The sequence below is a fragment of the Manis javanica genome, chromosome 4 (assembly GCF_040802235.1).
Source record: "Manis javanica isolate MJ-LG chromosome 4, MJ_LKY, whole genome shotgun sequence".
NCBI classification, from domain to species: domain Eukaryota; kingdom Metazoa; phylum Chordata; class Mammalia; order Pholidota; family Manidae; genus Manis; species Manis javanica.
Genome location: NC_133159.1, coordinates 113,088,320 through 113,232,498, shown reverse-complemented (window position 1 = coordinate 113,232,498; position 144,179 = coordinate 113,088,320). Strand labels below are relative to the sequence as shown.

Genomic DNA, 144,179 nt, shown 5'->3' with positions numbered 1-144,179 from the left:
AGACTACTCAGGTGGACCCACAGTGATCACGAGGGTCCTCCTAACGGGAGGCGGGAGGGTCAGTTAGTGGCAGTGGGGGATGGGGCAAAAGAAGAGGTTGTAGTGATGAGAAGACAAGGCCACAAGCCAAGGGATATGCAGGTGGCCACTAGAAACTGACAGGTAATGATGCAGATCCTCCCCTCCCCTCGAGCCTCCACAAGAACATGGCCTCCTGACACCCCAACATTAGCCCAGTGGGACCGATTTCAGAGTTCTCACCTGCATAAACATTCTCCAGAGAATAACTTTGCATTCTAAGCCACTACAGTTGTGTTAGTATGTTATACCACCACAGGAAAATCATTCACTCCCCTTCCAGACCAGTCACTGGTTGGGTACTAAGTAGCAGTGGATGGCTACTAGAGGCAGGTCTTAATTCCTTCCTATTTCCCCATCCATTTCTCCCCTTAGCCCAGGTAGCCCAGTGGGTAATACCTGTAGCACCCCAGGACCAAGTCTTTTCAGGACTAAGAATTTTTCCTTGCTCTTATGTGTTCTCATCCAAGGGCCGGCCTCCTACCTTACATGCCCAACCCTACCTGGAGCCTGGCCACCTGCTGGCAGCCCTTTTCACATGAATAGTTTCCTAGAGCTGGCACAACAAACTGCCACAAACCAGGTGGCCTGGAAACAGCCTTCAACATGTCTTTTAGGGAACACAATTCTGCCCATGAGCATCTACTCTCTGACTCCCAGAAATGCATGTCCTTCTCATATGCAAAGTATATTCATCCCAACATCCCAAAAGTTTCAGCATCAACTCTAATTACAAAATATCATCTAATATCACCAATTCAAAAAGTCCCAAATCTCATCATCTAAATCAGGATGAGTCTCTGGATGGTTGCTGTGACCCTTGGCCTCTCTTGGTCTTTAGATGCATCACTCCAGTCTCTGCCCTCACCTTCACATGGCATTGTCCCCTCTGTGCATCTGTGTCTTTGTTTTCTTTTAAGGACACTAGTCATTGGATTAGGGCCGACTCTAATCCAGTATAACTCTGAATACATCTACAAAGACCCTATTTCCAAATAAGGTCACATTCATGGGTCCGGGGGTCAGGACTTGTACATATCTTTTGAGGGGATGCAGTTAACAGAAGATGCTGTAAGTAGGCCAGGAAATAGTGACTTTCTGAGTGGCCAGTGAAAGCCAAGCTGTGAGAAGAAGGTGCTTTCTTGTGACTCAAGACTGCTAAACTGCCCTTAAATGAGGTTGCTGTGCTCAGTTTTTCTCTTAGACATGAACAGCCAGTGACTACATCCCAGACGTGGTCGTCAAGCTGGCCTCCCGGGTTCTTCCCCACTCTGCTATGATTGGTGTTATGAATAAAAATGGAAATGTCCACTATCCCCTGCTAAGTTTAATAAAGCCCAAATGAAATGAGGGAGGAAGCCGCGGAGGTGCATGGGAGCAGAATGTTCCTGGTGGAGGAACAGCAAGGACAAAGGCCCTCAGGCTGAAGTGGGTTTGGCAAGTTTGAGAAATAACATGGCAAAGAGTAAGCAGGCAGGGCTGCAAGAGTGAACCCAGGAGTAGCTAATAAGACAATCTCAATTTTGCCTCTCAAAGACACCAAACAGATAAATTAGTCCTCCTCCCTTAAGGTATATCTTCCCCACAAATCTCCTTTTTTAGAAGTGGAGTTGAAATTCCACCTCTTCTCAGGAAACATTGAATGTCAAGGAATATGTGTGTGCATTTTCCAGAGACAGGATTGGCCCTGGAAAATAATCTCTGAGCCCTTGTAATACCTACTTGATAAGAGTATCATTATTTACCTGAGACCCTGGCCATGCCTAAGGTGCCTGCTAGCAACGTGATTTATGGGGAACACCTGTTTGTATTCCCTGGGAGGCCTGGGCCACATTGTTTCAGTTTGACCCCTGGATGTGCTGGAGGCTGGAGAGTGAGAAGTTGTTAGTAATAAGTATCCTCCAAGCCCATGTGACTGACACCCAATAAAAGTCCTGGACACAAAGGTGCAGTGAGCTCTCCGGCTGACAGTACCTCATGTGTACTGTCCCATTTTATCAGGAGAGGAATTAAGCCATGTCCATATGACTCTACTTGGGAAGGATGCCTCACCCCTGGTTTCCCCTGGATCTGCCCTCTTGTACCTTTCTCCTTTGCTGCTTTTAATCGGATCCCTTCATGGCAACAAGGTGTGACTACAAGAGCTTTTCTGAGTTCTGTGAGTCCTAGTGAATCATCGAACCTGAGAGTGGTCTGGGGTCCCCTGACACCAAGTTAACTATATCTGTTTTTCCACCACCCAGTTACACTACCAAGGGGTCAAAGACCCAGTAGGAAGGGCCTGACAGGCTCAACATGAGTCGACTGACCTCTTGTGGCCAGGGGAGTGCAGGGCACCTTGACATGCCTCCCCAGCAAGGCTGCCCTGAGGAGGAAGGAAGATTCCCCAAATTGCTGGTATCAGAAAAAGGGAGGCAGGATGCTGTTCAGGACAAACAGCTGTGGATAGAGTTGCAATATTTCCAGAATCTCTCGCCTGGCCTAAGTGCATGTCCACATGAGTAGGTGTTTCCAAGGGGTGGAGAGAAGTTGTCCATCTCCATACCAATAGGTAACTACAAGGCAGAGCGAGGGTATATCTGGACCAGAGAGGTTGGGTGGGGCCCTTTTTGCAGCTGGGTCACAAGAGACACAGGCGAGCAGAAGTGGATGACTGCTTGTGGGCAATAAATGGGTTTCTTCCACTTTATTTCTCCCTTTGATTTCAGTTTCAAAGATATTTTGCCCCAGGCTGGGAAAATATTCTCCCCCCAGAGTTACATCTGGAACTAGTCAGCAGGACTCTGAACCTAAAATCTGTCTTTATGGGTGTGACCCTTGGGCAGGCTGCCCTTAGAGATGGTTGGAGATGCCCAGAACCCCCTGTGGATGGTGGGGAGGCCGCACTGGCTGCAGTGTTGGAGAGTGCAGCTTCACTTGGGAGTCCCCTACCTGTGGGGCTCCCAACTGGGGAGCCCATAGTGAGGAAATGGTCTAGGGTAAAGCACCTCCTAGAGGGGTGGGGCCCTCCCCAGAACTGGGGAAGGGTGGAGACACCGGAAACTGTGGAATTAGCCCTCTGTGAGATAGAAGATGCTTAGAGGCCCTGAGTGGCGGTGGAGCCGCTGGGAATGTCGGGTGTCTGTTTCTCAAGGTAGTGAAAAGAGTTATCTAGGAGAGAGAGAAAGAGGGTTATTGAGGAGAGAGAGAGAGACTTTGGCAGGAAAGAGACACACTTCAGCATTGCTTGGAGGAGCTGGGCCATGACCCATGGGGTGCCCTTAAGAAAGAGACACAGTTGTTGAGAAGACAGGTGGTGCTCCTGGAAGGTATGTTAGCAGCAGTGGGGGAGAAGGCAGCCAAGAATCCGCAATGCAGGAGGTTGTGGGGGAGGGAAAGGAAAGAGCGGTGCCTTCAGCCCTGGAGATGGTGGAGGAGATGCTAGGAGAGGATTAGGGGCTGGGCTGAGGGCTGATCTGTTGCAGAGGCCACAGCCCAAGACACCAGCCTCTCCTGCATTAAAGGCCCAGCTGGTTATAATTAAGAAAATAAAAACACAGCAACTATGGGCCCCTCAGGGGGAGGAGCAGCCCCCTCCCCAGGTTGTGGAACACTCCATGCTCCGCCCCTATACCCAGGATGAGCTGATGGACATGAGAGTCTGGTATAGGCAGAAGCCATCAGAACCTCTTCCTACATGGCTTTTGAGTCTCTGGGATATGGGGGTGGAAAACACAGTTGTTGGGTTCTGAAGTGGGTTGACTGGCTTCCCTGATGACTCAGCCTTCCCTCCAGCAGCGGTTGCAAAGCACCCATCACACCTCAGGGAATCAGGTGCTTCTGAATTCGCTGGCAGCAGCCATCAGGGCAGTTTGGCCTAATCAGGGTCTCTCTCTCCCCTCAATAACCCTCTTTCTCTCTCTCCTAGATAACACTTTTCACTATCTCGAGAAACAGACACCCAGACACCCGACAATCCCAGCTGCTCCACGGCCACTCAGGGCCTCTAAGCATCTTCTATCTCACAGAGGGCTAATTCCACAGTTTCTGGTGTCTCCACCCTTCCCCAGTTCTGGGGAGGGCCCCACCAGTTCTGGGGAGGGCCCCACCCCTCTCAGATGTGCTTTACCCTAGACCATTTCCCCACTATGGGCTCCCCAGTTGGGAGCCCCACAGGCTAACCATACTTACCCACTAGCTGGAAAACATATGCAGAGCTCCAGCAGGTGTTATGGGAGCTGGGCATGAAAATATTGTCAATAATATGGACCCCCAGGGCCCCGATGAGGAGTTGTTCACTGTAGGAATGAGAAACCTGGTGCTACATACAGCTCCCCCATCTTTCTTTGGGTCCCTAGTGACTACTCTTGCCCCCCACCTAGGGCAACACATAAGTGAGGCTACTCATACTTTAGCAGATCTGGGGGAGGTTGAAACAATAAGAGCATGGAGGGAAGTACCGGCCATGACTGAAAGGAGAGATGCAAAGGGCCCTGGGAAGGTCTCAAGGACCCAGATGTGGGTTGATTTGATAAAGGCCCGGGGCAGTGAAAGAAAAACTTGATGGGCAGCCCAATAGGATCCTGTTAGAACTGTGGCACCAATTAAAGCCAGAGCAGCAGTTCTAGCCGCTGAGGTCCAGGACATGGAAGCTGAGGGCAAAGCCCCATGCCTGGCCTGTGTCCCTGCAAGACTTCCTGGGTGACAGTAATCAGGCTCTGCCAGAGCCCTCACCCCCACAGGATAATGAATGGATGTCACAGTTCAACTGAGGGTCAAGGTCCCCACCTTGGGGGACGTGGTGGGGACCAGAAACCACATGTAGAATTAGCAATTCATTGGTCCCCTGTGAATGTACAACGTGTCCTGGCGCTGGTGGACACAGGAGATGAATTTTCTCTGATTCATGGCAACCCTGAGTGTTTTCCTGGGCCCTCTGCTGGGATAGATGGCTATGGGGGGAAGGCAATTAGAGCGAAGAAAGCCCAAATCCCACTGGGGTTAGCGCGTTTGCCCCCAAAGGAGTATACCGTGTACATTTCTCCCATTCCTGAATATATTTTGGGAGTAGATATCCTTCATGGCCTGTGGTTACAGACCACTGCAGGTGAGTTCAGACCAAGGGTACGTGTGGTAAAGGCAGTTCTGAGGGGACATGCTAAGCACCCACCTGTAGCTCTGCCTGTACCTCAGTGGGTGACAAATACTAAGCAGTATAAATTACCTGGGGGGCACAAGGAAATAGGAGAAACTCTACAGGAGTTGGAAAGGGTGGGCATCATAAAGCCTACTCATAGTCCTTTTAATTTCCCAGTGTGGCCATTGAAAAAGCCAGATGGCTCCTGGAGTATGACTGTAGACTACAGGGAATTGAATAAAGTCACACCCCCTTTGCATGCTGCTGTCCCCTCTATACACCCCTTATGGACACACTCAGTCATGAACTAGGGATGTATCATTATGTTGTGGACTTTGATAATGATTTCTTCTCTATTAACATAGCACAGGAAAGTCAGGAACAGTTTGCCTTCATATGGGAAGGCCGGCAGTGGGCATTCACTGTCCTTCCACAGGGATATCTCCACAGTCCCACCATTTGTCACAGACTTGTAGCCCAGGACTTGGCCATGTGGAAGAAACCACAAACAGTGCACCTGTATCACTACATTGATGACATTATGCTCACATCTGATTCTCTTGCAGATTTAGAAGGGGAAGTTCCTAGACCTCTGCAACATCTACAGGAGAAAGGATGGGCTGTGAACAGCACCAAGGTTCAGGGACCTGGTTTGCCTGTAAAGTTCTTGGGGGTTGTCTGGTCAGGTAAAACTGAAGTTATCCCAGAAATAGTCATAGACAAGGTCCAGGCTTTCCCCACCCCTACCACTGGGGCAGCATTATAAGAGGTTTTGGGTCTTTTGGGCTACTGGAGAGTGTTTATCCTGCACTTGGCACAAATTCTGAAGCCCTTATACCTGTTGGTATGAAAGGGCATCAGATGGGACTTGGATGAGACATGTGCCACCTTATGGGATGAATGTAATGGACTCATCAAGGCCCTGTGAGCTAGATGTTGATGTAACTGAAGATGGTTATGGATGGGGTGTTTGGCAGCAGCTTGAACGGACATGCCAACCTATTGGATTCTGGTCACAACTCTGGAAAGGAGCAGAGGTCTGGTACACCTTGATGGAGAAGCAACTGGCTGCTGTGTACGGAGCCCATCACCAGAACAGTTCCAACCAAGGTAATAACCACCTATCCCATTATGGGGTGGGTATGAGACTGTACCCAAAGGCCATGGAGTGGCGTGGCACAGACGCCTACACTAGCCTAATGGGGTACATATTTACAGCAGTGCAGCACCCTCTCTACTAGCCCCTTAAGTGAAGAACTCCAATGCTTATTGGGGCCAGTGACATATGCCAGTGGAAAGCAGGAGGAATTTACTTCTGAGCCATTAGTAGGTGAGAGTCCTTATCAGGAGGGAAAAGCCCATATATCTGATGACACTCACTATACAAACAGCTCCAGTCATGGGCAGCCCCCAAAGTGGAGGGCTGTGGCTTTCCATCCTAAGACTGAGACAATACGGATGGAGGATGGAGAGGGGAAGAGCAGCCAATGGGCTGAGTTGTGGGCAGTGTGGCTTCTGATCACCCAGGAGCCCTCCCCCATAGCTGTCTGCACTGACAGCTGGGCCGTCTATTGGGGCTTAACCCTGTGGCTGCTGACATGGTATCATGCCAACTGGATGGTTGGTCACCAGCCTCTTTGGGGGCAAGAGTTGTGGCAAGACCTATGGGCCTCTGGTCAGACTAAGGCAGTTACTGTATATCATGTGACTGGCCATTTGCCTTTGGCATCCCCAGGGAGTGATGAAGCAGACACATTGGCCCAGGTATGCTGGCTACAAGGAAAGCCTGCCTCTAATGTGGCCCAGTGGTTGTGTCTGTGTTTGTTGCACATGGGGCAAAAGACAATGTGGGCTGTAGCCCATAGGTGGGGCTTGCCATTGACCTTTGAAGAAGTCAGCAGAGCCCAGAAGGAATGCCTTGTGTGCTCTAAGAGGGACTTACACCAAGTCCCACTGCAACATGGGACGATAATAAAGGGGCTGATACCCCTTGTCAGGTGGCAGATAGGCTATATTGGGCCTGTGCCCATATCAGAAGGATATCAGTATGCCATGACCTGTGTGGACATGACATGGCTACTGGCCCATCAGTTGCTTTTCCTGCATGTCGTGCAGATCAGCAAACCACCAAGAGGGGCCTGGAGCATCTCTTTGCAGCCTATGGCCAGCTGCAGGTGATTGAGAGCAATCAAGGCACCCACTTTATTGGACATGCGTTACAAGAATGCATGCAGGAATTAGGAATAAAGCAGAAATTTCATGTAGCATATAACCCTACCAGGGCAGGCATGATAGAGAGGAACAATGGTTTGTTGAAATGCAGCCTGAAGTTGAACACCAATAGTCTATGGAGCTGGTCAGTTCGCTTATGTTCAGTGCTATGGCATTTGAATGAGTAGCCCCGAAAAGGAGCCTTGAGCCCTGTGGATATGCCCACACACATTGCTGCCTCTCCTATACCACTGTATGTGCAAATGAAAGAGGAGTTATTGAAGCCAGGACATGGCCAGCAGAGCAACATCCTGCAGCCAGTCCCTACTGCATTAAACCCTGGAGACACTGTTGAGTGGACATGGCCCTGAACATTTCAACACATGGACCAATGATGGCTGGCCCTTCTGGCAGCTTGGGGGAAAGGCCTGGAAGCTGGCCTTGTGTGTATTCCTGGAGTGTCAGCAGAGTGACCCTCAAAGGTCATGGTAGTGTATCCAAAATATCTGGGAGGTAAGAGCATCTTATGGGGAAGTTTTGTTTTATCTTTATGGCCAGTGCATGTACCTCCCACAGCCCTATATATTGACCCATCTGTAACTCCCACAGGGAGAGGGGTGAAAGTCTGGTGCGCTAGACCAGAACAAGATCCCATTCCTGCCACAGTCCTACCCATGGACCAGACCCTTGCATGCATCCTACCTGATGGACAAGATTTTCCTATGTTGGTATCATTACAACATGTATCTTACTGCCTGTAAGGTTATTTTCTTCTGCAGTCCCTGTGGGCTCGACCTGCCCACTAGCTACAGCTGATATGTGATGACTGCTCTGAACTCTCTACCCGTTCAGCTACTGAATGCCTGTGGAATGGGCGAACTATGAACTAAATCTGCATAGGACTTTGAACTTAGCTGAATTCTCCAGCTTGAGGATTATCATGATTTATGATTTTATTGCTGTTGTTACTGTATGTTATTAGTCTGGCTACAATGCTCCAGTTTTCTCACACAGGGGCCATTGTAGAAGATGGGGAGTGAATAGATTGTGAGACAAGATTTCTGGAGGGGTGGGCTTTGTGTAAAATTGCAATATTTCCAGAATTTCTTGCTTGGTCTTAGTGCATCTCCATATTGATAGGTGTTTTCAAGGGGTGGAGAGAAGTGGTCCATCTCCATATTAATCAGTAATTACAAGGGGGAGCGAGGGCATATCTGGGTGGGGTCAAGAGAGGCACGGGTGAGCAGGAGAGGATGACTGCTTGTTAGCATTAAAAGGTTTTCTCCTACTTCATTTCTCCCCTTGACTGATTTCGGTTTCAAAAGTATTTTGCCCTAGGCTGGTAAAATATTTTTCCCCCAGAATCCAACAGCTCATTTGGCACCAGGTGGGAGATGGGATCACTGCTACTAGGCAGAACCTGGAATCCTGAGGAGATGGTTTCCAACAAGGTTTGTGGTGTCCAGGTATGTGTCCAGCCAGCTGTTTGTATCAGGAAGTCACACCACTAGACGAAGGAGAGTCTTGGCTGCAGGATGGAGACAAAGAATGTCAGAGATTCAGAGACTTTTGTTGTGTGTTGAATTGTATCCTCCTCCAAAGATATTTTAAAGTCCTAACTCAGTATGTGTGCATGATCTTATTTAGAAGTGTTAGGGGGTGGTTGTTTATTTTCCTCAGTTCTTATCCCCACCTCAACAAAGAACTGAAGAGCAGAGATGCAGTAGTGAAGCAGAGTAGAAGTTTTATTCAAAGTTATGTATGCATTTAATGAGAGAGAAAGTGCAGGTGTCCTCAGAGAGGAGAGGTGCCTTGAAAGGTTGAGAAGAAGTGCAGGTGTTGTAAGAGAGGAGGCACACCCTGAAAGATTAGGGTTCCCCCTTTTAAGGATTTTTCAGGAATGTGACAGAGGGCTGGGGAATGTAGACTTATCAAGTAGTCTGAAGATGTTTATCTTTAGTGAGAAACATTACATCTCTTCTATTATCAGTCCTCCAGATAATTCTGTAAAATTCTGTAAAACTTAACACAAGAAATTTACTGATCCAGTTCCTTCCCAGGATAACAGCTTCTCTCTCGAACATATCAATTAAGACCACCTGCCCTGACCCCAAGGTGGGCTTAGTTTTTGTCTGCTTCCTAAAGAGTGTGTTAAGAGTCTTACGTCCTAACTTTCTGGGTTTTAAAAAATGCAATCTTAGCTTTAAGATGGAATCTTTCCTGTTTTTACTATGCTGTTTATATCTGGGCTTGTTGGGAGAATTAATCGTGATTCTTGTCTCCTTCCCAGGTTGAAAATTACTTGATTAGCAGCTAGAAGAGGAAAAAACAGCACAAAAGTTAGGTTAAGTTAAAGAGTAAGCTGGACCTTTTAGCAGGCTGAAGTAAATCTTAAAATGGCATGATTTAATTGACACAATAAAGACATGGGCTCCACTCAGATACTTTTATTTATCTGGGGATTATTTGGACATTTCAAGTTACTCCTGACCTTTAGAGCATCAACTAATTAACTCCCTAACTCTGTGAGTCTTTTCTGGCTCTCTAGTTTTATCTGGTTAATTCTTTGAGTTCCTTTTAGTGGGCTTCACTGGCCCTGTTCTCTCTCCACCCGGCTCGTATCTATTCTTCTGCCTAACAAAAGTAGGGGCATTACAGATGCAATCACCTTATGATGAGGTCACACTGAGTCAAGGTGAGCCCTGACCCTGCTGGCTGGTGCCCTTCTGGGGAATGAGGCATTGGAGACACAGACACATCGGGAAGGGCCCACATGAACACAGAGACTGTCATAGTGCAGGTGCAAGCTGAGAGATGCCAAGGGTTGATGACAACCACCAGAAGCTAAAGAATTCTGCCCTAGGGCCTTCAGAGAGCAACCCCACCAACACCCCAATTCCAGACTTCTAGCCCCCAGGACTGGGAGAGAATGCACATCTGTTGTTTCAAGCCACATGGTTTGGGGTAATTTGTTATGGCAGCTCTAGAAAACCAGTACAGATGTTGGTACCTGGAAGCAGGTTGCTACTGTAACAGATACCCAAAAATGTGGGAGGGGTCTGGAATTGGGTGATGGGTAGAGGCTAGAAGAATTTTTAGGCACTCAATAGAAAAAGGCTAGATTGCCTTGAAGAGACTGTTGATGTTAAAGCTGATTCTGCTGAGAGCCCCTGAAAGAAGCAAGGAGAGCCATCAAGAAAGTTTCTATTGTCCTAGAGAACCCGTATGTTATCGGGAACAGAATATTCGCATGGCAGCCTGGTACACAACTGTTAAAGGAACTTTGGGGGATGCTTTAAGGGAAACGATGAAGATGTATAGGACATGGGGAGGAAAGTGGTGCTTGTTATAAGGTGGCAGAAACTTGGCTGAATTGTGTTCTGTTTTCAGGTAAGAAGTGGAAATCGCAAGAGGTGAGCTTGTGTATGTAGGTGAGGAGATGTCCAAGCAACGTGTGGAAGGTTGCAGCCTGATTTCTCTCTCCTGCTTATAGAAAAATGTAAGCAGAAAGAGGTAAATTGAGGAATGAATTGTAAAGCAAAAAAGGAACCAGAACCTGAAGATTTTGAATATTTTCATTGTATCCAAAAGATGAGAAAGTGTGCTCTGGCAAGAGTACCAGGCATGTGGTTAGACAAGGCTGTGCTGGAGAGATTAGGTGTGCTACCTGTGGGCCTGGACAACCATCTCTGCAGAAACACTGCCAGCTGGAATAAAGAAGAGAAAACAATATGGAGACACAGAAAGACACAGGGGAGAAGGCCGTATAGACATGGACACAGAGACTGGTGTGAAGCATCCGCAAGCCAAGCGTTGCTGGCAACCGCCAGGATCCAGGAGAGAAGCACGGAGCTGTTTCTCCCTCAGGACCTCCAGCAGGAGCCGACCGTGTCGGCACCTTAGTTTCAGACTTCTAGTTCCAGAACTGTGAGAGAACAGATTTCTGTTGTTTTAAAACCACCCAGTTGGTGGTGATTTGTTACGGCAGCCGAGGAAACTACTGCACACACTTTTAAAAGTAATTACATAGCACAAACCTTTGGGGAGGCAGGCACCCAGGGAGGTAAAGGTGGAATAATCCCTTGAAAGGCGGTATCATAAAGTTTCAATACATGTACCATTTGATAAAGCAACTGTACTTCACACATGGTTACGAATTTGTACAAAGGAGGATGTTCCAGGTCAATTTGTTGCAATGTTGTTTGAAACAATCAGCAGAAGTCTGGATAGATACATTATGGAACATCTTTTCAATGCAGTACCTCACAAAAAGACTACACCAGTGTCATTACTGTTGGCAGCCGCGCTCAGAAAATAGCGCCCAATGCAGGGCAGCCGGAAGGCCCCGAACTTCCTAATGACAAATCATCCCACACCACTAAACTACATGCTAATTGCGCCTTGGCATAAGGACCAATGAGACCCACCAAATGGTTATGCTAATAAGGCGTATGGAGCCGCACCAACCAGGTCAGAGCATGAGAACTATATAAGCAAGCCTCTCCTTCCCCTCTGGGTCCTGCCCAACTCATTTGTTTCACAAAGAGCTGAAGAATAAAGCTTTCTGCAGAAGAATCCTGCTGTTGTTGCATGCTGTTCTTGCCGGCGAGGACAGGGCACGCGACAAGTGGTGCCGAAACCCGGGAACCAGAACATCACCGGCACAGGGAGGACCCTTCAGACATCTGGAGAGGATTCAGAACTGCAGGTCAGAAGAAAGCCCGGAGGGGTAAGTTCCGAGAGGCCCCTGCTTTTTAGGATGATGGTTGATGGTTCTCTGTAAATAAGGAGGCACCATGGGGAATGCACCGTCATTAGTCACGGCGCTGCAGACAGCTCTCAAAGAGCGAAACTTGAAGGTCTCCAGCAAAGTCTTAGGATCTTTTGTGAAGGAGATAGACCGTGTGGCCCCCTGGTTCATTTGTTCAGGGTCCCTCTCAATCCCGAGCTGGGACAAACTGGGGAAAGAGAGAGGAGGAGGAGGGTAGCCTGAGGGGAGGCACCAGGCCCCTCTGGAAACTGATTAGAGCTTGTCTGCAAGATGAGAGATGTGAAAAGGTAATAAAAGAAGGTCAGAGAGCATTGACAGATATCCAAGAGAGCATGTCAGAAACGGAACGGGAAACAGAGAGCGCGCGCGGCCGAAAAAAGGCCACAAAAACGAAGGTAAAGAAACCTCAGAGTGAGGGAGAAAGCCCGCCTAGGGCAAAAGCGAAAGAGCCCCGAGAAGCGAGTGACGATCGCCTCGGAGAAAATAGTAAATACCCCTGGAAAGAGTTGAGGGACCTCCAACTCTCCAATAGGGAATCTGAGGAGGAATTAATGTCCGCAGAGGAAGGGGAAGAAAATAAAACCGCAGAGTGTAGAAGTAAGGGAACCAGCAAAGTTGAAAAGCGGACCAAGGAAAAAATGAAAGCAGGGTGTCCCCTGACGCCCGTTGCCCCGCCACCTTACGTGAGTGGCGCACTCTCCTTTTGCCACCCAGATACTCTTCAGGCAATTAGACAAATGTTTCCTGTATTTGAGGATAACGGTGTACGCTCTCACCAGCCCCTGAGCCATAAACAAGTTAAAGACTTAGCGGAATCCGTCCGAGCGTATGGGGTCAGTGCCAACTATACCATAGCACAAGTTGAGAGATTAACAGAGACAGCCATGACACCTGCAGACTGGCAATATGTAACTAAGGCATGCCTTTCTAGTATGGGGCAATACATAGAATGGAAGGCATTGTGGCATGATATCAGCATGACCCAGGCACGCGCAAACGCGGCCGAAGGACAGCCTGCGTGGTCATATGATATGCTGACGGGCCAAGGACAGTGGGTAGCTGACCAGACCGCCTTCCCCTTACAGGTATACGCACAAATAAACACGTGCGCCGCCAAGGCATGGAAAGCCCTCACCAACAAAGGAGAAGTATCAGGCAATTTGACAAAAATTATTCAAGGGCTGAGCGAGCCATTTTCTGACTTTGTCGCTCGTATGATGGAGGCCGCAGGCAGAATATTTGGAGATCAGGAACAAGCAATGCCCCTAGTGGAGCAATTAGTATTTGAACAATGTACCAAGGAATGCAGACAGGCGATAACACCCTGGAAACAAAAAGGGATACATGCCTGGTTGAAAGCCTGTAGAGAAATAGGAGGGCCACTCACCAATGCGGGCCTAGCCGCGGCCATATTACAGAGCCACAAACAAGCCAGGATCACTAACAGAAGTATCAAATGCTTTCAATGCGGGAAATTAGGACATATAAAGAGAGAGTGTAGGAGCCCAGCTTCAGAACAAACAACCCAAAAGACCCCTGGGTTATGCCCTAAGTGTAAGAAAGGCAGGCATTGGGCCAATGAGTGCCGGTCTATTAAAGATATAGAAGGGAAACCCTTAGAACTGCCAAAAAACGCCCAGAGGGGCCCCCGTCACCAGGGCCCGCAAATATATGGGGCAACCAGCACGCAAGTGTCATTCGGGAACAACCAGGCCCCCCAAGGAGAGCCACTTCAGGTTCCGCGGGATTGGACATCCGTGCCACCACCAGAATAGTGTTGACTCCACAGATGGGAGTTCAGCCTATCCCTTCAGACTTTAAAGGCCCCCTACCACCAAATACCATTGGGTTACTCCTAGGGCGCTCTTCTGCTGCATTGAAAGGCCTGGTAGTTCATCCCGGAGTCATAGATCAAGATTATGAAGGACAGGTAAAAATCATGTGTTCGGCCCCTAGAGGAATCTACCCTATATCTCCGGGAGACCGCATAGCCCAGCTCTTAGTTTTACCTAGTCTCCACGCCAATTATCCTGCTACCAACACGGAGAGGGGAGAAAGGGGCTTCGGCTCCTCTGACTGGGATTCAGCCTTCATAGTATTAGATTTAGCAGACAGACCAAAATTAACTCTTCAAATAGAGGGAAAGAGCTTTGAGGGAATCCTAGACACTGGAGCAGATAAAAGTATTATCTCTGCAACCTGGTGGCCCTCCAAGTGGCCTGTGACCCAATCCTCACATTCATTACAAGGTTTAGGATATGAGTCAAGCCCTTCAATTAGTGCCAAACCATTGAAATGGCGAGCCCCTGAAGGACAAGAGGGTACAGTCACCCCTTATGTACTCCCTCTACCGGTCAATTTATGGGGGAGGGATGTCATGAGAGACTTAGGCCTCAAACTCATTAATGAATACTCCACCCCCGCCCAAGGCATGATGATGGACATGGGATACATCCCTGGCAAGGGGCTGGGGAAACACCAACAGGGACACATAGAGCCCATCCTGCCCAAAGTAAAGAATGACCGTCACGGCCTGGGTTTTCCATAGGGGCCATTGAAGATGCCATGCCCATACCTTGGCTCACAGAGGAGGCCGTATGGGTTCCTCAGTGGCCCCTATCCTCTGAAAAATTAGAAGCAGCTCATTGCTTAGTGCAAGAGCAGCTCCAAGTGGGACACCTAGAACCCTCTGTGTCCCCATGGAACACACCCATATTTGTAATCAGGAAAAAGTCAGGATCATGGAGGTTGCTTCATGATCTGAGAGCAGTAAATGCTCAAATGAGAATGCTTGGACCCGTACAATGGGGACTGCCACTCCTCTCTGCCTTACCCAAAGAATGGAAAGTGCTCATAATAGATATTAAAGATTGTTTCTTTTCTATACCTCTAAGCTCCAAGGACAGGGAAAGATTTGCTTTTACTTTGCCAGCTATTAACCATGAACAACCCGATGCCAGATTTCAGTGGAAGGTCCTCCCTCAAGGAATGGCAAATAGCCCCACCATATGTCAACTGTACGTTCAGTGAGCGCTAGACCCAATTCGTAAGACCTATCCCACGCTAAAGATCATCCATTACATGGATGACATCCTTCTTTGCTCCCCACAACCAGCGGAAATAGAAGAAGCATATATAGATCTCACTAGATCCCTAGAAAATTGGAGACTGAATATAGCAAGCGAGAAGGTCCAAAAATCTAGTGTTAGCAAATTCCTAGGAGCAACCATTTACACAGATGTAATTTGCCCCCAAAAGCTTGAGATAAGACATAATCAATTGAGAAATTTGAATGACTTCCAAAAACTCCTAGGGGATATTAATTGGTTGCGCCCATACTTAAAGATACCCACCACTGAATTGACTCCACTATTTAAAACCCTAGAAGGAGACCCACAACTAACGTCACCGCGCTCCCTCACACCTGAGGCATTACAAGCCATTCGCAAAGTAGAACAGGCTTTGATGACAGCACAATTAAATAGAGTGCAATCGAATGAACCCTTTGAGTTGTGTGTGCTTCCCACCCAGGAGCTGCCAACAGCAGTTTTATGGCAGCACGGCCCACTGATCTGGATCCATCCCCAAGCCTCTCAGGCTAGGACAATAGAGTACTATCCGGCAGCCGTGGCCAAACTTGCTTTGAGAGGAGTAAAAACCTCCATGACACATTTCGGAGAGGCTCCAGCTAAAATTATAACCCCTTACAGCGTAGAACAGATACAAGTATTATGTGCTATGAACGATGATTGGGCCATACTTGCTTACAGTTTCTCAGGAACCTTTGATAATCATTTCCCTAAACATCCCCTCATCAACTTCGCCAAAAATCATCTCCTAGTATTTCCTCGGGTCACTAGCCTAACCCCGCTGCCTCATGGAAAAACAGTTTACACGGACGGGTCTAAGACAGGCACAGGTGCCTATGTCCATGATGGCAAAGTTGTGACAAAAGGCTACACGCCTGACACTCCACAAATAGTGGAATGTCGCATAGTCTTAGAAGTCCTACAAATCTTTCCTGAACCTTTAAATATTGTGTCTGACTCCTGTTATGTAGTTAATGCAGTCAAATCTCTAGAAGTGGCCGGGCTAATCAAAGCGTCCAGCCCAGTAGCCACTTTGTTCAAACAGATACAATCAGCACTACTTCATAGGCAATCTCCTTTGTATATAACTCATATCAGAGCACATTCAGGCCTTCCCGGGCCTATGACCCAAGGAAACCACCTGGCAGACCTCGCAACCAGAAATATAGCTTTTCCCCTGCTAGACCCTATCACCACAGCTTCAGAATTCCATACACAATTTCATGTCACTGCCGAAACACTGCGCAAGCAGTTTAGCATAACCAGGGCCGAAGCTAGGAACATTGTCCTTAGCTGCCAACATTGCTGCAGCTTCCTTCCCACACCTCATGTTGGGATCAACCCCAGAGGTATTAGGCCTTTACAAGTTTGGCAAATGGATGTGACGCATATTTCGTCTTTTGGGAAACTGAAATATGTACATGTATCCGTGGATACTTGTTCAGGAGTCATCTTTGCCTCCCCATTGTCAGGAGAGAAAGCTTCCCATGTCATCCAGCACTGCCTTGAGGCTTGGAGCGCATGGGGGTTACCACAGATTCTGAAAACAGACAATGGCCCAGCCTATACCTCTACAAAATTTGCTCAATTTTGTCATCACATGGGGATAAAACATATCACTGGCCTTCCCTACAACCCACAGGGTCAAGGGATTGTGGAACGCGCGAACCGCACGCTCAAATCCTATTTACTTAAACAAAAAGGGGGAATTGAAGATATACCCCCCACACCAAAAACTGCCATAGCCCTAGCACTTTTCACTATAAATTTTTTGGATCTGGATGCTCAAGGCCATACAGCAGCGGATCGCCATAATCAGTGGCCAAAAGACCCACAAGAACTAGTAAAATGGAAGGACGTGTTATCTAACCAATGGAAGGGCCCGGATCCAATCATAATCAGATCCAGGGGAGCTGTGTGTGTTTTCCCCCAGGGTGAAGAAAATCCCTTCTGGATCCCGGAGCGCCTAACGAGGAAAGTCCTAAACAAAGGAGATGACTTCGCTATACCTCCTGACCCTGCTCCTGACACTGGAGACCCCGACTCAGGGAGTATTGAGATGGGGAATCCTGTCTGCCTTTCCTAAACCTATGCCTGTCCGTTTCAATGCAGCCGTTTTTCCGCGCTTTTTCACTACCAATGCTAGTATGAACTTGCCCTACTTAGTTAAAGACACCCTAGTAGCTCCCCTGGGAGAAAACCGATCCTTCGTAACTAATGGGTCATTATGCTTCACCACTCAGAATCTAGCTGGCTGTATCTCCCTGAAACGGAGGAAATACGGATGGTTCAGTGACATAATTCTAGAGGCCAGTAGCCTCCCCGTTATGTCAGCTAAATTTGAAGGGCCTAATAAGGAAGGGAGCCCGCCCTATAAGAACATGACTATCCACCAGATGGTTCTCTGGATCAATGGCACATTTGTACACTCTCCCAGGAACAATTCCACCGACAGGCCTCGTCAACCCAAATATGCCTCCCATTGTGTGGGCGACTATGAGGGAGAGCTGTGGCCCTGGACTGACTGTCAGTCAACTGTAGTAACGTGGGCAACTGAGAGGCAGGAGTTTACCATCTCCCCAGATATGGAGGGACGGCCAGCCAATGAGGCTTGGTGGCCAGTAAAGGTGCTCGAAGGCGAGTTTCGTCAGCAGCTGAGCATGAACCCCTTCCATAAATGGATGCTGTGTGGAGTCAATGGCTCGTGTACTGACCTCTCCCCCTTTTCCGCCCTCCAGGGTGGGGGAATCGGTGTAAAAAATATCACCTTTTGGTGCGAGAATAACCACATGCGCGCACACTGGAACATGATCATGACCCATAACAACGAGAACTACACGTGTTCAGCAAAATCAGGTCCAGAGTCACCTAATTCCCTTTTTCCACCTTCTCCAGTATGCGTATACCCCCCATTTCTGTTTATCTTATCCAATAGTAGCTTTGACTCCTGCTCCAATGAAACCTGCTTTCTGTCTCAGTGTTGGGATGCGCGTAACTTTACCAATGCTTTGGTAGTCCGCATCCCCCGTTGGGTCCCTGTTCCCGTAGACGCCCCTAACACCATGACTCTGTTTCGAGAAAGGCGCGATTTCGGTGTTACAGCCGCCATAGTGCTCCTGATCTCCACGACCGCGGTCGCAGCCACCGCCGCTGGTATAGCTTTAGACACCTCCATCAAATCGGCTACAGAGCTCAATAACCTTGCAGCCTCAGTAGCTTCTGCCCTGGACCAACAGTCCACACTTGATGGCAAACTGAAAGGAGGAATAATGATCCTCAATCAACGCATAGATCTCATGGAGGAACAAATGGAGGTGCTCTGGCAAATGGCCCAATTGGGATGTAAGCGGAAATATCGTGCCCTCTGCATCACTAGCATTCAATATAAAAATTTTACACGGGCAGCTAATCTGTCACGAGACCTGTCCCAGTATCTTTCAGGAAACTGGTCCCAAGACTTCGATGGGACACTAGAAGAGCTGCGGCGAGAAATTATCCACATCAACTCCACCCGTCTAGATATCTCCGTAGCGGAAGGACTCTCTTCCTGGTTCCTCAGAGCTCTCTCCCACGTCAAGGAGTGGGCGGGCATGGCTGGGATGGGCGTGTTCCTGCTTGGAGGTCTCATGCTCTTACTCTGGTTGTTATGCAGACTCCGCAACCAACATAAGCAGGACAAGGTGATCCTTGCTCAAGCCCTAATGGCGATAGACATTGGCGCCTCTCCCCAAGTGTGGCTCAACATGCTTAAGAAGGAAGCTCGGCTTTAGCTTGAGGTAGCTCTTGCACCCTGAGCCCATGTGGCACTGCACCAAGCCCGAGTACCTCAATGCTTAATCACAGCTTTCTTTAAGAAGCTCATGGTGCAAGAGGGTTGAGAAAAAGGGTCCAAACCCTTTGTACCAAGCGGTCCCAACGCCAGCCAGAGGATGCGAGGCAAAGCACTGCAAGAGGTTTTGGACCCCTCTGAGAGGCATGCCTGACTGCATAGGGGTAGATGCCCAGAACCCCTCTCCAAAAAGGGGGCATCAGAAAGTATGATGGAGGTCAGGCCTCTGTCTCCGCCTCTGCTGGCAAGTTCCGCCTTGAGCTTCTGTTAGACAAAAAAGGGGGAGATGTTGGCAGCCGCGCTCAGAAAATAGCGCCCAATGCAGGGCAGCCGGAAGGCCCTGAACTTCCTAATGACAAATCATCCCACACCACTAAACTACATGCTAATTGCGCCTTGGCATAAGGACCAATGAGACCCACCAAATGGTTATGCTAATAAGGCATATGGAGCCGCACCAACCAGGTCAGAGCATGAGAACTATATAAGCAAGCCTCTCCTTCCCCTCTGGGTCCTGCCCAACTCATTTGTTTCACAAAGAGCTGAAGAATAAAGCTTTCTGCAGAAGAATCCTGCTGTTGTTGCATGCTGTTCTTGCCGGCGAGGACAGGGCACGCGACACATTACATTTTATTTCCACAAAAAGAATAAGAGAGACCTGACCTGAGACAAATATGGTGAAATGTTTTTTGTGGTTTCTTTTTAGAGTAAAACCACATCATGGGGGTGAAATAGCAAAGTACACAATGGGAGGAAACCTCCATAAGGACAAATTATCCAATTTCTTAAACAAGTAAATTACAAGGAAGGGAAATAACCAGAGGGATGGGACATCTGCAGCTTTACAGAGGTTTAGAGGAGCTCTGCTTCTGCTGTGGCCCAGTCAGCCTCACTGCATCGGACCTGTCCGTACACAGCGACTAAAGACTGAGGACAAGAGCGAAACCAAACCGAGCCAAAGCAATTACCACGGGACATCAGAGAATGAGCACCACAGGCAGTGTCTGCAAGACAGTCGACTCACCCTCTGGAGGGTGAGCAGCAGCCCGTGGGCCACAGGGTGGCTGACAGTCCAGTGGTAAATCTGCAGCCATTCTGACCTGAAAACAGGACAGAGTTCAGGCAAACCACAGCTGCTAGAAAGTGAAGGAAGAATTCTGGAACAAAGAGGAGCCAGAGAGAAAGACCCCCAAATTCTTTGTGTAAAGTATCTCCCAGTCTCTAGCTTACCCTATACTGCATGTGGACAGGCGGCCTCAAAACAACTCCACAAAGTGTAAAGAACTGAACTGAGATTAGAGCTGCATCCAAAGAGACAATCTAAAATCTGGGTCTAATGAAGCAGATATATTGTCCACTAAAGTGAAACAAATTTGTTAAAAACACTCTTCAGAGGATTGTAATAGAGTTTAGAATCTCCACAACATAACACTCACAGTGTCTGTGTTACAGTAAAATATTATTTTTTATCCTTAGACATTAATCTCAAGATGACCCAGATACCTGTACAGCAGACAAGAATTTTAAAACAGCTATCATAAGTATGCTCAATGATATAAAACAGAAGTCAGGAAGCTTTCCTGAAAAAGGTCAGATAGCAAATATTTTGATCTTCTTGGGTCATATCTCAGAATCTCTACACTGCCCCACTCTGCAGTTGTGCCGTGAAAGCAGTTATAGACGATATGCAAACAAAGGATCTGGCTGTTTTGCACTAAAACTTTGTTTACAAAAACAGCTAAATGAGGCCAGCAGACCGTCATTTGCTGACTCCTGACTCAAAGAAAAATATTGTCACAATGAATGTAAAGATAGAAAATCTCAGCAGAGAAATAGAAACTATAACAAGAACCAAGAGAAAATTCTACAGTTGGAAAACATGATGCCTAACATAGAAAAATTCACTGGATTGAGCTTAATAGCAGAATATAGATGACAGTGAAGCAGCAAGTGAACTTGAGGAGAGACCAATAGAAATGATTCAATCTGAAGAATAGGGAAAATAAAAACCAATAGAGCCCCGACCAATGGGACAATATCAAAAAGTCTAACATAAATGCAATTTGAGTCCCAGAAGGACCGGAGACAGAGAGAGGGAGAGAGAGAGAACTGAAGAACTAATAGCTTAAACTCAATAATAGGAAAACAAATAATCCTAATTTTTAAAATGGGCAGAAAAACTTACCTGGCAGTGGAGAAAGCATGACTACAAATGCGGTTTTCCCAGATCCAGGCTCGTCCATTTCGAGGCCCTGCCGTTCCACCGCATGTGCCGGCAGGGGGCAGCATTCACTCTCTCCCCTGGAAAAAAATAGACAACACACCAGACCTCACCAAAGAAGATACACACTGATGACAAACAAGCCACGTAATTCTTGAGTCAAAGAAACTATCACCAGAAAAATCAGAAAATATTTTGAACTAAATGACAAAAAAAAATATCAAAATTTCTGGGCTTACAGCTAAGGCAATGCTTAGAGAGAAATTTACAATTTTAAATGCTTACATTAAAAAAGAAGTAATGTCTAAAGTTAATTGCCTACTGATCTACCTTAATAAGCCAGAAAACCAAAAACACAGTAAATTCAATGTAAGTAGAAGAAAGGAAATGATAAAATTACGTCCAGAAATCAGTAAAATTAAGAACAATATTTAAAACAGCAAGGCCAAAAAGTGATTCTTGATTCTTTTAAAAGATGAACAAAATTTACATACCTTAGCTAGAGTAATTAAGAAAAAACAGAAATAACACAAGGTAGCAATATAGGAATGAAAGAGGAGCTATTATAACAAAACCTAACAGCATTAAAATAATAAAAGAATACTGTAAACAATGTCAGGCTTACAAATTTAATAACATAGAATAAAGGAACATATTCCTTGAAAAATATAACTTACCAAACTGAAACAAGATGACAAAATAGAAAATATAAACAGAATTGTGTCTATTAAAGAAATTGAATCATTTTTTAAAGTCACACAAAAATTCTATACTCAGGTATTTTCCACTGCTAAATTCTATCAAATACTTAATGAACAAATATACCAATCTTACATAAATTCTTTCAAAGAACAGAACAGGATGTAACCTTTTCCAAATCATTTTATCACTTAAAGTCACTGGAACTCTAATTCTAAAACTTGAAAAATATGTTTTAAAAATTACAGGCAAATAGTCTTCATTTAAATGGATGGAAAAATCCATAAGAAAATATTAGCCCATTCAATCTAGCTGTAATGAAAAGGATAATACATCATGACTAAGTAGGACTTATTCCAGCAATGCAAAATGGGTTTAACATTAGAAAAGCAATGTAATTCACATGTTAGCATAATAAAGGACAACCATAGTTCAGAAAATTCAGGAAAACATTAGAAAAAAACCTCGACACTCATAATAAAAACTCTCAGTAAACTAGGAATAATAAGGAAATTATTCAATCTGATAATGGGCATCTATTTAAAAAAAAACCTATCCTTTATATCCTGCTTAATGGTGTCCCATAAGATTGGGAACAGAGTAATACCAAACCTATTCAACATTGTACTGGAGATCCTAGACACTACAATAAGGCAAGAAAAAGAAATAAAAGGCATACAAATCTAAAGAGAAGAATTAAAATTGATTCTTTTCTTGATGATAAGATTGTTTAGATAGAAAATCCTTTAGAATCTACAGCTACTAGAACCTGAAAGTGAATTTAGCAATTTTACAAAATACAAAATGCTATACAAAATTTAGTTGTATTTTGCATATTAAGAGCAAACAATGGGAAATAAAACCTTAAAATAGTGTTTCCCCCACTGTGAAATTATTACTAATAAATTTTCATAAGATATACAAGCTTTCTACCCTAAGAACTATAAACATTGCTGAGAGAAACTAGGGAACATTTAAATAAATAGAGAAAAATATCAAACTCATGAACTGGAAGACTCACTATACTGAAGATATCAATTCCTTCCCACATACGTCTATAGCATGGATTGGCACATTTTTTCTTAAAGGGTTAAATAGTAAATATTTTGGGCTTGTGTACCATACAGTCTCTGCTGCAACTACTTAACTCTGTCACTGTAGAGTAAAATAAGCCATAATGAATAAATAAATAAACAGCCAGGGCTGTGTTCCAATAGTACTTTTATATACAAAATAGGTGACTGGCTGCCACAGGCCAGAGTGCCAAACCCAAATTTATAAATTGTACACAGTTCAGATCATATTCCTAGCAGGATTTTTGTGGAAATTTTGATTCTAAAGTTTATTTGAAACTTTGAAGAACTGAGAATATCCAAAGCAATCTTGGAAATGAAGAACAAAGACACTTACATTCTGTTACTTTACAATCCACTCTGAAGCCACAGCACTCAAGACAATGTGGTGCCGGCAAGAGGATCTACACACAGTGGGATAGAGTACAGAGCCCAGAAAAATACCCATATTTATGCAGTCAGTAAGCTTTGGAACAGGCACCAAAGCGATCTGATGAAGAAAAGAATACCTTTTCAAAAAAGGGTCTGGAACTGCCAGATGTCATTATGGAAAAAGTGAACCTCAATTCCCATCACATAACATACAAAATTCGAAATTAGTTCAAGATGTATGGTAGCTATAAACATTAAAAAAGCTAAAGCCATAAACTTTTAGAGAAAAACAGGTTTTGGGGGGTAGACAAAAGTTTCTTAGGTCACAGAAAATAACAATAAAATAAAAATTGATAAGTGAAACTGTTGGATTCCCCTGAGGAAGGCGCCGCCCCAAATCACTCACCAAAGACGTTTCTTGATGCAACAAGCAAGAGGAATTTATTCGGAAGCCAACTAGTTGGGGTCCAAGTCAGCCCGTCGCAGCAGGTCTCAACGAAGACCCTGAGCACTTACAACTAAGTGGTTATATAGGATTTTCTGAGGCATTCAGCCCTAGAGGATTACCATGGTTACAGGTTGTTTTGTAATAACAAGATAACAATACTACATAGCAAGATAACAATACTACAAAGGCAGTAATTTTTCAAACCTACGATTTCTGGGTTAGTGCCACGTCCTGGGGGTGTAGCAAGGTAGGGTCGGCATTTATGATTAACTAACCGAGAGGTTAGCGCTGCCAGCAGTCATGATTGATTAACTTGTTTTTCCAGAGGAGTTACCTGGTTTCAGTTGTTCCCTCTGAGTCATATATCAGAATGGCTTTTTGGGCTTCAAGATGGCTACTCTTAGGCTAACTTATTTCTCAGGGAGGTTGGGGTCCTACAAAACTATTAAATAAAAAAACACTTGTTCATCATCAGTATCCATGAAGGAAATGAACAAGCAAACTGTACTGGGAAAAAATATTCACAAAATGTGTATGTGAAAAGAGATGGTAGTCAGAATATATTTTTTAAATTCCTGCATTCAATAATGCAAAGACTGAAAACTAAATTTTAAAATAGGCAAAAGATCAGAACAGGTGCTTCACTGAAGGAGATGAATGAATAACCAATAAACACATGAAAAGTACCCAACATTGGACTTAGGGGCATTATAATTAGCACTCACAATACAGGCAGGTCGTGGGAAAGGCAGGACAGCATGGAGGGGCAGTGGTGACTACAGCACCTCATTCGCTGATGGGCGGTGACTGCAGTGGGGTGGGGGGGGACTTGATGTTATAGGTGAGTGTTGAAACCACAATGTTGTTCATGTGACACCTTCATAAGTTTGTATATCAATGATACTTTAATAAAAAATTAAAAAACCTTTAAATAGCCAGGATTGTCCACCTTAGACAGTCTTAAAAAAAAGGAAAAATACCCAACATTGTTAGTCATCAGGGATGTTCATCGAAACTAAAGTACAAGTCCATCACACACTGTTACACATTCATCAGAATGGCTTAAGTTAAAGTGGCTGACAATATTAAATGTGAGGATGTGGAGCTATTGGGCTTCTCATACATTGTTAGTGGGAACTTGAAATGGTATAACCACTTTGGGGAAAGGTCTAGGAATTTCTTAGAAAACTAAACATGTACCTGCCCTATGACACAGAGTTCCACTCTTTGATATGTATCAAGAGCAATGAAAATAATTTTCACGAAGAGACTTGCACAATAATGTTCACAGCCACTTTATGCATAGTAGCCCCACATAGCAAACAGCCCTGGAAGTCATCAGGAGGGCAACTAGTTAAATGGTGAAGCCACTCACTGGAACAATACTGGTCAATGATGGGATGAACCACCACCACCCACGACAAAGATATAGCTCGGAAATATTTTCCTGAGTGAAAGAAGCCTTACACAAAGGAAGTGCAGTACATGGTTCCATTTACGTGAAATTCTGCAGAAGGCAAAATAAATCTGTGTTGGAAAAAATCAGAACAGCAGATGCCTCTGAGAAGTTGTAGATGGAGAATGAATAGAAAATGACCTGAGGATACTTCCTGGGTTATGGTAGTGTTATTTACTATACATGCATGTTTTTTGTCAAAACACAAAATATGCAACCTAATACTTGGGCATTCATTGCATATAATATTATCCCATTTTTTTATTGCAGTGAAATATATATAACATAAATTTGCCATTTTAAACATTTTTAAGTGTACAATTCAGGTTCGTTAATTACCTCCACAATGTTGTGCAGCCACCAGCACTGTCTATACCCAAAACCTTTTCATCCCTCCAAACAGAAACTCTGTCCCCACTAAGCAAGAACTCCCCACTTCCCAACCCTCACCTCCTGCCAACCATTAATCTATTTTCTGTCTCTATGAATTTGCCTGTTATAGATGTCAGGAGCCCAGCTCACAAGGGAGAGAGTTGAGCTGTCAGGTGTTGGAGCAGCCAACTAGGGCAATGAGCCAAAAACGGAAGTTAAGCTTCAAACGCTTACTGCCAGGATAAAGGCAAGAGTCTAAAACCACAGGCAGCACCAGCCCCTCTCTTCTATTTCCCCCATGCAACGGTGCACCGTGGAGGGTCCAGTGCATCAGCACAGAAGTCAGGGCAGCCCCAACAAAAGGCCCTGGCAGTTTTACGGGCAGAGGATGAGGGGTGGGTGAGGAGGGAGGGCTGGGAGCGGGAAGCCCTGATGCTGAGTCAGCATGGGAAGAACACGTAGGAGCTTTCCCCTCAGCCTCATGAAGAGGCCTCACAAAGGCAAGAGGAGAAGACCCCGCCCAAGGCCTCAGATAAAGAGACCTAGGAATGGAGGTGCTGGGTGGAAGTGTAAATATGTGAAAAATAAGGTGGGCCCTGGGGCATGGGGTCCTGAGTGCACCTCTCCTAAGAGACTGCAGTGCCCCAGCACTCCCCAGGCCTGCGGTGGGGATGCAGCATTCCCCAGAGCCTCTGCAGGCCCTGTGCTCAGGCCCGAAGAGTCACCCAAAGGGATTCAGCCACAAGTGGGACTCTTCACCAGGTGTTTCAAATAAGTGGAATATTACCATATCTGTCCATTTGTGTCTGCCTATTTCACTCAGCATAATATTTTCATAGCTTATCCATGTTGTAGCCTGTCTCCGAATTTGTTGAAAATCAATTGACCACAGATGTGAGTTTGTTTCTGGGATGTCTGGGCAATTCCACCAGTCTTTATGTCTATTGATATGCCAGTGACATACTATTTGATTATTGTAGCTTTGTAGTAAAATTTGAAATCAAGAAGTGTGAGTCTTCCAGCTATGTTCTTTTTCAGGATTTTTTTTGGCTATTTGGGGTCCCTTGAGATTCCATCTGAATTTTAGGTTGGGTTTTTCTGTTCCTGCAAGAAATGCTGTTGGGATTTTTTTTTTTGTATCATTAATATACACTTACATGAGCAACACTGTGGTTACTAGACTCTCCCCATTATCAAGTCCCTACCACATAGCCCATAATAGTCACTGTCCCTCGGCATAGTAAGATGCTATAGAATCACTACTTGTCTTCTCTGTGCTATACTGCCTTTCCTGTGCCCCCTCCCATTATGTCTGCTAATTGTAATGCCTCCTTTCTTTTTCTCCACCCTTATCCCTCTCTTCTCACCCATTCTCCCCAGTCCCTTTCCCTTTGGTAACTGTTAGTCCATTCTTGGGTTTTGTGAGTTTGCTGCTGTTTTGTTCCTTCAGTTTTTGCTTTGTTCTTATGCTCCACAAATGAGTGAAATCATTTGGTACTTGTCTTTCTCCACCTGGCTTATTTCACTGAGCATAATATCCTCTAGCTCCATCCATGTTGTTGCAAATGGTAGGATTTGTTTTCTTCTTGTGGCTGAATAATATTCCATTGTGTATATGTACCACCTCTTCTTTATCCATTCATCTACTGATGGACACTTAGGTTACTTCCATTTCTTGGCTATAGTAAAAAGTTCTGCGATAAACATAGGGGTGCATATGTCTTTTTGAAACTAGGATCTTCCATTCTTAGGGTAAATTCCTAGGAGTGGAATTCTTGAGTCAAATGGTATTTCTAGTTTGAGTTTTTTGATGAACCTCCATACTGCTTTACACAGTGGTTGAACTATTTTACATTCCCACCAGCAGTGTAGGAGAATTCCCCTTTCTCCTCATCTTCACCAGCATTTGTTGTTTTTAGTCTTTTCTTCTTTTTTCTTTGAATATTCTGAATTTTTAAAATTAAGATATCATTGATATACAATTTTATGAAGGTTTCACATGAACAACATTGCAGTTACTACATTCACCCACACTATCAAGTGCCCCCAACCCATCCCACTGCAGTCACTGTCCATTAGATAGCAAGATGCTACATAGTCACTACTTGTCTTCTCCGTGCTGTACTGCCTTCCCCGTGACCCCTGTACATTATGTGTACTAATCACAATACCCCTTAATCCCCTTCTCCCTCCTGCCCCACCCACTGTCCCCAACCCCTTCCCTATGGTAACCGCTAGTCCCTTCTGGGAGTCTGGGAGTCTGCTGCTGTTCTCTTCCTTCAGTTTTGCTTTGTTCTTATGCTCCACAAATGAGTGAAATCATTTGGTACTTGTCTTTCTCCACCTGGCTTATTTCACTGAGCATAATATCCTCTAGCTCCATCCATGTTGTTGCAAATGGTAGGATTTGTTTTCTTCTTGTGGCTGAATAATATTCCATTGTGTATATGTACCACCTCTTCTTTATCCATTCATCTACTGATGGACACTTAGGTTGCTTCCATTTCTTGGCTATTGTAAATAGTGCTGAGATAAACATAGAGGTGCATATGTCTTTTTGAACCTGGGATTTTGTTTCAGGTAAATTCCTAGGAGTAGAATTCCTGGATCAAATGGTTATTTCTATTTTTAGTTTTTTGAGGAATTTCCATATTGCTTTCCACAATGGTTGGGCTAATTTACATTCCCACCAACAAGAAAAAGGGCTCCCCTTTCTCCGCATTCTCAACAGCATTTGTTGTTCTTTGTCTTTTGGATGTTGGCCATCCTAACTGGTGTGAGGTGATATCTCATTGTGGTTTTAATTTGCATTTCCCTGATAATTAGCAATGTGGAGGACCTTTTCATGTGCCTGCTGGCCATCTGAATTTCTTCTTTGGAGAAGTGTCTGCTCATATCCTCTGCCCATTTTTTAATTGGGTTATTTGCTTTTTGTGTGTTGAGGCATGTGAGTTCTTTATATGTTTTGGATGTTAACCCCTTGTCTGATATGTCATTTACAAATATATTCTCCCATACTGTAGGATGCCTTTTTGTTCTGTTAATGGTGTCCTTTTCTGTACAGAAGCTTTTTATCATGATATAGTCCCATTTGTTAATTTTTGCTTTTGTTTCCTTTGCCTGAGGAGATGTGTTCAGGAAAAAGTTGTTCATGTTTATATTCAAGAGATTTTTGCCTGTGTTTTCTTCTAAGAGTTTTATGGTTTCATGACTTACATTCAGGTCTTTGATCTATTTTGAGTTTACTTTTGTATATGGGGTTAGACAATGATCCAGTTTCATTCTCTTACATGTAGCTGTCCAGTTTTGCCAACACCAGCTGTTGAAGAGGCTGTCATTTCCCCCATTGTATGTCCATGACTCCTTTTTCATATATTAATTGACCATATATGCTTGGGTTTATATCTGTGCTCTCTAGTCTGTTCCATTGATCTATGGGTCTGTTCTTGTGCCAATACCAAATTGTCTTGATTACTGTGGCTTTGTAGTAAATCTTGAAGTCAGGGTGCTGTTGGGATTTTAATAGAGAGTCCACTGAGTCAGTAGATTGCTTTGGGTAGTGCTGACAGTACTAACAAGTTAAGTATTCCTATACATGAACATGGAATATCTTTCTATTTATTTAGGTCTTTAATTTCTTTCAGCAATGTATTATAGTTTTCAGAAGGTTTTCCTTCTGCCACATATCTGTTTTCCACATATTTTATTTTATTTTTGTTCCTCAATTCTTCCATAACTGCCTTTTTATATTTGGCTGACATTATAGTGCATCATTATTATTTCTCTTTTCTTTCATTTTCTGTATATTTTTCAGTTATTTTCTTAGTGGTTGCCTTCTGGATTACAATTAACATCTTAAATTTATAACAACCTAGTTTGAATAAAACCAACTCAGTTTAAGCAGCAGACTCACAGAACCCAAGAATGGACCAACAGTTACCAAAGGGAAAGCGACTGGGGAGGATGGATGGGAAGAGAGAGATAAGAGGGAAAAAGGAGCATTACAATTAGCACACATAATGTAGTGGGGGGGGGACATGGGAAAGGCATTGTATGCAGAGAAGACAGGTAATGATTCTATAGCTCTATCACATCTTGTGCTGATGGACAGTGACTGTAATGGGGTATGTGGGAGGGACTTGATATTAGGGGGAGTCTAGTGTCCATAATGTTGTTCAAGTAATTGTATATTAACAATGCCAAAAAAAAGAAAAACCAACTTAGTTTAAATAGTACACAAACACTTTGCTTCCATACTTCTCCATTCCACCCTCTTAATATTGCTTTTGCCACAGATTATATCTTTATACATTGTATGCCAATTGACAAAAGTTTATAGTTATTGTTTTATGCTTTTGCTTTTAAATCAAAAAAGAGGGGTTACAAACCAAATATACAGTAGTACTGTCTTTTATATTTACCTACATGGTTAACTTTACTCATGTTGTCTGTGTGTTCATACAACTTTGAGTTACTGCCTGTTTACTTTTATTTCAGCCTGAAGAACTCTCTTTACCACTTCCAAGGAGGGCAAGTCTACTAATGACAAAATCTTTAAGCTTTTGTTGATCTAGGAATTTTTATTTTTAAAGGATAGTTTTGCCAGATATTCAATTCTTTGTTGACGTTTTTTTTTCTTCAGCACTTCATGGTTTGTGATGAAGAATCAGCTGGTACTATCATGAGTCAGTTCTCTCTTGCTGTTTTCAAGATTTTTTGATTTTGAAAATTTTATTATAATATATCTCAGTGTGGATCTCTTTGGTTGTCCTCTTTAGATTCATTATGCTTCTTGGATGTTTAGAGTTATGTGTGTTATCAAATTTGTGGAATTTTTGGCCATTATTCCTTGTAAGTCTTTCATTCCCCCTTCTATCCCTCTTCTCTTTCTGAGGCTTTCCTGATGCATATGTTGGTGCTTTTGCTGGTATCCCATAGGTTCCTCAGGTTCTATCCATTTTCCTCATTCTTTTTTCTTTCTTCCCTTCAGACAGGACAATTTTAATTACCTTATTTTGAAGTTTGCTTATTCTTTCTTCTGATTGCTCACATCTGCCCCTGAGCTCTTCTAGTGAATTTTCACTGCAGTTACTATACTTTTGAACTTCCAAATTTCTATTTAGTTCCTGTTTAGATTTTCTCTTTTTTACATTTGTTCATACATCATTTTCCTGATTTCCTTTAGTCTTTGTCCACCTTTTTCTTTACCTTGCTGAGCATACTAAAGAGAGTTGGCTTAGTGTCTTCAAATAGTAATCCCAATGTCTGTGCTTCCTCAGAGATAATTTCTGTCAAATTCCTTTTTTCCTGTTTCTTTGTATGCTTTGTAACTTTTTCTTTATGATTGGAAATTTGAGTATTATAATATGGTAATCCTGGAATTAGAATCTTCCCCTTCTCAGATATTGCTCTCATTTCTTGTTGATGGCTCCAGTTGTCTGCTTGTAAAGTGATTCTTCCAAAATATTTTTCAATTTTTGTATTCCTTATTATGTGTGGTCATTGAAGTTTCTGTTCAAATATCATTGTGATCAGCCTGTGATGACCTGATAGAGATTTTCTTAAATGTCTGGATAAAACAAACAAACAAATAAAATAAAGGTGTGCATGTCCTTTTAAGTCTTCTAGTACATGCTGCCAGGTAAGCCATTGCAGCTGAGGTGCAGCAGCCTCTCCATTCATCAAGTACTCCTCTGGCCGCTGTCATGTCTGGTCACATTCCAGAGTTTTGAAATAGTTGATTCTCATAATTTGTTCCACCTTAATGGTTACTTCTGTGGAGGGACCAAGGTCTGGATCTTCCTATATACCATTTTCTAAGACTTTATTCTGTATGTAAGTTTTATATAAAAGAAAAATGTAAAGAAAAAAATTAGACTCTAATTAATGATATTCATGGTAAAGTATTTATAAGAAAGTATATAATGGCTGAAGTTTACTTTAAATGCATGGAAAATACACTGGCTCAGGGGATGGGTAGAAAGATGGATAAATATGTGATAAAACAAGTGTACCATTTAGGGTTCCGCTAGAGAAACATAACACATGAGAGGTGCACACTCAGAGACTGACTCATCGCAAGGCATCGGCTTACACAATAGTGAGACTGGCTACGTAAGCCTGAAACCCATGCGACAAACTATCAGGAAAATATCTCTAGAACACAAGGTAAGTAACAGGTAACTAACATTTCCTCTTGAAATAGAGCAGGGAAAAATGGGACAGGAGTCATGCCATTGTAAAATCTACTTAGCCTGAGAAAAAGGCCAGGGTATTCTTTAACTTAATTTGTATGCTGTTCTTCCTCTTCTTCCAGGCACCTTAGTCAATGAAGTAACTTTGTAACTGGGATGAGAGACAGACATGTGGAGTGTAAATGAACCTATGTGGGTAAAGAATGCTGAGATCTGGATCAACAGTCACCTAAATAACCCTATTCCAAAGACAGAACTTCAGAGGAATTATTAGTCACCTGTATACGTCATGTCTTGTGCCAATCCCAACCTATAAAACCCCAAACGCTGTATCCTGGTGTTCTTGCTCTCTGAGGTTACCCACACTCCTGAGTCAAATAAACTTCTTTCTGAATAAACCTATTGCACTTCATTTCTGAACTCTTTTTCAAGATAAAACAAGAACTCATCAACCTCCACCTCTGATGGTAAATGTCTTTGTCACTGCTATTTCATGCAGCATTCTAGTCCTAAATGAAATCCTTTTTCTCTTTCTCTGTTTTATTTCAGACCAGTAGGGAAATGAAGTTCTCAGAACATAATCTCACTCTATCAAGTGCTCCTTGGCTCCCCTAAATTCTGCAGTGGTAGGGATATAATTCTCTTGTCATGCAGATCTAGAAGATACTGGCCACCAGGTGCCCTGGCTTTAGGAGTTGACAAGGAATTTACCTAATGCCCAGCAGGAGTTCAGTGAGCTTCCCTTTCCTCCCTCTGCTCTGCCTTGCTCTCTACTGCCTGCACAGCTGCTGGCTGGCATTCACTTCTACTCTTACTTTAATGAATTCCTTTCTTACTGGCACTTTTTCAACCAGATTGCAAATTCTTTCGTGAACAGAGTCAAGAGCCCTCCACCGTCAGGGTTGAGGTATTCCCTAGTGCTCAGGGAGAGACCTCCCCAGGCACAGCTGCCCTGCAACACTACCACACAAGTATAATTAAATACAAACAACTCCACACCATAATATAGGTGCAACACAGTTCAAGAAAATGTAGGTTTCCCCATAATAACTCCTTCCATGCTTTTTTATTTTGGGTGGGGGAGGTTGAATACCATCAAATACTTTGGAGATATATACTTGTTTCCTCACTCTCTCTCTTTTTCTTCAGATGGTGCCCCTGCTTTGCTGCTGCTCTATCATGTGCTCAAACCATATGCTAAGTGTTGCAGCTGGGGAGGGGTGTTCCAGGCAGATATGCAAAGAAAAGGGAACCTATGATGAAGGGCCTTGAGCACTAATAGCAATCATTTGCCTTCTCTTCTTAGTATTCTAAGCACCTTTTATATGTTAACTTATTTAATCATTTGGCAATCCCTTGAGGTAGGTAATATGATAATTTCTTTTTACAAATGAGGAAAAGTTGTTAAATAATTTCTTTAGACTCACACTGCCAGTAGGAGGCAGAAAGATGACTGAAGCCCAGAAGTCTGGCCCTGCTCCTTCAACCACAATTATTATGTTACTAATCAGAAAACTTTGCCCTTCAGCCTGAAGATGATAGGGAGTAATTTATTAGAAAATGGAATTTGATTAAAAGTAGAGAATTGCCACTAAAACCTTCTGGCCTGATTTCAGATCCTTTGGGAAATAATGACTCAAGAATTAAGTGTTCAGCCTTTCCTTTTATTGGATGTGTGATATATAGAGAGTTGTCATATACATATAATAAAGTGCACTAATCCTGAGTGTATATTCTGAAGAATTTTTACCTATGTATACACCCATATAATTATCCCCAGATCTACATGGCTGTCTTGTGACCTTTTCCCCATCACTATTCCCAGCCCTAGGGAACCACTATTCCAGCCTCGGTCACTTCCATGCCTTACACTTCCTGGGGTTACATAATGTCTGTTAGAGTCACTCATGATATTGCCAACAGCTGTAGTTAATTCCTTTCTTTTGCTTTGTTAATGATCAATCCGTGTCTGTTGATGAATGGCCTGGGTTTTGGTGATTACGAATAAAGTGGTGTCTTGCCTGAGGGTTTCAGTCCCAGGCAAGTTCACTATGGATTAGGGGAGAGAAGACATGACAATGGAATGTTCTTGGGGTAAAAGGGTTCCTACCCGGATTTACCCTCAGGGTGGTAGGTCAAGCACTAGAATCATGTCTGCATCCAGCAGCCTGCAGGTCTGTAATCTACCTCCCTCTTTGCCTCGCCCAGAGAACTGGGTGGAGCTCTTTACACAGTGACTCAGTCAATAGTAGCTCATTGCCTACACGTGTGGAAGCAGTAGCCTAGCAGCAGGCCAGTTACATCATCAAGTAGTTTAAGGTCAGGTGAGGATCCTGGCCTAGGAACTTCCATTTTCCCTACTCACATTCTTGGCAATACACCTAGGAGTGGAATCACTGGGCCCCAGGCTGGGCTACACCTTCATTTATTCAATTCTGCTGCATTTTCCATAGGTGAGCCCTGGCCCAGCACCCCAGGAACAAGGACTCCTGCTCTTGGTATTTGGTGCAAGCTGGCCAGGCTGAACATGGGGAGTTCACGTGGCAGCATGCAACCTGAAGGCGCCTTCCCTGGACGCATGGACCGGTGGTGCTGGCGGTGTGCCCAGAAGTCATCCTGGCCCCACTCAGATGCCTCACTGGCCTCTCCAGTCTGCAAAGGGCACTGGAAATGGAGTCTGTCAGGGGCCATATGACCTGAGGGAAAAGCGGGGCACTTCTGTGCCAATGTTGATGGAGAGAACCCATATTTATTCCATTACAATGACAAAAAAAGGATTTTATAAGAAGGAAAGAGCAGGGATTCAGGGATCAGGAATGAATAGGCAGCTTCACAGGACAGGAATGCTAGAAAGATTCAGCCATTCTCCCCCTACCCTTTTCTCTTTTTGGATTTAACGTCTTTTCTCCAAAAGCCCTAAAGACAGCCTGATTGGCCAGATGAAGACCACTTGATTGACAGCCCTTCCATTTTCTGGACTGACCCACCAACAGAAGACTGGACTGAGGCACACACATGAACACCGTCAGGCAAGGAGACCGCCATTCCTGGGGAATGGGGTCCAGGGGAAAACACTACCCAGACCCAAACCATTTGCCTTCTGCAAGGTGCTTCCTAAAGTTCCCCCCATTCACCACCCTCCCTGCCAAGCAATCTTAGAGTTGGTGCGGCTGCAGAGCTGGCTGGCAGGAGGCACCACTTCCCATGGCAGGGGCAGGATTTGCATCTCTCCTCTTTCAATTGAAGGTAAAAGTGAGTAACTCATCAGGACAAAATGTGATATGTAATTACCAAACAATTACCAGGAGGATGGTATCTATTTCACACAGCTGGAAACCTAGTGAGAGGAAACAAAATAAAAATTTAAATGCATTCCAGACAGCAGGCATTTTCCTACCCCTCATCTAAGGGCTTTGCCACCATCCGTCCACAAGCAATGACACAGTAGTTGACATTTGGACCCCATAGCACTTTACAACCTAGAAAAAACTCTTTAAGTATTATACAGATTCACTTTATAGGTAAGTACTCCATGACTTCAAACATCTGTAGTGAAATTATAAGGGAGATGTTAATATTCATAAACACAATTTAAAGTAAGATGCTTAAAAGTATCATGTCTTAAACTTTCCTCAATAAAAGGTTATTAATAGAGTGGGGGAAGGATGGTGTCTTGCCAGTGGGTTTCAGCCCCAGCCAAGTTTTTTATGGATTCAGTGTGACCAAAGAGAATGACAGCAAAACGTTCTTGGGGTGAAAGGGTTATACCCAACTTTATTTCCAGGTGGCAGGTCAGTCACTAAAATCCCATTCACTCAGAGAGAGCTTGCATGCAGCAAGCCAGTCTCTGCCTCTGGGCCCCTCTGTCTGCACAGTTGTCCTGCACAGCCATCCTCCAGGCCTCTCTGTACAGTTATCCCATACAGCCGTCCTCTGGGCATCTCTGCACAGTCATCCCGCATAGCCGTCCTCTGGGCCTCTGTCCTCAGCACTGCCACCACTCCAGTCTCTGCTCTGTCTCCTGCAGCCATGTCATGCCCAGAGCACTGGGCAGAGCTCTTTTTCAGGAAGAGTCACAAGGTCCATATCATTTAAATCTTTCTCCGGAGTTGTATTAACAATTTTACTCTGGACAAGGTTAATTTGGTGTTTCATGTTTGTATATGGCGCCCTCTAGTGTCCAGAAGCTCTATTCTGGAGCTGCTGAGCCACTGAAGCAATGTCGGGGGTTGCTGGGAGCGGTATTGGTGCCTGGGGGTAGGAAAGAGCTGTTCCCCGCCTCCTGGCTGCTGTGCCTGTCTCCACTGCCTAGGCCAGTGGGCCGGTCACACAGGTATAAGTTTTTGTCCCAGAGCAGCCAGATATGGATCCCTGCTTTCCACAAGCAGCTGGAATCCCAGTCTCCCCAGGAACTCTGCCTGTATTAACTTTCCAACCCAGTAGTCATGCGAGTCTCATGAAAGCACCATGAAATGTAGGTTTGTGCTCCCAGAGCAGATCTCCGGAGCTAGGTATTCAGCAGTCCCAGGCCTTCCACTCCCTCCCTGCTCCATTTGTCTTCCTCCCACCGGTGAGCTGGGGTGGGGGAGGGGCTTGGGTCCCGCGGAGGCACAGCTCTGGAACATTACCCCATTCGCTGAGGTCTGCTCTTTTTTCCAGGTGTGTGCAGTCCTCTTTCCTGTTGCTCTCTCAGGATTAGTTATGCCAATTAAAATTTCTAATTGTATCCAGTTTTAGGAGGAAGCCTCTGTCTCTCCTCTCACACCATCATCTTTCCAGAGCTCTTTTTATAGAGTCAACAGCCATGTATAGCCCACAGGTATGCAGTGAGCTAGTCAACCAGGGCCAGGTGAGAATCCTGGCCACAGGAACTCTCATTTTATCCACAGATGGATAAATAGGCAGAGCACAGAGGGTTTTTTGGGCAGTGAAAATACTTTGTATGATAAAATGCTGGATGTATGCCATTATAGTCCCATCCAGACTCATAGGACACCACACCCAGAGTGAACCCAAGGGTCAGTTCACCCTCAGTAAAAACTGCATCATCCTGGTAAGTAATGTTGGTAATGGGAGAGGCTCTGCATGTGCGGGACAGGAGGTGTATGGGAACTCTGTACCTTCCTCTCAATTTTGTTGTAAACCTAAACTGCTCTTTTGGAAAATAGCTTAAAATAGAAAAGATTATTAACACTTAATCTGTGCCAAAAATATTGAGACAGGGGAACATAATTCCTGTCCTCAAGGACCTGTCATTCAGGTAGGGAGAAGATGAAGTGCGGTTTTGATGATTAAGACAAGTGTATGGCTAATTTGTTCCCCAAGGTTCTATGTGAGAAAAGCCATGAGAACATCAAAAGGTTCTGAGAATGGGGACATTGTTTCAATCTGGGAAAGGGGGCAGGACTGGGGAAGGTGTCACGGGGCAGGTGGCACATGGGAAAGCACCATGACGTCATCGTGCCTGACGCCTGTATGGAAAAGCACCTAGCACCATGGAAACAAGGCGGATACAGCTCTTGCCCTCACAATTAGAGTATAATGCACAATGGATTGTTTTATTTTCTAAGTTACTTAAATTTTACTCTTTGGTTCAAAAACATTAACTTAATCCATCAATAGGGCTCAACAAACAGGAAGTATAAGAAGCTGTCCATGGCAGCAGCCCCTCTCCTCCATGTCTCTGTCCATCCCTGGGTCTGTGTTCCCATCCTTTGGGTCTGCTCTGAGCTCAGTTTCAGGTGCTCCTGTACTTTGATGGGAATGTTGCTCAGCAGATGCTCTCACCTCTGCCCACTGTGGGAGAGTTTACTTCCCTTCCACGGACTTTGGGCGTGGCTATATATTATTTTGGCTAATGGAAGTTGGGCAGAAGTGAAAATGTGCCATTTCCAAGCTGAGGCTTTAGGTGGTATGGCGAGTTAGCCCAGAACCCTGGCACTCCGTCTCCCATGACAAGAGTTTGCCTAAGGGACGTCCACACCTTCAGGTTGTTGTAAGGTTGGAGATACCGGAGGAAGGAAAGCGAGGACAATGCAAGTGGAACAAAGACAGTACTGAATAGCTCAGTGCCATATAAGGAAGGAATGGACAGCTCTTCTGAGATTCCAGTCCTGTGACATGCCAACAAACCCTGGATGCAGACCCCCTTCATCCAGACAGAGGAGACCTCTGGCTGCCCATCACCTGACCCTGAGCCAATAAAAATTCCCCACATACCCCTGGTGCAGCCCACTTCCCCCACCCTTTCCTGTGCATATAAAAACTCCCCACCTGTCTGGCTGGGTGCCACTTCTCTGGCCTGTGTCTGTGCAGACTGGTGAACCTTGCCCGGGATTACACTCAAATAAACTGCCTGGCCTTTTGTTGCCTCTCATTGCCTGCTCATTTCAGTTAGAATTTATCTTACATTTGGTGCCTAAACCTGGGAAGGAGCATGAGCGCGAGACCCCAACCGGCCATTGGCGGCCCTGCCCCCTCCTTCCCTGACCTGGGACCTCAGCCTGCTCTCTGCTGCGTGGACTATTTTCTGGTGAGTCCCTCAGTTTCCCCCAGTCTGTTTCCCTTCCTAGCCTGTGTTCACCAGGTCCGTTCAAAATTGTAGCTATGTCCAGGTTGGGGCATCTGGCCCCTGGGCATCTGGCCCACCCCTGTGGGCATCCGGCCTGCCCCTGGCCCTGCAGTGTGGGAGACATCTCTCACCCAGGCTCCCAGGATGTCTCCCAGGATGGTGCACTTGGGACGCTGGGCGCTTCTCTCAGTGGGATTAGTTGGGATGGTGATGCAGACATGGGGAATTGGCCCTCAAAAGTGAAGGTTCAGACCCTGTTGCACTGTCTCATTTCTAATTTGGCTACTCTATATTTGTTCTGAGAAGTTCGCAAACAGAAGCTGGTCTTCCTTTGCTCTGAGGCCGGGCCTCAGTATCCCTTGGACAACCAATCTCACTGGCCCCCTGAGGGAACTTTTGATTTTGGTCTACACACTGACTTGACTAATTATTGCCACCAGAGCAGAGAGTGGGGTGAAATCCCATATGTGCAGGCTTTTCGGATTTTGCGTGCCCGCCCAGATCTGTGTGTTAAGTGTACTCCTTCCCATGTTTTGTTGACCCAGGCCTCCACCACGGACTGCCAATCTCTACCCCTCCTATTACTGGGAGGCTCTTCTCGACAAACTCGGCAAAGGATCTTGGCTACCCCCCTTCCTGCTCCTGCAGGCTCACCGTGGGAACCAGCTCCCTTCCTCAATGTCCATCTTGTTTCCCTTCTCTCCCGGTCTCCCCGCCATCTTGCTCCCCTTCTCTTCTGGTCTCTCTGCCATCTTGTTCCCCTTCTCTTCCAGTCGCACCACCATCTTACTCCACAGGTGCCGACTCCACTTTGGAAAAAACAGATAAAACTCCCCTATATCCTGGTCCCCAGCCTTCAAGTTCCACATTGATTCCCAGGTTGTATCCCTCACTGCCAGTGTCACCTCCTCCGTCCCCTCCTACAAACCTGCCGCCATCCTACTCGCTATGGCTAGTGCCCAAATGGTCTAGCCCTCCTATAACCCACTCTAAGTCACAGCAGTCTCAAGCTCATGTGATGGTTCCTCTGAGGGAGGTGGCGGGGGCTGAAGGGGTGGTGCAGGTTCATGTTCCCTTTTCCCTGGCAGACTTGTCCCAAGTGGAACAGCGATTGGGGTCCTTTTCCTCCAACCCTGTAATGTTCGCTAAGCAGTTTAAATATCTCACTCGAGCTTACAAGCTCACCTGGCACGAAGTACATGTAGTCTTCCAATCCATTCTAAACCCGGAGGAATATGACCATGTCACAGTGGCGGCACAGCACTGTGCCAATGAGGCCCACACAACAGATGAACGGGAACCTATGGGCAGAGAGGCTGTTCCTCTACAGGAACCCCTGTGAGATTATAATTCTCCCGAGGGTGAGGTGTGCAGGGATTGCATGGTTCGCTACTTGTTGGCGGGTATGAACTCAACCACCCAAAAGGCCATCAATTATGATAAGCTTAGAGAGATTACCCAGAGGCCTGATGAAAACCCATCAGAATTCCTCAAGCACCTAAAGGAAACCCTAGGGGCTTTTACTAAGATTGACCCGGCCTCAGCATTGGGCTCCTCTCTCCTGGCCATGCATGTTATAACTCAGTCAGCTCCCAACATCGGGCACAAGCTTAAAAAGGCTGAGGATGGTCCCCAGACACCTCTAGGAGACCTGGTAGATATGGCATTTAAGGTTTTTCATGCCTGAGAGGACAAGAACGAGAGGAGGTGAGCTGCCTGAATGGCAGAACAGACTCGCGCCAAAACAGCTGCTCTGAAACCGGCTTGGGGGAATCGTCAGGGTGTCCCTGAAGATTGACTCGAACCTCCAGGCCCTTGCTTTCGGTGCGGCGAAGAAGGGCACTGGGCTCGGAAGTGCCCCAACCAACTACGCAGACCAACCAGACTGTGCCCCAGTTGCGGTAAGTGAGGTCATTGGACAGGGGACTGTCCATTAGGGGGTGGTCCTCCTCTGGTGGCAGAGCCCCATGGGGGGTGGATGCCCTCGAACGAGTACCCTTCAGACCTGCTGGGCATCCTCAAAGTTTGAAGACCCCTGGACTCGGACACCCCGGTCACCTTTGCCGAGCTCAGGGCCAAGCTGTGGGTAGCGGGTAAGCCCATCTCCTTCTTGGTGGACATAGGGGCTACCTATTCTGTTCTCCCCTCCTTTAAAGGGCCTTTATACCCTGCCAGAGTCTCTGTAGTTGGGGTCATGGAAACCCTCTCCAGGCCTTTAGAGATGGGCCCAGTGGCCTGCACCTTTCAAAGCATCCCATTTACCCATTCCTTTCTGGTCATGCCTTCCTGTCCTACCCCTCTATTAGGATGGGATCTGCTCTATAAGTTAAGAGCCTCTATTTCCCTCCCACCTTTTGAACGCTTACAGGACACCAGAAGTTCCCTCATTGCTTTGGTCAGTGAAAAGGGGTTGGATGATGGGGACCTGAGTCTCCCAACTCCCTGGACTGCTGTCAATCCGGTCGTGTGGGACATCTCCACCCCTGTAGTGGCAACCCACCACACCCCAGTTTTAATACACCTTAAAGACCCATCCCGCTTCCCTTCTCAGCCTCAATTTCCTATTTTGCAGGCTCACCAAAGGAGACTACAGCCTATTGTTAATCATCTGCTCTCGCAGGGGCTTTTAGTACCCACTAAGTCTCCATGCAATACTCCCATCTTGCTGGTAAAGAAGCCTTCTGGAGCATATTGCCTCGTTCAAGACCTCTGAATAATTAATGAGGCTGTTATTCCCTTACACCCAGTGGTGCCTAACCCATATACTCTTCTGTCTCAAGTCCCTTCTGGTACCTCTCATTTTACTGTACTATACTTTAAAGATGCTTTTTTCACTATACATCTCCACTCAGACTCGCAGCCGCTATTTGCCTTCACGTGGGAAGACCCTGACACCCATTGGTCTAGACAATTAACCTGGACAGTTCTACCTCAAGGTTTTAGAGATAGCCCCCATCGTTTTGGACAGGCCCTGGTGGAGGACCTCTCGTGACCCTCAACAGGTGAGAGTACTCTCCTCCAATACATGGATGATCTTTTACTTTGCAGCCCCTCAAAGGAGACCTCGGTTCTAGACACCACATCCCTTCCTAATTTCCTGGCAGACATGGGATACAGGGTATCCCCTGCCAAAGCACAGCTGCCTCTACCTCAGGTTACATACCTCAGGCTAACTCTAACTTCCACCACTAGAGCCCTAACAGCGGATCGAGTGGCTGCAATTAAGGCTCTCTTGCCACCTACTTCAGGAGCTGAGATACTATCCTTTCTAGGATTGGTAGGGTTTTTCAGACACTGGGTGCCTAACTTTGCCCTCCTGGCTAGACCGCTTTATGCAGCTGCCACAGAGACTCCTACTGGGCTGCTAACTTCACCCACCAAAGTAGCTTCTGCTTTGAATCAGTTGCAGGATGAGTTGCTCTCATCCCCCCCACCCCCGCCATTGATGCTCCCCGACTTAACTAAGCCCTTTACCCTATATACAGCGGAGAGGGCACGGGTGGCCACCCGAGTGCTAGTACGTATGCCAGTGGGGCCAGGGTGCCATCCCATTGCTTTTCTCTCCAAACAGTTGGATACCACTGCCAGAGGCTGGCAGCCTTGCCCCTGAGCCCTGGAAGCTGCAGGAAGTCTGGCCTGAGAAGCCCTGAAATTAACTCTCCAACAGCCCATTACTGTGTATTCCCCACACTGGTTACAAGATCTTTTGAGTCATAAATCCCTGGCCTCCTTGAGTCCTTCAACGGTACAGGAATTCCACCTTCTGTTTATTGAACATTCACAGGTAACCCTACAAGTCTCTCCACCCCATAACCTAGCCTCCTTGCTTCCCATCAGTGATCAGGCGGATCAGCCCACTCATTCCTTTGTAGAGATTGTAGAGGCTCTTAGAAAACCTAGAGAGGGCCTACAAGAAGTGCCCCTCAAGACCCTGACTTGACTTTTTCATGGAGGGAAGCTCGGTGAAAGAGAGTGACACGGTGCATAGGGCAGCCTATGCAGTAGTGACTCTGTCACAGGTGATAGAAGCAAACCTACTCCCATCTGGGATCACCTCCCAGAAAGCTGAATTAGTGGCTCTTACCTGGGCATTACAGCTGGCAGCCAGGAAGTGGGCCACAATTTATACTGACTCTAAATATGCGTTCATAGTTACACACACTCATGCTGCGATTTGGAAGGAAAGGGGCTTCCTTACCACTAAGGGAACCCCGATCATCAATGGCAGGGCTATCAGCCGCCTGCTACAGGCCCTACAGGACCCCAAGGAGGTGGCCATCGTGCATTGTAAAGGACATCAGACTGGAAACGATCCAGTCTGGTAATGGAAACATTACCAGGGGTAATGCGTTGGCAGCTGCCGTGGCCCAACAGTTAATATCCAGGTCTCGCCAGCCCTCTGTGCTGTCTCTTTCCCCCTCTCTATTACCCCAATACCCCGATGATGAACGACGACTGCTTCTATATCAAGGGGGGACGTTAGGAGATCAGGGATGGATATACCTCGGGGGACGAATTGTCCTCCCCTGATCCCAAGGCAGAGATATCATATCCAAAATTCATCAGTTTCTACACATTGGGCCGGAGGCCATGCACTGATTTCTCTTCCCCATATTTCCCCTTATGGTCTCCGCAAGGCAATAGATCAGGTGCACCAGACCTGCACTACTTGTCATTGCATCTCATCTCAAGGTGCTCTGAAGACCCAGATGGCCCTCCACCAGATGAGGGGAGTGATCCCTGGACAGGACTGGCAGGTCGATTTCACCCATATGCCTAGGCATAAAGAGCTCCAGTATTTACTAGTTCTGGTTGATACCTTTTCAGGGTGGATCGAGGCCTTCCCCACCTACCGAGAGACTGATCAGTGGTGGCACAGGTGCTAGTGGAACACATCATTCCTTGTTTCTGGCTCCCCACTTCACTCCAATCCTATAATGTACCTGCCTTCATCTCCCGGGTCACTCAGCTAACAGCCAAGGCTCTCAATATCACCTGGAACCTCCATATACCCTATCACTCCCAATTGTCGGGTTCCTTCAACAGTGCATAGCAGAAATATCACACATAAAGGTCAATCAACTGCTGCTCCACAAGTACTTGCCCCTCCCGACTGAGCCTCCTCCGGCTGTCAACCAGCCTTAAAACCCCCCATGATGCCCCTTGTCAGGTGGAAGTAGCCAGATCGAGTTGTCACCCATTATGACCAAAAGGCTGGAATGTAAGGCTGGAGGTACCAGAGGGAGGAAAGCGAAGACAGTGCAAGCAGAACAAAGACAGCACTGAATAGCTCTGTGCCAAATAAGGAAGGAATGGACAGCCTTTCCTGGATTCCAGTCCTGTGACGTGCCGACAAACTCCGTATGCAGACCCCCTCCATCTGGAAGGAGGAGACCTCTGGCTGTCCATCACCTGACCCTCAGCAAATAAAAATTCCCTACATACCCCTGGTGTGGCCCACTTCCCCCTCCCTTCCCTGTGCTTATAAGAACTCCCCGCCTGTCTGGCTGGGACTTCTCTGGCCTGTGTCTATGCAGACTGGTGAACCTCGCCTGGGATTGCACTCAAATAAACTGCCTGGCCTTTTGTTGCCTCTCGTCGCCTGCTTATTTCTGTTAGAATTTATCTTACAGCTGGAACCAGAATAAAAGACATATGGGTGCACCTGAACCTGACTGGCAGCCTCAAGCAGCCTGACCACAAATCCACATGCAAGAAAATACTGTTGTAAACCCCATAGGTTGGGGGTGGGGGTGGGTGGTGTATCTGTTGGGCAATATTCCTGCAGCAAATCTGGTCTTATTTTGCTTCTTTTTACTTTGTATGTAAGTCTCCAAGATATACAGTGACTTCCCATACTGGCACATGGGTTTTCTTGAGTTTCATGATATTCTGGTGCTCCAGTGTATTTAGGCCAAACTTCCATTAATGGATGCTTGGGATAGTCCAATCTTTTCCTATTACAAAGTGCATTGAACAGGCTTATACATACGCCATTTCATAATCATGGAATTTCTGGGATAGAAGGAATATGAAATTTGAAATGCTGAAAGATATTGCTCAACTGCTCTGCTTAAAACTTGTACCAAGAACAATGACATTGATCATCAAATTAAACCTGGATGAGATTAAGAGGACACTTTAGTTTAAGTATCAGATGTGTTGCTGTTCTCATCTTCCTTCTCTGTGGGTTCCTTTCTACATCTGCTCTTCCTCTTTCTGTTTCCTACGTTCATCAAGGATCTGCCCTTGACCTTGTTTCAGTCAGAATAGGCTAGATTATGCTGTGTAAAAAGTGATGCCCGAATCTCAATATCTTACAACAAAAGTTTGCTTCTTGGTCATGTACATGTTCATTGTGGGTCAGCCACAGTCTTGCCCCTCACTTCCTTCATTCCAGGACCAGATTGTTGGAAAAGCTACTATTTAGGACATGCTGATCTTAAGGCAGAAAGAAAGAGATATGGTAAACTGCACACGGATTCCTACAGTTTCTGCTCAGAAGTGATGACACACGTCACTTCTGCCCATATTTTATTGGTCATGCAAATCTTACGGCTGCTCCTGGGTCCTACAGACTGCAGGTTTGGGTGCCACATCTGAGTGAGCAGTAATTCAGTCTGCCACAGCTCTATTCTCTTCTTATCCCACAGTGTAGACCAAGGGCCCATGCCCTCTCCCTAGGGTGAATCCTGAACCACGGTCTCTGCTCGGTCTCCAGGCCTGACAAACTCACAAACCCAGTGCCTGCTGGATGCTCTACTGGGCTCCCCTACTAAACTCAACACATCTAGACCTGGGCTTATCTCATTCCCCTACAAACCCGTTTCTTCTGTGATACCTACATCATCCTCCATCCTACCCATGTCGTATTAACCTCCCCTTCCTTGCAGTCCATTACCAAATCACTGAGTCTATGCCTACCATGTCTCTCAATTCCAGCCTCTGTTCTCCATTGCCGCCCTCAGAACCCTAATTTTGGAATTCATTCCCTTTATTTATCCCAAACCACTCAGCACATAGTCAGTATGCAAGAAATAGTTATTAAATGAATGAATGAATTCCCCATAATTCCATGTATTTTCTCTGAACTTGCAGTGAGTTGAGTGCTGAGGTCACACCTTTGAATTGTATCATTCTTGCTTTCTAAGTGGGCTGTCTGCCTCTGCTGTAAACCTCTTCTGTCCATCTTTCAGAGAGCAACTGTGTGATTTGAAGAGCAGGTCAGTTTTCTGCTAGAAATTCAATCATACCTCCCCACAGTCAACTGAATAGAGTCCAATCTGACCCAATCTGCTTTCCAAATTCTCTTCCTCCCGAGGAGCCAAATCAAGCAACTACTCATTCTCTCTGTGTTCTGTCCTTCTGTGCCCTTGCTAATGTCACTCTGGGTGAAATGGACATGTCCAAATTCTCCCATCCTTCAAAGTCCCACACAAATGTCTGCTCTTCCATAAAGCTTTGCTGGATACCCATCCTTATTCCAAGTCCTCCTCAATTTCCACAGCCCTGCCACCCAGACTCCTCTACACTGCCTGCCATTCTCTCCTGCTGCAGCTAAGTGTCCTTGTCCTCTCTCCGGCAGACCATGAGTTTCCTGTGAGCTGAGCCTGTTTGCCCGTGTGCTCCCACAGCACCCTGCACATACTGCATACTCCATAAGCATTTGCTGAATGAATACAAGGGAAATAGGAAGCAAGAAAATGAGCCCCCACCTGCTCCTCCACCCTCCCCAAGATACCTCAGTCCAGAAGAATGCCCTGTCAGTATTCTCCTGGGCACTTACAACATGGGGTCCAGGCTGACGTCCTGGACTCCACACCACTGAACATGCAGGCTTTTATGGTCTTATTGTTTGATTTTCCACACCCTCCTGGGTAGGCAGTGGTGGGTGCCCTCACTTCCCATCACATATTGTGGATGAGATGGTTTAAGTTAACAGAAATGTCGGGGACCCCGTTGCACCATGGCTGATAGGGTTGTATATAGGTGTAGAGGTACAGAAAAATTTTTATAGATCTTTAAACAGAGTGTTTGAGAATCATACATGTTTTTTCGAAAACTCAAAATACCTTCTGGACAGCAGAAAGTCTCTAAGTTGTTCGATGGCAGATGTGGCAGCTTTTGAGTCTGACAATTCATTTCCTTCTTGGGAGAAACCTTGAGATCAAAGCTTGCTTGTTCCGGAGGTGGAATGTCCCTACCTCAGAGAGGGATGTGACCACCTCCAGAAGGCAAACATACTCAGAAACTGACCGCTTTTTTGGATAAATCTGGCCTGTTTTTGGGGGTAGAGAAGCACTGAACGAAGCCGCTGTCTCTTCCTTCAGCCTCCCTTCGAAGTCCCATTACCAGTGAAGGGGAAAGAGAATTGCTGTATGAAGCTGCTTTTTTAAGGGAAGAGAAAGAATGGAGGAAGCATACTCAGGTGAGCCATAATTATTGGTACAAAACTCTAAGAACAGGTGCTTAAAGCGTAGGGTAGCTGGAAATAAGGGAAGAAAGGGACAGACGCGGTGAGTCGCCGCCCTGGGGAATACACATTCCATGCGGGGCAACCGGAGGAAACCAGCAGGAAGCGCTGCTGGGGAGGCTTCCGGGAGCCGCCCACGCGCGGGCGCCCCCTGCTGGGCTTGTTTGGAACCTTCCCCTCCGCCCTCCCCAAACCAGCTGGGAACCCGCTGTGGGGGCGCGGCTTTGGCCAGGCTTGCTCTTAAAGGCAGCTGGTTAGCCTTTTGACTACAACCTCAAGCGGGACCCTGATGAGGGAGAGTAAAGGCCCCTCCGTGTACTGCCTACATCCCAGTCGCAGCCCCACCACTGGGGCCGACTCCAGTAGATTTTCCCATGAATTCTGGAGCTCTCTCTTAAGTATCACAAATACATCCCATTACATTTGTGTGTTAAAAATCATTAATTTGTTAGAAATACAATTTGATCTAGTAATTACACTCCTAGGAATTTACCTGAATAAAACAAGATCCCTGATTCAAAAAGACATATGCTTCAAAAATTCATATGGAAACACCAAAGACCCCAAATAGCCAAAGCAACCCTGAGAAAGAAGAATAAAGTGGGGGGAATCTCACTCCCCAACTTCAAGCTCTACTACAAAGCCATAGTAATCAAGACGATTTGGTACTGGCACAAGAACAGAGCCACAGGCAAGTGGAACAGATTAGAGACTCCAGACATTAACCCAAACATATATGGTCAATTAATATTCGATAAAGGAGCCATGGACATACAATGGGGAAATGACAGTCTCTTCAACAGATGGTGCTGGCAAAACTGGACAGCTACATGTAGGAGAATGAAACTGGACCATTGTCTAGCCCCATAAACAAAAGTAAATTCAAAATGGATCAAAGACCTGAATGTAAGTCATGAAACCATAAAACTCTTAGAAAAAAACATAGGCAAAACCTCTTAGACATAAACATGAATGACCTCTTCTTGAACATATCTCCCTGGGCTAGGAAAACAAAAGCAAAAATGAACAAGTGGGACTATATCAAGCTGAAAAGCTTCTGTACAGCAAAGGACACCATCAATAGAACAAAAAGGTACCCTACAGTATGGGAGAATATATTCGTAAATGACAGATCCAATAAAGGCTTGACATCCTAAATATATAGAGCTCACACACCTCAACAAACAAAAAGCAAATAATCCAATTAAAAAATGGGCAAGGAGCTGAACAGACAGTTATCCAAAGAAGAAATTCAGACGGCCAACAGACACATGAAAAGATGCTCCACATCGCTAGTTATCAGAGAAATACAAATTAAAACCACAATGAGATATCACCTCACACCAGTAAGGATGGCTACCATCCAAAAGACAAACAACAACAAATGTTGGTGAGGTTGTGGAGAAAGGGGAACCCTCCTACACTGCTGGTGGGAATGTATATTAGTTCAACCATTGTGGAAAGCAGTATGGAGGTTCCTCAAAATGCTCAAAATAGACTTACCATTTGACCCAGGAATTCCACTTCTAGGAATTTACCCTAAGAACGCAGCACTCAAGTTCGAAAAGACAGATGCACCCCTATGTTTATTGCAGCACTATTTACAATAGCCAAGAATTGGAAGCAACCGAAGTGTCCATCAGTAGATGAATGGATAAAGAAGATGTGGTACATATACACAATGGAAAATTACTTGGCCATAAGAAGAAAACAAATCCTACCATTTGCAATGAAATGGATGGAGCTAGAGGGTATTATGCTCAGTGAAATAGGCCAAGCAGAGAAAGAGAAATACCAAATGATTTCACTCATCTGTGGAATATAAGAGCAAAGGAAAATCTGAAGGAACAAAACAGCAGTAGAATCACAGAACCCAAGAATGGACTAAAAGTTACCAAAGGGAAAGAGACTGGGGAGAATGGGAGGGTAGGGATGGATAAGGATGGAGAAGAAGAAGGGGGTATTATGATTAGCATGTATAATGTGGGGTTGGGGGGAAAGGGGAGGGCTGTGTAACACAGAGAAGACAAGTAGTTATTCTACAACATTTTACTATGCTGATGGACAGTGACTGTAATGGGGTATGTGGGGGGGACTTGGGGTAGGCGAGAGCCTAGTAAACATATGTTCTTCATGTAATTGTAGATTAATGATAACAAAATTTTTAAAAAGTATAAAAAAAGGACATGCACCCCTATGTTTATCTCAGCACTATTTACAATAGCCACGAAATGGAAGCAGCCTAAGTGTCCATCAGTAGATGAATGGATAAAGAAGATGTGGTACATATACACAATGGAATATTATTCAGCCATAAGAAGAAAACAAATCCTACAATTTGCAACAACATGGATGGAGCTAGAGGGTATTATGCTCAGTGAAATAAACCAGGCGGAGAAAGACAAGTACCAAATGATTTCCCTAATTTTTGGAGTGTAACAACGAAGCAAAACTGAAGGAACAAAACAGCAGCAGACTTATAGACCAAGAAGGGACTAGCGGTTACCAAAGGGAAGGCGTAGAGGAGGGAGGGTGGGGACGGAGGGATAAGGGGATTAAGAGGCATTATGATTAGCACACATAATAGAGGGGCATCACCGGGAAGGCAGTGCAGCACAGAGAAGACAAGTAGTAACTCTATAGCATCTACTACGCTGATGGACAGTGACTGCGATAGAGTTGGGGGGACTTGATAATATGGGTGAATGTTGAAACCACAATGTTGTTCATGTGAAACCTTCATAAGATTGTATAAACTATCAACAATACTTTAATAAAAAATTATCAAAAAATAATTGATTTTCTAAATGGAAACTTTTAAAGTATTCTTTAAAAAGCTTTTAAAAATATTTTAAAATACTTAAGTATTCTAGTCCCATTTTTAAAATTCCATTTGTTAAATACATCAGGAGGTTCAGGAAGTGTATAGGAGGTTTTTTATTCCATTTGTTAAATATATCAGGAGGTTCTGGGATTGTGTATAGAAGAGAAAAGCAAATAAGAGCATCTCTCAGAAAGCCGGGATTAACATATAGCAACCATGAATTCGACATGTTCTGATTCAAGCAGAACCTGAACAGTTCCTGGTAAATATAAAATGAAATTGGGATCATAGGAGGCTTCCTACACTTTTTGTACTTATCTGGGGCACAGGGTGTATGTGCGTGTGGGGGGTGCCTTTGTGTCCACCAGACTCCAAATCGGAGAACTTCCTCCCTGGACTAGAGGCAGAGCAACACATCCTGCTGATGGCTGTGCTTTCACTGGAAAAGCTGGGCAGTGCATCTGTTTCCCTGGGTGCGTTCTGGAGCTAGACTTTCCAGAGTCAAATCACAGTGTCTGAGGACTGATTTTTTTCCATCTGTCATCAGCTCATTATCTGATACACATCTGTCTCCAACAGGAGATGTTTGGTGGAAATAACAGAGAGCGGAAAGGCCATTTTTCAGGTCAATGTGCCTTCACTGTGACTCATCTAGAGTGTCCTATAGAACTTTCTGAGATGGTAGAGATGGTGGAAGTGTTCTATGAGAACTTGAAATGTGGCTGGTGTGACTGAGGAACTGATTTTTTTATTTATTTAATTTTATTTTATTTTAATAATTTTCACTTTAGTAGCCACATGTGGCTAGTGGCCATGGCATTGGAAAGCATAGTTCTAGCTCTAGTTGTCACCAGCTTTCTGTGAAAAATCAATTATATGAAAATGTTCATTCTGATACTCAACTTTTATGACCATTCCTCTTGAATATTATATCTGGTTAAGGATTTGAAGAAATATAGTGTAGATATTATTTGTTAGAATAGGCAGTAGGAGCTTCCAGGGCATTTTTACTTAAAAATTTCATAAATCCATCATATATATATGGGAGAAATATAGGCTTTCTTATTTCCGAGGGCCACAATTTCAATGCTGCTGCCATAGAAATTTCTAAGCAGACACCAGTACTTGCTTTTCTCTTAAATTTCAGGGAGTAGCAATAAAATCACCCATCCTGCCAGGAAGCTGAACATCTCCCAGGAATGACAAAAAACAGAACATGCCTCTGCTTCCTCTTTGGGCCTTTTAGCCTCACGCTGGAAGTGCTCAAAAGACTGCATCACTCTTCTTCCGTTGTACTTCCCCTTTGTTCTTCTGACCGTTTACTGTCCTACGCACGACATTCATGTTCACCCATATGTCTTTGAGAGGGAAAGGTAATATGACATGTGCAAATACAAATCCTGCAGACTACAGATTCAGTTCCAAGTGCTTCGGGAAGGTGGTAGTCCCCCTGCAGCACAGTGGGTGAAGGAAGTGTGGAGGGAGCCTTTGTATCATCCCCAGTCTCCAAACAGCATCATACAGAACACACATCAGAAAGAAACAGATTTTATTAAAAGATCCATGGGGTGGGAGTGGGGCATCATGTTAGAGTTCCTGTCACTAATAGGAAGGTTCTCCTTAGAGCTACACCTACACTGAAACCTCTGTAGTTACCACTGAAGGATTTTTTTCTTTTTCTGCACTCATTGGAGGAAAATATGATTATGTATCTTCGTATTCTCTCAGCATCAAGTCCTCCATTGACAGCAATAAAAACAATGGTGCAAATTTACTGAGCACTAATTCATGTGGCACTTTACAAGTGTTACTGTCTTTGGTCTCACACTTGATTATCTTCATTTTAAGTAAGGTTTGGAGGTGTTAAGAAATGCAACATCTGTCCTATGGGACTTAAAATTTTTTTAACTTTATTTTGAATGAATTATAGATCCACAGGACATTACAAAGGTGGTGTGGAGCAGTGAAGAGCATGAATATAGTATAATATCAAAACCAAGAATCTGACAGTGCATGTGTGTTTGTGTGTTGTGTGTACAGTACCATATCACGTATAGATTTGTGTAACTGCCAATGCAATCAAGATAAAGAACAATCAACAATACAGATTCTATCACCACAAAGATCTCCTTTCTACTACCCCTGTGTTGTCACAATCACTATCCTGTCCCCTGATTCTTAACTCCCGGCAACCACTAATCTGTTGATTTCAAGCATGTAATACAAGTGGAATCATAAGTATGTGACCTTTTGAGGTCAGCTTTTTTCACTCAGTCTAATGCTGCTGAGATTCATTCAAATTATTGCATGTATTAATAGTTCATTCCTTTTCCTTGCTGAGTAGTATTCCATGATATGGATGTACCACCATTTGTTTAACCATGAGGGACATTTTAGTTGGTTCCAGTTTTTATCTTTTACGAATAAAGCTTCTGTGAATAACTGTGTTCAGGTTTTGTTCTGTTCATAAGTTTCCATTTCTTTGAGATAAATGCAATTTCTAAGTTGTATGTTTAGAACTTTGTTTCGTTTTCTTTTTTAGAAGTTGTCAGACTGTTTTCTAGAGTGGCTGTACCATTTTACATTTCCACCAGCAATGTACGAGAACACTCTAATTTCTTCCATTCCAATATGTAAGCCCTTTATCTCCTTGCCTTGACTTATTGCAGTGGCTAGAACTTCTAGTACTGTATTGAACAGCTTTAGTGAAAGTGAACATCCTTGCCTTGCCCAGTAGAGGGAGAGCTTTCAGTCTCTCACCACTATGTGTCAGGATGCCTGTGGGTGTTTTTCAGATGCTGTCTGTCAGGTTGTGAAGAAGCTTCCCTTTTACCCCTAGTTCGTTGAGTGTTTTTGATCATGAATGGCTGTTTGATTTTGTCAGTCTTTTCCTGCACCAATTGATGATCATGTATTGTTTTATTCATTAGCTTTAGCTTCTTAATATCATAGATTATATTGATTGATTTTTAAATATTGAACCAGCTTTGCGTCCCCGAGATAAATTTCACTTGGTCATGGTATATAATTTTTTTTATATTTTGCTGACTTCTAATTGCTAACATTTTGCTAAGAATTTTTGCCTCTGTATTTATGAAGGATGCTGGTCTGTAGGTTTCCTTGTTTCTTTCTTTCCTTAAAAAAAATTTTTTTTTGGTCTTTGATTTTGGTATCAGTAATACTGACACACTTCATGGAATAAGTTAGGAAGTATTCTCTATTTTCTGGAAGAGATTTGTAGAGTTGATATTACTTCTTTGAATGTTCGGTATAACTCTCCAGATTAACTCTTGGGGCCTGGACATTTACTTTTTGAGAGGCTTTTAAATGTTTCTCTAATAGTTAAAAGGCTATTCAACCTCTGTATTTCATATTGGGTGAGTTGTAGTAGTATGTACTTTTTGAGGAATTGGTCCATTTCATCTAAGTTCTCAAATTAATGTGTATAAGTTGTTTTAGTACTCTTTTGGTATTTTTCTGATGTCTGTGGGTCTGTAATAATACCCCCTGTTTCATTACTGACAGTAGTTTGTGTCTTCGCTCTTTTTTCTTCATCAGTCTTGCTAGAAGTTTATCAATTTTATTTATGTTTTAAAAGGACCAGCTTTTTGTTTCATTCATTTTCTCCTGATTTTGTTTTGCATTTCATTGATTTCTGCTGTCTTTATTACTTCCTTCCTTCTGCTTGCCATGGGTTTTAGGTTGTTTGATATGAGACTATTCTCTTTTCTTTTTATTTAAATTAAGGCATCATTGATCTTATGAAGGTTCCACATGAACAACATTGTCATTTCAATATTTACCCATATTATCAATTCTCCCTTTCCCATTGCAGTCACTGTCCATCAGTCTAGTAAGATGCCATAGAGTCATTACTTGTCTTCTCCATGCTATACTGCCTTCCCCATGACCTACCTATATTTCACTTATTTATATTTATATTTCACTTATTTCACTGAGATTAATACCCTCTAGCTCCGTCCATGTTGTTGCAAATGGTAGGATTTGTTTTCTTCTTATGGCTGAATAATATTCCATTGGGTATATGTACCACTTCTTCTTTATCCATTCATCGACTGATGGACGCTTAGGTTACTTCCTTATATCTTGGCTCTTGTAAATAGCGCTGTGGTAAACATAGGGGTGCATGTGTCTTTTCAAATCAGGGATCTTGGTTTTTTTTTTGGTAAATTCCTAGGAGTGGAATTTCTGGGTCAAATGGTATTTCTATTTTTAGTTTTTTGAGTAACCTCCATATTGCTTTTCACAACGGTTGGACTAATTTGCATTCCTACCAATAGGAGGGTTCAGCTTTCTCCACATCCTTGCCAGCATTTGTTGTTCCTTGTCTTTTGGATGCTGGTGTGAGGTGATAGCTCATTGTGGTTTTAATTTGCATTTCCCTGATGATTAGCAATGTGGAGTATCTTTTCATGTGCCTGTTGGCCATCTGAATTTCTTCTTTGGAGAAGTGTCTGTTCAGACCTTCTGCCCATTTTTTGATCAGGTTGTTTTTTTGGGTGATGAGGCGTGTGAGTTCTTTGTATATTTTGGATGTTAACCCCTTGTCGGATATGTCATTTATGAATACACTCTTCCATACTGTAGGATGCCTTTTTGTTCTCTGATGGTGTCCTTTGCTGTCTAGAAGCTTTTTAGTTTGATGTAGTCCCACTTCTTCTTTTTTTATTTTGTTTCCCTTGCCCGAGGAGATGTGTTCAAGAAAAAGTTGCTCATTTTTATATTCAAGAGATTTTTGCCTTGTTGTCTTCAATGAGTTTTATGGGTTCGTGACTTATATTCAGGCCTTTGATCCATTTATATTTTCACTTTCATTCATTCAATGTATTTTCAAAAATTTTCCCTGGGACTACACTTTGGACCCATGCATTATTTAAAGGTATGTTGTTTACCTTCCAAGTTTTAAAGAATTTTCCTTCTATCATTCTCTTATTGATATCTAGCTTGATTCCAGTCATTCGTACACACTGTATTTAATTCCAATTCTTGTAAATTTGTTGAGGTTAGTTTTTTTTATCGAAGTATCATTGATATACAATCTTTTTTATTAAGGTATTACTAATATACACTCTAAGTGTTTCACATGAAAAACAATGTGGTTAATATATTCACCCATATTATCAAGTCCTCATCCATACCCCATTGCAGTCACTGTCCATCAGTGTAGTAAAATGCCACAGATTCACTGTTCACCTTCTGTTTTCCCCATGACCCCTCCACACTATGTGTACTATATACAATGGTATATTGGTTTCAAGTATACAACACAGTGGTTCAACAGTTACACATATTATTAAATCCTTACCTCCACTAGTGCAGTTACTATCTGTCAACATAGGAAGAAGCTACAGAATCATTGACTATGTTCTCCATGCTATGCTACCATTCCCAAGACCAACTTATATTATGATTGAGAATTTTTGTGTTCCTTTATCCCACTCAGCCTCCCAGATGCTCACCCCAACCCCTCCTCCAGGGTAACCACCAGTCATTTCTGTGTCTGTGAATCTACCACTGTTTTGTTCATTTTGTTTTTGCTTTGTTTTATATTCCACATACAAGCAAAATTATATGGTATTTGTGTTTCCCTGCCTGACTTCACATAGCTTAATACCCTCTGGATCCATCCATGTTGTTGCAAATGGCAGGATTTCTTGTTATGGCTGAATAATATTCCACTGTGCATATGTAACTTAGCTATTATAAATAATGCAGTGATAAACATAGAGGTTCATATGTCTTTTTGAATCAGGGATTTTGTTTTCCTTGGGTAAATTCCTGGAAGTGGAATTAATATGTCAAACGGTATTTCTCTTTTTAGTTTTTTGAGGAACCTCCATACTGCTTTTCACAGTGGCTACACCAATTTACATTCCCACCAACAGTGTAGGGGGATTCCCAGGTTAGGTTTTTATGGCCCAGGATGTGGTCTATTCTGGTATATGTTCTGTGGGTACTTAAGAAGAATGTGTTTTCTTTTGTTTTGGGGGGATGATCTACAAATGTTGATTGGATCATTTTTGTTGATGGAATTGTTGAGCCTTTTCGTATTGGTACTGATTTTCTTATTGTTCTGTCAAATATTGAGAGAGGAGTGTTGAAGTCCTCCTGTAACTGTGGATTTGTCTGTTTCTCCTTTCAGTTCTCAGATTTTGCTTTGCTTATTTTGCACCTCTGTTGTTTAGTGCAATCAGATTTAGGACTATGACTTCTTGGAGGTTGACTCTTCTGATATTATGTCATGTACCTCTCTGTCCCTAATAATTTTCTTTGATCTGAAGTCTATTTTATCTGATATTAATAAAGCCACTCCTGCTTTCCTTTGATTAATGTTTGCATGGTTTCATTTTTCATCCTTGTACCTTCAACCTACCTGCACAAGCGAGTTTCTTGTAGATAACATAGAGGTGGCTTATGTTATTTTTATCCATTCTGTCAATCTCTTTAAGTTTTCTATTTAGACCTTTTTCATTTAATGTAATTATTAATATGGCAAGGTTTAAGTCTATCATTTTATTTTTTGCTTTCTGTTTTTTTTTGCATCTTATTCCTGTCTTACTTCTTTTTTCACCATTTTAGGAATTCTGTTTTGATTTATCTATGACATTTTTTAATATATCTCTCTGAATAGCTTTTTTGGTGGTTGCTGTAAGGATTTCATTATATTTATAGAATTTATCTCAGTTTACTGGTGTCTACATTTTATACCTCAGTTTGAGTCAGGTATAGAAAGTTCACCTCCCTTTATGTATCTTTATCCTTTGTCATTTATAATTGCTTTAAATATTTCCTCTATATACATTAAGAACCATGTTACAAATTTTTCTTCAACAATTCAACATAATTTAGAAAATTTAAGGAAAGAAAAAGTCTATTTTTTTACTCATATTTTTATTATTACATGTTCTTTCTATACCTTAGAATCTCATGTTCTAAGAGCCCATCTTTTATCATTGTTTGTTCAGAGTACTTCTCTTAGCCATTTTTGTAGAGTGGGCCACAAGTTTTCTTAGTTTTCTTCATGTGAGAATGTCTGTTTCCCTTTCATTCCCGAAGAATATTTTTGTTGATGTAGAATTCTGGGCTGACAGTTCTTTAAGCACTTGAGAAATGTCACATCACTTTCTTCTGGTCTTTGGGTTTCCAATGGGAAATCTGTCATTAGAATAGTTTTTCTCCTATAAGTAATGCATAGCTTCTCTCTGGATGCTTCCAAGACTTTTAATTTGTCTTTAGGTTTTCATCAGTTTGACTGATGTGTCTTGGCATGGATTTCTTTGGGTTTACCTGTTGGGGGTTTACTCAGCTTCTTGAATCTGTAGGATTATGCCTATTGTCAAATTTGGGGAATTTTTCAGCCACTATTTCTTTCAACATTTTTCAATCCCCCATTCTTTTTTCTCTCCTCTTGGTACTCCAAAAACACAAATGTAGATCTTTTGTTATAGTCCCATATGTCCCTGAGGGCCTGCTCATTTTATTCAATCTCTTTCATCTCTGTTGTTGAAATTGCATAATTTATATTGTTTTATCCTTAAGTTCACTGAGTCTCCTCTGTCCTCTTCATTCTGCTGATGAGCCATCTATTAAGGTTTTCTTTTTCTTAATTTTGGTTACTGTATTTTTTAACTCAAGAATTTCCATTTGGTTCTTCCTCGTCCTTCAATCTTTTTGCTGAGACTTTCCATTTTTTTCATGTGTTTCAAACATGTTTGTAATTTCTTATTGGAGCACTTTTATGATGGCTGCTTTAAAATCCTTGTCAGTTAATTCTAGTATCTGCGTAATTCCTATGTTGGCATCTATTGATTGTGTTTTCTCATTCAAGCTTAACTCTTTATTTTTGTTGCTGTGATAAGTGTGTTTTTATGAAAACCTAGATTTTGGAGTATCATAAGATTCTGGATCTGATTTAAATCATGGATTTGGTTAGGCTTTCTCTCACACTGTTTTGGCAGGGGAATGGAGATTCTTCTTTATTATTGTCAGGTGTGGGTGGAAATCCAGATTTTTCCACTTGGCCTTCATTGTCACTTGGAGGGATTCCTTATTACTCCTGGGTGCAAGTGGGGGGTTCACACTCCCCAGTAGGCCTCCACTGATAGTACCCTGGCTGGGAGGGGGTGGAGTGCCTATTTAATGCTTCCTCTGTGGTTTCTGTTGACATGTGGGGTGGGGGGTGGCCTTGTGGCCACTGAGCAGTGGTGAGGGTCCTGACTCCCCACTTAGTCCCCTCTGACACCACCCTGGAGAGGAGGGAGAGGAGTGCCTCTGTACTCCACGTAGGAGTGGATGTCCATGTTCCCCACATGGTTTCCGCTGACCCCTCCTTAGTGCCCAATGGGCATGAAAGCCCCAGCTCTCCACTTGGCCTCCTCTGACACCGTATCAGCAGAGGGAAAAGTGGGTGGTGGCACTGCTTTACAGCTTACCTTGGAAGGAGATCTAAGCCTTCTACGCAGCCTTTGCTGGCAGGGGTAGGTGTGGAGTTTTTGTTTTGTTTTGTTGTGGTTTTGGTTGGTGTAGTCATTATTGTCTAAGTTTCTGTCTTCCAAGGCTTCCCTTTTCCTTGTCCTCTGTTTGGAGAGAGCAGGCTTTTTTTGTGGGCTTTGTTTATACCTCTTAGCCTTTCCAGGTTGCCTACTCCTCCAGGTAATGAAGCAAAAAGGAAACCCAGGGAACTCACCTCTGTATTGTTCCTTGGGTCCTTAAGTCCCTAGTCAGTCTGCCTTTTCTCCACATTTCAGTCTTCTTATGCTTGTTTTACATTTATTGTCCAGAAGGTTTAGTTGTACCTAGCAAGAAGCCTACAGAAACCCAAAGAAATCCCTCCCAGCCAGGGTGCTATCAGTGGAGGCCTACTGGGGAGTGTGAACCCCCCACTTGCACCCAGGAGTAATAAGGAATCCCTCCAAGTGACAATGAAGGCCAAGTGGAAAAATCTGGATTTCCACCCACACCTGACAATAATTAAGAAGAATTTCTTATTCCTATTTCCTTCCATTTTCCTGGAAATGGAAGTCCCCCATGCCATTTTTACTGAAGGCCATGGTACTGTACTAACTAATCAGTGGGGTCTATTTGTATAATATCCTGGTTGGGGAATTAGAGTTCTTACACTGGCAATTGACAGAAGATCCAACTCAAACTGGCTATAAAATAATTGGAATTTATTGTCCTGCTTCCGGAATGACTCTAAGCAAGACTGAAGTGTGGGTTGGCTAACAGGATGGCTGATAGCCCTGGAAAATTAACTCTAGGAAACTGACTCAGTCTTGCAGTGAGCACTCAGGATCACACTGGATTTGTTACTGGTATATTCACACTTTGTGAACTGGCAAGCTACAGTCCAGTTTCCAGAACAATGGAGAAGGGCCAGGAGGGTAAACAAACTTCTGAGAAAATGGGAAAGGAAAACATATGGAACATATTTGAAAAGGTAGCTATATTTAGCTCAAAATAACTTTTTCCCTATGTTTCCAGGTTTTGTGCATACTGGTCGGGATTTCCATGGTATGTTAATTGAATAAAGTGAATAAAAGCAATGTACGGAGCAGTGTTACAGTATGTTGTTTGTATAACAAGGGATGGTGGAGAGAATGCTGAATGTATATATAATTGCTTGATTATGCTTAAAATAGCTCTGGAAAGACACATAGCTAACAGCATTGTTACCCAGTGGGAGAGAAATGAGTGCCTGGAGAATAGATTTTTTCAACTTACACATTTTTGCCATCTCTGAATTTGAACTATGAGAATTCCAAGTTTCTCTCACATCCTTTCCACACTTCCTCCTCTACCACTTCAGGTCTTCTTAAAAAATCCATTGCAAGAATTGCTTACAATAAGTCATTTTGAGATATATATATTCCAAATATGTTTTCTGCTCTGTTGCTTGCCTTTTACACCATTGTGTCTTTCTATGTCTTAAATGAATAACATCTGATTTATCAGCCTTTCTCTTTAGTGTTGGTATTTTCTGTGTCTTGGTAAGAAGTACTTTCCTATCCAGTATGTTAGGGGGGCAGTTGTTTATTTTCCTACGCTCTTGTCCCTGACACAACAAAGAATTGAAAGGCAGAGACACAGAGTAAAAGTTTTATTTAAAGTTACCCACTCAGAAAGAAAGTGTGGGAGGAGGCCTGAAAGGTTGAAAAGTTTTATTTAAAGTTATTGGGAGAAATTTGGTTAGGAGACACAGGGAAGTCAGAGTACAAGGTTAGGAAGTAATTCATTTAAGAGAGAGTGTCAGGGAGTGACAGAACAAAGTGAAAAAGGAAGTTCATTGAACTGCTGCTCAGCATGGGGCATATCCAGTGCTAATTCCTTAAGCCATGTCACCTGGTGTCCAGTGTCTGCTTGGATCCGCATGGCATGGGAACTGAGTCCCTACCACCCCAGAGTGAGATTATGTTCTGAAAACCTCCTAGAGGCAAAAAAAGGAGACTTTCAGGAAGGTTACTAAAGAGCATGACCATAAACTGCAGTTCCTTCCTTGGCTTAGAATGAAATAGCAAAGTAACAAAGACACTTACCACTGGGAAAGTGCAGAGACAAAACATTCTAAGTTGAGCAGTGAGAAGTTTATTTAAGGCAAAAAGGTGCACATTCGGAGAAAGGTGAGTGTGGGCAACTTCAGAGAAGAGGTGCACTACAAGGTTGGGGGTTCCCACTTTTAGGGATTTTTCAGGAATGTGATAAAGCGCTAGGGGGTCTAGACTTGTCAAGTGGTCTCCAGGCATTTGTTTATCTTTGGTGAGAGAAGTTACCTCTCTTCTCTTCTATTATTTTATTCTATTCTCCAGGTAATTCTGCAAGATTAATACAATAAATTTACTGATCTGGTTCCTCTCCAGAATAGCAGCTTCCCTCTGGGAACATATCAATCAAGACTGCCTGCCTTGCCCCCAAGGTGGGCTGAGTTATTGTCTGTTTGCTGAAGAATATGTTAAGAATCTTACTTCTTAACTTCCTTAGTTTTAAAATGCAATCATAGCTCTAAGATGGAATCTTTCCTGTATTTACTATGTTGTTTATATCTGGACTTATTTGCTAAATTAATCATTATGCTTGTCTCCTGTCCAGGTTGCAAATTACTTGATTAGCAGCTGGAGGAGGAAAAAAACAGCATATAGGTTAAGTTAAAGAATAAGCTAGGCCTTTTAGCAGGCTAAAATAAATTTTACAATGGCATGATCTAATTGACACATGAAGACATGGGCTGTGCTTGGATACTTTTCTTCATCTGGGGAATATTTGGACATTTCATGTTACTTCTGGCCTTTGGAGTTTCATCTGATTAACTCATTAACTCTGTCTTTTCTGGCTCTGCGGTTTTAACCGGTTAACTCTTTGAGTCCCTTTTAGTGGGCTCTACTGGCCTTATTCTCTCTCCACCCCACTCGTATCTATTCTTCTGCCTAACAAATTGTCACGGTATCCTGCCGTTATTTTCTAGAGTTGTATCTTTCACATTAGGTTTACAACCCATCTTGAATTGAATTTTTGTTATGTACTAGAGAACAAGGTTTATTATGCCCCATCGACACTGAATTGATCTAGCCCTATTTACTGAAAAGAACTTTCCTATTATAGTAGCTCCTTCGTGGAAAAAAATGTGACTACATACTTCTGCGTCTGTTTCTGGTCTCACTCTTCTTTCCTACTGATTTTTAAATCTCTGCCAACATAACAATTTTAAAACTATAACTCTTCATAAGTCTTGATCACTGTAGCATACATCCCCTGACTTCACTCTCTCCGTCTCCCCAGCTCCGCCACCCAGAGTGTACGGAACCCAAACTACGACCTTCCGAATTTCCCGCGGGAGGATGGAGGGAGGCGCTTGCCTCCATTCAGACCTCCAGGCCTTGGCCATCTTACTTTCTCCCGGAGGGATGGACATCCGGCACGCATGCGCAGCCTAAAGGCTGAGGTTGACAGAACCGCACGGGCTGCGTTAGCGGAGTACGTCACTTCCGAGGCGGGAGAAAGAAGCTGATTGGCCATGGTCGCCGCGGCAACCAGGTAGGGCCGGGGAAGAAGGAGCTCACTGGCGGGGGGCGTAGGTCCCCCTCAGAGTGGGGTCTTGCGAGCATGTCCCGCGTCCGGAGCCTCCTCCGCCGGGGTGAGGGGAGCGGACCCGGTGTGGGGGCCAAGCGGAGGCCGCGGCCCCCAGCTCTGAAGGAGGAAGGCTCCGGCACCTAAACTGGAGGCCCGGTTCTGGCGTTTTGTCATTGGGCAGCCCGCGCCTCCGCCGAAGTCTGAGTCTCGGTTTGCGCGGCTGGCAATGGGTTTAGCGAGGCGCCCGGCCCGCCCACCCCTCGCAGAGGGCGGCGTGAGTGCTGTCGTCTGGGGCCTGGTCACCTCCCGCTGTGCGCCACTCGCAGGGGCCCCGCCGCGTGGGCGGGTGGCGTGACCGCGGCTCAGGCACAGGAGACGGTGGTTCCTTAGCCTGTTAGAGGGGTAGGATGACTAGCAGGGCAGAGCCCGTTTCTCAGAAGGTGGGGGAATACTGACTGGGGGGCATCCCCGGGAGTGGCTGCCGTAGATAACTGATCATCCCGGCCTCGCGCTGCCGCGCGTCCTGGGGGTGCGACTGTGGGCCTTAAACTCTTAGCGCCTGCGTCCTCAGCTGTAACTTTGGGAGTAATAGGCCCACGCAGGAGATTGTTGTGTTGCATAAATGACATGGCGCCTGGGAGGTACTCAACAAATGGTACCTTTTCAGTTCCCTTTGGTATTTGAGAGTTGAGAAGTTACTTTTGAAGTAACTTCTGGTCTTCATAAACTTACATGTTTAGTCAGCATAATACTTGATCCTCTTAATGGAATTGCCAGGAAGAGCTTTTGGCCTCTTGCAGTGTGTATGGGGGAAAACAAAGAGGAAGTAATTTTTTAGAAAAGTGGCAGGTAAAAAAAAGATACAGAGATAGAATTAGCAAAAATAATATACTTTTTCAGAAGGATAGGGAGGGGAGCCAACTTTTTCAAGCACCCACCAGAATGGCTGCTGTAGCTATCTCTCTCCCCGCCCCCACCACGAGAGTACAGTGAGTGTATCACTGTGTTTTCAGCCACTGAGATTGCCCACAGCGAATAAGTAGGGGAGGCAGGTTTTTAGAACTAGACCTCTGCTACTCATTCTAGTACAAGGGTTGCCTTTGAAGAGGTCCTTGTTTAGAAGTTGTATTTAAAAAGTCATCTGGAGCCTTGCCATGCTTACCAACTTATAAAGGTCCCCCAACTTTTTCCTAAGATGATGGTTTTATTTTTCTTGTGGTTTATGATGGGAGGGAATGGAGATGGGAGGAAGGGGTAGGCCTTCATGACGCGGCCTTGGCCAGGGGTGACCAGTAAGGCTGAGGACCTTGCTGGGATTCCCTAGGATGGCATTCTGCAGTCCCCAAAAGCAATGTGGTGAGGCTTCCAGATTGACAGTTACTGAAGTTTATGTAGTTTGACAGGGCTTACTTTGAAGGAACATATTTTTAAAAAGGATATATGTAAATTGTATTTTGCAGAATTAGTCTTTTTTAGAAAACAGGACCACCTAATTTGTTGAATTATTTTCCTGCATGACATTTGAAGCTTCTTTGGGATCATATGTTTTATTCCAGTACATTGGCTAATGGGCTCGGTGGTAGTTTCTTTTATTGTAGAAAACATAGACTCTGGACAAAAATTACACTACTGGAAAGAATCTTTGTTGAAATTTTTTTCTGGGTTGTGGGTTGATTAGGGATCTGGTAGAAACACTAAAACATCAATTACCATGTGAAAATGTAAGGTATATACTGTTACGTTTAGCTAAGAGGGAAGTACTATTTTAGTTCCATTTTTACAGATTTTGAGACTTGGGGAAATTAAATGATGTGTCCAAAGTTGGAAAATCTAAGAGTGGAGAAAAACAAGTAAAAGGGGGTGTATTGGGTAATGTCGAATGCACCAGAAAGGGGGTTCAGGGTGACCCTGGGATGCTGGAGAACACTAGAGTGAGGGACATTTTCTCATTAAAGCGTGAAATTTCCTACTGGGAGGCAAGGGAAGTTGTGGGCTTAAAGGCAAAAGCCTGTTTTATCTGCCTGTTCTAGGCCAAGGTCAGCACAGCTGGACTGAATCCTCTAGGTTTTGAAGCCCAGGTTTTGAATCCTGCTGCCCTGATGTAATGGATTTCTGATGTGCTTTGCTTTGAAAGAACCCAAGACTATATACAAGAGTCAGTGTTATGCAAGCCATGTAAATGCTTGATCACGTCACATTTAAAAAGATTTCTTGGTTTTATAAATGGATCTCTGTCTTGCCAATGGGTTTCAGCCCCCGGCAAGTTCCCTCTATGGATTCAATGTGACCAAAGAAATGACAGGAGAATGTTCTTCGGGTGAAAGCGTTATACCCAACTTTATTTCCATGGTGGCAGGTCAATCACTAAAATCCCATCCACTCAGAGCGAGTCTGCACGCAGCAAGCCAGTCTCTGCCTCTGGGCCCCTCTGTCTGCACAGCCGTCCTCTGGGCCTCTGTGCTTGGTGCTGCCATCAGTCCAGCCTCTGCTCTGCTCTCCTGCAGCCTTGCAGCCCTGCCACCATGTTGTCCAGAGCACTGGGCAGAGCTCTTTTATATAGAGTTAATAGCAATGTATTACCCACACTTGTGTAGTGAGCTAGCCAACCAGGGCCAGGTGAGAATCCTGGCCCCAGGAACTTTAGTTTTATCCACAATCTCTCTCAGGGCTTTTATAGCTAACATATTCCATAGTATACTTAAAATATTTGTTTTATTCAGATTGCTACTATCTGTTTGCATAAATAGAGCTATGTTTGTGCCCTAGTCAAGAACATGATAATGTGCCTTCCGTACCATACACCCTCCTCTTTTTTCTCCATTCTTTAAGAATAATAATAGTTAATGTTAATTGAGGGCTAGTTATGTGCCAGGCACTGTGCTAAGCATTATATGGAATTATTCAATTCTTAAAATAACCCTGTAAAGTAGGAACAATTATTATCATTTTTAGAGGGAAAAGTGGGCTCAGAGATGGTAAGAAATTTATTCAGAGGCACAGAACTAGTCAGGGCAAAGCTAATTTCATGTCACTCCCAAGGCTAGTGCTTATTGATGTGTGCCATTCATTCCTTCATTTAACATGTATTACTTAACACCTACTCTGTACCAGCAATGTGCTAGGTGTCAGGAATACACTTATGGCCAAAATAGACACAGACCCTGTTTTCAAATTGCTTCTAAGTATAGCAAGGGAGATAGACAGAAAGTAGAGTATTACAGACTAATTACTAATTATGGTTGTGGTACATGCCTGTTTTGTTCCTTCAGGTTTTGCTTTGTTCTTATGCTCCACAGATGAGTGAAATCATTTGGTACTTGTCTTTCTCCGCCTGGATTATTTCACTGAGCATAATACCCTTTAACTCCATCCACGTTCTTGCAAATGGTAGGATTTGTTTTCTTCTTATGATTGAATAATACTCCATTGTGTATATGTACCACCTCTTCTTTATCCATCCATCTACTGATGGACATTTAGGTTGCTTCCATTTCTTGGCTATTGTAAATAATGCTGCAGTAAACATAGAGATGCTTATGTCTTTTTGAATCTGGGCTGTTGCATTCTTAGGGTAAATTCCTAGGAGTGGAATTCCTGGGTCAAATGGTATTTCTATTTTTAGATTTTTGAGGAACCTCCATACTGCTTTCCACAATGGTTGAACTATTTCACATTCCCACCGGCAGTGTAGGAGGGTTCCCCTTTCTCTGCATCCTCACCAGCATTTGTTCCTACTCTTTCTGTGTTGGCTATCCTAAATGGTATGAGGTGATATCTCATTGTGGTTTTAATTTGCGTTTCCCTGGTGATTAGCGATATGGAGCATCTTTTCATGTGCCTGTTGGCCATCTGAATTTCTTCTTTGGAGAAGTGTCTGTTCACATCCTCTGCCCATTTTTTAATCGGGTTATTTGCTTTTTGGGTGTTCAGGCATGTGAGTTATTTATATATTTTGGATGTTAACCCCTTGTCTGATACATCATTTACAAATATATTCTCCAATACTGTAGGATGCCTTTTTGTTCTGCTGATAGTGTCCTTTGCTGTACAGAAGCTTTTTAGTATGATGTAGTCTGATTTGTTCATTTTTGCTTTTGTTTCCCTTGCTTGAGGAGATGTGTTCAGGAAAAAGTTGCACAAGTTTATGTCCAAGAGATTTTTGCTTATGTTTTCTTCTAAGTGTTTTATGGTTTCATGACTTACATTCAGGTCTTTGATCCATTTTGAGTTTACTTTTGTGTATGGGGTTAGACAGTAATCCAGTTTCATTCTCTTGCATGTAGCTGTCCAGTTTTGCCAACACCAGCCAGCTGTTGAAGAGGCTGTCATTTGCCCATTGTATATCCATGGCTCCTTTATCATATATTAATTGACCATATATGTTTGGGTTAATATCTCAGCTTTCTAGTCTGTTCCATTGGTCTATGGGTCTGTTCTTGTACCAATAGCAAGTTGTCTTGATTACTGTGGCTTTGTAGTAGAGCTTGAAGTCAGGGTGCATAATCCTCCTGGCTTTATTCTTCCTTCTCAGGATTGCTTTGGCTATTTGGGGTCTTTTATGGTTCCATATGAATTTTAGAACGATTTTCTCTAGTTCATTGAAGAATGCTGTTGGTGTTTTGATAGGATTGCATTGAATCTGTAGATTGCTTTTTTAAGATATCTGCTATTCTTCTGGATGCACTTAAGAGTTAAGAATGTGGACATTGGAATCTAAAACCTGGTCAAAATATCTACTCTGTCCACCTGTAGATGGAAATGACCCTAAAGCTAAATAGCTTTCACCAGTGAAAATAAACCCATAGTAAAGGCAGCAGACAAACTAATTACCAAGTAAGTAGACAATTGAAACAAAATAAAAGAGGCGGAGCCAAGATGGCGGCATGAGTAGAGCAGCAGCAATCTCCTCCCCAAACCACATATATTTATGAAAATATAACAAAGACAACTCTTCCTAGAATAGAGACCAGGGGACACAGGACAACATCCAGACCACATCCACACCTGCAAGAACCCAGCGCCTCGCGAAGGGGGTAAAATACAAGCACCGGCCCGGTGGGACCCGAGCGCCCCTCCCCCCAGCTCCTGGCGGGAGGAGAGGAGTCCGAGCGGGGAGGGAGAAGGAGCCCAGGACTGCTGAACACCTAGCCCCAGCCATCCACACCAGAGCGCAGACACAGTGCATGCGTGGGGTCCTGGATAGTAGGGAAACAGGGCAGCAAGACCTGTGAGCGGGTCCCTGAGGCTGGCGCCCGAGGACAAAGAAAAACGAGCGGCTTTTTAAAAAAAATTATGTAATTTTTCTTTGGAAGTCTTAAAGGAACAGGGACCCCAAAACTGGAGGCCCCTCATGGAGATAAATAGCCTCCCGGCCGCTCCCCCTCCAACGCAGCTCCACCATTTTGGACCAGCAGCCCGAGCCAGGCCATGCCCATAGCAACAGCGGAAGATAAACCCCATAGCAGCCGGGCAGGAATCAAAAGCCCTGTTTGTGCGCAGCTGCCCAGCACAAACCACTAGAGGTCGCGGTTCTCCCAGGAGAGGAAGGCCACAAACCAACAAGAAGGGAAGTTCTTCCAGCTGTCACTCATCCCACCTCTGCAACCTATTTCTATCACCATGAAAAGGCAAAATTACAGGCAAACCAAGATCACAGAGACAACACCAGAGAAGGAGACAGACCTAACCAGTCTTCCTGAAAAAGAATTCAAAATAAAAATCATAAACATGCTCATGGAGATGCAGAGAAATATGCAAGAGCTAAGGGATGAAGTCCAGAGGGAGATCACAGATGCCAGGAAGGAGATTACAGAAGTGAAACAAACTCTGGAAGGATTTATAAGCAGAATGGATAAGATGCAAGAGGCCATTGATGGAATAGAAACCAGAGAACAGGAACACATAGAAGCTGAAGCTCTTCCAGCAGTCACTCATCCCACCTCTGCAACCTATTTCTATCACCATGAAAAGGCTAAATTACAGGCAAACCAAGATCACAGAGACAACACCAGAGAAGGAGACAGACCTAACCAGTCTTCCTGAAAATGAATTCAAAATAAAAATCATAAACATGCTCACGGAGATGCAGAGAAATATGAAAGAGCTAAGGGATGAAGTCCGGAGGGAGATCACAGATGCCAGGAAGGAGATTACAGAAATGAAACAAACTCTGGAAGGATTTATAAGCAGAATGGATAAGATGCAAGAGGCCATTGATGGAATAGAAACCAGAGAACAGGAACGCATGGAAGTTGACATAGAGAGAGATAAAAGGAACTCCAGGAATGAAACAATATTAAGAGAACTGTGTGACCAATCCAAAAGGAACAATATCCATATGATAGGGGTACCAGAAGAAGAAGAGAGAGAAAAAGGGATAGAAAGTGTCTTTAAAGAAATAATTGCTGAAAACTTCCCCAGACTGGGGGAGGAAATAATCGAACAGACCACGGAAATACACAGAACCCCCAACAGAAAGGATCCAAGGAGGACAACACCAAGACACATAATAATTAAAATGGCAAAGATCAAGGACAAGGAAAGAGTTTTAAAGGCAACTAGAGAGAAAAAGGTCACCTATAAAGGAAAACACATCAGGCTATCATCAGACTTCTCAACAGAAACCTTACAGGCCAGAAGAGAATGGTATGATATATTTAATGCAATGAAACAGAAGGGCCTTGAACTAAGGATACTGTATCCAGCATGATTATCATTTAAATATGATGGAGGGATTAAACAATTCCCAGACAAGCAAAAGTTGAGGGAATTTGCCTTCCACAAACCACCTCTACAGGGCATCTTACAGGGACTGCTCTAGATGGGAGCACTCCTAAAAAGAGCACAGAACAAAACACCCAACATATGAAGAATGGAGGAGGAGAAATAAGAAGGGAGAGAAGAAAAGAATCTCCAGACAGTGTATACAACAGCTCAACAAGCGAGCTAAGTTAGGCAGTAAGATACTAAAGAGGCTAACCTTGAACCTTTGGTAACCACGAATTTAAAGCCTGCAATGGCAATAAGTACATATCTCTCAATAGTCACCCTAAATGTAAATGGACTTAATGCACCAATCAAAAGACACAGAGTAATGGAATGGATAAAAAAGCAAGACCCATCTATATGCTGCTTACAAGAAACTCACCTCAAACCCAAAGACATGCACAGACTAAAAGTCAAGGGATGGAAAAATATATTTCAGGCAAACAACAGAGAGAAGAAAGCAGGGGTTGCAGTATTAATATCAGACAAAATAGACTTCAAAACAAAGAAAGTAAGAGATAAAGAAGGACACTACATAATGATAAAGGGCTCAGTCCAACAAGAGGATATAACCATTCTAAATATATATGCACCCAACACAGGATCACCAGCATATGTGCAACAAATACTAACAGAACTAAAGGGGGAAGTAGACTGCAATGCATTCATTTTAGGAGACTTCAACATGCCACTCACCCCAAAGGATAGATCCACCGGGCAGAAAATAAGTAAGGACACGGAGGCACTGAACAACACAGTAGAACGGATGGACCTAATACACATCTATAGAACTCTACATCCAAAAGCAACAGGATACACATTCTTCTCAAGTGCACATGGAACATTCTCCAGAATAGACTACATACTAGGACACAAAAAGAGCCTCAGTAAATTCCAAAATATTGAAATTCTACCAACCAACTTTTCAAACCACAAAGGTATAAAACTAGAAAAATTCTGCAAAGAAAACAAAAAGGCTCACAAACACATGGAGGCTTAATAACATGCTCCTAAATAATCAATGGATCAATGAAAAAATTAAAATAGAGATCAGGGAATATATGGAAACAAATGACAACAAGAACACAAAGCCCCAACTTCTGTCGGACACAGCGAAAGCAGTCTTAAGAGGAAAGTATGTAGTGATCCAGGCACACTTGAAGAAGGAAGAACAATCCCAAATGATTAGTCTAACATCACAATTATTGAAACTGGAAAAAGAAGAACAAATAAGGCCTAAAGTCAGCAGAAGGAGGGACATAATAAAAATCAGAGAAGAAATAAACAAACTTGAGAAGAATAAAACAATAGCAAAAATCAATGAAACCAAGAGCTGGTTCTTTGAGAAAATAAACAAAATAGATAAGCCTCTAGCCAAACTTATTAAGGGAAAAAGAGAATCAACACAAATCAACAGAATCAGAAATGAGAATGGAAAAATCACGACAGACTCCACAGAAATACAAAGAATTATTAAAGACTACTATGAAAACCTATATGCCAACAAACTGGAAAACCTAGAAGAAATGGACAACTTCCTAGAAAAATACAACCTTCCAAGACTGACCAAGGAAGAAACACAAAAGTTAAACCAATTACAAGCAAAGGAATTGAAACGGTAATCAAAGAACTACCCAAGAACAAAACCCCGGGCCAGATGGATTTACCTCGGAATTTTATCAGACACACAGAGAAGACATAATACCCATACTCCTTAAAGTTTTCCAAAAATTAGAAGAGGAGGGAATACTCCCAAACTCATTCTATGAAGCCAACATCACTCTAATACCAAAACCAGGCAAAGACCCCACCAAAAAAGAAAATTACAGACCAATATCCCTGATGAATGTAGATGCAAAAATACTCAATAAAATATTAGCAAACAGAATTCAACAGTATATCAAAAGGATCATACACCATGACCAAGTGGGATTCATCCCAGGAATGCAAGGATGGTATAACATTCGAAAATCCATCAACATCATCCACCACATCAACAAAAAGAAAGACAAAAACCACATGGTCATCTCCATAGATGCTGAAAAAGCATTCAACAAAATTCAACATCCATTCATGATAAAAACTCTCAGCAAGTACCTCAACATAATAAAGGCCATATATGATAAACCCACAGCCAACATTATACTGAACACCAAGAAGCTGAAAGCTTTTCCTCTGAGATCGGGAACAAGACAGGGATACCCACTCTCCCCACTGTTATTTAACATAGTACTGGAGGTCCTAGCCATGGCAATCAGACAAAACAAAGAAATACAAGGAATCCAGATTGGTAAAGAAGAAGTTAAACTGTCACTACTTGCAGATGACATGATATTGTACATAAAAAACCCTAAAGACTCCACTCCAAAGCTACTAGAACTGATATCAGAATACAGCAAAGTTGCAGGATACAAAATTAACACACAGAAATCTGTGGCTTTCCTATACACTAACAATGAACCAATAGAAATAGAAATCAGGAAAACAACTCCATTCACAATTGCATCAAAAAGAATAAAATACTTAGGAATAAACCTAACCAAAGAAGTGAAAGGCCTATACCCTGAAACTACAAGACACTCTTAAGAGAAATTAAAGGGGACACTAACAAATGGAAACTCATCCCATGCTCTTGGCTAGGAAGGATAATATCATCAAAATGGCCATCCTGCCCAAAGCAATATACAGATTTGACGCAATCCCTATCAAATTACCAGCAACATTCTTCAACGAACTGAAACAAATAGTTCAAAAATTCATATGGGAACACCAAAGACCCTGAATAGCCAAAGCAATCCTGAGAAGGAAGAATAACGTAGGGGGGATCTCACTCCCCAACTTCAAGCTCTACTCAAAGCCATAGTAATCAGGACGATTTGGTACTGGTACAAGAGCAGAGCCACAGACCAGTGGATCAGATTAGAGACTCCAGACATTAACCCAAACATATATGGTCAATTAATATTCGATAAAGGAGCCATGGACATACAATGGGGAAATGACAGTCTTTTCAACAGATGGTGCTGGCAAAACTGGACAGCTACATGTAAGAGAATTAAACTGGATCACTGTCTAACCCCATACACAAAAGTAAGTTCAAAATGGATCAAAGAACTGAATGTAAGTCATGAAACCATAAAACTCTTAGAAAAAAACATAGGCAAAAATCTCTTGGACATAAACATTACTGACTTCTTCATGAGCATTATCTCCCCAGGCAAGGAAAACAAAGGAAAAATGAACACGTGGGACTATATTAAGCTGAAAAGCTTCTGTACAGCAAAGGACACCATCAATAGAACAAAAAGTATGGGAGACTATATTCGTAAATGACAGATCCCATAAAGGCTTGATATCCAAAATATATAAAGAGCTCACACACCTCAACAAACAAAAAGCAAATAATCCAATTAAAAAATGGGCAGAGGAGCTGAACAGACAGTTCTCCAAAGAAGAAATTCAGATGGCCAACAGACACATGCAAAGATGCTCCACATTGCTAGTCATCAGATAAATGCAAATTAAAACCACAATGAGATATCACCTCACACCAGTAAGGATGGTTACCATCCAAAAGACAAACAACAACAAATGTTGGTGAGGTTGTGGAGAAAGGGGAACCCTCCTACACTGCTGGTGGGAATGTAAATTAGTTCAACCATTGTGGAAAGCAGTATGGAGGTTCCTCAAAATGCTCAAAATAGACTTACCATTTGACCCAGGAATTCCACTTCTAGGAATTTACCCTAAGAACGCAGCACTCAAGTTTGAAAAAGACAGATGCACCCCTATGTTTATCGCAGCACTATTTACAATAGCCAAGAATTGGAAGCAACCGAAGTGTCCATCAGTAGATGAATGGATAAAGAAGATGTGGTACATATACACAATGGAAAATTACTCAGCCATAAGAAGAAAACAAATCCTACCATTTGCAACAACATGGATGGAGTTAGAGGATATTATGCTTAGTGAAATAAGCCAAGCAGAGAAAGAGAAATACCAAATGATTTCACTCATCTGTGGAGTATAAGAGCAAAGGAAAATCTGAAGGAACAAAACAGCAGCAGAATCACAGAACCCAAGAATGGACTAACAGAGGATCAAAGCCTAATTTGGCTACCCAGAAAACGAATTAATAGACAATATGAAGAAGAACTTCCAACATCAACATTGTCTGGAAGAGTTTTTCCAGAAGATTATCGTCAAAAAACTTCAACAAAGATCCTGGCTCTGTTGCAGTTGTAGCTCTATTCATCCCACCAGTTCCTGGACTTGCCATTCGAATGAAGAAGGAGATATCTAAGCTGGCCTGTGCATACAGTAAAATAACATATTTGACTGTATCTATACTGTCAGAACTCAACCAAGAACTAGGAGAAGTGCAAGTTGCAGTGCTCCAAAATCTTGCGACTATAGACTGTCTACTGTTAAAAGAACATATGGGATGTGAACAGTTCCCAAGAATGTGTTGTTTTAATTTGTCTGATTTTTCTCAAACTATTCAAATTCAGTTAGACAATATCCATCATATCATTGATAAGTTTTCACAAGTGCCTAGAGTGCCTAACTGGTTTTTTTGGTTTCACTGGAGATAGCTGGTAATTGTAGGTCTGCTTTGGTTATGTAGCTGTATTCCTATTATGTTAATGTGTGTATGCAATTTAATTAGTAGTTTAAAACCTATACACGCTTATGTTACTCTACAAGAAGATATGTCAAAGAAATGATCAATCTTCCCGTTTTCTTCAGTCTGCTACTTCTATAGCTTTTCTTCTTCCTTCCTAATTACAACCCTTAAATAGAATTCGTGCCTCATATTGAAATTATCGAGTATCATAATTCTTCCAAGTGGTAAAGATACCTCAAGACAAATGCTGGGCATGGAAGCCACAAGGCATAAATATGCAAAGAAGTAAAAAGCTAACCTTTTCAAACAATATTGCTTCTCTCTCACTTACCAACTTTACATTTCCCTGTATGGCCCCGGAAGATGACTGGTTAGCCAGAGAGAGGTAAGATTCCTCAAGGGAGGAACAACCTAAGACAGGCACAGTCACAGGGGTCCATCAGGTGAGAAATTGGGGATCAACAGAAGTGAGGCTCATAAACTCACCCCCCCTGTTTTGAGAGAAATCTTCTGCATCCGTGGATGTTTTGTTGCCCTTGTCTAGCTTGGATTAATACTTAGTCCATAGGCACACACCTGATCATCTTCACTTGCCCTCTTATAGCACTAAACTATGTTTTCTACCTTTATCTTGTATCTACCTACCACTTCAGCATTTTATTAAAATAATAATAATAATAATAAGGGAGAAATGTGGGATTCACATACAAATCAAGTATAAAAATCAAATGAATATTCATATTTGACCTGATTGTTTATAGTTCATGATGCGTGATCAAAACCAAAAGTTTCTGTGATGACTGCCCTTGCACTGTTCACCATGTAAGAACTTATTCACTATGTAAGAATTTGTTCACCATGTAAGAACTTGTTCGTTATGCTTCAGAAGATTGGAGACTGTTAAGAGTTGGGTTTGGGGTTGATTAATGATTGTGCATTGAGTCCCCTATAGAGAATTTTATTGTTGTTAACAACCATTTGATCAATAAATATGAGAGATGCCCTCTCAAAAAAAATCAATAAATAAAATAAATAAAACCTTCAAAAAAAAACAAAATAAAAGAAGCAAAATCAACTATACATAAAATCAGTCAAGGGATACACAAAAAGTGCAGATTGTCACATCTAATATAAAAAATGAGGAAGAAAAAGAAGGAAAAAGGTACCTTTATATTGTGTTTGAAATAGAATAATAAGCAATTTAAGATAGACTATTATATAGTAAGGAGGCTATCCTTGCACCTTTGGTAATCACAAAACTGAAGCCTACAATAAATACCCATGCACATGAAAATAAACTGAAAAGAAAAGTAATCCAATAAGAATACTAAATAAAACCATTGATAATAATGAGTATAAGAAAGGAAGAAAGGAACAGAGAGAAGCTATAGGAAACAGCCAGAAAACAATGAATAAAATGACAGTAAGTACATACCTATCAGTAATCACTTTAATGTAAATGGACTGAATGCACCAATCAAGATTCATAGAGTGGCAGAATGCATAAGAAAATAAGACCCATCTATATGTTGTTTGCAAGACTCAGATGCCAAAACATACACAGACTAAAGATAAAGGGATGGAAAAAAATATTCCATGCAAATAATAGGGGGAAAAATGCAGGAGGAGCAGTACTTATATCAGACAAATAGATTTCAAAAAAGAAAGTAAAAAGAGACAAAGAAGGACATTACATAATGATAAAGGGATCAGTCCAACAAAAGGATATAACCGTTATAAATAGCTATGCACCCCATATAGGAGCATATAAATATGTAAAGCAAATAATAACAGAATTAAAGGGGAAAATAGACTACAATGCATTCTTTTAAGGAGACCTTAACACACCACAGATATCAATGGATCAACCAGACAGAAAGTAAGGAGACAGAGGCACCAAACAATACATTAGAACAGATGGACCTAAGAGATATCTACACAACATTCCACCCAAAAGCAGTAGAATACACATTCTTCTCAAGTATACATGGAATGTTTTCCAGAATAAATTACATACCAGGCCACAAAAAGAGCCTCAGTTAATTTTAAAAGATTGAAATTCTATCAAGCAGCTTCTCAGACTACAAAGGTATGGAACTAGAAATAAATTACACAAAGAAAACAAAAAAACATACAAACACATGGAGGCTAAACAACATGCTTCTAAATAATCAGTGGATCAATGACCAAATAAAAACAGAGATCAAGCAATACATTGAGACAAATGAAAACTCAGCAACCCAAAACCTGTGTGATGCAGTGAAGGCAGTTCTAAGAGGGAAGTACACAGAAAACAGGCTTCCCTCGAGAAACAAGAACAATCCCAAATGAACAGACTAAACTCACAATTAATGAAACCAGAACAAATGATGCCCAAAGTCAGTAGAAGGAGGGACATAATAAAGATGAGAGTAGAAATAAATAAAAACTGAGAAGAATAAAACAATATAAAGAACCAAGGAAACCAGGAGCTGGTTCCTCAAGAAAATAAATGAAATAGATAAACCCTTAACCAGACTTATCAAGAAAAAAAGAGAGTGTACACACAAACAGAATCAGAAATGAAAAATGAATGATTACAATGGACACCAAAGAAGTAGAAAGAATTATCAGAGAATACTATGAAAAATAATATGCCAGTATATTGGACAACCTAGAAAAAATGGACAACTTTCTAGAAAAATACAACCTTTCAAGACCGACCCAGGAAGAAACAGAAAATCTGAACAGGCCAATTACCAGCAATGAAATTGAACTGGTAATCAAAACACTACCTGAGAAACTGAACCCCTGGTCCAGATGGCTTCATGGGTGACTTTTATCAAACACTTAAAGAAGAGCAAATACCCATACTTCTTAAAGTATCCCAAAAGTAGAAGAGGAGGGAATATTTCCAAATTCATTCTATGAGGCCAGAATCACTCTAATATAAAACCAGGCAAAGCACCACAAAAAAAGAAAAAAATAAACCAGTATCCCTGATGAACATAGAGGCAAAAATCCTCAACAAAATATTAGCAAACCAAATTCAAAAATACATCAAAAAGATCACTCATCATGACCAAGTGTGATTTATTCCAGGGTTGCAAGGATGGTACAATATTGGCAAATCAATCAATATCAACAAAAAGGAGGACAAAAACCACATGATCATCTCCATAGATGCTGAAAAAGCATTTGAGAAAATTCAACATCCATTCATGATAAAAACTCTCAACAAAATGGGTATAGAGGGCAAGTACCTCACCATAATAAAGGGCATATATGACAAACCCACGGCCAACATCGCACTTAAGAGTGAGAAGCTGAAAGCATTTCCTTTAAGACCCGGAAAAAGACAAGGATGCTCACTCTCCCCACTTTTATTTAACAGAGTTCTGGAGGTCCTAGCCATGGCAATCAAACAACACCAAGAAATAAAAGGCATCCAGATTTGTAAGGAAGAAGTTAAACTGTCACTGCAGATGACATGATGTACATAAGACAAAAACTCTAAAGAATCCACCCCAAAAACTACTAGAACTAATAACTGAATTCAGCAAAGTTGCCAGATACAAAATCAATACACAGAAATCTGTTGCATTCCTGTACACCAATGATGAACTAGCAAAAAGAGAAATCATGAAAACAATTCCATTAACAATTGCATCAAAAAGAATAAAATAATTAGCAATGAATTAACCAAGGATGTGAAAGATGTATACCCTGAAAACAAGACACTCATGAGAGAAATTAAAGAAGATACCAATCAATGGAAACACATCCCGTGCTCATGGATAGGAAGAATTAATATTGTCAAAATGGCCATCCTGCCTAAAGCAATCTACAGATTCAATGCAATCTCTATCAAAATACCAACAGCATTCTTCAACGAACTAGAGAAATTTGTTCTAAAATTCATATGGAACCATAGAAGACCCCAAATAGCCAAAGCAATCCTGAGAAGGAAGAATAAAGTGGGGGGGATTATGCTTCCCAACTTCAAGCTCTACTACAAAGCCACAGTAATCAAGACAATTTGGTACTAGCACAAGAATAGACCCACAGACCAGTGGAACACAATAGAAAGTCCAGATACTAACCCCAGCATATATGTCAATTAATATACAATAAAGGAGCCGTAGACATACAGTGGGGAAAAGACAGCCTCTTCAACAGCTAGTGCTGGCAAAACTGGACAGCTATATGCAAGAGAATGAAACTGGATTATTGTCTAACTCCATACACAATAGTAAACTCAAAATGCATCAGAGGCCTGAGTGTAAGTCATGAAACCATAAAGCACTTAGAAAAAAACATAGGCAAAAATCTCTTGGACATAAACATGAGCAACTTCTTCATGAACATATCCAGGCAAGGGAAACAAGAGCAAAAATGAACAAATGGGATTACATCATACTAAAAAGCTTCTGTACAGCAAAGGACACCATCAGCAGAATAAAAAGGAATTTTACAGTATGGGAGGATATATTTGTAAATGACATATCAGACAAGGGGTTAACATCCAAAATATATAAAGCTCACACAAAGTATATAAAGCTCACGCCTCAACACCCGAAAAGCAAATAACCCAATTATAAAATGAGCAGAGGATATAAGCAGACACTTCTCCAAAGAAGAAATTCAGATGGCCAACAGGCACATGAAAAGGTGCTCCACATTGCTAAGTATCAGGGAAATGCAAATTAAAACCACAATGAGATATCACCTCACACCAGTTAGGATGGCCTACATCAAAAAGGCTAGGAGCAACAAATGCTGGTGAGGATGTGGAGAAAGGGGAACCCTCCTACACTGTGGTGGGAATGTAAACTAGTTCAACCACTGTGGTAAGCAATATGGAGGTTCCTCAAAAAGTTAAAAATAGAAGTACCATTTGACCTGGGATTTCCACTCCTAGGAATTTACCCAAAGAAAACAGCTTCTCAGATTCAAAAAGACATATGCACCCCTATGTTTATCTCAGCACTAGTTACAATAGCCAAGATATGGAAACAGCCTAAGTGTCCATCAGTAGATGAATGGATAAAGAAGATGTGGTACATATACACAGTGGAATGCTATTCAGCCATAAGAAACAAATCCTACCATTTGCAACAACATGGATGGACCTGGAGGGTATTATGCTCAGTGAAATAAGTCAGGCAGAGAAAGACAAATACCAAATGATTTCCCTCATCTGTGGAGTATGACAACGAAACAAAATGGAAGGAACAAAATAGCAGCAGACTCAGAGACTCTAAGAAGGGACTAGTGGTTACCAAAGCGGAGGGGTGAGGGTTGTGAGGGGAGATGCGTTGGGAGGGAAGGAGAAGGGGATTGTGGGGTATCATCATTAGTGCTCATGTTGTCTGTGGGGTCACGCGGAAGACAGTGTAGCACAGAGAAGACAAGTTGTGACTCTGTGGCATCTTACTACCCTAATGGACAGTGACTGCAATGGGGTAAAGTGGTGGACTTGATAACAAGGGTGAATGTAGTAATGTAGTAACCATATTGTTTGTTTTGTGAAACTTTCATAAGAGTGTATATCAGTGATACCTTAATAAAAACAAAAAGCCATGCCAGCAGCTTTATTGGTAAGGGTAGTGATCTTAATGGCAAATGCGTGGGGAAGGCCAGCAGGTTTGCTAGTCTGAGGTTGTGGCCCTAATTGGAGAAGCATTGGATCTGTAGATTAGTAGAAATTTGACAAATCCTGTAAGTGGGACAGACAGCCATAGACAAGCTTGATAAATTTCCACACATCTCTGGATGACTGTGTGTACATACAGAGGGATATGAGAATGCCTGATAGAAAGTAAAAGCTGAGGGAGACTTGAAAATTGACTGAACTTTAAATGTGCTTCCCTTACAACACACAGAGCCATCTGACAAGGGTGGAAGCTCTACTTATTTGAGGGGTTTAGGCATAAACTGTGACATATAATTGGTTGATCACTGAGTTGTTTAGATACAGAGTTTACCCCAGTAGGTATTGAAGCATAAAAGTAAAAATAAGAAAAAAGAACTGAGCAGAGGTATTTGTGGCCACATAGTGTGGATGAGACTAAATCCATAGGTTTAGTACATGTAAGTTATTGAACAAATTAAAAAACCCAGGAACTGTACCAATCTCTAGAGGGAAAAATCAGAGTCTGGAGTTGCTACAGTGTTACATGCCAAATGGCAAATTTTCAACAAAAATAATTACAAGGCATGAAGAAACAGGGAATTGTGACTCACCCAGTGGAAAAAGAGCAGTCAGTAGAAGCTGTCTCTGAATTCGCCCAGGTGTTGAACTTAGCAGACAAAGACTTCAAAACAGCTCTTATAAATATGTTCAAAGAACTAAAGGAAACCACATTTAGAGAATTAAAGGAAGATATGATGACACTGTCTCTACAAATAGATAAAGACACCTCGATAAATAGAGCATCTAGAAGAGAACCAAGTAGAAACTTTGGAGTTGGAAAGTACAATAACTGAAATTTAAAATTCTTTAGAGGGACTCAACAGTAGATTTGAGATGGCAGAGGGATCAGTAAACTTGAAAAAGATAATAGAAATGATCCAATCTGAAAAACAGAGAGATCAAAAGTTGAAGATAACAGTGCCTCAGAAATCTGTGGGAGAAGTACACCAATATTGAGAATCCCAGAGAAAGAGGGGGAGATTATGAAGCAAAAAATACTTGAATAAATAATGTCCCCAAATTTCCAAATTTGATGAAAAATATTTCATTAGTTTCCTATTGCTGTTGTAGTAAGTTACCACAAATGCAATAGTTAAAAAGCCCACAAATTTATTATCTTACAGTTCTGGAAGTCAGAATTCCTAAAATTAAGGTGTCAGCAGGGCTAAATTCTTTTGGAGGTGCTAGAGGAGAATTGGCTTATTTCCTTTTCCAACTTCTACAGGTTAGCAGCATTAACTGGCTCAGGGTCCCTTCCTTAAATTGCTTCAGCCTTTATTCCTGTTGTCAGATCCACTCTGATTCAACTCTCCCTCTCCCTCTTATGAAGACTCTTGGGATTATATTGAGCCTACCCAGATAATGCAAGATAATCTCCCCATCGCAAGACCCTTAATTTAATCAACCTGCAAAGTTTCTTTTATCATATAAATAAGGTAACAGACTCATAGGTTCCAGGAATTAGGATGTAGACATATTTAGGAGATATTGTTCAGGATACCCAAAATATTAACATACATATCCAAGAAACTCAAAGAATTCCAAATAGGATAAACACAAAGATTTATACTGAGATACATCATAGTAAAACTGTTGAAAGCCAAGCATAAAACTTAAAAGCAATAAGGGAAAAATTACTGCATACTGGGAATGATTAATGGCTAAGTTCTCATCATAATGAATGGTGTCAGGAACTCTTGTTTCCTATTCAGTATGTAAGGAACTTAGAAGTCATCCATCCTAACAAGTAAAAAGCTGAACAAACTGGGAAAAATCAACCAGCTCTTTTTAGATCCATCAGAGTTGTAACTTCAGAGGGCAAACTGCTACCGCCAAAGTTATCGATGCAGGGAATCACAACTTAACTGGAGCAGAATCCATGGGAATCAGTTCTGGGTTAGGAATATCTGAATCGTAATTGACAAATTGCTGGAGGCCCAGTGTGGATAAGTCTGAGAGTTAAAAACTCCGGAGGGGCACAGTCAGAAAGGTACACTGCACTTTTGTGAGTTTTACCTCCAGGAGCTCTCTAGCCCCTTATGTTAAGTAGTGGAGAAAAATTTCCTTGTACTTACAGTATTGGAAGCAGGAAAATAATCATTTTGAAGTATGTCAGCGCATTTTGTTCTTAACACAGCCTACCCTTAGGATAAACTATTTTACCAGAGCCTAACCTACCTAGGGAAAAGAAAATACTCAGCTCCAGGTCCCTCTAGCCATCCTTTCCCATCTAAGGAGGTGGGGGAAACTGAGTAGCACTGGCAAAGTACAGGGGCAAAGGCTCATCAAATGACTAAGATCTAATTACAGAACTATGGAATACTTTCCTGCCCTTACATTACTTCTAAATACTTATTTATTGCAGTTTTTTAAACCAATACATAATATCTACTTTTCAATAACAGCATACTGAAAAGCAAAAAACACAATTTGAAGAGACCAAACAGGCATTAAAACCAGTCAGTTGTGGCAGGAAAGTTGGAATTATCAGACCAGAAATGAAAAAATACTATGTTTAATATGCAAAGGACTTTAATGGAAAAATGCGGTAACCTACAATGACAGATGGGTAATGTAAGCAGAAAGATGGAAAATCTAGGAAAGAATAAAAATGAAATCCTAAAGAAATGCTTTTTAAGAGAAAAGAAGACTTCCTTTGGTGCACTGAGTAGAATGGACATAGCTGAGGAACAAATCTCTGAGCTTGAGTATATGATAAAAGATACTTGCAAAACTGAAAAGCAAAAGACAAAACAGTGTCAAAGAACTGTGGAACAGCTACAAAAGATGTAACATTGGCATAATAGGAATACCAGAAGATAAAGAAAGAATTTTAAAAAAGGAAGCAATATTTGGAACAATAATGATTGAGAATGTCCCCAGAGTAATCTGAGACACCAAACCATAGATCCAGGAAGCTCAGAGAAGTGGTGTAGTATTATTTGAAAGATGGCTTGGATTAGTTGTAAATGTATAGTGCATCCTCTAGGGCAACCAATAAAAGTAAAAAGAAAGTATAATTGATGTGCTAAGAAAGGAGAGAAAGTGGAATCAGATAAATGCTCAATTAAAACTAAAAAAGGTAGAAAAAGTGTGGAAGATAAAAATAGGAACAAAGAATGAGGACAATAAACAGAAAGCAGTAACAAATATGGTACATATTAATCCAGCTACATCAACAACCACTTTAATTGTCAATGGTCTAAAACCACCAAAGAAAAAAATTGTCAGAGTGGATCTAAAAAACAAGATCCTAACAATATGTTGTCTACAAGAAACCCACTTTAAATATAAAGACACATATAGATTAAAAATAAAGGGATGGAGAAAGATATACTAACATTAATCAAAAGAATGCAGAAGTAGTTATGCTAATTTCAGACAGACTTCAGAATAAGGGAAGTGATCATGAATAAAGGATGATATTACATAATGGTAAAGGGATCAATAGGCCCAAAAGATATACCTTTGTGTATGCACCTAATAATGTGTCAAGGTATGTGAAGCAAACACTCATTAAACTACAAAGAGAAATAGATGAATCCACGATTATAACTGGAGGCCTATTCACCTCTGTCAGAAATGGGCAGATACAGCAGGGAGAAAATCAGTAAGGACATATTTGAGCCCCCAAAGTACTGTCAATCAATGGAATGTAGTTGGCATCTGTAGACTACTTCATATAAGAACAGCAGATTACATATTCTCAAGCTCATGGAACATTCACCAAATTAGACATTCTGAGTTATAAAACACACCTTAACAAATTAAAAAAATTTTTTATGAAGTTATTATTGATATACACTCTTATGAAAGTTTCACATGAAAAACAATGTGGTTACTATATTTACCCAATTCAAGCCCCTACCCAAAAGCAGTCACTGTCCATCAGTGTAAGATGCCACAGATCCACTATGTGCCTTCTCTGTGCTACACTGTTCTTCCCGTGATCCCCCACACCATGTGTACTAAACATAATACCCCTCAATCCCCTTCTCCCTCCCTCCCCACCCTCCCTCCCCTTTGGTAACCACTAGTTCCTTCCTGGAGTCTCTGAGTCTGCTGCTTTTTTTGTTCCTTCAGTTTTGCTTCGTTGTTATACTCCACAAATGAGGGAAATCATTTGGCATTTGTCTTTCTCGGCCTGGCTTATTTCACTGAGCATAATGTCCTCCACCTCCATCCATGTTGTTACAAATGATAGGATTTGTTTCTTTCTTATGGCTGAATAGTATTCCATTGTGTATATGTACCACATCTTTATCCATTCATCCACTGAGGGAAACTTAGGTTGAGTCCACATCTTGGCTGTTGTAAAAAGTGCTGCAGTAAACATAGGGGTCCATATGTCTTTTTGAATTTGAGAAGTTGTATTCTTTGGGTAAATTCCAAGGAGTGGCATTCCCGGGTCAAATGGTATTTCTATTTTTAGTTCTTTGGGAACTGCCACATTGCTTTCCACAATTGTTGAACTAGCTTACATTCCCAGCAGCAGTGTAGGATGGTTCCCCTTTCTCCACATCCTCTCCAGCATTTGTTGTTCTTCGTCTTTTCAATGCTGGCCATCTTTACTGGTGTGAGGTGATATCTCATTGTGGTTTTAATTTGCATTTCCCTGATGATTAGTGATGTGGAGTATCTTTTCATGTGTCTGTTGGCCATTTGAATTTCTTCTTTGGAGAACTGTCTCTTCATATCCTATGCCCATTCGTTAATCGGGTTATTTGCTTTTTGGGTCTTGAGGCTTGTAAGTTCATTATATATTTTGGATTTTAACCCCTTGTCAGATATTCATTTACAAATATATTCTCCAATACTGTAGGATGCCTTTTTGTTCTGTTGATGGTGTCCTTTGCCATACAGAAACTTTTTAGTTTGATGTAGTCCCATGAGTTCATTTTTGCTTTTGTTTCCCTTGCCCGAGGAGATGCATTCAGGAAAAAGTTGCTCATGTTTATATTCAGGAGATTTTTGTCTATGTTGTCTTCTAAGAGTTTTATGGTTTCATTACTTACATTCAGGTCTTTGATCCACTTCAAGTTTACTTTTGTGTGTGGGGTTAGACAATAATCCAGTTTCATTCTCTTGCATATAGCTGTCCAGTTTTGCCAACACCAGCTGTTGAAGTGGCTGTCATTTCCCCATTGTATGTCCATGGCTCCTTAATCGTATATTAATTGACAATATGCTTCAGTTTATATCAGGGCTCTCTAGTCTGTTCCATTGGTCTATGGGTCTGTTCTTGTGGCAGTACAAAATTGTCTTGATTACTGTGACTTTGTAGTAGAGCTTGAAGTTGGGGAGCATAATCCCCCCACTTTATTCTTCCTTCTCAGGATTGCTTTGGCTATTTGGGGTCTTTTATAGTTCCATATGAATTTTAGAACGATTTTCTCTAATTTGTTGAAGAATGCTGTTGGTATTTTGATAGGGATTGCATTGAATCTGTAGATTGCTTTAGGCAGAATGGCCATTTTGACAATATTAATTATTCCTATCCACGAGCACAGGATGTGTTTCCATTGCTTGGTATCTTCTTTAATTTCTCTCATGAGTGTCTTATACTTTTCAGAGTATAGGTATTTCACTTCCTTGGTTAGGTTTATTCCTAGGTATTTTATTCGTTTTGATGCAACTGTGAATGGAATTGTTTTCCTGATTTCTGTCTGATAGTTTGTTGTTGGTGTATAGGAATGCCACAGATTTCTGCATATTAATTTTGTATCCTGCAACTTTGCTGAATTCAGATATTAGATCTAGTAGTTTTGAAGTGGATTCTTTAGGGTTTTTTATGTACAATATCATGTCATCTGCAAAAGGTAACAGTTTAACTTCTTCCTTACCAATCTGGATGACTTTTATTTCTTTGTGTTGTCTGATTGCCATGGCTAGGACCTCCAGTACTATGTTGAATAGAAGTGGAGAGAGTGGGCATCCTTGTGTTTTCCTGATCTTAAAGGAAAAGCTTTCAGCTTCTCACTGTTAAGTATAATGTTGGCTGTGGGTTTGTCATATATGACCTTTATTACATTGAGGTACTTGCCCTCTATACCCATTTTGTTGAGAGTTTTTATCATGAATGGATGTTGAATTTTCTCAGATGCTTTTTCAGCATCTATGGACATGATGATGTGGTTTTTGTCCTTCTTTTTGTTGATGTGGTGGGTGATGTTCATGGAGCTTCAAATGCTGTACCATCCTTGCATCCCTGGAATAAATCCTACTTGATCATACTAGATGATTTTTTAAATGTATTTTTAAATTCAGTTTGCTAATATTTTGTTGAGTATTTTTGCATCTATGTTCATCAGGGATATTGGTCTGTAATTTTCTTTTTTTGTGGTGTCTTTGCCTGGTTTTAGTATTAGAGTGATTTTGGCCTCATAGAATGAGTTTGGAAGTATTCCCTCTTTTTCTACTCTTTGGAAAACGTTAAGAAGAATGGGTATTAGGTCTTCACTAAATGTTTGATAAAAGTCAGCAGTGAAACCATCTGGTACAGGCATTTTTTTCTTAGATAGTTTTTTATTACCAGTTCAATTTCATTGCTGGTAATTGTTGTGTTCAGATTTTCTTTTTCTTTCTGGGTCAGCCTTGTAAGGTTGTGTTTTTCTAGAAAGTTGTCCATTTTTTCTAGGTTATCCAGTTAGCATATAATTTTTCATAGTATTCTCTAATAATTCTTTGTATTTCTGTGGTATCCATAGTGATTTTTCCTTTCTCATTTCTGATTCTGTTTATGTGAGTAGACTCTCTTTTTTTCTTAATAAGTCTGGTTAGGGGTTTTCTATTTTGTTCATTTTCTTGACGAACCAGCTCTTGCTTTCATTGATTCTTTCTATTGTTTTATTCTTCTCGATTTTGTTTATTTCTGCTCCTATCTTTATTATGTCCCTCCTTCTACTGACTTTGGGCCTCCTTTGTTCTTCTTTTTCTAGTTTCATGAATTGTGAGTTTAGACTGCTTATATAAGATTGTTCTTCTTTCCTGAGGTAGACCTGTATTGCAATATACTTTCCTTTTAACATGGCCTTTGCTGCATCCCACAGATTTTGCTGTGTTGAATTATTGTTGTCCTTTGTCTCCATATATTGCTTCATCTCTGTTTTTATTTGGTCCTTGATCCATTGGTTATTTAGGAGCATGTTGTGAAGCCTCCATGTGTTTGTGGGATTTTTCATTTTCTTTGTGTAATTAATTTCCAGTTTCATACCTTTGTGGTCCAAGAAACTGGTTGGTACAATTTCAATCTTTTTGAATTTACTGAGGCTCTTTTTGTGGCCTAATATATGATCTGTTCTTGGAAATGTTCTATGTGCACTTGAGAAGAATGTGTATTCTGCTGTGTTTGGGTCTAGAGTTCTGTAGACATCTGTTAGGTCTATCTGTTCTAATGTGTTGTTCAGTGCCTCTGTTTCCTTACTTATTTTCTGTCTGTTTGATCTGTCCTTCAGAGTTAGTGGAGTGTTGAAGTCTCCTAGAATGAATGCATTGCATTCTATTTCCCCTTGTAATTCTGTTAGTATTTGTTTTACATATGTAGGTGATCCTGTGTTGGGCTCATAGATATTTCTCATGGTTATATCTTCTTCTTGGATTGACCCTTTTATCATTATGTAATGTCCTTTGTCTCTTGTGACTTTCTTTGTTTTGAAGTCTATTTTGTCTGATACAAACAAGCACTGCAACTCCTGCTTTTTTCTCCCAATTTGTTGCATGACATGTCTTTTTCCATCCCTTCACTTTCAGTCTGTGTATGTCCTTGGGTTTGAAGTGAGTCTCTTGTAGGCAGCATATAGTTGGGTCTTGCTTTTTTATCCATTCAGTGACTCTATGTCTTTTGATAGGTCCATTCAGTCCATTTACATTTAGGGTGATTATCGATAGGTATGTACTTATTGCCATTGCAGGCTTTAGATTCGTGGTCACCAAAGGTTCAAGGTTAACTTCCTTACTATCTAAGAGTCTAACTTAGCTCACTTAATATGCTATTACAAACACAATCTAAAGGTTCTTTTTTTTTCTCCTCTTTTTTCTTCCTCCTCCATTCTTTATATATTAGGTATCATATTCTATACTCTTTGTCTATCCCTTGATTAACTTTGGGAATAGTTAATTTAATTTTGCCTTTGCTTAGTAATTAGCTGTTCTACTTTCTTTACCGTGTTTTTATTACCTCTGGTGACAGCTATTTAACCTTAGGACCACTTCCATCAATGGCAGTCCCTCCAAAATACACTGCAGAGATGGTTTCTGGGAGGTAAATTCTCTCAGTTTTTCTTATCTGGAAATTGTTTAATCCCTCCTTCAAATTGGAATGATAATCTTGCCGGATAAAGTAATCTTGGTTCGAGGCCCTTCTGCTCCATTGCATTAAACACATCATGCCACTGCCTTCTGCCTGTAAGGTTTCTGCTGAGAAGTCTGATGATAGCCTGATGGGCTTTGCTTTGTATGTGATCTTATTTCTGCCTCTGGCTGCTTTTAATAGTCTGTCCTTATCCTTGATCTTTGCCATTTTAATTACTTTATGTCTTGGTGTTGTCTTCCTTGGGTCCATTGTCTTGGGAGATCTGTGCATCTCCATGGCCTGAGAGACTATCTCCTTCCCCATGTTGGGGAAGTTTTCATAAATTACCTCCTCAAAGACACTTTCTATTCCTTTTTCTCTCTTCTTCTTCTGGTACCCCTTTAATGCGAATATTGTTCCATTTGGATTGGTCACACAGTTCTCTCAATATTCTTCCATTCTTAGAGATCCTTTTTTCTCTCTGTGCCTCAGCTTCTTTGTATTCCTCTTCTCTAGTTTCTATTTCATTTATCGTCTCCTCCACCATATCTAATCTGTTTTTTATACCCTCCATTGTGCTCTTCAATGGTTGGATCTCTGACTGGAATTCATTCCTGAGTTCTTGAATAGCTTTGTGTACCTCCATGATCATGTTAATGATTTTTATTTTGAATTCCCTTTTAAGAAGATTCATGAGGTCTGTGTCATTTAAATCTTTCTCAGTAGTTGTATTAATAATTTTGCTTTGAACCATGTTCCTTTAGCATTTCATATTTGTATATGGCGCTCTCTAGTGCCCAGAAGCTCTACTCTCTGGAGCTCCTCAGCCCCTGAAACAATGTTGGGGGCTGCAGGGGAGTGGTGCTTATGCCTGAGAGGAGGAAAGAGCTGTTTCTTGCATCCCGGCTGCTATGCCTGTCTCCACTGCCTGAACCAGTGGGCTGAGCACACAGGTACATGCCTCTATGCCTTGCGTTTGTAGTTTCCATAGACAGATCTTCCCTCTGGCTGGCCTAAGGCCAGGGTAGGATTTACCAGTTTGCGAGCCAGGTGGGGCTGGCCGGGAGAAAGGCGCAGTAAGCTGCATATCACAGAGGGGGTCCTTGGAGCTGTGTAACCAGCCAGGGAGCTGGAGCGCCTGAAGATCATGAAAGCTCCCAACCTGCTTAGCAGAGTGCACCTGGACAATTTTGTCTTCCTGTCCTTTCTCCTGAGCGGTAAGCTCTGTGCAATCCTTGCCCCTTTAGCAGCCCTTTTGCTGTTAGGAAGTCTCTCAGACTGCCCGCCTTTCCACAAGTGGCTGGAATCTCAGTCTCTCCAAGAATTCTGCCTGTCTTAGCTTTCCAACCCCCTAATCACAAGAGTACCATGCAAGCACCGTGAAATGTAGGTTTGTGCTTCTAGAGCAGCTCATTGGAGTTATGTATTTAGCAGTCCCAAGCCTTCCACTCCTTCCCTGCTCCATTTCTCTTCCTCCTGCTGGTGAGCTGGGGTGGGGGTGGGGGCTCGGGTCCCATGGAGCCACAGCTTTGGTACGTTACCCTGTTTCATGAGGTCTGCTCTTTTCTCCAGGTGTATGCAGTCTGGCGCAGTCCTCTTTCCTGTTGCCCTTTCAGGGTTAGTTGTATTAATTATATTTTTGTATTATATGTGGTTTTAGGAGGAAGCCTCTGTCTTACCTCTCATGCCACCATCTGTAATCCCTCTCCACACCTTAACAAATTTAAAAGAATAGAAATCATACAATGTTTATTCTCAGACCTCAGTAGAATTAAATAACAGTGAAAATCAATAACAAAGATAGCTGGAAAATCCCCAAATATTTGGAGATTAAACAACATGCTTCTGAATAACACGTGGATCAAAGAAGAAACCTCAAGAGAAATGTAAGAATATTTTGAACTAAATATAAATGAAAATAAACATCAAAGTGTGTGGGATGTAGTGAAAGCAGGGCTTAGAAGGAAATTTATAGCATTGAATGCAAATATTAAGAAAGAGCAAAGAACTAGAATCAATAATTTAAGCTTTTACTTTAGGCAACTAGAAAAAGAAAGCAAATCCAAAATAAGCAGAAGTAAAATAAAAATCAGTGTAGAAACCAATGAAATGGAAAATAAACCAATAAACAAAATCAACAAAACAAAGAGCTGGCTCTTTGAAGAAATCAGTAAGATTTACAAGCCTTTAGCCAGACCATGAAAAAAAACCCCACAAATTTCTAATATTAGAAACATTACTATCTAACATCAGGAGACATTACTACAGATCCTATGCACAAGAAAAGGATAATAAAATAATATTAAGAATGGTTCTAGGCCCACAAATTTGATAACCTTGATGAAACAGACCAATTCCTTGAAACCCACACAAGAAGAAATAGACTATCTTAATAGGCCTATATCTATGAAATAAATGATATTAATGTTCTAAAACAGAAAGGATGAGGCCAAGATGAGTTCACTGGTGAATTCCATAAAACATTTAAGAAATTATACCAGTTCTCTACAATCTCTTCCAGAAGATAAAAGCAAAGGTGATACTTCATAAATCACTCTGTGAGGCCAATATTCTTTTGGTACCAAAACCAGGCAATGATATAAGAAAACTATATCTTGAACTATACATGCAAAAATTCTCAACAAAATATTAGCAAATGGAATGAATGTATAAAAGGAATTATACACCATGACCAAGTGGGGTTTATCCTGGCATGCAAGGTTGGTTGAAATTAAAAAATCAGTATAATCCATCGCATTAGTTGGCTAAAGAAGAAAAATCACATGATCATATCAAAGGATGCAAAAAAGGCATCTGACAAAACCCAAAACCCATTTATGATAAAAACTTGCAGGAAACTAGGAATGTGAGGGTACTTCATCAACCTGATATTGATTCAACCTGATGAAGTACATCTACAAGAAAACCTACAGCTAACAGCCTGCATAATGATGAGAAACTCAAAGCTTTCCTGCTGTGATCAGGAACAATGCAATGATGTTCTCTCTCACCACTGCTTTTCAACATAGTATTGGAAGTTATAACTAATGCAGCAAGGAAAAGGAAATAAAAGATGTACTGTTTTGGGAAGGAAGAAATAAAAGTGTCTTTGTTCACAGATAACATTATTGTGTATGTAGAAAACCCAAAAGAATCAGCAAAAAAACCATCCTGGAATTAACAAAGGATTATAGCAAGGTTGTAGGTACTAAGTTAATATACAAAATTCAATCACTCTCCAAATAAATGGAATTTGAAATGAAAATCAATATTATTTACATTAGTATCTCCCCCCAAATGAAGTACTTAAGTATAAATCTTACAAAATATATACAAGAAAAAGTATAAAACTCTGATAAATGAAATACAAAGAACTAGAGACATTCCATGTTTATGGATAGACCAACTCAATATTGTCAAGATGTCAGTTTTTCCCAACTTGATTCATAAACATAATCACAATAAAAATCCCACTAAGTTATTTTGTGGATATTGACAAACTGTGGATATTGATTCTAACGTTTATGTGGAGAGGCAAAAAAACAGAATAGCCAACTCATTATTGAAGAACAAAGTGGGAAGATGACACTACCTGACTTCAAGACATACCATAAGGCTACAGGAATCAAGACAGTATGGCATTGATGAAAGAACAAGCAGATTAATGGAACAGAATACAGAACCCAGAAATAACCCATGTAAGCATAGTCAGCTCATCACTGACAAAGGAACAAAAGCAATACAATGGAGCAGAGATAGTCTTTTTAACAAATGGTGTTGGAATAACTGCACATCCACATGAAAAAAAGAAAGAACCTAGATACAGACCATACACACATCACAAAAATTAAATCAAACTGGATTACAGCCATAAATGTAAAACCAAACCTATAACAATTTAGAAGATAACATAGGAGAAAACCTAGATATCTTTGGGTCTGGTTATGCCTTTTGAAACAGAACACCAAAGACACAGTCCATGAAAGAAATAATTGATAACCTGGACCTCATAAAAATTAAAAACTTCTGCTCTGCAGAAAACAGAAAATGTGTTAAGAAAATGAGAAGTCACAGACTGGGAGAAAATATTTACAAAAGACAGATCTGATCAAGGACTGTTATCCAAAATATACAAAGAACTTTTAAAATACAATAATAAGAGAATGAACAAATTTATTAAAATATGGGCAAAAGACCTGAACAGATACCTCAGCAAGAAGATAGACAGATGACAAGCAGCATATGACAAGATGTTTAACATCATAGGTCACTAGAGAATTGCACATTAAAACATTGAGATTACAGTGCACACCCATTAGAATGGCCAACATCTAAAACACTGACACCAGCAAATGCTCTTGAGGTTGTGAAGCAACAGGAACTCTCATTCATTGCAGGTAGGAATGCAAAATGTTACAGCTACTTGGAAGACAGCTTGGCAGTTTCTTAAGAAATAAGACATTCTTACCATATGATCCAGCAGTTGCACTCCTTGATATTTACCTAAATAAAATGAAAACTTAGGTCCATACAAAAACCTGCATATGGATGTTTTTGGCAACTTTATTCATAATTGCCACAACCTGGGAGCAACCAGTATGCCTCTCAGTAGGTGAATGGATAAATGAACTGTGGCACATCCAGTTTATATACGTTTTCTATGGTGCAAAAGAATGTTACTCAATGCTAAAAGGATAGTGAGCTATCGAGTCATGAAGACACATGGAGGAAGCTTAAATGCATATTACTAAGTGAAAGAAGCCACTCTGAAAGGTTACATATTGTGTGATTCCAACTATATGATATTCTGAAAAAGGCAAAACTATGGAGACAGTGGAAAGATCAATGGTTGCCAGGAGTTAGTGGGGGAGGAAGGGATGAATAGGCAGAGCACAGGTGATATTTAGGGCAGTGAAACTATTCTATAGAATACTACAATGGAAGACACATGTCATCATACATTTTCCAAAATCTGTATAGAATATACACCAATGGTGAACTGTAATAAGCTGTGGACTTTGGGTGATAGTGATGTGTCAGTGTAGGTTCATCAATTGTACCAACGTGATGGGGGTTGTTGATAATAGGGGAGGGTCATGCATATGTGAGGATAACGGGTATATGGGAGGATAGCAGTGAGGAACAAAGATAACCCTACTGCACCATCAAGCCAGCATATGAGGGGTGTGGAGGAGAAAACACCAACCACTTCAGAGTTCTGCAGAGAAATCTGTGTCCCCAGGAGGAGTCAGACATTGCTGGAGCAGGAAGGGAAGGGGCCATTTGGAGGAGAGGCTGCAGGTGCAGGGGATTTTGATGGTGGCAGACCAAGAGAAACACAAGGTTTCAGAATATGGGGAGGGGTGGGAGATGGGGTTAGAAAAGGGAGTGCATAGAATGGTTTCGGGTTTGAGAGCCTGTGGATATCTCAGAGGACCTGGACTTCCTGTGGTGACTGATGTAAACAGGGATAAAGGGCATGTGAAATTGGGTCCAGTGGTTTCCAGGAAGATGGGGGTGGTGAGGTTGGATGGGGTGGAAGTAGGAGCTTCTACTGGATTCCTGTTGACAGAGGCTGGAAGGGAGGCAGTAACCCCCAACCCTGTGGGTGGAGGTTGGCAGATAGCCTTGTCACCCCCAGGACGGCATATCTCTCTTGGTAGACAGCTGTAGAAGTCTTCAGAGGCTTCAAAGTTTAGTGCCCATTAAAAACATCAGAGAAGGGTATTAAGAGTCCATATTCATAGGTTTCACCTACTCTGGTATTACTGATTTCAAAGATCTGCACTGAGTGGAGCCCTGGATCTTCATTTTAACAGGTGCTTCTAATGCAGGTAGTGATTAAATTCCAGTGAATAATGTAGCCGTGAGCCAGCTCATTTGTAAAGTACATCTAGGAAGACCTGGAAAAGTGTAGTGATGCACTCTGTAGTCACATGATCTCAGGTCCATGAAGGGTCCAGATCAGGACCCACGGACCACACTGCCCCCATGTTGATGCCACTATAATTTGACATTGGTCAGTATGTTCTTGGTGTTCTAGTTGGTGTTATTTATTAGGTAACGTTATTTTACGAGGTTGACCAGTGTAGCTACTTACTCACTTCTTCAGACTCATTTTAGCAAAGTTGAGCAAGAAGGAGAAATTATAGAAATGCTCAAGGATATATATAAAAGTAGAATAGAATAGTACAGTGAGCCCCCATATGCCCATTACCCAACTTCAGCAACCAGCAGAATTTTGCCATATTAGAAGGAAACTTAAATCTTTCATTTCCTGGCTCATAAATTTGATTTTAAAATTTGTTTGCTTTCACCTCATTCTGTGACTAAACTTATTAATGCTTATATGGCCAGAAAGAAAAGTTTTTTGTTATTTAACAAAATATTGACTTTCTTAGTTTAAATGCAGTTTGAAAAGGCAGCCCTTATACTGTTAGACTCTGATAATAAATATGTATAAAAGGTATATAAACTATGTTTTCAATTTAAAATAGGAGGCAAATAATTTGCCAAATAATTTTTTTTAAGCCTGAAAAGGCTCAGAGAGAGAAATAAGGAGAAAAATTATATATGGGAAAGTGGGAAATCTGCCAACACTGGGTGAAATAAATGGTTTGGTTGGCTGTTTACTGTGGGCCTGTTCTGAAGAGACAGCAATATTTCAGGGAGGCATTTGCTAGGATGCCCAGAAAATAAAGTGATAGGGCATTTGCTAGGCTATTTTTAAATGAAAGCTTAGAAGTTGGCTATGGAAAAACCCTCTCAGGTTATGATATCCTTCTCCTTTAGTTCTTACAGTGTGTGAAATTCTTTCCTGTATGTTTTCTGGAATCAAAGTCAGTGCACTACAAGATTTAAGTAGAAGCATTATAAAACCTGAGTAAAGGACATTTTCTAATTAAGTTTCACAATATTGTTTTTCAGTTCTAAAAATAACTTCGAATTCAGGGCAAACCATCACCCTAAATAAATTACAGTAAAGCAGATTGTCTAAGAGGCAGACAGTGGGCATAGGCATGTGATTTACCCAAAACCATGAGGAAACTAAGAGTAATTTGTTGGAATTTAAAATAATCAGATTTCGATGATGAACCTGCTTGAAATTAGCCAGCATTTAGTGTTTAATCTTTTGTGAATAACACAGTTAAATTTTAAAAATATATTGTATAAAATATATAAAACATGAAATTTATCACCTCAACCTTTTTTTTTATAGTTCTGCCAAATCTATTTCTCCTTTCCCTATTTTAGAGTATGATTGTTCCCCTACCATTGGCATTTTTTTAACCTTTTAAAACAATTTTTACAATTTTTAAAATTAAGGTATTATTGATATACACAATTACAAATGTAGTTACTACATTCACCCATATTATGGTGACCCTCCCATACCCCATTGCAGTCACTGTCCATCTTTCATTTCCTGTTTCATAAATTTTATTTTAAAATTTGTTTGCTTTCACCTCATTCTGTGACTAAACTTATTAATGCTTGTATGGCCAGAAAGAAAAGTGTAATAAGATGCCACAGTCACTGCTTGTCTTCTTGTAGTCACAGAGTCTTCTATGTGCTACACTGTCTTCCCTGTGAACCTCCCCACACCATATGAACTAACCATAATACCCCTCAATCCCCTTCTTACTCCCTCCCCACTTGCCATCCCCCACTCCTCCCCTTTGGTAACCACCAGTCCCTTCCTGGAGTCTGTGAGTCTGCTGCTGTTTTGTTCCTTCAGTTTTGCTTCATTGTTATACTCCACAAATGAGAGAAATCATTTGGTACTTATATTTCTCTGCCTGGCTTATTTCACTGGGCATAATACCCTCTATCTCCATCCATGTTGTTGCAAATGGTAGGATTTGTTTCCTCCTTATGGCTAAATAGTATACCATCGTGTATAATACAACATCTTTATCCATTCATCTACTGATGGACATTTAGGTTGTTTCCATATCTTGGCTATTATAAATAGTGCTGTGATAAACATGGGGGTGCATATGTCTTTTTTTTTATTAAGGTATTATAATTCATAAGGTATACACTCTTACGAAGGTTTCACATGAAAAAACAATGTGGTTACTACATTTACCTATATTATCAAGTCCCCACCCACACCCCAATGCAGTCAGTGTCCCTCAGTGTAGTAAGATGCCACAGATCTACTATGTCCCTTCTCTGTGCTACACTGTCTTCCCCATGATCCCCCACACCATGTGTACTAAACATAATACCCCTCAATTCCCTTCTCCCTCTCTCCCCACCCGCCCTCCCCTTTGGTAACCACTAGTTCATTCTTGGAGTCTCTGAGTCTGCTGCCATTTTGTCCTTCAGTTTTGCTTCGTTGTTATACTCCACAAATGAGGGAAATCATTTGGCATTTGTCTTTCTCTGCCTGGCTTATTTCACTGAGCATAATGTCCTCCACCTCCATCCATGTTGTTGCAAATGGAGGATTTGTTTCTTTCTTATGGCTGAATAGTATTCCATTGTGTATATGTACCACCTCTTCTTTATCCATTCATCTACTGATGGACACTTAGGTTGCTTCCATTTCTTGGCTTTTGTAAAAAGTGCTGCGATAAACATAGGGGTGCATACGTGTTTTTGAATCTGAGAACTTATATTCTTTGGGTAAATTCCTAGGATTGGAATTCCTCGGTCAAATGGCATTTCTATTTTTAGTTTTTTGAGGAACCTCCATATTGCTTTCCACAGTGGTTGAACTAGCTTATATTCCCACCAGCAGTGTAGGAGGGTTCCCCTTTCTCTTCCTCGCCAGCATTTGTTGTTCTTCGTCTTTTCAATGCTGGCCATCTTTACTGGTGTGAGGTGATACCTCACTGTGGTTTTAATTTGAATTTCCCTGATGATTAGCAATGTGGAGCATCTTTTCATATGCCTGTTGGCCATCTGAATTTCTTCTTTGGAGAATTGTCTGTTCATATCCTCCATCCATTTTTTAATCGGGTTATTTGCTTTTTGGGTGTTGAAGCATGTGAGTTCTTTATATATTTTGGATGTTAACCCCTTTTTGGATATGTTGTTTACAAATATATTCTGCCATACTATAGGATGCCTTTTTGTTCTGATGGTGTTGTTTGCTGTACAGAAGCTTTTTAGCTTAATGTAGCCCCATTTGTTAATTTTTGCTTTTGTTTCCCTTGCCCGAGGAGATGCATTCAGGAAAAAGTTGCTCATGTTTATATTCAGAAGATTTTTGCCTATGTTTCTTCTAAGAGTTTTATGGTTTCATGACTTACATTCAGGTCTTTGATCCATTTTGAGTTTACTTTTGTGTATGGAGTTAGAAAATAATCCAGTTTCATTCTCTTGCATATAGCTGTCCAGTTTTGCAAACCCCAGCTGTTGAAGAGGCTGTCATTTCCCCATTGTATGTTCATGGCTCCTTTATCATATATTAATTGACATTATATGCTTGCGTTTATATCAGTGCTCTCTAGTCTGTTCCATTGGTCTATGGGTCTGTTCTTGTGCCAGTACCAAATTGTTTTGATTACTGTGGCTTTGTAGTAGAGCTTGAAGTCAGGGAGCATAATCCCCCCACTTTATTCTTCCTTCTTAGGATTGCTTTGGCTATTCAGGGTCTTTTGTGGTTCCATATGAATTTTAGAACTATTTGCTCTCGTTCGTTGAAGAAAGCTATTGGTATTTTGATTGGGATTGCATTGAATCTGTAGATTGCATTAGGCAGGATGGCCATTTTTACAATATTAATTCTTCCTATCCATGAGCACAGGATGTATTTCCATTTATTGGTATCTTAATTTCTCTCATGAGTGTCTTGTAGTTTTCAGGATATAGGTCTTTCACTTCCTTCATTAGGTTTATTCCTAGGTATTTTTTTTTTACCATTTTAATCATTTTTAATTATATAATTCAGTGGCCTTAAGTACATCAAAATGTTACACAACCATCCCTGCAATCAAATTTAGGACATTTTTGTCACTCTCCCGAAAGAAACACTCTACTGTAAGCCTGTATTCTTCTCTAAATAAACAGAATAAAACATAAGGATAAAACCCTTGAATTTAGTTCTTTACCACCTGCCTTGTAACCAAGAGAGTACAGAGCCCTCTAGAAATCCCTTCCAGGTCAAATAGGCTCCTTGCCACCCTGACCCACTAGATGGCAGTGTGGGAGCTCCAGGTAGGAGAGTGGCTGGAGGGACCCCCTCTACAGTCGCAGCCCCTTGGGCAGGGACATCCTTTTGTAGCAGTGGGTGTAGTTGTTACCCAGGCAGCCTCGGAGGACTGAAAGTCTCCTGAAGATTTTGCTAATGCAGAATGTCATCCTTACCAGTTGACTGAGGCCCCAGTCATCTAAACCTACATAACATTCCTGTCTGGTTTCTGCCTCTCACTTCGTGGTGACCCCTCATCATTTTCATTACTCTCACTATATCAGGGAATCCTTTTCAGTCTTCAAGCCTCTTCAGTTTTATGCCCCAGTAGTGGGTCTCTTTCCCCCGGTTCTGTTGCTTTCCCTTTTTCCTTCCAGCTGTGAGCCAGGGGCATTCTCTGAGATACTGATTCTCCTCTTGGGCTGCACCTTGGAATCACCTGGGGAACTTTAAAAAAACCCCATGCCCACGCTACACTCAAGATCTATTAAACCAGGATCTCTGGAGATGGGACCCAGGCATCATTATTTTTTTTATTTTGTTATCACTAATCCACAATTACATGAAGAACATCATGCCCACTAGGCTCTCCTCTACCCCAAGTCCCCCGCACAAACCCCACTACAGTCACTGTCCATCAGCATAGCAAGATGTTGTAGAATCACTACTTGTTTTCTCTGTGTTGCACAGCCCTCCCCCTTCCCCCACCCCCCACACTATACATGCTAATCATAGCAGCCCCCCTTCTTTATCCCCACTCTTGTCCCTCCCTACCCTCCCATTCTCCCCAGTCTCTTTCCCTTTGGTAACTGTTAGTCGATTCTTGGGTTCTGTGATTCTGCCGCTGGTTTGTTCCTTCAGTTTTTCCTTTGTTCTTATACTCCACAGATGAGTGAAATCATCTGGTATTTGTTTTTCTCTGCCTCGCTTATTTCACTGAGCATAATACCCTCTAGCTCCATCCATGTTGTTGCAAATGGTAGGATTTGTTTTCTTCTTATGGCTGAATAATATTCCATTGTGTATATGTACCACATCTTCTTTATCCATTCATCTACTGATGGACACTTCGGTTGCTTCCATTTCTTGGCTATTGTAAATAGTGCTGCGATAAACATAGGGGTGCATCTGTCTTTTTCAAACTGGAGTGCTGCATCCTTAGGGTAAATTCCTAGAAGTGGAATTCCTGGGTCATATGGCAAATCTATTTTGAGCATTTTGAGGAACCTCCATACTGCTTTCCACAATGGTTGAACTAATTTACATTCCCACCAGCAGTGTAGGAGGGTTCCCCTTTCTCCACAACCTCACCAACATTTGTTGTTGTTTGTCTTTTGGATGGTAACCATCCTTACTGGTGTGAGGTGATATCTCATTGTGGTTTTAATTTGCATTTATCTGATGACTAGCAATGTGGAGCATCTTTGCATGTGTCTGTTGGCCATCTGAATTTCTTCTTTGGAGAACTGTCTGTTCAGCTCCTCTGCCCATTTTTTAATTGGATTATTTGCTTTTTGTTTGTTGAGGTGTGTGAGCTCTTTATATATTTTGGATATCAAGCCTTTATGGGATCTGTCATTTACGAATATAGTCTCCCACACTTTTTGTTCTATTGATGGTGTCCTTTGCTGTACAGAAGCTTTTCAGCTTGATATAGTCCCACTTGTTCATTTTTGCTTTTGTTTTCCTTGCCCGGGGAGATAATGTTCATGAAGAAGTTGCTAATGTTTATGTCCAAGAGATTTTTGCCTATGTTTTTTTCTAAGAGTTTTATGGTTTCATGACTTACATTCAGTTCTTTGATCCATTTTGAACTTACTTTTGTGTATGGGGTTAGACAGTGATCCAGTTTAATTCTCTTACATGTAGCTGTCCAGTTTTGCCAGCACCATCTGTTGAAGAGACTGTCATTTCCCCATTGTATGTCCATGGTTCCTTTATTGAATATTCATTGACCATATATGTTTGGGTTAATGTCTGGAGTCTCTGTTCTGTTCCACTGGTCTGTGGCTCTGTTCTTGTGCCAATACCAAATTGTCTTGATTACTATGGCTTTGTAGTAGAGCTTGAAGTTGGGGAGTGAGTTCCCCCTCCCCTTTATTCTTCTTTCTCAGGATTGCTTTGGCTATTTGGGGTCTTTGGTGGTTCCACATGAATTTTTGAACTATTTGTTTCAGTTCATTGAAGAATGTTGTTGGTAATTTCATAGGGATTGCGTCAAACTGTATATTGCTTTGGGCAGGATGGCCATTTTGATGATATTAATCCTTCCTAGCCAAGAGCATGGGATGAGTTTCCATTTGTTAGTGTCCCCTTTAATTTCTCTTAAGAGTGTCTTGTAGTTTCAGGGTATAGGCCTTTCACTTCTTTGGTTAGGTTTATTCCTAAGTATTTTATTCTTTTTGATGCAGTTGTGAATGGAGTTGTTTTCCTGATTTCTCTTTCTATTGGTTCATTGTTAGTGTATAGGAAAGCCACAGATTTCTATGTGTTAATTTTGTATCCTACAAATTCTGATATCAGTTCTAGTAGTTTTGGAGTGGAGTCTTTAGGGTTTTTTATGTACAATATCATGTCATCTGCAAATAGTGACAGTTTAACTTCTTCTTTACCAATCTGGATTCCTTGTATTTCTTTGTTTTGTCTAATTGCTGTGGCTAGGACCTCCAGTACTATGTTAAATAACAGTGGGGAGAGTGGGCATCTCTGTCTTGTTCCCGATCTCAGAGGAAAAGCTTTCAGCTTCTCGGTGTTCAGTATAATATTGGCTGTGGGTTTATCGTATATGGCCTTAATTATGTTGAGGTACTTGCCCTCTATACCCATTTTGCTGAGAGTTTTTATCATGAATGGATGTTGAATTTTGTTGAATGCTTTTTCAGCATCTATGGAGATGATCATGTGGTTTTTGTCTTTCTTTTTGTTGATGTGGTGGATGATGTTGATGGATTTTCGAATGTTGTACCATCCTTGCATCCCTGGGATGAATCCCACTTGGTCGTGGTGTATGATCTTTTTGATATATTTTTGAATTCGGTTTGCTAATATTTTATTAAGTATTTTTACATCTACATTCATCAGGGATATTGGTCTGTGATTTTCTTTTTTGATGGGGTCTTTGCCTGGTTTTGGTATTAGGGTGATGTTGGCTTCATAGAATAAGTTTTTGAGTATTCCCTCCTCTTCTATTTTTTGGAAAACTTTAAGGAGAGTGTGTATTATGTCTTCTCTGTATGTCTGATAAAATTCTGAGGTAAATCCATCTGGCCTGGGTTTTTTTTTCTTGGGTAGTTTTTTGATTACCACTTCAATTTCTTTGCTGGTAATTGGTTTGTTTAGATTTTGTATTTCTTTCTGGGTCAGTCTTGGAAGGTTGTATTTTTCTAGGAAGTTTTACATTTCTTCTAGGTTTTCCAGCTTCTTAGCATATAGGTTTTCACAGTAGTCTCTAATAATTCTTTGTATTTCTGTTGGGTCTGTCGTGATGTTTCCTTTCTCATTTCTGATTCTGTTGATGTGTGTTGATTCTCTTTTTCTCTTAATAGTCTGGCTAGAGGCTTATCTATTTTGTTTATTTTCTCAAAGAACCAGTTCTTGGTTTCATTGATTTTTTTCTATTGTTTTATTCTTCTCAATTTTGTTTATTTCTTCTCTGATCTTTATTATGTCCCTCCTTCTGCTGACTTTAGGCCTCATTTGTTCTTCTTTTTCCAGTTTTGATTATTGTGATGTTAGACTATTCATTTGGGTTTGTTCTTCCTTGTTTAAATATGCCTGGATCACTATATACTTTCCTCTTAAGACTGCTCTTGCTGCGTCCCACAGAAGTTGGGGCTTTGTGTTGTTGTTGTCATTTATTTCCATATATTGCTGGATCTCCATTTTAATTTGGTCGTTGATCCATTGACCATTTAATAGCATGTTGTTAAGCCTCCATGTGTTTGTGAGCCTTTTTGCTTTCTTTGTACAATTTATTTCTAGTTTTATGCCTTTGTGGTCTGAAAAGTTGGTTGGTAGGGTTTCAATCTTTTGGAATTTACTGAGGCTCTTTTTGTGGCCTAGTATGTGGTCTATTCTGGAGAATGTTCCATGTGCACTTGAGAAGAATGTGTATCCTGTTGCTTTTGGATGTAGAGTTCTGTAGCTGTCTATTAGGTCCATCTGTTCTAGTGTGTTGTTCAGTGCCTCTGTGTCCTTACTTATTTTCTGTCTGGTCGATCTGTCCTTTGGAGTGAATGGTGTGTTGAAGTCTCCTAAAATGAATGCATTGCATTCTATTTCCTCCTTTAGTTCTGTTCATATTTGTTTCACATATACTGGTGCTCCTGTGTTGGGTGCATGTATATTTACAATGGTTATATCCTCTTGTTGGACTGAGCCCTTTATCATTATGTAGTGGCCTTCTTTTTTTTTTTTTTTTTTTTTTTTTATATGTCATATATTTAGTTTAAAATTACATTTACAGTTCAAAAGTAGGGTAATATGTGTACAAAAGAATTTTTTTTTTTTTTTTTTTTTTGAGAGGGCATCTCTCATATTTATTGATCAAATGGTTGTTAACAACAATAAAATTCAGTATAGGGGGGTCAATGCTCAATGTACAATCATTAATCCATCTCAAGCCTAATTCTCGTCAGTCTCCAATCTTCTGAAGCATAACGAACAAGTTCTTACATGGTGAACGAATTCTTACAGAGTGAATAAGTTCTTACATGGTGAACAGTGCAAGGGCAGTCATCACAGAAACTTTCGGTTTTGATCATGCAATATGACCTATAAACCATCAGGTCAAATATGAATATTCATTTGATTTTTGTACTTGATTTATATGTTGATCCCACATTTCTCCTATTATTATTATTATTTTTATTTTTAATAAAATGCTGAAGTGGTAGGTAGATGCAAGATAAAGGTAGAAAACATAGTTTAGTGCTGTAAGAAGGCAAATGTAGATGATCAGATGATCAGGTGTGTGCCTATGGACTAAGTATTAATCCAGGCTAGACAAGGGCAGCAAGACATCCACGGATGCAGAAGATTTCTCTCAAAGCAGGGGGGGTGAGGTTCTGAGCCTCACCTCTGTTGATCCCCAAATTCTCACCTGATGGCCCCCCTGCGACTGTGCCTGTCTTAGGTTGTTCCTCCCTTGAGGAATCTTACCCGTCTCTGGCTAACCAGTCATCTTCCGGGGCCATACAGGGAAATGTAAAGTTGGTAAGTGAGAGAGAAGCCATATTGTTTGCAAAGGTTAGCTTTTTACTTCTTTGCAGATTTATGCCCTGTGGCTTCTATGCCCAGCACTTGTCTCGAGGTATCTTTACCACCTGGAGGAATTATGATACTCGGTAAATTCGATATGAGGCATGAATTCTATTTAAAGTTTGTAATTAGGAAGGAAGAAGAAAAGCTATAGATGTAGCATATGAAGGAAACTTGGGAGGATTGATTATTTCTTTGACATATCTTCTTGTATAGTACCTTAAGTATGTATAGGTTTTAAACTACTAACTAATTTGCACACACATATTGACATAATAGGAATACGGTGACATAAACAAAGCAAATCTATAATTACCAGCCATCTCCAGTGAAGCCCAGAAAACCATTTAGGCACCCTAGGCATTTGTGAAAATTTATCTATGATATGATGGATATTTTCCAACTGTACTTGAACCATCAGACAAATTAAAGCAGCCCATTTCTGGGATCTGTTCACATCCCATATGTTCTTTTAACCATAGATAGTCTATAGTCATGAGATTTTGGGGTGCTACAACTTGCACCCCTCCCAACTCCTGGATGAGTTCCAACAGTACAGATCCAGTCAAATTCGTTGTCTCACTGTATGCACATGCCAGCCTAGACATCTCCCTCCTCCTTCTCATGGCAAGTCCAGGAGATGGTGGGCTGGATGCAGCCACAACCGCAGCATCGTCCGGATCCCTGTGGAGGCTTTTTGATGATCATCCCCCGGCACGAGTCCTCCAGAGAGTGCTGATGCCGGAAGCTCCTCCTCATATCGTATCTTAGTTCATTTTCTGGGTATCCAAGCTAGGCCTTGATCTTCTGTGTAGAAACAAACAGACCCTTTGCCCACACTTTGACATGCCCTCTATACCACTGTGCAGAACTCATTGGAGGTCAGCACACAGTAACTGCTTTTTTTTTTTTTTTTAATTAAGAGAAAGGAATATTATCAGAAAAGAGTACCTCCATAGCTGATCATCTGACACCCTTTAAGTGATCAACATTAAGGATATTTAAAGCATGCGTTGATCTTTGATTTACCAATAGTTTTATCCTGTTAAGGAGTAATCCCCCTTTTCTTTCTTTCTTTCTTTTTTTCTTTTTAAATTTTTAATCTACACTTACCTGAAGAATACTATGTTTACTATGCTCTCCCCTATATCAGGTCCCCCCTAACAACCACATTACGGTTACTGTCCATCAGCTTAGCAAAATGTTGTAGAGTCACTACTTGTCCTCTCTGTGTTGTGCAGCCCACCCTCCCCTTTCTCCCTCCCCCCCATGCATGCTAATCTTAATACCGCCCTTCTTCTTCCCCCCCCTTATCCCTCCCTGCCCACCCATCCTCCCCAGTTCCTTTCCCTTTGGTACCTGTTAGTCCATTTTTGGGTTCTGTAATTCTGCTGCTGTTTTGTTCCTTCAGTTTTTCCTTTGTTCCTATACTCCTCAGATGAGTGAAATCATTTGGTATTTCTCTTTCTCCGCTTGGCTTATTTCACTGAGCATAATACTCTCCAGCTCCATCCATGTTGCTGCAAATGGTTGGATTTTTCCACTTCTTATGGCTGAGTAGTATTCCATTGTGTATATGTACCACATCTTCTTTATCCATTCATCTACAGATGGACATTTAGGTTGCTTCCAATTCTTGGCTATTGTAAATAGTGCTGCGATAAACATAGGAGTGCATCTGTCTTTCTCAAACTTGATTGCTGCGTTCTTAGGGTAAATTCCTAGGAGTGGAATTCCTGGGTCAAATGGTAGGTCTGTTTTGAGCATTTTGATGCACCTCCATACTGCTTTCCACAATGGTTGAACTAATTTACATTCCCACCAGCAGTGTAGGAGGGTTCCCCTTTCTCCACAGCCTCGCCAACATTTGTTGTTGTTTGTCTTTTGGATGGCAGCTATCCTTACTGGTGTGAGGTGATACCTCATTGTAGTTTTAATTTGCATTTCTCTGATAATTAGCGATGTGGAGCATCTTTTCATGTGTCTCTTGGCCATCTGTATTTCTTTTTTGGAGAACTGTCTGTTCAGTTCCTCTGCCCATTTTTTAATTGGGTTATTTGTTTTTTGTTTGTTGAGGCGTGTGAGCTCTTTATATATTCTGGACGTCAAGCCTTTATCAGATCTGTCATTTTCAAATATATTCTCCCATACTGTAGGGTTCCTTTTTGTTCTATTGATGGTGTCTTTCGCTGTACAGAAGCTTTTCAGCTTAATGTAGTCCCACTTGCTCATTTTTGCTGTTGTTTTCCTTGCCCGGGGAGATATGTTCAAGAAGAGATCACTCATGTTTATGTCTAAGAGGTTTTTGCCTATGTTTTTTTCCAAGAGTTTAATGGTTTCGTGACTTACATTCAGGTCTTTGATCCATTTTGAGTTTACCTTTGTATATGGGGTTAGACAATGGTCCAGTTTCATTCTCCTACATGTAGCTGTCCAGTTTTGCCAGCACCATCTGTTGAAGAGACTGTCATTTTGCCATTTTATGTCCATGGCTCCTTTATCAAATATTAATTGACCATATATGTTTGGGTTAATTTCTGGGGTCTCTAATCTGTTCCACTGGTCTATGGCTCTGTTCTTGTGCCAGTACCAAATTGTCTTGATTACTATGGCTTTGTAGTAGAGCTTGAAGTTGGGGAGTGAGATCCCCCCTACTTTATTCTTCTTTTTCAGGATTGCTTTGGCTATTCGGGGTCTTTGGTGTTTCCATATGAATTTTTGAATTATTTGTTCCAATTCATTGAAGAATGTTGCTGGTAATTTGAGAGGGATTGCATCAAATTTGTATATTGCTTTCGGCAGGATGGCCATTTTGACGATATTAATTCTTCCTAGCCATGAGCATGGGATGAGTTTCCATTTATTAGTGTCCCCTTTAATTTCTCTTAAGAGTGACTTGTAGTTTTCAGAGTATAAGTCTTTCACTTCCTTGGTTAGGTTTATTCCTAGGTATTTTATTCTTTTTGATGCAATGGTGAATGGAATTGTTTTCCTGATTTCTCTTTCTATTGATTCGTTGTTAGTGTATAGGAAAGCTACAGATTTCTGTGTGTTGATTTTGTATCCTGCAACTTTGCTGTATTCCGATATCAGTTCTAGTAGTTTTGGAGTGGAGTCTTTAGGGTTTTTTATGTACAGTATCATATCATCTGCAAATGACAGTTTAACTTCTTCTTTACCAATCTGGATTCCTTGTATTTCTTTGTTTTGTCTGATTGCCGTGGCTAGGACCTCCAGTACTATGTTAAATAACAGTGGGGAGAGTGGGCATCCCTGTCTGGTTCCCGATCTCAGTGGAAATGCTTTCAGCTTCTCGCTGTTCAGTATAATGCTGGCTGTGGGTTTATCATATATGGCCTTTATTATGTTGAGGTACTTGCCCTCTATTCCCATTTTGCTGAGAGTTTTTATCATGAATGGATGTTGAATTTTGTCAAATGCTTTTTCAGCATCTATGGAGATGATCATGTGGTTTTTGTCTTTCTTTTTGTTGATGTGGTGGATGATGTTGATGGATTTTCGAATGTTGTACCATCCTTGCATCCCTGGGATGAACCCCACTTGGTCATGGTGTATGATCCTTTTGATATGCTGTTGAATTCTGTTTGCTAATATTTTATTGAGTATTTTTGCATCTACGTTCATCAGGGATATTGGTCTGTAATTTTCTTTTTTGGTGGGGTCTTTGCCTGGTTTTGGTATTAGGGTGATGTTGGCTTCATAGAATGAGTTTGGGAGTATTCCCTCTTCTTCTATTTTGTGGAACACTTTAAGGAGAATGGGTATTATGTCTTCTCTGTGTGTCTGATAAAATTCCGAGGTAAATCCGTCCGGCCCCGGGGTTTTGTTCTTGGGTAGTTTTTTGATTACTGTTTCAATTTCTTTGCTTGTAATTGGTTTGTTTAACTTTTGTGTTTCTTCCTTGGTCAGTCTTGGGAGGTTGTATTTTTCTAGGAAGTTGTCCATTTCTTCTAGGTTTTCCAGCTTGTTGGCATATAGGTTTTCATAGTAGTCTTTAATAATTCTTTGTATTTCTGTGGAGTCTGTCGTGATTTTTCCATTCTCATTTCTGATTATGTTGATTTGTGTTGACTCTCTTTTTCTCTTAATAAGTTGGGCTAGAGGCTTATCTATTTTGTTTATTTTCTCAAAGAACCAGCTCTTGGTTTCGTTGATTTTTGCTATTGTTTTATTCTTCTCAATTTTGTTTATTTCTTCTCTGATCTTTATTATGTCCCTCCTTCTGCTGACTTTAGGCCTCATTTGTTCTTCTTTTTCCAGTTTTAATAATTGTGATGTTAGACTATTCATTTGGGATTGTTCTTCCTTCTTCAAGTGTGCCTGTATTGCTATATACTTTCCTCTTAAGACTGCTTTCGCTGCATCCCACAGAAGTTGGGGCTTAGTGTTGTTGTTGTCATTTGTTTCTATATATTCCTTGATCTCTATTTTGATTTGTTCATTGATCCATTGATTATTTAGTAGCATGTTGTTAAGCCTCCATGTGTTTGTGAGCCTTTTTGTTTTCTTTGTAGAATTTATTTCTACTTTCATACCTTTGTGGTCTGAAAAATTGGTTGGTAGAATTTCAATATTGTGGAATTTACTGAGGCTCTTTTTGTGAGCTAGTATGTGGTCTATTCTGGAGAATGTTCCATGTGCACTTGAGAAGAATGTATATCCTGTTGCTTTTGGATGTAAAGTTCTATAGATGTCTATTAGGTCCATCTGTTCTAGTGTGTTGTTCAGTGCCTGTGTGTCTTTACTTATTTTCTGCCCGGTGGATCTATCCTTTGGGGTGAGTGGTGTGTTGAAGTCTCCTACAATGAATGCATTGCAGTCTATTTCCCTCTTTAGTTCTGTTAGTATTTGCTTCACATATGCTGGTGCTCCTGTATTGGGTGCATATATATTTAGAATGGTTATATCCTCTTGTTGGACTAAGCCCTTTATCATTATGTAGTGGCCTTCTTTATCTCTTGTTACTTTCTTTGTTTTGAAGTCTATTTTGTCTGATATTAGTACTGCAACCCCTGCTTTCTTCTCACTGTTGTTTGCCTGAAATATGTTTTTCCATCCCTTGACTTTTAGTCTATGCTTATCTTTGGGTTTAAGGTGAGTTTCTTGTAAGCAGCATATAGATGGGTCTTGCTTTTTTATCCATTCTATTACTCTATGTCTTTTGATTGGTGCATTAAGTCCATTTACATTTAGGGTGACTATTGAAAGATATGTACTTATTGCCATTGCAGGCTTTAGATTCGTGGTTACCAAAGGTTCAAGGTTAGCTTCTTTAGTATCTTACTGCCTAACTTAGCTCGCTTATTGAGCTGTTATATACACTGTCTGGAGAGTCTTTTCTTCTCTCCCTTCTTATTCCTCCTCCTCCCTTCTTCATATGTTGTGTGTTTTGTTCTGTGCTCTTTTTAGGGGTGCTCCCATCTAGAGCAGTCCCTGTAGGATGCCCTGTAGAGGTGGTTTGTGGGAAGCAAATTCCCTCAGCTTTTGCTTGTCTGGGAATTGTTTGATCCCACCATCATATTTAAATGATAGTCGTGCTGGATACAGTATCCTTGGTTCAAGGCCCTTCTGTTTCATTGCATTAAGTATATCATGCCATTCTCTTCTGGCCTGTAGGGTTTCTGTTGAGAAGTCTGATGTTAGCCTGATTGGTTTTCCTTTATAGGTGACCTTTTTCTCTCTAGCTGCCTTTAAAACTCTTTCCTTGTCCTTGATCCTTGCCATTTTAATTATTATGTGTCTTGGTGTTGTCCTCCTTGGATCCTTTCTGTTGGGGGTTCTGTATAATTCCATGGTCTGTTCGATTATTTCCTCCCCCAGTTTGGGGAAGTTTTCAGCAATTATTTCTTCAAAGACACTTTCTATCCCTTTTCCTCTTTCTTCCTCTTCTGGTATCCCTATAATACGAATGTTTTTCCTTTTGTATTGGTCACATATTTCTCTTAGTGTTGTTTCATTCCTGGAGATCCTTTTATCTCTCTCTATGTCAGCTTCTATACGTTCCTGTTCTCTGGCTTCTATTCCTTCAATGGCCTCTTGCATCTTATCCATTCTGCTTATAAATCCTTCCAGGGATTGTTTCACTTCTGTGATCTCTTTCCTGACATCTGTGATCTCCTTCCGGACTTCATCCCACTGCTCTTGCATTTTTCTCTGCATCTCATCCCACTGCTCTTGCATTTTTCTCTGCATCTCATCCCATTGCTCTTGCATTTTTTTCTGCATCTCTGTCAGCATGTTCATGATTTTTATTTTGAATTCTTTTTCAGGAGGACTAGTTAGGTCTGTCTCCTTCTCAGGTGTTGTCTCTGTGATCTTTGTCTGCCTGTAGTTTTGCCTTTTCATGGTGATAGAGATAGTCTGCAGAGCTGGTACAAGTGACCGCTGGAAGACCTTCCCTTCTTGTTGGTTTGTAGCCTTTTCCTGGGAGAATAGCGACCTCTAGTGGCTTGTGCTGGGCAGCTGTGCGCAGACAGGGCTTCTGCTTCCTGCCCAGTTGCTTTGGGGTTTATCTCCACTGTTGCTGTGGGCTTGGCCTGGCTGGGGCTGTTCCTCCAAAATGGTGGAGCCCCGTTAGAGGGGGAGCAGCCAGGAGACTATTTATCTCCGTAAGGGGCCTCTGTGCTCCCTGCTGCCCAGGGGGTTAGAGTGCCCAGAGATCCCCAGATTCCCTGCTTCTGGTCTAAGTGACCTGTCCTGCCCCTTTAAGATTTCCAAAAAGCACTCTCCAAACCAAAACAACAACAGCAACAATGAGAGAGGGAACAGAAAGGAAAAAAAAAAGAAAAAACACGCGATTTTTTTTTTTTTTCCTCAGGTGCCGGTCCCAGGCACCCGCGCACTGGTCCTGCTGCCCTGTCTCCCTAGCACCAGGGTCCCTGTCCTTTCAAGGCTTCCAAAAAGCACCCACTCACCGGTCCCGCAGGGAAGGAACGCTCAATATTCTTGGTCCTCAGGCACTGGTCCCATGCACCCGCTCACCAGTCCCGCCGCCCTGCCTCCCTAGCACCGGGGTCCCTGTCCCTTCAAGGCTTCCAAAAAGCACTTGGCAAAAAGAGAGAAAAAAAAGGGGAAAAACGCGCGATTTCTTCCGTCCTCAGGTGCTGGTCTCAGGCACCCACCCACCGGTCCCACAGGGAAAAATGCGGGATATTCTTTGTCCTCAGGTGCCGGTCCCAGGCACCCGCTCACCAGTCCCGCCGCCCTGCCTCCCTAGCACCGGGGTCCCTGTCCCTTTTAGGCTTCCAAAAAGCACTCGCAGAAAAGAGAAAAAAAAAAGGGGAAAAACGCGCGATTTCCTCTGTCCTCAAGTGCCGGTCTCAGGCACCCGCCCACCGGTCCCGCAGGGAAAAACGGGGGATATTCTTTGTCCTCAGGCGCCGGTCCCAGCCACCCGCTCACCAGTCCCGCCACCGTGCCTCCCTAGCACTGGGGTCCCCGTCCCTTCAAGGCTTCCAAAAAGCGCTTGCCAAAAAGAGAAAAAAAAAAAAGGGGAAAAACGCGCGACCTCCTCCGTCCTCAGGCACCGGTCTCAGGCACCCGCCCCCAGGTCTCGCAGGGAGAAACGCGGGATATTCTTTGTCCTCCGGCGCCGTTCCCAGGCACCTCCTCACCGGTCCCGCCACCCTGCCTCCCCAGCAACGGGGGCCCGTCCCTCTAAGGCTTCCAAAAAGCGCTCGCCAAAAAAAAAAACTGCTCCGGTTTCTCTCCACCCGCCGGGAGCCGGGGGGAGGGGCGCTCGGGTCCCGCCGGGCTGGGGCTTGTGTCTTACCCCCTTCACAAGGCGCTGGGTTCTTGCAGGTGTGGATGTGGTCTGGATGTTGTCCTGTGTCCTGTGGTCTCTATTTTAGGAAGATTTTTCTTTGTTATATTTTCATAGCTCTATGTGTTTTTGGGAGGAGATTTCCACTGCTCTACTCACGCCGCCATCTTGGCTCCCCTGTAGTGGCCTTCTTTATCTCTTGTTACTTTCTTTGTTTTGAAGTCTATTTTGTCTGATACTAGTACTGCAACACCTGCTTTTTTCTCCCTATTGTTTGCATGAAATATCTGTTTCCATCCCTTGACTTTTAGTCTGTACATGTCTTTGCGTTTGAGGTGAGTCTCTTGTAAGCAGCATATAGATGGATCTTGTTTTTTTATCCATTCAGTGACTCTATGTCTTTTGATTGGTGCATTCAATCCATTTACATTTAGGGTGATTATCGAAAGGTATGTACTTATTGCCATTTCAGGCTTTAGATCCGTGGTTACCAAAGGTTACAGGTTACTTTCCTTACTGTCTAAGAGTCTAACTTAACTCACTTAGTATTCTATTACAAAGACAGTCTAAAGGTTCTTTTCTATTTCTCCTCCTTTTTCTTCCCCCTTCATTCTTTATATATTAGGTATCAAATTCTGAACTTTTTGTCTATCCCTTGATTGACATTGGGGATAGTCAATTTAATTTTGCATTTGCCTCGCAATCAGCTGTTCACCCTCCCTACCATGGTTTTATTACCTCTCATGACAGCTATCCAACCCTAGGAACACTTCCATTTATAGCAGTCCCTCCAAAATAGACTGCAGAGATGGTTTGTGGGAGGTAAACTCTCAGCTTTTGCTTATCTGGAAATGGTTTAATCCCTCCTTCAAATTTAAATGATAATCTTGCCAGATAAAGTAATCTTGGTTCCAGGCCCTTCTGCTTCATGGCATTAAATACATCATGCCACTCCCTTCTGGCCTGTAAGGTTTCTGCTGAGAAGTCTGATGTTAGCCTGATGGGCTTTCCTTTGTATGTGATCTTATTTCTGTCTCTGGGTGTTTTTAACAGTCTGTCCTTATCCTTGATCTTTCCCATTTTAATTACTATGTGTCTTGGTGTGGTCTTCCTTGGGTCCATTGTGTTGGGAGATCTGTGCATCTCCATGGCGTGAGAGACTATCTCCTTCCCCTGATTGGCAAGTTTTCAACAATTACCTCCTCAAAGACACTTTCCCTTTTTTCTCTCTCTTCTTCTTCTGGTACTTCTATAATGTGGATATTGTTCTGTTTGGATTGGTCACACAGTTCTCTTAATATTCCTTTACTCTTAGAGATCCTTTTTTCTCTCTGTGCCTAAGCTTCTTAGCATTCCTCTTCTCTAATTTGTATTCCATTTGCTGTCTCTTCTACTACATCTAATCTGCTTTTAAATCCTTCCATTGTATGTTTCATTTCAGATGTGGAATTTCTTAATGATTGAATCTCCAATTTAAATTCATTCCTGAGTTCTTGGATATTTTTCTGTACCTCCATAAGCATGTTTATGATTTTTATTTTGAACTCTTTCAGGAAGATTGGTGAGTTCAGTTTCATTTGGCCCTTTTTCTTGGGTTTGTGAGATTTTGGTCTGAACCAAGTTCTTTTGATATTTAATATTTCTGTGTGGTGCTCACTATTGCATAGAAGGTCCAGTCTCTGGAGCTGCTCAGCCCCTACAGTGAGGTTCTGAGTCATAGAAGAGCAGAGCTGGTGCCTGAGGAGAGGAAATTTCTCTTTTCTGATTCCCGTCTGCAGTTCCTGACTCCAGTATCAGAGCCAGTGGGCCAAGCACACAGGTATAAGCCTCTGTGCTCCGCGTCTCCAGCTGTTGCAGGTGGGGCTTCCCTCTGGCTGGCCTGACACCAGCACAGTGACTGCCAGTTTGCTAACCAGTGCCGGTAGGCTACGAGGGAGGCTCAGAAGGCTGCATATCACAGTGGGGGGCCTCAGACCTAAGCAGCCAGCTATGGGGATGGGGCGCCTGAAGCTCCTTAAAGTTCCCAACCAGCTGGGCAGCGTGTGCTCAGACAACCTTGTCCATCTCTCGCTTCCCCCACGCAGCAGGCTCCATGCAAACCCCGCCCGGTCAGCAGCCCTTTCACTGCTAGGAAGCCTCTCAGACCACCTGCCTTTCCTCTGACACAGAACTGCCGGGTGTGGATCCCCTCCTCCACAAACAGACAAACGGCCAGAATGTCAGTCTCTCAAGCACTCTGTCTGTCCGAGCTCCCCATCCACCAGAGCACCACACAATGTAGGTTTCTGCTCGTAAAGCAGATCTCCAGGACTGGGTGTTCAGCAGTCCCAGGCTTCCTCCCACTCCCTGCTCCATTTCTCTTCCTCCTGCTGGTGAGCTGGGGTAGGAGTTTGGGTCCCACCAGATTAAGGCCTTCTTCCGTTACCCTGTTTGGTGAAGTCTGCTCTGTTCTTGAGGTCTGCGTGCAGTCTGATGCAGCCTTCTTTCCTGTTTCTGCTCTGGGGTTAGTTGTATCAACTAACTATATTTTCACACTGTGTGTGGTTTTGGGAGGAGTTCTCCATCTCACCTCTCTTGCTGCCATCTTGAATCTCTAAATAGTGAAATGTTGTTATACCCTTCTCATTTCCTTTTGTGTATATTTCAAAGGTATTTTCTTTGTGGTTACCATTGGGGTTATGTTTAACATCCTAAAGTTATAACACTGTAATTTGAATTTATATCAGCTTAACTTCAGTAACAGACAAAAATCACTCCTTCACAGCTCTTACCTCACTCCTTTTGGTTGTTGATGTCACAAAATTGTATCTTTATATATTGTGTGTCCCAAAGCCTAAATTCATAATTATTTTAAATGCATTAGTCTATGAAATTTTGTTGAAAATAAGATTTGCAGTTATAAACCAAAGTTACAAGAATACTAGCTTTTAGAGTATAAGTTTAAAAATATATATTAGTCTCTTAAATCATGTAGGAAACAGAAAGTGGAGTTACAAACCATTGTTATAATAATTATAGTTTTTGTACTTGTGCACGTATTTACCTTTATTGAGATATCTATTTCTCTACATGGCTTTGAGGTACTGTATAGTATCCTTTCATTTCATGCTGCAGAATTCCTGTGAGCATTTCTTTCAGGGAAGGTCTAGTGATAACAAACTGTCAGCTTTTGCTTATCTTGGAATGTCTTACTTGCTCCCTCGCTTTTAAAGGACTGTTTTGCCAGATATGGAATTCTTGATGGTTTTTTCTTTCAGCACATTGAATATATTGGCCCATTGCTTTCTATCCTCCATAGTTTGTGATGACAAATCTGTTCATAATCTTAATGAGAATGTTATTAATCTTATTGTATGTGATGTGTTACTTCTTTGAAGCTAAAAAAGATTCTCTGACTTTGCCTTTAGAGAGTTTGATTATAATAATGTATGGGTCTGTTAGGTTTCATGTTACCTGGAGTTCATTGAATTTTTTCTGTGTTTATATTCATGTCTCTCATCAACTTTGGGGAGTTTTCAACCACTATTTCTTCAAATATTCTCATTCCCTTTCTTGCTCTTCTCATTTTGAGGCTTCTGCAATGTGTATGCTGGTCTGCTTGGTGTATCCCACAAGTCCCTTTATACTCTGTTCATTTTTTTCCCATCTTTTTTCCCCCTTAGATTCAATACTTCCCATTGTTGTATGTTTAAGTTCACTGATTCTTTCTTCTTCCTGTTCAAATTTGCCTTTGAATCACTGAATTTTTCATTTCAGCTATTGTTCCTTTCAGCTCCAGTATTTCCTTTTGGTTTCTCTTTAGGCTTTCTGTCTCATTTTTTGTATTTCTGGTTTTTTTTTTTCTTGGCATTCACTTTTTTTTGTTGTTTCTTTTTGTTTATATTATTCAACTTTATTTAAAAAATTTTTTATTTTAATTTTTCTTTTTTCAAATTTTTTACTAACGTATCATTGATGTACACTCTTACGAAGGTTTCACAAGACAAACAATGTGGTTACTACATTCACCCTTATTGTCAAGTCAACCACCGTACCCCACTGCAGTCACTGTCCATTAGGGTAGTAAGATGCCACAGAGTCACAACTTGTCTTCTCTGTGCTACACTGTCTTCCCCGTGACCCCACAGACAACATAAGCACTAATGATGATACCCCACAATCCCTTTCTCCTTCCCTCCCAACCCATCTCCCCTCATACCCCCTCACTCCTCCGCTTTGGTAACCACTAGTCCCTTCTTGGAGTCTCTGAGTCTGCTGCTATTTTGTTCCTTCCATTTTGTTTCACTGTTATACTCCACAAATGAGGGAAATCATTTGGTATTTGTCTTTCTCTGCCTGACTTATTTCACTGAGCATAATACCCTCTAGCTCCATCCATGTTGTTGCAAATGGTAGGATCTGTTCTTTCTTATGGCTGAACAGCATTCCACTGTGTATATGCACCACATCTTCTTTATCCATTCATCTACTGATGGACACTTAGGTTGTTTCCATATCTTGGCTATTGTAAAAAGTGCTGCGATAAACAGGGGTTCATATGTCTTTTGAATCTGAGAAGTTGTATTCTTTGGGTAAATTCCAAGGAGTGGGATTCTGAGGTCAAATGGTATTTGTATTTTTAGGTTTTTGAGGAGCCTCCAGTGGTTGAACTAATTTACGTTCCCACCAGAACTGTAGGAGGGTTCCCCTTTCTCCACATCCTCACCAGCATTTGTTGTTCCTAGTCTTTTCTATGTTTGCCCAACCTCATTTTTGCAAGTTGCTTCAGGATCTGGTGCACAGCTGCCCATCCTGTGTAGCTCCTACTGTGCTTAGAGCTGAAATTAACTGAGATTAGACACAGTATAACATCCATGCCTTCTCCTGGAATTTGCAGGCCTTCAATAGACTCCAGAGGTCCAAAATAGTTGTAGCAGACAGATTCTGCCAGTGCAATTACTACGTAAGTGGGGAGACAGGTACTTGGTGCTTCCTAATTTACCCTCTTCCTAGAATCCTTTTAATATATATTTTATTTGCTTATCTTTTTTATTGTTTGTCTCTCCCATTGATGTCATCTCTATGAGGATAGTGATTTATTTCCTGTTTTGTTCTGTATCACAGAGCCTGGAAAATTTGACAGTATTTGTCTATACAGTAGCAGATATAGTGGGTAATTGTATTCACTGTTGAATATCAGTGAGTTACTGTGTTTTATTCTTAAGTTTCTGAAGCTGATGCCTGTGTGCAGTTCCTGTTAGATACTCTGGCTTGGGCTCTAGTAGCTCTTCTGACACACACTAGACTCCTGACTTCATATTTACTTTGGCACCTTGTTGTCTTACTGATGTTGTTGCATATAATTTTTAAAGATAATCTAAAATTCAGGAGTTTCAAACTAGCAGCTACCCTGGGCCAGATTGTGTGTTAAATGGCCAACACAGTGGTTTGAATTGTTTTGACTTTGAATTAAAGCTTCAGGTGAGGCTTGTCTTTCAGAACAGGCCACTACTCTGTGGTTTTATAGTGATTGTTTCTGTCATGATCACAATTCTGATCATTTAATTTTTGTGTTTCTTTGTTTATTGTCAGTCTCCCTGGCTAGACTGAATGCTCCATGAGGTCAGAAGCCATGTCTGCTTTGTTCAGTGCCTTACACCCCATACTTGCCCAGTGCCTGGAGCCAGATGGCACTCCGTACAGAGTAGCTGCATGGTGGAGTGAGTGGCATCCAGGACCTGCAATGATCCACAAGATAGGAGATGTGGACATAAAGTAATACAGTTGGTTTTTTTACCAAGCATATTTAAACATGAATAGCCCTTAAAGCTGCCTGCTGGGCTGCCATTGCTCAGTCCCCTGACACCCTCTGAAAACCGTCAGTTTACAAGTCAACAGCACACTTGGGCAGGATGTTAGCATGTACAAAGTGCTTCCATGCGTTTCTTCATTGGAACCATCAGCCTCATTTTGAAATTAGGACACTTAGCTGCGGGTAGAGTGTAAATTTGCTCATGTCACACAGCAAGTACACAGCAAAGTGGACTGGAACTTAATTCCCTAGTGCCAGCTTGGTGCTTTTTCTGCTTCATACCCCACTGAGTACCTTGCCTGGTTTCTGCTGGGGGGCCTGGGCCTCTTGCGTGTTTTCTAGGAAAGAGGGTGAGATCACAGCAGCATCTTCTGTACTAAATTCATTTTATAAAACATTAGAAACCCGAATTGCTTTTTGTGTCAAGGCATATAGGTAGACATCATAAGTGCTGTTTTAGAACTGCACTAATTGGCCCATAATAAATGGCTCACCTCCCGCACCCTCTTCTGGTGTTGACAGCCTGAACTGCAGGTCGAGAGTTGTGCTCAGCACCGCTCTTCAGCCACCTCCCCCACTCCCTCCTCCGGCTGGGCTGCTGTGCAGTGTGTGCTCAGCGTCTACCTGGAGAGCGATGCTCCCTTCAGCAGAGCTGGGCACTCAGGAGCCCTGCCTGAAATGTCCTCAGGGCCTCCTTTTGGTTTCATCTTTACTAATGCCAGTGTGCCTTCCTTTAAGCTGGGGGCTCTAAGACTGGCATCTCAAAATACACCCCACAGGCTGTTCGTCTGGCTTGTTCCAGCATTCCAGAGTGGGCCTGCTGACCTGAAGGGATCCTCTGGCCTCTGTCTAAGTCACTCTGTCCCAGGTCAAAAGACCAGAGAAGACACTGGCACTGGGACCCACTGCTGGCAAATAGCCGCCCTCTAAGGTAGGATGTTTTCCCTTCTTTCAGTTGAAAGACAGCCTCAGCTGCTGCTTCTCATGTGGTCGAGACTGAAAAGAGCAGCTTTACTCTGCTTTTACTTTCTGAAATTAATTATATGTTTTCAGATATATTTTCAGATTTAAGTCATAAGCATGACCCATAGTTTGTCTTTAATAGACCAGCTGTTTAGAGCTGGTCATCAGTTGTGAAATGTAAGAGTGGGAGTAGGTTTGTAGGGATGGGATCCTAACTGCTTTTGGTGACACCAGGTCTCTCTCCTTGCCACATGATTTCAGCGTCCTACCTTCCAGTTGGAACCCCTCTCTGCCCTTTAGCCTGATTTTCTTGTGCATAACATGGCAAATTACTTCATGACTAATCTGCCTTACAGCCTGAAATCATTATTATTTTTTAACTTTGGAGGGTTTTCAGATCCCCTCCTTTGATTTTCAGATGTGGTGTTAATGGCTTAATTTCTATGCGTGATTTCTGAGGAGATTCCAACCACCTGTTTTTATTGAATGTTTAGTTTATTTTATTTTTTATAATTGCTTGAGAGTAGAAAGGAATTGTAGGAACAGATTCCATCTGTGAAATTCAATGTAGAGTTTTGGCTAAAGGATGAGGAATGGAATAGATGACATAAAAAGTGACACTCCTTCTCAGAGTTGACTTCTTGATGATAGACTTGTTTCTAGTTTGAGGTTTCAGAAACCCTTTTATTAAAGAAACTCTCAGTGGGAAATAAAGGAGCAGATGAATTCCAAATTCTCACTGTGAGACCCTGTGGACTTTCTGGCTCCCAGGCCTGAGTGACACTCACCCATGAAGGGACTTTTCTTGCTTTACCCTCTCTGAACTTAGGTCTAGAGCTTCATAGTCTGTGATACATCGAAGTACAAGCAGGTGGGCTGTGTGTGAACACCTGAACTCTTTAGCTTCCTCATACCTGTGACGTGGCTCCTTAGTGTGAGATCACGCTTCACGTCACTTCCCTGTCAGTTAAGAGAGGGTATGACTGTGAGTGCACACGTTTCCATCAGGCAGTGCACACTGTATGTGCAGACCATGTGTGGTCTGTGTTTTCTACCAAGTGGGGCCTATCTCACCTTCCAACTTTTCTGACCCCACTCTCTCTCTCTGCTACTTGTTGCCACTCTGGCTCACAGTGGTGCTGAGCCAACTCTCTCCCATCTTTCTACAAGTTGATCTCTAAATATTGGTAATCATGAGAAAAATTTTTTTTCCCACTCCTTTTTTTTATACCATCAGTCTTGCTTTACTGGTTATATCTGAAACTAGCAGTGGAGAAGTATTTTGGTATAAAATGAAAAATAAATATATAAAAGTCTACATGCCATTTTCAAAGACAATAGCCTCCTTTTGACCTTGTTTTACATAGGCGATTTGTTTCCTTATCTGGAAATGTGCCAGCCAGAACACAATTCCTTCCTTCCACTTTGGAGCTGTCCCTTTAGAGTGGAGAAGGCCCCCAGACACCACAGCAAGGCGATGGGGCTGAGTTATCTGTGTGCCCAGCTTTCTTGGCTGTCATGACTGCCAAGGGTGAGACAGGAAGGAATTGTTCCAGCTGCCACGGGTGGGCCCAGGGGCCTATCGGTGTGGCCATGTGTACTGCAGGGTGGAATAAAAGTTGGGAGGTCTTTTAAAATTTGATAAAGAAGTCAGGATTGCCAATATGACCAGCCTTATGTGGTCAGGAAAGTTACTCTGAAATTGGACCTGATTCTCTCAATAAATGACTTGCTCTGGAGTGTCCTCTCCCACCATCATCATCCTGAGTTAGCCGGGCAAAGCTGGCCTGATTCATAATTTACTTTGCATTCTGATTTGGTAACAACTCGCCAGACTGAATGTAGATGTGCGCTCTCCCCACAGAAAGCTGGCTGGTGGGCTGAGGATGGATCCCATTAAACTGGTGCCACATTTGCTTCAGGCAAAGCTGTCTCCGGGGTCTGGAGACCAAGGTTGGCATGTGGTGTTGTGTCAGGTGCTCCAGGAGTCCCAGAAGTATACAAGATGGTGTGTGGTTTCCTGGTTTTGTCATGTCTTAGACTGCTAGCTTGGTTTTCAAATAGGCAATTTGAATTGTCAAATAGGCAATTTGAATTGTCAAAAAGACAATGTTGGGAGCTGTGCTTGACTTCCAGTGGGGAGCCTGCTGGGTGGGTTCATTTTCATCCTGCTCCTCCCAGGTGTGTAAAGAGCATAGGTATTTCAGCTCTTGTCTGCTCTTCCCTTGCTGGGTGGCCTCAGGGACTGTATGGTCACCACATTTTGGGATCCTGATACGGCATATGGGATATGGGATATGGGATCCTGACTTCTTCTGAAAAAGTTGGGGCTTCTTTTTTCCTGTTTGTTAATTAAACCAAAGGGCTTATGAAGGTAAAACAATTAAACTACAGTTAATGTTTATGTTAACATGTGAACTATATGTTTAATGAATTTCCTTTGCTTGGGAGATACTGGTTTTCATAAACCGGGGACTCTGAGAAATCCTTAGAGATCCGATTGCTATGAAACTAATTCCTGGGGCAGGAGCTTTTAATTAGTCATGGGTCATGATGGTGCCGATGGCAGCTACGTTTACTGAGCACTTACCTGATCCAGTGCATGCATTTCCATGTATTAATTCGTCTGACCTCATCACCAGCCTGTAGGTGGGCGCTCACACACTATTTTACACATGGAGATATGGAGGCCCACAACAGCAAGTCTCCTTTCCCAGGCCGGTAGGTAAGTGGCCAAGCCAGGACGTGACCTCAGCCAGGCCACCATTGCCTTGCTGCAGTTAATGTTTTCTGGATGGTCTTTGAAATCTCTGAATTTCAGGAAGCAGCAGGCTGCGTATTGGAACATGACCCCCACACAGCCTTCAGTGGAGGTCTTCTCAGCCTCAGGTTGGAGGTCTGAAACAGGCAGATTCCCTGAGACTCTGCTCTCCAGGGGCCTGTGAGGAGTGTGCAGAGCTGTTTCTACCCAACTGCCCTGATGGAGCTCTGGGCTCTAGCCCAGAGGGCTGAGACCCACTGTCCTTTCATGAGCACTGTCCTCACTGTCCTGGTCACCCTGGACAGTAGTAGCTGGGCCTCAGGTGATTCTGGGCCAAGAAGGGTGGTTCACCTTGGGACCTGCTTGGTGTAAGGATCTGGGACTGCAGTAGGAATAAAGTTCTTCCCAAGCTATCACCCTGCTGGGTTGAAACCACCTCCCCACCTATATATTATATGAAAGTTCTGAGCTGGAGTGGGGTGGGGTGGGGCTACCTGTTTTCTGGCAAGGCTGCACTGTCACTCTCCTGTCTCTCTGAAGTCACCCCTCCTGTCCCTGGGAAGTACTCCCATACCCTGCTGTCTTCAGAGGCTGGGCCCCATAAAGGCCCCCAGGTAGCACCCACAGGCCCACAGAATGTCCACTCTAAACTTTTTTTTGAGTACTTCTAGCTGCCAAAGAATCCTTGGGTCCTAGCATCTCTCCTGGGACTCAGCCTGGCCTGGAAGCCAGAACACCTGGCCTCAGCTTCCAGTTGGGGGCTAGGGATGGGGGCAGTAGTACCTAGGGAAAGAGTTTGGCGCTTTGGAAACCACTTTAATTGCTGGTTCATTTAAGTGTAGGCTTGGCACAGTGCAGAATGAGAGGGAAATGTAACCACTTAGCAGGCAGTAGCCAGGGACTTTTTATAAGTAGATTAAATAGAGGTCGGTGAGAAATAGTCATTTTTACAGATGTTTGTCCAAGAATATTAATTTTTTATGGTGTTCAAAATTTAGGTGTATTTGGAAAGGCAGGTGAAAAATTAAACTGAATACTAAACTAGTTGAGTTGACAGTTCAAATCAGAGCAGAACTCTTTTGTAGTTAAAAAGTTTAGCTTAGATCAGACAGCCCACCCTGAGCCTAAACTTCAGGGTCAGAGCAACTCAGTATGTAGGTGAATCTGTGTTAGGATTCAGTGGGTTCCTGGCTTCAGGGCTTCCATAGAATTGATGTTGTCTTGGGAAAGGAAGGAGAAATATTTTTTTAGTATGTGAACTGGGGACATAGGGCATTTAGTAGGTGGGTGAGGGTTTTACATAGTTACTCCCCATCTGAGGAGTAATTGAGGGTTTCAGCTTGGTTTACAGGAACTCTGCACTTGAGCTCCAGTCTTTTCCTTCCTGAGGAGGATTACCATGCTCGTAATATCAGAGTCCTGGAGGTGGCCTGTGGGTGGACCTTTTGTGTAAAAGACTCCGGCCTACTTATCAAGTGGCCTTATAGGGTAATTTCTTACAGAGTGACAGACACAGTGTTCTCACTAGGTCACCCTTGGCTGTCCTTTAACCCTAAGCTCTCCCCCCTGGACTTTGTTGCCTTGGGCATAGGGACATGAGTGTGACTGGGAATGGGGGAGGGCTGGAGGAATGAGATCAGGAGCAGTTGTGGAAAAAACAGATCTGTTTGCTAATAAGGACTGCACACTATGCCAAAACGTGTGTGTGGCCACCTGGTTTTGTCTGGCTGAGCAGCGGAAGATAACTAAGCAAGGTCATGCCAGGCGCCAGCCTCACAGCCCGAGTTTGTGAGAATGCTCCGCAGAGGACAGCCCCTTTAGGTACTGAAATCCCCTGTGTGTCTGCGAGCCGGGGGCCAGAAGTATGTTTGTGGGCCATCTCCAAGACCATCCTGGGGACGCCCCACCTAGCACATTCCATTTGTTCAGGGAGCATAAGGATTGTATGGTTTTCTTTTTCCTTTTTAAGACATTTTTTCTATAGTTTCACTAATGCTCAGGGATTGAAAATGATAATGGGTGTGATTTAAGTTCCCAAAACAGGTCTCTGAAGAGAATCAGGTGGGTACCGAGATGCTAGTGCCTCCTGGGTGCTGAGCTGAAGGATTCTCTCAGTTGGCTCTGGGGTCGTTGTGCACCCGTGAGAGTCATTGTGAGGTCTGGGACGTGCAGCTGCACGTGTCAGCACAGTGTGAGGAAACAAGTTCCACAGTGCTGAACAGTGAGCATAGTGCAGGGCCTGAAAAGATATTTGCTGGGTTCTGGGCCGAAGTCCACACAAGCGAGATCTGGGGTCTGTATCACACTAGGGCAGAATGGCCACAAGTCCCTTGAGGTCTCCCATTTCGTCACTAGTTTATTTGGTGTGGGTTCTTCCAGGAGGAGTCTGCTGACGGCGAGGGCCATGGACTTCATCACCTCTGTGGCCATCCTGCCCCTGCTCTTTGGCTGCCTGGGGGTCTTCAGCCTCGTCCAGCTGCTGCAGCGCATGTGCATGAAGGCCTACCTCCGGGATGCTGTGGTGGTGGTCACAGGCGCTACCTCCGGGCTGGGGCGAGGTGGGTCACATGGGCAGCCAGCCGCCTGGGAGCAGCCCTGCTGCACAGCGACAGGGCCGCTGCGTGAGGCAGGCTGGGTGGCTCAGGAATGGGAGAGCATCACTGCTCTTGGCCCATGGGAGGACGCAGGCTCCCGAGTCCATCAGTTTCCGCATCAGTGCTGGGAGGCGAAAGCCACTGAGGGCGACAGTAGCAGACGCGCCTCACGCCATCTGAGGCGCCTCACTCAGTGCCAACGGCTGGTTGCAGTAGGGGTTTTACATGAGGGCTCTCAATTTTCAAACATGGGCAACTAATCTGACCAGTGTTAAGCCTCTTTCCCCTGGATTCAGCCAGCATCCCTGGCTTATGGCTGTGGACCTTCTCCATGCCTTCCCCCTGGGGCTGTGCCTCCAGCTGTGCCCTGGGTGTGGCCTTGGCAGGGTTGTAAACGGAGTAAGTGATGCCTCAGGTGGACCAGGTTCACTAGTTCACTCCCACTGTCTGTCATTTGGTGAACACAGTGCACGTCTCAGCCCCAGTACTTATGTGCTGGACACAGGCCTAGAGTCAGTCAGCAGCCCCTGCACCATGAAATGAGCCTATAGCAGCCATCATCCCCTGCACACAGGTATAGTGAAAAGCACATGCAGGTGTGTCACCTGGAACCTCCTGCCCACTTTCCCAGCATGGGCACATGTGACGCCCCACAGCAGTGCATCCTCTGCACTCGAGCTCATTGCCATGCAGGACTTGCACAAGAACTTCTAATCAGCGCAAAGCCAAGATGCAAACCCACATCTCTTTGAGTCCAGAAGTCACAGTGTTGTCTCACCTGAGTGGAAGGTGGCCAGGGAAAAAGAGGGCATGGGTCAGCAGGGAGGGCACTGAGCCCCAGTGCTGAGAGAAGTGTGGTTGTGCAGGGGCTCTAAGCACTTGGGGGAACACAAAGGAACAGATAGGGCCTTGTGTGCAGGGTAAGGGGCTTGCAGTTGGCGGGGGAGCCTGGGAAGGCTTTAGGTAGATGGCTTCATTTGTATGTAACTGTGATGTTTAGGTGAGGTCCCCAGGGTGAACCCTGGGTCTGTCATTAGATACCCAGACCTGCTGGGGACAGCTGCCTTCAGGTCCTTTGCCATAGTCAGTCCTCCAGCCTTACTCAGCCACTATATATAGGGTAGTCAGCAGCCACCTCTCTGGACTGCAGAGAGCAGCATTTTTTCTAGAAGTCCTTGACGAATGTTTGAGAACTGACTGAGATGGAAAGGTGAGCTATGGGTGCTTTGATGTGTGGGTGTTTGAGAAGGACACTGGCCTCCTAATCTTTTTATATCATTTCCACTTCCTGACACCAAGACTGTAAAGGGAATAGGAAATAGAAAAGGAAAACAAAACCTGTACACACACACACACACACACACACACACACACACACACACTCACTCACTCACTCACTCACTCACTCACTCACTCACTCATTCACTCACTCTATTAGTCGTTCACTGAATTCCAAATCACTGCTTATATTCTGCCCCATTTAGGAGTCCATACATCTCTTTCCCCTCCAGCCAGACAAAATAGGAACAGATTATTTCCCAGCCACCTCAGTCTCCAGTACAGGCACCCTGCTGGTGACAGCAGGAGGTGCTGCTCCTTAACCTCTTTAAGAAGGAAGACCTGCCCGCTATTAGCCACCCTAAAGGTTTGTGTTCTTGGTGAGGCTTCAGGCAGGCAGCTTTCTGTATTTCTCTAGTTTTGTTTCCTATTTTGTATATTTAAGCTACATGACCTTGTCCTTGTAAAACAGTAGGAACACTGACTAAAGGAACAGAATGTTCTGGATGCCCACCTCGCCAGCCTAAGCCCTGAGGTTGTGAACAGCTATCTTGATTTACAAGCCAGGAGTGCCGGCAGTGCTGGAAAATTGTCTGGCAGCCCTCGACGAACAGTACCTTGGAACTGTTTTCCTTTTTCCCTTGATCCTCCACCTCCCTGTATCAGCTTTTTTAAGAAATGAAAATGGAATACTTCCAGTCTGTTTTCATTTCTGTTATTCCCTATATCAACTTTTAATTTCTTCTATTTCGGTTTTCATAGGAAGCAGAGCTTAAGCAGAATGTAGGTGACTAGTTCCCAGAAACTGTTCGGACGGCAGTACGCCTCTCCCCACCTTTGGCTCTGTGTGCCTGTGCCCTTTGGCGGCACCTTCAAGATGTTCACTGCCTCAGTCAGGTCAGGATGAAATAATGTGAGGAAGCCCGCAGGCTGGCAGAATCCTGATCACTGGGAGGGATTCAGTAAACCTGTCGAGCAGTTCCAAACTCAAGAATGCTGGTGTCTGGCTTCAGGTGCAGCCCACACCCTGCTAGGCCTTTGCTGCTCTGCTGAGGAGGTGCAGGAGGGTAGCCACCCTGGGATAGGCAGGGCAGGAGCTGCAGCGTGGTTGGGATGAGCCAGTGAACAGACCAACCACATCTTCAAAGCAGCTGATACCACACACCTGAAAATTGATTTAGTCTATTTAGCACCTCCTTCCAGAAAACCCCATCTGGGAAATGTAGGGAAGTGCCAGCCTCGAGATGGCAAGTGAAGGCTGTAAGAGTAGCTAAAGGAGGAGCTGTAGAGTGAAAACGGGGCTTTGCAACATGAGACATCGAGTCATCGGAGAAGTCTCTCTCTCCTTTCCTGTGGGATGATGGAATTTCTTCACTCCTCCTGTTTTGCACCATTTTAGCTTTTGACACTTTGTCGGGGAGACTGTCTGACTAGTACAGCCAGCCTGAACCTTGCTTCTCCCCTCCCAGCAAGGAGGTAACAGCCTTGATCCCTTGACTATCACTGAAGCCCCAGGGCAGGCCTGCCCCTCTGTGGGCCAGGGGCTACAGAGACACCACTTGACAGCCTGGGCCTTTAAGATTCTGTCTAGGACCCAGTGAGGGGCTCACTGGCTCCATGGCCAGCACGGGGCTGCAGGGGCTGCAGGGGCTGCATAGACCCACTTGTTGGCATTTGAGGGAGACTCAACTGTGGGCAAGGACAGACAGTGCCTCTTTATACTCTCCAACTGCCATTTCCACTAACAGTCAGTTTTTCGAACATTTAAAAAGGCAGCTTGGAAATACTAGAACAATTAGCAATTCTGTAATGCTTTTTTTCAACTTTTAATTTGTTGCACTGTAGCTACTGTAAGTCATTCAATCCCAGTGCTGTTTTTATCTGAATTTTACAGAAGAGGAAAGTGGAAGCAAAGAGGTTAAACTAACTCAAGATCACAAAACCAGTAAGTGTTGGAAGTTGGAGTTGAACACAGGAAGTTAGCTTGAGTCCATTCTCTTGAACACTGGGCTGTACTGCTTTACATAGCTGTACATTTTCTGGACACTGAACATTTAGTTAGGTCATGTTTGGGAGCAAGGCAAGCAAGACGTAAGAGGCCCCCACCTTCTGCCTCCTCCCCTTCCCTCGCAGCTTACCCTGTGTTCTGGTAGTTCCCCTCTCCAGGCTCCCTGTGTGGCCTCAGGAGAGTTCCTGTGACCATCCTGGGCTCATCATACTGGTGCTGCCCCATCGCAGCTGATCACAGTCCCTCCCTGGAGTTCTTGATGCCAGAGCTTGTCTAAGTCAAAGGCCCCTCTCCTGTCTGGCAGGAAATTGCGTGGATGTGAGAACAAGCTTCCTATAGCCCCATTCCCATCTGTGGAAAAGCCAGGCTGGGGGAATTAAGTAGAGAAAAGGACCTGCCAGCACTGAGAGAGCCCTGGGCAGCCCCAACTCCTGTCTGCCCACGTCTTGGCCACTCGGCTCTTCCTCTTAGCCTTGGAGCTGTCACACAGTCCTCCAGATGAAGCCTCATTTTGCCTTGCCCAGGGTGAGTTGGGACTCTTTTCTTGCCACCAAAAGAATATTGACTAATAGAGGGGCCCAAACAGTTGGGCCCTCACTCCCACCATGGTCTTAGTTGATGTCCTAATTAGTTGTCACCAGGAATGTTGTAGTGGGCTCAGTGGAACCTGTTCTCCTCCAGTCCCCTTCTCCAGTAGGAGAAAGAAGTCTTTTAAAATAAAGCCACTCTTAATGATACTTTGCTGTTGTAGGCAGTTAGCATGCTTCAACTCTTTAAAGCCCAGTTTGTCGTTTCCCATCCTAGCAAGGCTGTTAGACTCTCTTTCTGTCCCAGCTGCATCTGGCCCCTCAGATGCTGTGCAAATTGCTCCTTCTTCCTAGAGCACTTTCTGGAGAAACAGCCCCTTGGGCTTCAGGACTGGGGCAGGGCCTCCCCACCCCTTCTCAACAGAGCCCTGAGCCCCCTGTGCTTCCATAGAACAGTGTAAGTACTGTGTAGATATGCACCTATTGCATTGAATGATTAGGGAAACAGCCTGGGTCATGCTAGAACGCAGGCCTCAGCAGACCAGGCCTCATAATAGCTGGCACTACCTGATCATTGGGCAGGTCACCTGACCTCTCTGAGCTTCCTCAGCTGTGATAATGGGGATAATGCTCACATGCTTAAAGATGACTATGGAAAATTCTGAGCATAGTATTTAACAAATCTGTCCACTGGTTCCTGCCTTTTGCCTTGTGGATGTCATGCCACTGAATGTGAGCTCTCTAAGGGCAACTACAGAACTCTTTGTCACTGGGGCCCTAAGCCCTAGTTCTATGCCTGGTCCACAGCAGGGGGCTAATACATATATGCCCAGTGCATGAAGAAACCAGCTACATATTCTGAAATGTTGGGTAAGTTTGGATGGAACTGCATCAGGGAAGAAAAGCATTGTATTTCCTCAGCTGTCAAGATTTTTTCTTCTTCCCTTAGAATGTGCCAAAGTCTTCTATGCAGTTGGCGCTAAGCTGGTGCTCTGTGGCCGGAACAGAGAAGCCCTAGAAGAGCTCACTAAAGAACTCGCTGCTTCTCAGGCCACCAAGGTGAGACCAGGGGTGTGCTGTCCATGGGAGAGGTGCAGTCTTCTGCAGGCCTCTGAGGGCATAGCAGATCCTGGGCTGCTGGGTATGTGGGACATCTGCATGGTTGTACTGTGCCAGGGAAGCCATAATGTCTTCAGGTTCACCCATTTTGTAGTATGTATTAATTTTCATTCTTGTTTATGGTGTATTAATAGTCCATTGTACAAATATACCACATTTTGTTAATCCATTCACTAGGGTTGTTTCTACCTTTTTGGATATTGTCAATAATCCTAGGAGTGGAGTAGCTGGGTCATGGTAGTTTTATTTAACTCTTTGAGGAACTGCAAACTGTTTTCCGCAGCAGCTATACCATTTTACATTCCCAACAGCAGTGTTACAAGGGCTGCAATTTCTCCACATCCTTACCAACACTTGTTATGTTGTTTTGCTTTTTTTAAAAATTATATCCATTCCAGGAGGTGTGAGGATTTGATTTACATTTCCCTAATTGCAAATGATGTTGAATATCTTTTCATGTGTTTATTGACCATTTGTATATCTTATTTGGAGAAATGTATGTTTAAATCTTTTTCCCATTTTTAATCAGGTTATTTTTTGGTTGTTGTTTAGAAGTTCTCTATATAGTCTGGATAATAACTCCCATACATATAATTTGCAAATATTTTCTCCCCATTCACTAGATTGTCTTTTCATTTTATTAATGATATCCTTTGATTCACGAACACTTTTAATTTTTATGAAGCCAACTTCATCTATTTTTTCTTCTGTTGCCTATACTTCAGATGTCATATCCATGAGGTTGTTGCCAAATCCAGTCTTATGAAGATTTTTACTCAGTGTTTTATTCCAAGAATTTTACAGTTTTAACTCTTTTATGTCTTTGATCCACTTGAGTTAATTTTTGTATATAATGTTAGGTAAGGTTCCAACTTTATTTCTTTTGCACAGGGATATCCAGTTTCCCAGCACCAGTTGTAGAAAAAAATTGTCCTTTCCCCCTTGAATGGTCTTGGCACCTTGGTCAAAAATCAACTGATCATATATTTGAGGATTTATTTCTGTGCTTTCTGTTCTAGTCCATTGGTATAGATGTCTGTCCTGTCAGCACCTGCTGTTATAAATAATGTAGCTTTGTAATAAGTTTCAAAGTCAGGAAGTGTGAATCCTCCAGCTTTGTTTTTAGTTTTCTGTATTATTTTGGCTATTCCTGAATAGCCAGTGCAATTCCATATGAATTTTAGGACTTTTTTTTTCTATCTTTGCCAAAAATGCCATTGGGATTTTGATAGGGGTCACATTAAACCTGTTGATTGCTTTGGGTAGTATTGATATCTTAGCAATGTTACATCTTCCAGTCCATGAACATGGGATGTCTTTCTATGTATTTAGGTTTTCTTTAATTTCTGCAGCAGTGTTTTGCAGTCTTCAGTGTACAAGTCTTTCACCTCTTTAGATAGATATATTAGATATATTCCTATTTAATTTTTCTGGTTGCTCTTATAAGTTAATTTGCTTTTCTAGTTTCTTTTTCAGATTATTCATTGCTGGTGTATAGAAACAGATGATTTTTGTGTGTTGATCTTGTACTCTGCAACTATGCTGAATTTATTAGTTCTAATAGTTTATTGTGGGTTTCTTGGAGTTTTCTATATATGGGATCATGTCATCTGTGAATAAGAGATAGTTTCACTTCTTCTTTTCCAAATTGGGTACCTTTTATTTCTTTTTCTTGTTTAATTGCTCTGATTAGGATTTCTAGTACTATGTTGAACAGCTGCTGTGAAAGCAGGCATCCTTCTCTTGTTCTTGATCACAAGGGGAACACATTCAGTCTTACTCTGTTGAATGTGTTAGCTGAGGGTTTCTCACAAACACCCTTTACTATGTTGAGGAATTTCCTCTCCATCCCCAGATTTTCTGAGAGCTTTTATCATGAAAGGGTGTTTGGATTTAGTCAGATCTCTTTGCTCCATCAATTGAGATGATCAATCATGTGTTTTTTCCCCTCTGTTCTATTAATATGATGTATTACATTGATTTGTTTTCTTATGTTGAACCACTCTTGTATTCCTAGGATAAGTCCCACTCATTCATGGTGTATAATCCTTTTAATATCCTGTTGAATTTGATTTGCTAGTATTTTGTGGAGGACTGTAGCATCTAAATTTATATATGATATTGGCCTGTAATTTTCTTGTGAAGATTTTATCTGGATTTGATATTGGAGAAATGCTGGCCTCTCCGAATGAATTGGAAGTGTTCTGTCTGCCTCATTTTTTTTTGAAAATTAATGAGTGTTAATCCTTTTAAGTTTGGTAAAGGTCCAGTGAAGCCAACTCTTCCAGGGTATTTCTTTGTCAGGAGATTTTTGACTACAGATTCAATCTCTTTACCTATTATATGCCTGCTGAGATGTTTCTATTTCTTTTTGAGTCAGTTTAGGTAATGTATGTATTTCAAAGAATTTGTCCATTTCTTCTAGGTTTTCTAATTTATTGGCACACAGTTGTTCATAGCATTCTCTTATAATCTTTTTTTTAAATCTATGTTTAAGGTCCCACTTTGATTTCTAACTTTAGTTATTCTTTCTCTCTTTTTTGGTCTAGCAAATGGGTTCTCAAGTTTGTCAATCTTTTCAAAGTTAACCAACTTTTGGATTCCTTGATTTTCCTTATTTTCTATTCTCTGTTTTGTTTATCTTCTTTCTTATCTTTATTATTTCCTTCTGCTAGTTTTGGATTTAGTTTGCTCTTGTTCTAGTTCCCTAAGGTATAAAATTATGTTACTTATTTGAGATCTTTCTTCTTTTTTAATATAGGGGTTTACATCTATAAAGGTTCTTCTTAGCACTGCTTTCACTTCATCATATAAGTTTTGGTATGTTGTTTTTTCAATTTGATTTGTGTCTAAATATTTTCTGATTTATCTTGTGACTTCTGTTTTGAGTTAGTGGCTGTTTAAGAGTGTGTTGGTAAATTTCCATTTATTTTTCGGTTTGCCTTCTGTTACTGGTTTCCAGCTTCATTACACTGTTGTTAAGATAATTTACTGTATATGATATGTATCTTTTAAAATCTATTGAGACTTATTTTGTGGCCCAACACATGGTCTGGAGAATGTTCATGTGTGCTTGAGAAGAAGCAGCATCAGACTTGGTTGCCTGGCAGGCAGAGGGAGACTCTCCCAGCTTTCTTGGCTCTGTTTCAGCCCAACCAGGGATGTGCCTGCAGGAGCCAGCCGACAAGAGCTCCTTCCTCCCTGTGGGTGTCCAAGCCCATTGCTGTGTGTCTGGCCTAGGCAGAGCCACACATCAGCCTGCCCAGCCCATTAACCCTGCAGCCCCGCCACTGCTGCAGGGCAAGCAGAGGGTGGCCCTGCCCACAGTGATTCCAGCAGACTTCTGTGCTGACCACAAAGGTAATGGCTGAAGCAAACTGCCAGCACAGACTCTGACCACCACAGATTACAGAAGGAAAGGTGGCCCCACCCACTGCACACCAACAGCTGGGGGTCCTGCAAAGTAGACCTAGGTGCTGGAGAGTAAAGAGTCTTGAGCTTCTGGACCCCTTACAATGCCTCCTTTATAAAGATACTACTCTATAGTCCAGAAAGCATAGCAGAGCCATCTAATACAAAGGAAGAAACACAGAAACCTTGACAAAATGAGCCAGAGGAATATGTTCCAAGCAAAACTACAGGACAGGGCACCAGCAAGAGGGTTAAATGAAAAGAGATCACCAATCTTCTTGATAAATATTTCAAAATAAAAGTCATAAACATGCTCACTGATTTACAAAAAAGTATTCAAGATCTCAGGGAGAACTTCAACAAAGAGATAGAAGACCTGAAAGCCACTTAGAGCTGAAAAATACAGTATCTGAAATGAAACATACAATGCAGGGATTTAAGAATAGATTACTGCAGGTAGAGGAGACAGTGAATGAAATGGAAATTAGAGAACAGAAACAACAAAGCTGAGGCACAGAGATAAAAAAGGATCTCTAGGAATAAAATAATGATAAGAGAGCTATGTGACCAATTCAAATGAAACTATTTGCATAATACGGGTACCAGAAGGAGAAGGAGAGAGAGACAAAGGGATAGAAAGTCTCTTTGAGGAAATAATTGTTGAAAACTTCCCCAAGCCGGGGAAGGAAATAGATGCTCAGGTCATGGAAGTGCACAGAGCCCGTAACAAAAGGAACCCCAGGAAGACAACACCAAGACAGATAATAATTAAAATGGCAGAGATCAAGGATAAGGAGAGAGTATTGAAAGCAGCCAGAGAGAGAAAAAAGATTACTTATAAAGGAACCCCCATCATGCTATCAGCAGACTTCTCAGCAGAAACTCTACAGGCCAGAAGGGAGTGGCATGAAATATTTAATGTACCGAAACAGAAAGACCTCCAACCAAGAATCCTCTACCCAGCAAGATTATCATTTAAATTTGAAGCTGGTATTAAACAATTTCTAGATAAAGTAAAGTTGAAAGGATTCATCATCACTAAGCCAGCCTTACAGGATATGTTAAAGGGACTGCTATAGATGGAAATGTAACTAAGGCTAAATAGCTTTCACCTGTGAAAATAAATCCACAGTAAAGGTAGTAGACCAATTAATTACCAAGAAAATATGAAATTAAAACAAAAGCAAAATCAACTATACACAAAATCAGTCAAGGGATACACAAAAAGTGCAGATTATGATATCTAATATAAAAATGTGGAGGAGGAAGAAGAAAAAGTACCATTAGATTGTGTTTCAAATAGAGTAATCAGCAATTTAAGGTAGACTGTGATATACTAAGGAAGCTATCCTTGAACCTTTGGTAACCACAAAACTAAAGCCTGCAATAGATAAACAGAAAAAAATTAAGAAAAAGAGAAATTTAATCCAATCACAACACTAAAGAAAACCATCAAATAACAAGGGAAGATTATAAGAGAGGAAGAAAGAAACAGAGAGGAGCTATAAAAATAGCCAGAAAACAATTAATAAAATGGCAGTATGTACATATCTAACAATAATCACTGTAAATGTAAGTGGACTAAATGCACCAATCAAAAGACATAGAGTGGCAGAATGGATAAACAATACCCATCTATATGCTGCCTATAAGAGACTCACTTCAGACCTAAAGACATACACAGACTAAAAGTGAAGGGATGGAAAAAGATAATTCATGTGAATATATATTGTGCTGTTGTTGGGTGCAGTGTACTATATATATTTATTAGGTCTGATCAGTTTATGCTGTTGTTCTGGTCATCTATTTGCTGGATCTTTGGTTGGTCTATCCATTATTGAAAGTAGAGTATTGAAATGTCAAAATATTATTATAGAACTGTATATTTCTCCCTTCAGCTCTGTTGCTTTTCGTTTCATGTATTTTGAGGGTCTGTCATTAGCATATGTGTTTAAAATTGTTATGCCTTCTTTCTGTAATGAGTGCCTTATATTATTATATATGTCCTTTGTCTCTTGTAACCTTTTTGAATTTAAAGCCTATTTTTGTCTGATACTAGTATAGCCACCCTAGCTCTCTTTTGGCTATTGTCCCCCTTTTCCTGCATTACTGATTTCTTTTGTATTTAGTTGATTTTTTTGTAAAGAAATGCTTTGATTCTCTTCTCATTTCCTTTCGTGTATATTATATAGCTATTTTCTTGGTGGTCACGATGGGGATCATATTGAATATCCTAAAGCTACAACAATATAATATGAATTTATATAGACTTACCTTTAATAGCATACAAAATCTCTACTCCTGTCCTCTCTGATTTCTGCTGTTCATTTCATAGATCACATCTTTATACATTGCTTGTCCAATAACATAGATTATAATATATAACATAGTTATAACTATATAACATAAAAACTATATAACATAGTTTTTAAATGCATTTGTCTTTTAATTTATGTAGAAAACAAAAAGTGTAGTTACAAACCAAAATTACAATACTAGTAGCTTTTATAGTTGCTCATGTATTTACTTTACTGGATATCTTTATTCATATGGCTTTCAGTTATACTGTCTAGTTTCCTTTCATGTTAAACCTTTACCATTTCTCGCTGGATTGGTCTAGTGGTAACAAACTGTCAGCTTTTTATCTGGGAATCTTAATTTCTCCCTCATTTGTGAAGGATAGTTTTGCCAGATATAGATTTTTTGGCTGACAGTTTTTTCCTTTTAGCACTTTGAATATATCTGCCCACTGTCTTCTGGCCTCTGTTTCTGATAAGAAATCAGCTGATAATCTTTTTGAAGATCCCTGCTATGTGAGTGATTTCTTGCTGTTGTCAGGATTCCCTCTTTGCCTTTTCACAGTTTGATTATAATGTATCTCAGTGTGGGTCTCTTAGAATTTATCACACTTGGTGTTGAGCTTCTTGGATGTGCACATTTATGTCTCTCACTAAATTCAGGAAGTTTCCTGTAGTCACTTTTCCCGATATTATTTTACGCCTTTCTCTCTTCCCCTCAGATCCCCATATGCATTCTGGTCTGCTTGATGGCCCCACAGATCCCTTAGGCTCTGTTTACTCTTCTTTATTCTTTTTTTGTTCTCAGACTAGACTCATTAATTTCAGTTATCTTCTCCTCAGGTTCACTGAGTCTGTCTTCTACTTGCTCAAATCTGTTTTTGAGCCTTTCTAGTGTATTTTTCATTTCTGTTATTAGACTTTTGAAATCCATAATTTTTAATTTTTATTGATATTTTCATTTTTAAAATACAACAGTTTCTTGCCTTTATCCCTGTTTTCCTTTAGCACTTTGAGCATCTTTAAGACAGTTGTTTTAAAGTCCTTTTCTAGTAAGCCCATTGTCTGGGCTTCCTCAGATATATTTTCTGGAGATCTGTTTGTATTTTTGAACACCAAAAAAGAAACAGATGCAACTCCTTTAAGTCTCCTGGAAGGCATTTTAGCCATCAGTGGTTAAAACTGCAACCTGCCTTGGGCCACATCTCAGAGATCTGAGCAGCAATCTGCTGTCAGGCCACAACCCTGATATTTGGAAGACAGGAGCCTTCTTGCTACCCTTGGCTCCCTCAAGCTGCACCAGAGACGTGGGTTGTCTTGCTCGCAGCTGCCTGCACAGGGGTTAGGGGCCGGGGAATGGATTGCCACCAGCAAGCTGATGGCTGAAATTGACCAAAATTATCTGTAACTTGCCAGCTGAGCATTCCCTGGAAGCTGAAAGCATTCAAATAGGCCTGAGTTCTAAAGTAGTCACTTCAGAGGGTTTCTGCCACTACAGTTGTCCAGGTGGAGAGAGATTTCTGTCACCTCTTACTCTGCCATCTTCTCTTATTTTGCATCTCCCCCACCCCCATCTTTTTTATCGCTGTTAAACTCACTTCTGCTGGGAAACCCTCTAAGTTACATTGCTCAGCCATTTATTTCTCTAGCATCTTACACTTCTTTATAGCATTCTTTACAGTTGGACAGTTTGTTTGCCCCACTAGACCATGTGCTTCAGGATGACAGGAATCCTGTCTGTCTGCTTTCTGCTGTGTCACCAGTCTGCTACTTATACACATAAATGGTGTATAAGAAATGTTTCATGAAGAAATGAGCTGAGTAACTTAACCTGAGAAGGATGGTACTTCTTAATGGGAACTATTTGTTGTAATGACAACTCCAGCATCCAGCATGAGGCAGTAGGAGGCAGTGTAGTTGACAGCGCCTGTGGTTATCTGCTACAGTGATCTACATTGTATGTGGCCCCTGCCTGTGGGATTCACAGTCTTGCTTTAACAGGCATTTCCATTCAGGAGAAAACTTGCCCAGGTCAGGTGTGAGCACTATGGGCAGGATCCCCCAGGCCATATTTCTTCAGAAGAGAGTTGCTGCAGCCCATGCCCTTGTTCGCCCAGTGGGCCACTCCCAGGACTCTGAAAAGCATGGACATGTGGCTCACATGCCTGTCACTCTGAAGGTGCCTTTGGTTTCTGTTGTATCTGACCAGGTGCAGACACACAAGCCCTACATGGTGACCTTCGACCTCACAGACTCTGGGTCCATAGTTGCAGCAACAGCTGAGATCCTGCGGTGCTTTGGCTGCGTGGATGTGCTCATCAACAATGCTGGGGTCAGCTACCGGGGTGCCATTGTGGACACCACCATGGAGGTGGACAAGAAAGTCATGGAGACAAACTACTTTGGCCCAGTTGCTCTCACAAAAGGTAACAGTCTTGGATTAAAAGGAAAAAGAAAGCTGGTATGTTGGCATTCCTTGGTCCCTTTTTAGCTAGATGTTGCCTGTACCTGTAGTCTACTTTATTTTGTGGTAGGTGTTGTCATCACAGTTTGTTCTTTCAAGGCTTCATTATGTTTTATCTGCTTTACAATCTTAAATCAGGATGTCCTCAGTTTGTTTGTATGGCATTGCGCCCATTTCCTGTTTGTGGTGGGAATATTTTTAGGTTTGGGGGAGAGGCTGTCTAGAACAGGGAACTAAGCTGACAATTTGCAGTGTTTAGGCTTCTGCCTCCCTCCTGCTGGCAGTCTGCCAGGCACGGAGTCCCAAGAGTTCCTCCCCAGAGGTGCTTTCCCTGTTCACCTCCCTTGCCCCAAATGAACATAGTAGGCGAGTTCTCCTCTTTCACTGTTCAGGGCAGTGACTAGAAGAAAAGCCCTTCTCAAGCCTTTGCTTCTTTCCTTAGCTCTCCTGCCCTCCATGATCAAAAGGCGGCAAGGCCACATTGTGGCCATCAGCAGCATCCAGGGCAAGATCAGCATTCCTTTCCGGTCAGCATGTGAGTACTTCCCTCTCCCTCCCCCAAAGGTAGTTCTTCATTGATTTGTCTGGATTATAAAAACAACACATTTATTATCCAGAATTCACACATTCGAGAAATCCTCAACATAGAACGTGAAGGAGCTTCATGAGAGTATGAGCTAGAATGCCTGGTTTCAAATCCCAGCTCTGCTTCTGTTCCCAAATGTGATCTGTGCAAGTGTCGTCAGTGCTCTGTACCCCATCCTTATCTGCAAAGTGGAGATGGGGCAGTCCCAGCCTGGGAGCCGCTGGGGAGACTGAGTTAATCTGCATGCTGTGAGTGAAGAACCTGGAGCAGCACCTGGCAGAAGTTCATGTCAGCCACTGTTAGATTATTACCAGTTCTTATGGTCATCCCTCAGGCGCCACCACCTCATCACTTTGCAGTATATGTTTCAAACTTTTTTCCACACGCAGGCAAACATGCATAAATGGGGTCACCTTTTATGTACTGTTTTGTGGCTCGCTTATCCCACTTGTAGTACCTCTCTACATCAGCATATGTGGACTCACCTAGCCCTTCTAAGTGGGTGTACAGTAATTCAGTGAGTGGGTATGACCTGATTTTGTTTAGCCATTTTACTGGACATATGAGGATTTTTGCCCTTTCTGACTATTAGCAATGATGGCTACATAGACCATCCTTAAGTACCTATCTGGGCACTCATGGGAAGGTTTCAGTAAGATAAATGCCAACAGGTGGAAATACTAGGTGGGACCAAAAAAAGTTAAAACTGCTAAATTGGCTTCCAAGTCACATTCTTACCTCTGTGTATGAGAGTGACTACGCCAGGATTTTGATATTTCATTTCATTCATCTGTCTATCATCATGTTGCACCAGCAAACAGGATCTAGTTTTGCTTTGTTAAAAGATTTTGGAAGTGATTTCATAAACTGCCCTGGTAACTCCTTTCTTTACTCCACCCTCCAAAGGATATACTGACCTTCAGAGCCTCAGCTGTCCCCACCACCTCCTGGTGCTGGGGGCTTGTCAGTGAGGGAAGTGAAGCAGAGCTGTTCTGGTGCTTTGAAAGGACAGTAGCAGATGTCCTGTTGGATGATATGGTGTAGCAACTGTGTGAACTGGAAATGCAAGAAAAATGTTCTCTCTCAAGAGAGAGCCTCTCCTCTGCCATCTGGTTCCAGTGGTCTGTTCTTGGGCAGGCCTTAACAATCGTTCATGCTGCACAAAGCTGTTTAAAGGTGAAACGAGACACTGGAGATGAAAAGTAGATTGTGAAGGGCTGAATCCATGTTTCTAGGGTGTTTGCCAGCATTTGGTTCCAACCCCAGTAGCCCAGGATGCGACTGAAGGCTGCTCAAATAGTTCAGGGATAAATACGTGTGTGATCACAAATAAAGCAAGTGAGGTGAAATGGTGATAGTAGATAAAATCAGGGTAAAGGGTATACAGTGTTCTTTGTACTAATTATTTCCAAACTTTGCTTTGATTTAATCTCACTGAATTTGTTCTCCACTTGGCTTGTGACTGCAGTAAGTCACACATGATTGGTCTGGGCACTTTGTAACAACCAGCCTGATGTGCCGAGCCTCCTGGGCATGTGGGTTAACCCGCAAGCAGGGGCCTCCTCACCTGTACCTGGGAGAGCGGCTATCTCCCTCACACTGCTGTCCAGAGAACCAAGTGGGAGTGGTCAGGAGGCCTGACTGGCATGTGCCTCATAGGCTGAGTACTTCTGACAACTGTGGTGATGATCTAGGTCAGCACAGCATAGCTGAAGCCCTACAGCCTGGAAGTGCTGGGATACTAGTGGTCAGGGTGCAGCCTTCTATTCTGGAGACCTCCAGAATGACTCCCCTTCTCAATCCTTGGGCCCCTGCACCCCTGGAATCACGGCTGACAGGAGCAGTTTTCTCCGCCTAGCCTACCCACAAACTACTTGTCCAGCCCCAAACCAAAGGCACAGGCCCCAGAAAGGCCTGCAGGAAGTGTAGGCACTGCCGACTGTCTTGTGTGAATTGCTGCTATACCTTCTTGCTCTTCTTTCTTGTTTTTGTGGTTGATAGATGCCCCTAACTAAGGCTAAATGTTTAGAACTTTGAATGGGAGGAAACCGATTTTCAGTGCAGATGCCATGTCATTGTAGGGTCACCATGCCCCTGTTCAGACCACCTTCCACTGTGGGGCGGGGCCATTGCTGAAGAACAGAGGTGGCTCTGTTTCTTGCAGGGGAAGCAACTCAATAGCTATTCCAGATGAAATCCACTTCATGGAAGTTTGTCCAACAAAATACACAAGAAGGCCAGGCATGGGTTTTAAACATACATACTTCCATGCATGCAAGGATGCTTGCATAGTGTCAGGAACAAAATCTGGAAGCAACCTGTGATGGTCCATTGATGGGGCCAGTTCTGTGGGCTGTGATCCATAAGGAGCAAGGCGGGCCTGCATGGTGAGAAAAGCTACTAAAATACAACTAAGTGTAAAACCACATGTACACACATAGGCTATATAAGAAAGGAATCCTGAGAAACCATTAGCACCAGTTACCTTTGGAGGGTGGAACTTTTAGGCAGAAGGAGGGCTCTCCCTTTTTTACTTTATGTACTATTTGAATTTTTTATCCACTAGGCATTAAGCTGTTTATTTTTTTAACTTTTAATGTGGAATAATTTTGGACTTAAAGACAAGCGGCAGGAACAGTACAAGGAACCTCGCACCCTTCATGTAGATTTTCCAGTTAGCGTTTTACTGTGTTTGCTTTTATCATATTCTGTGTGCACATACACATGTACATAAAATTTATTATTTTTTTTTCTCCTGAACCATTTGAAAGGAAGTTGGAGCTATGATGCTCCTTTATTTCCACATACTTCAGGGTGTTTCCTAAGAACAAGAATACAATGCACCAAATCAGGAATGAACATTGCTATAATACTCTTTTAAATTACAAAAATCAGTTTCTTAAAAGACAATGGTGGGAATGACTTGTCCCTGGCCAAGTCTCACACCAGCTCACCCACCTGACTCTCTGGCCACCAACCTTTGCAGATGCAGCCTCCAAGCATGCTACCCAAGCGTTCTTTGACTGCCTGCGTGCCGAGATGGAACAGTACGAGATCAAGGTGACTGTCATCAGCCCCAGCTACATTCAAACAAGCCTCTCTCTAAATGCCATCACTGCTGACGGGTCCAAATATGGAGGTAAGGCCCTGGATTCTCTTTTTTTCTGTGGAAAGCTGTGGTTTGGCCAGTGAGATGCTGCTCTGCCATGAGGATTCTTTGGTTATTTTCATTTGGAATATGATTTTTATAACTAAAAGGCTTAATGTTTGGGTGTTGATTACATATGCTGTTGAATAACCTTCATTTACTATGAACCAGTCTTAGCCTGAGCATCACCATCTCACAGGTGTCAGAACAGGGCCCCTGCAGGCCAGGATCATGAGGGTTAGAAAGGAAGTCCCTAAGCTGGGATGCCACCAGACTTCCAACTAACCTGTTCTCAATGAATTAAAGTGAACTCACTTCATGGAAAGTATGGGTTGCTAAAATGAAGAGGCTCCCCACCCACTGGGCTTGGAAAGGATTGATTTCTGGGTACTCTTAAGAGCCCAGTCATCCATAGTGAGGCTGGGCATGCCAGTCTCAGATCTCCAGCCACCGCTGATGAGCCGACCGGCCTGGCCCCAGTGTGCGGGCTCAGGCCAAGCACGTGCCAACTGGCTTTTGCCTGAGTCAGCTGACCCACGTGTGACACTGCCGGGAGCAAACTCTGCTTTCCTGTCTATAGTGGGGCCTGTCCATCCCTTGAACACTGTCCTGCCCTGTCCTGCCTCCTCTGATAGAATCTCTCGGGCTTGTGCTATGATGTTTAGCAGGGGTCTCCTGGTCCTACACCCCAATCCAACCAGACCTGAACCAAGACTGCCCATGCCCTGGGTGGCAGCTGCTTTCTACTCAGCAGGTCAACAGAGGCCATACAGAAGCACAGAAAGAATCAGGAGGCTCATACCTATTTATACCTAAAAGTCTTTTTAAAAAATTCCCTCTGTGGGACTTAAAACTAAACAGTAATCAGAAACCTCTTGTTCTTCTGTGTTAACAAAAACCCAGTGAGAACAGACACTGGTGAGGAAGCTTAGGCAGTGTGGACAACTTACGAGTGGTCTCAGATGGCCTTGCTAGTGGCCCCTCCTCTGTGCCAGGACCCTGCTTCTTTGGCAAGACCATCACTCTTCTAGGGAAGGCATGCCAGTCATTGTTAACCCAACACCTCCCAAGCCCTCCACAGCTGTCTCTACCACCTCTAGCAAACCAAGGATTTCTTCCTGAATCACTTCACTTTTGCTGCATTGAGCTCATAGTGCATATGGGGGTCTAGTTTCCTCCTATCCCCTGTCTGGCAGACCTCAAGCCAAGTGACCCAAGACAAAATCAGTGCTACAACATTTCTCAGTTGTTTGCTGTCCCAACAGGCAAAAATTCCCTGGTCCAGGAAGCTCCTCCTCAACTGTGGTGTGAAGGGCTCACTCAGGCCCCGTTCAGGCCAGCCCAGGCCTTTGCCGGCCACCAGCTCTCTGCACCGCCTAGGCCAGATCTGCCTGTGCCCTCGCCCCGCTCACACCTCCATTTCCTCCTGCACACACTCAGCAGCATGGTGTGTCCTCAGTCCCTTGGAGCACAGAGTGGTTGGGGTGGTGGTGCCTCCCGACAGACAGTGGGAAGAGCTTTATGGTGAGAAATCCAGCAAGCCAGCCACCAGCAGCCCACTCAGCTCAAGTCCACAAGAAGGACTTCTGCACGTTCATGTGTTTCTGTTCTGTTTTAGTTATGGACAAGACCACAGCCAAGGGCCGAAGCCCTGTGGAAGTGGCCCAAGATGTCCTGGCTGCTGTGGGGAGGAAGAAGAAAGATGTGATCCTGGCCGACTTGGCACCTTCCTTGGCTGTCTATCTGCGGACACTGGCTCCTGGGCTCTTCTTCAGCCTCATGGCCTCCCGGGCCAGGAAGGAGCGGAGACCTAAGAACTCCTAGTGCTTTGTTGAGCCCGGGTGGGAAAGCAGTGCCTGCCTGGGTGTGGCTGCTCTATAGGGAACAGTTGCTTTTGTGGGAGCTTTATGGTTATTTGTTGCATGGGTGGGAAGGATGGAAGACAGTCTTGCAGATCCCTGGCTAGGCCCCTGCTGGCAGAGAACAGGAACCACAAAAGGCAGCAACTTCCCAGGGGTGTGGGGTAACCCTTAAGGAGTTGATGTGGAACTGGGTTTACACTCTAAGGATATGAAATAAATGAATGAATGGTGGAAGTTGTAGTCTTCGGGGACTAGAAGAACCATGCCTCCTTTGGATTCCAGCCTCTGCCAGGAATCAGAAATCTTGAAATCATCTTGAAATCAGAAGACTCCTGACATCACCTGACCATTTTCACATTTGACTTATCTAAGACCACCTACCTAGTTGTTTGTCAGAGTCCACCTCCAGTACTCAAGGGAGAGGCTGCAGTTTAAGAAGTCATTATTCATATTCATTTCCAAGGTCCTATAGTATTTCATCCAACATAACAAATGGGCTGATATGTGATCGACCTTTTAATATGTCCCAAGTGATGCCTCAGTACCTAAAAGGAACTACCCAGTGTTCCTGTTGACTCACCCACAGCTCTGTAGGACCAAGCAGCACTCCAAGCAGATGAACTTACTAAGGAGAAAGCAGCCACAATGGAGAGGAAAGTCCTGCACGACCCCACATACCCTCTAGGAAATAAGACCCAGAAACCTGGTCAGGCAGGAAGGGGTCTCAAGCAGCATCTGGTCCCCTGGTGGAAGCAGCCCATTCGTCAGCATAGCCAGAAATGCCTGCCTCCACCTTCCTGATTTACTAAAAATACATGGCTGAGGTTCACTGAGTAAATCAGCTGCATATCTGAAGTTCAGGATGAAACTTTTCCTGTTACTGAAGCTGAGAGTAGAAATTGTGGGTACATTGTATAGGCTTCCCCAGATTGGAATAAAAATCTGGCATATCAGACTATGTCCTAACTCTGGCTTTCTGTAGCTTGTATTTTAACAGCTATGTCTGAAATAAAAATGGCCAAAGCCAGCCTGTAATTAGGGTGTCTGAGGCCCTCAAGTGTCCTGGGAGCAGTAGGAGATGAGGATGGATGGATAGACCTGGGGACCCTCCCCAGCTCCCAGCAAGGCCTGAGGCGCCAGGAGCCTACGGTGGAAATGTGCACGCAGACATGGGGGCGGCTCTTCCTTTCCTACATGAGCCATCCCCCTTCCTCCTGACACAGAAGAGAGAGATGTCTGTAGCGCTCACTCAGAATTTGGAGTCACGGAAGAGTAGGACCTCTGAGAGCAGCGGCAGCCGCTCTAAAGCTGAGGCCAAGGTCGAATAAAATTTCCAAGCACATGGCAGGCCTTGGAAAAGGCAGTGGGAAAGGAAGCTGTCTCTCTTAATTGTTGGTTGGCACAAGAGGTGCTGCCCTTTCCTGTCCTAAATAAAATGGCCAGCAGCTGGAGACCGCTACGCACACCACCCTTAGAGCACAAGTCCAGTGGCCATGAAGCCCGGCCCGGAGGGCATCGACCATAGTGCCCAGTGCTAGGCTTTGGAGCCGCTGTGACGGTGGCCAGGAGCCCACTAGGCCCTGGCCCATAGGTGAGGGTTGGTGTGGGGCTGAGCAGACATGAAGGGTCTCAACCTAGATACGGCACCAGAGCCAAATCCAAATACCACTAGAGGGATTTCCCTCACATTCTAAGAAACTTAGCGTGCTTTCTAAAACTTACCTTTGAAGGTTTATATTCTACCACATAAATAAAATAATATAACACTAATAGAACCATTGATGTCTGGCTAGATGCGGCTGCCTGCCAAAGGCTGGCTGGGGCCGGCTGCTGCGGAGACAGGCGGAGTCAGAGGCAGGCACGGCCTCTCCAGCTAGGAAGAGGGCTGCGGGGCTAGGCAGTGCTGTGACGCCCAGGTGCACCTGAAGCCCCTGGGGTGCCTCTGGTGAATGCACCCCTCACTGGAGAGGGCAGTTGGGGTGAGGGTGGGGCTCGCAGAGCCTGCTGGGTGCCGACGTGGCGGGCAGTGCAGCTGTTCCTGAAGGCGAGCGTCCTGGGGAGGGGCCGGGCCTGGACCAGCTGGGTGCGTCCTGTCCCAGGGCCAGCGCCTGAACATGAACCTCCCCACCGCTGCTGTCGCTGCTCCTCTTCCCTGCCCACCAAGGTTTATTTTCTTGTCTCTCTCAATTCTGAGTAAGTGTGACAGCATAATTCTGAATTGGTTCTGCCTTCAAATAAAGTTCAAAGGCAGGTTTCAGTTTGCTCTTCAGGCCTCCTGAAGGTGTTTTGCTCGTCCAAGGGCAGAAAGGAGGCTCCCTTGTGCTTCATGTCGAAGTCTGAAAAATTAAATGCAATGAGCTTTCCCAGACAGCGACACTGCGCATCCGGGCGCTTGCTGAGTGGCCACAGCTCCCAGGGGGTTAAGATGCAGTAGTGAAACCGCCTGGGCACACTGCCCGGCTCCTGATAGGCACCAGGGAGCATCCCTTCCCTTACCAGAGGTGAACGTTTACAGCTGATCCACTGTAACAAGGAGACACATGCAGGTTCACCAGTCTGTTCAAGACTTTGCCTTTATAAAGGCTCTCTGCTCTTCTCTGCAGGGGGTGGGACAGGCAGTGCGAACGGGACTGTGAACTAGGCTTACTGCACCATCATGCACTCGGTGGCACAGACTCGTGTATGTGGATGCTGTGGAGGGCCCAGCTCACCTGACTTTTGCTTTCTCAGTTAGCAGTGACTTCATGCTGTTTCTTCAAGAGCACCTGGCATGTCACAGATGAGCACAACCTACTTGTCAGCACAGTCTAAGTGGGAAGGTGGCAGAAGGTAAGCCAGTGCCCACAGAGTGGAGGCCATCCAGACACAAAGTGAGGCCCTGCCGCTCTCCTTCCCAGTGAGCAGAGAAGCCTGGAAGACAAAACCCTGTCCTGCAGTCCACGCT

At 42.6% G+C, this 144,179-nt stretch overlaps 1 protein-coding gene and 1 long non-coding RNA gene across 4 annotated transcripts; one reads left to right on the top strand and one right to left on the bottom strand.

Annotated features, from left to right (window-relative positions):
- Positions 1 to 7,431: 7,431 nt before the first annotated feature.
- On the bottom strand, positions 7,432 to 24,342 carry LOC118974129 (uncharacterized). The gene is made up of 3 exons (XR_005063726.2): positions 23,866 to 24,342; positions 21,280 to 21,395; positions 7,432 to 8,933 (listed from the first exon to the last, which is right to left on the bottom strand). It is a non-coding gene; the product is annotated as an uncharacterized lncRNA (long non-coding RNA).
- Positions 24,343 to 61,714: 37,372 nt separating this feature from the next.
- On the top strand, positions 61,715 to 141,469 carry DHRS7B (dehydrogenase/reductase 7B). Of its 3 annotated transcripts, none has more exons than XM_037027269.2 (7): positions 61,715 to 61,845; positions 122,321 to 122,499; positions 127,298 to 127,407; positions 135,385 to 135,601; positions 136,082 to 136,174; positions 139,212 to 139,364; positions 140,992 to 141,469. In XM_037027269.2, exons 1-7 carry the CDS (start codon positions 61,826 to 61,828, stop codon positions 141,195 to 141,197), a joined length of 978 nt encoding a protein of 325 aa, XP_036883164.1. In that variant the 5' UTR covers positions 61,715 to 61,825; the 3' UTR covers positions 141,198 to 141,469. The 3 variants fall into 3 exon arrangements, with proteins under 3 accessions (XP_036883164.1, XP_017529409.3, XP_073090789.1); XM_017673920.3 differs by lacking the exon at positions 61,715 to 61,845 and adding an exon at positions 65,199 to 65,268; XM_073234688.1 differs by lacking the exon at positions 61,715 to 61,845 and adding an exon at positions 117,016 to 117,148.
- The last annotated feature ends 2,710 nt before the right edge of the window (positions 141,470 to 144,179 follow it).

Bases quoted from the DNA above. Each gene is read 5' to 3' on its own strand.
- DHRS7B (XM_037027269.2), top strand. From the start codon at position 61,826: ATGGTCGCCGCGGCAACCAG. The intron at 136,175-139,211 runs GTGAGTACTTCC...CAACCTTTGCAG, and splicing joins CATTCCTTTCCGGTCAGCAT to ATGCAGCCTCCAAGCATGCT. The intron at 139,365-140,991 runs GTAAGGCCCTGG...GTTCTGTTTTAG, and splicing joins TGACGGGTCCAAATATGGAG to TTATGGACAAGACCACAGCC.